The sequence below is a fragment of the Cupressus sempervirens genome, chromosome 1, assembly GCF_028749045.1.
Source record: "Cupressus sempervirens isolate cs-2001-9-10 chromosome 1, ASM2874904v1, whole genome shotgun sequence".
In the NCBI taxonomy this organism is placed as follows: domain Eukaryota; kingdom Viridiplantae; phylum Streptophyta; class Pinopsida; order Cupressales; family Cupressaceae; genus Cupressus; species Cupressus sempervirens.
Window position 1 is genome coordinate 288,515,665 of NC_143118.1, and position 144,179 is coordinate 288,659,843.

At 34.1% G+C, this 144,179-nt stretch overlaps 1 protein-coding gene across 4 annotated transcripts; it reads right to left on the bottom strand.

The window, feature by feature from the left end:
- Positions 1-24,390: 24,390 nt before the first annotated feature.
- On the bottom strand, positions 24,391-88,880 carry LOC149577229 (SH3 domain-containing protein 2-like). 4 transcript variants are annotated; one of them, XM_089822794.1, is made up of 12 exons: positions 88,665-88,880; positions 88,379-88,428; positions 68,223-68,311; positions 67,643-67,765; positions 67,476-67,545; positions 67,228-67,379; positions 44,406-44,507; positions 44,018-44,218; positions 43,853-43,915; positions 43,571-43,732; positions 43,390-43,464; positions 24,391-24,943 (listed from the first exon to the last, which is right to left on the bottom strand). In XM_089822794.1, exons 4-12 carry the CDS (start codon positions 67,718-67,720, stop codon positions 24,827-24,829), a joined length of 1,020 nt encoding a protein of 339 aa, XP_089678920.1. In that variant the 5' UTR covers positions 67,721-67,765; positions 68,223-68,311; positions 88,379-88,428; positions 88,665-88,880; the 3' UTR covers positions 24,391-24,826. The 4 variants fall into 4 exon arrangements, with proteins under 4 accessions (XP_089678920.1, XP_089678912.1, XP_089678893.1 ...); XM_089822786.1 differs by lacking the exon at positions 68,223-68,311 and having other exon boundaries at positions 88,681-88,880; XM_089822767.1 differs by lacking the exon at positions 68,223-68,311.
- Positions 88,881-144,179: the final 55,299 nt, after the last annotated feature.

Genomic DNA, 144,179 nt, shown 5'->3' on the forward strand with positions numbered 1-144,179 from the left:
TTCAATGACTCTCGCTCCCCATTCAGATGACAATATCGGACACCTAGGGTTATATTTTCAAACTTTTTTCAATTGGATGAGCCCTAAAACATGACTTTTTGTAAAACCCATGAAAAAGACCCTCAAAAAGAGATGTTGTCGGGTCTGCAGGGACAGGGAATATCTGGGAAAATGATGATAGTTATATCGGATATCCGATTTGACATCGGATATCTGATTTCATATCGCATATCCAATCTCATATTGGATATCTGATATTCCCCCAAAAGAAATTAGAGGGAAAAATGGATGTGGGTTATGATATAATTTCAGTTTGTGAGTTATGAATTATTTGAGTTATATTACTATGTATATATATATATATATATATATATATACAAAATAATGTAATGTAAAGATATAACATATAATCTATTAATATATAATAATATATTATGTTATTATTATTATAATCTATGAATATAATATATATTATTAGATTATATTATTATTATTTTTACTATATTTGTATTAAATATAATAACGTAATATTATATGTATATGTTATTAATATATATTATTATTATTATCTATAATATATTATTATTATTATCTATAATATATTACTAATATTATGACCTATGTTATTAATATATAATAATATATTATGTTATTATAAATATAATATATATGTCCCTAGGGGTCCTAGGACCCCTAGGACATATTAGAATCATTCTTCTGTGTCGAAGGGCGTTATAGGGTGACCTATGACCCCCTTTGACCCATTACATGATGACATATGTCCCTAGGGGTCCTAGGACCCCTAGGGACATATTATAATCGTTCATATGGGTCGAAGGGGGTCATAGGTTCATCTATGACCCCCTTCGACCCATTCTAACACATTAGAATCGTTCATATGGATCGAAGGGGGTCATAGGGTGACCTATGACCCCCTTCGACCTATTACATGATGATATATGTCCCTAGGGGTAAATCATTCATATGGGTTGACCCTATGACCCTCTTCAACCCATTACATGACGACATATGTCTCTAGGGGTCCTAGCACCCCTAGGGACATATTATAATCATTCATATGGCTCCTTCGACCCATTACATGATGACATATGTTCCTAGGGGTCCTGGGACACCTAAGGACATATTAGAATCATTCTTATGGGTTGAAGGGGGTCGTAAGATGACCTATGACCCCCTTTGACCCATTACATGATGACATATGTCCCTCGGGGTCCTAGGACCCCCAAGGACATATTAGAATCATTCTTATGGGTCGAAGGGGGTCATAGGGTGACCTATGACTGCCTTTGACCCATTCCATCATGGCATATGTCACTAGGGGTCCTAGGACCCCCAGGGACATACAAGAATCATTCTTATGTGTCGAAGGGGGTCATAGGGTGACCTATGACCCCCTTCGACACAATCCATGATGACATATTTTCCTAGGGGTCCTAGGACCCCTAGGGACATATTAGAATCATTCTTATGGGTCGAAGGAGGTCATAAGATTATCTATGAACCCCTTTGACCCATTACATGACATCATATGTCCCTTAGGGACATATTAGAATCATTCTTATGGGTCGAAGGGGGTCATAGGTCACCCTATGACCCCCTTCGACACATTCCATGACGACATAAGTCCCTAAGGGTCTTAGGACCCCTAAGGACATATTAGAATCATTCTTATGGGTCGAAGGGGGTCATAGGGTGACCTATGACCCCCTTTGACCCATTACATGATGACATATGTCCCTAGGGGTCCTAGGACACCTAGGGACATATTAGAATCATTCATATGGGTCGAAGGGGGTCATAGGGTGACCTATGACGCCCTTCAACCCATTACATGATGGCATATGTCCCTAGGAGTCTTAGGACCCCTAGGGACATATTATAATCATTCTTATGGGTTGAAGGGGGTCATAAGGTGACCTGTGACCCCCTTCAACACATTCCATGATGACATATGTCCTAGGGACATATTAGAATCATTCTTATGTGTCGAAGGGGGTCATAGGGTGGCCTATGACCCCTTTCGACCCATTACATGATGGCATATATCCCCAGGGGTCCTAGGACCCCTAAGGACATATTAGAATCATTCTTATGGGTCGAAGGCCCTTCAAACCATTCCATGATGACATATGTCCCTAGGCCCCTAGGGACATACTAGAATAGTTCTTATGTGTCGAAGGGGGTCATAGGGTGACCTATGACCCCCTTTGACACATTCCATGATGACATATGTCCTTAGGGGTCCTAAGACCCTTAGGAACATATTAGAATCATTCTTATGGGTCGAAGGAGATCATAGGATGACCTATGACCCCATTCAACCCATTACATTACGATATATGTCCCTATGGGTCCTAAGACCCCTAAAAACATATTAGAATCGTTCTTATGGTTTGAAGGGGGTCATAGGGTGACCTATGACCCCCTTCGACATATTCCATGATGGCATATGTCCCTAGGGATCCTAGGACCCCTAGGGATATATTAGAATCATTCTTATGTGTTGAAGGGGGGTCATAGGTCACTTCGACCCATTACATTACTACATATGTCCCTAAGGGTCCTAGGACCCCTAGGGACATATTAGAATCGTTCATATGGGTCGAAGGGGGTCATCGGGTGACCTATGACCCCCTTCGACCCATTACATGACGACATATGTCCCTAGGGGTCCTAGGACCCCTAGGGGCATTAGAATCATTCTTATGTGTCGAAAGGGGTCATAGGGTGACCTATGACCCCCTTCGACCATTCCATGACGACATATGTCCCTAGGGTCCTAGGATCGCTAGGGACATATTAGAATTGTTCTTATGTGTCGAAAGGGGTCATAGGATGACCTATGACCCCCTTCAACACATTCCATGATGACATATGTCCCTAGCGATCGTAGGACCCCTAGGGACATATTAGAATCGTTCTTATGGGTCGAAGGGGATTACCCCCTTCGATACATTCCATGACGACATATGTCCCTAGGGGTCCTAGGACCCCTAGGGACATATTAGAATCATTCATATGGGTCAAAGGGGATTACCCTCTTTGACACATTCCATGACGACATATGTCCCTAGGGGTCCTAGGACCCCTAGGGACATATTAGAATTGTTCTTATGGGTCGAAGGGGGTGATAGGTCCCTTCGACACATTGCATGACAACATATGTCCCTAGGGGTCCTAGGACCCCTAAGGACATATTAAAATCGTTCTTATGTGTTGAAGGGGGTCATAGGGTGACCTATGACCCCCTTCAACACATTCCATGATGACATATGTCCCTAGGGGTCCTAGGACCCCTAGGGACATATTAGAATTGTTCATATGGGTTGAAGCGGGTAACCCCCTTTGACACATTCCATGACGACACATGTCCCTAGGGGTCCTAGGACCCTTAGGGACATATTAGAATCATTCTTGTGTGTCGAAGGGCGTCATAGGGTGACCTATGACCCCCTTCAACACATTCCATGACAACATATGTCCCTAGGGGTCCTAGGACCCCTAGGGACATATTAGAATCATTCTTGTGTGTCGAAGGGCATCATAGGATGACCTATGACCCCCTTCAACACATTCCATGATGAAATATGTCCCTAGGGGTCCTAGGACCCCTAAGGACATATTATAATCGTCCATATGGGTCGAAGGGGGTTATAGGTTGACTTATGACCCCCTTCGACCCATTCTATGACGACATATGTCCCTAGGGTTCCTAGGACCCTTAAGGACATAGTAGAATCGTTCATATGGGTCGAAGGGGGTCATAGGGTCACCTGTGACCCCCTTCGACACATTCCATGATGACATGTGTCTCTAGGGGTCCTAAGAACCCTAGGGACATATTAGAATCGTTCATATGGGTCGAATGGGGTCATAGGTCATCCTATGACCCCCTTCGACCCATTACATGACGATATATGTCCCTAGGGGTCTTATATTAGAATCGTTCATATGGGTCGAAGGGGGCCATAGGGTGACCTGTGACCTCCTTTGACAGATTCCATGATGACATATGTCCCTAGGGGTCCTAAGACCCCTAGGGACATATTAGAATCATTCATATGGGTCGAAGGGGGTCATAGGGTGACCTATGACCCCCTTCGACACATTCCATGATGACATGTGTCCCTAGGGGTCCTAGGACCCCTAAGGACATATTAGATTCGTTCATATGGGTCGAAGGGACAATATTATACTTAATAATTATATAATATTGTATATTTTAATATAATAATAATATATTATTAGATTATATAACAGTAATAATCATATATGTTACTAGATTATAGATTTAATAAAAATAATAATCTTATATATTATTATATATAATAATTTAGTCATATAATATTATTATATATATTTAATAATAATAATCATACATATTACTATAATGTAATAATAATAATAATAATGTCCACACTTTCCCAAAATAAATTTTCCTCTAAAACTATCTAAAGTTTCCCTCTTAAATTTGTCTCCCTCCAAATTTAAAATTGAAAATAATCCCCCTTTTGAAATTTCCCTCCAAATAGGAGTGTAAAATTTTTGGGGCTGATCAGATATTCGATTAGGTCTAGTATTTACCAAGCCTATTTGGTCAACCCAAAAAAGTGTTTGAGAAGGGTTTTAGTGACACTCAGACTTCCGGTAGCCATCTGACAATGTTATTTTGACCGAAATTGAATGAAATGAAAAAAGTTTTTTAATATCACTCTTGAAATTTCATCGATATAATTGTTGTCAAATTCTAAGTTCGATAAGTATTTATTAGTTAATTTTCAAGATTATTGTAAAGTGTTGATTGACATACTGAGTGAAAAATAGTTATAACTTTCAAACAGTATAACATTTTTTAAATCTAAAAGTTGCGTCACATTCTATGCTTCGCCTAGTATAAGAAAAAAAATTAAAAATTAAATTTGGTAAAATTTTCTATTAGTTAAGGTGGTCAGACACGGGAGTTTTTTTTTTCGAAAAAGTTTTGGTAGAAAATTCATATTTAATTATTTATTTGGAATAAAAATACCCAAAAATATGCGTCACATTCGGGCATGAGTCTACTTTTTATATCTATAATTATATTAAAAAATATATTATCATTTGATTTTGATTAAGGTGGTCAGACATACACCTACTTTTTATTTTTGCCCTAAAATTTTCGTAGTACTGCATTAAAATTCAAATTTTTGACCAATCAATTATTATTTTCTGCAAATAAGGCCTAGTAGTTTAGAAACTACATTCAATTTCCTATAGATTATTTTCTTACAAATTTTTTGATATAAAGTCCATAACCACTTTAAAATTATGTGTCAAGTTGACATAACCCTGATTTGTTGATTTTTCACTGCCACTTAAGGCCATAGTTTGGTACACCATGACCTGCACATACCCATATTTTGGGAGTGATTTGAATGGATAAGGCCATTTTGAATTATTTTGGAAATGACTTTGATAATATTGGAAGGCTATTGAATTGAATTTGGAATGTTTAGGGTTGATTTGGAATAATTTTGAAACACTTTGCATTGCTTTGAAATTATTTGAAATGATCAAATAAGGCTTGAAAAGGTTTTGAAATGGGTTTGAATGATAATCAAGTTAGCCAAAATGATTGAATTTGTGAGATGAGAAATGAGGAATGTTAATGCACGTTAATGATGAAAATACAGGCATGAACCATTTTTGAGCATCCACAATACCAAAAATCAAAATCAAGATCATCATTAGGTCATCCTTAAGACAATTTCAAAGTGATGTAATGTGTATAGCAATTCGTTTATATCCATACATAAAACTTGAAGCAAAAAAAAAATTCACTACATGCTAATACTATGTTGTCTTGAAGTCCTTGAACTCAAAAATAAAGCATTTAATCGATTTGATAGAATTGTATAACAATGTACCAATATTTATCCATGTTCTTCATAGGTTACTATGAAATTGATACATAGATCTTCATAGCTTGCTCAAATAAAAACATTAAATGCTACAAAGATGAAATAAGATATATTATACCTTCATCATGCTCCTAGGTTCACACCTGAAACTCAACTTTGGGTGTTTATACCAAATAATTTCTTAAACACAATCAACCACTCTATTACATTCATACTCGGCCAATTATACCTTCAATCATTCCATATGATTAAGATGTGATAAGAGATCTTCTAGAATGAACATAGTTTGAACCATCAATGAAAATGTATGTGTCATTCAATGGAAGTGTATAATTTTTTGTAGATCATAAACTTCCCCAACAAATGAGATCTCTTCAATATAGCTATTTGGTAACAACATCAAGATCTTCTCGATGATAGATCCATTGATGATATTGCCTCCTTAATTCTTGACATATTTACTGCATATTCAACCTTCTAAAGTAGCTTATGATATCTCCTCCTTATTTCATTGTTAGATTCACATAATGATACTTAGTTATTAGTTTCTTAAATAACTTAACTATATCATTGCCTCCATAAATCTCTTACTATTTTTTTGAAACTTCATAAGTAGTTTTAATGAAATAACCTTATCTAACTCAATTTTTATAAAGCGTCAAAAATTCATCCCATATTTTTTGATTCTCCTCATAGGTTGTAATTTCATCTTAAGTATTGTTGGTAAATGAATTTGTCCCTATAAAATCATTGTTTAACTTGACCCTGTTCACCCTAAGAACAATGTCAATTATGACAACAATTGGAGAGATTGCAACTGATCACTATTAATTTTCAATCTTCCTCTACATTTGATAAGGGCAGCTCCCTCATATGATTGGAGTATTTGGTATTTTTTGTACTTTTCACCTGAAAGCATGAAAGGAGAGAAAACAAATCTAAATAAGGTATGAATATGAACCCCAATAGTAGACATATGAGTGCTAACTGAGATTCACAAAAGATAACAATTTACAAAGGGGGCTTTGAGAATATAGATGTAATGATGGTGAAAGCAGTATAACAAATCATGATGTACAAAGTGATAATCTATATGAGAAATCCAAATCAAGATACCATGAAATGAATGTATTTCCTTGCACCAAGTTAAATGATCTGCATAAATGCATAAAAGAATCACCAATTTAACCTACAATAAATTAGCAATCATAACTCAAAAGAACAAAATACATTCTTCATTATCTTTGTGAGAATACACAAACTCAGTAACCCTTGCACATAAAATGAGACTGAAAATTAGAGAAAGTTTCTCTAAAAATTCCTCTGAGTTTCCCCTTTGCCAAAAAGTTTTATCCCACTTTACATTACAAATTGTCTTGTATTTATAGACATCTTATTGATAACTACCTTCTCTAAATTAGTAACTAAATTATTTATACAGAATTTTAACAAAGTTATTAAGTTTGTATATTTTGAGAAAATTATTCAACTACTCACTTTGACTTAAAGTGAGAAAAGCCACTATTTACAAGAGAATAACTCGAAACTTAAATGGAAAGACAAACAATTGATTAATCTCGATAAAGTAGCTATTGAATCTTCTTTACAATCAAAGAGTCATTCCTTACCCGACAATAGACTCAAGAACATAGTCTTCATCTGATTAGGCTACCTATTCTTTCATGGTCATAATCATCCTTTGATAATAGAAAGGTTTGCAAGATGGTCTGATTGAATCTCACACGCTCTTCTTTGCTAGCATACTCGTGCCAAATTGGACAATATAAAATGCGATATCGATACACAATCCACATCTTGAATAATCATCTGTCATCCACAAGCAATTTGAATTTTGGAGAGTCTTTACCTATTTCCAATGGTATGTTTTCCAACTCTATTCTTTGTTCCAATACATCTTCTCATCAACAGATAAACAATGTCCATATTAGGAATTTCCCACATCTTGAATATTGAAACTATTTGAAAGCATTATAAGTTCGTCTATGGAATAAACTCATTGGATTTCATTTATCTAAAGATGTCTTTCTGATGCATTCTGTCAAACAAGTTGCCTCCTCCCTTGTCTGTAGAAGCCCATATCATGATTTGAGACTACCATCTTGTCTGGATATACTTCTGCACTTTGCATGCATGTCTCTAGGCCTTTGCAAATCAAAACATTTCATTCTCCAATCTGTGATGGGTATCGATACACTATTACAAAGATTCATCATGGCGCACGGCAGGAAGGATGTTACAAAAGTAGATTAATTTGGCTTACAACCTGCCAATTGTTGGAATATTAAATGCAGATGGTCGTTTCTCCCTAGAGCCATAACAGCCAGAAAATTTATTACGAGCAGGTGAGATTTTGAAATCGAAAAATGAGAAAAGGAAGTTCATTTCGTGCCTGTAGTTGCACGTGTTTCTTCTCTGGTCATTCTGTAAGTTCATATTGCATTGTTTGATTCGACCTGTTGAAGCAATGATTGCTCCAGGCATTGTTGTAAGCAGCCATTAGAGCTGCAAGTTTAAAGTTTATGAAGTTTGAAGTTTTTAGGGTTATATTAGGGTTTTCTGGTTGAAGCCGAATGCTCTCAGATTTGTAATAGTTTGAATCAGAGTTAAATAGTAAGCAAGCAAGCATACATGATTCCATTGCTTCTTGAGCATTGTATTTGTGAAGTTTATTTGAAAGTTTGAAGCTTTGGGTCTCTGGTTTTAATGGCAGAAATGTTCATGTTATAAGCTTGCACTCGGTATTGTCTTTGGTAGAAGTCTTTCTCTGCAGTGGCTACCGAGTACACTCGGTGCCCTCTTCTACCGAGCTCCATTCTCCTGTGACTACCGAGTACACTCGGTGCCTTCTTCTACCGAGTTCACTCGGTAATCTCTTCTACCGAGTTCACTCGGTAATTGCTTTGTTTACCGAGCTCACTCGGTATCCTTTGGTTACCGAGTTGTGTTTCCTTCATTCACCGAGCTAACTCGGTAAACTCTCCTACCAGTTAGTTTCTTTGGTTACCGAACATTTTTTTTTGGCACTCGGTAATAGTTGTTCCCGAGCAGTTTTTAGGGTTAGGTTGTGAGTTTTGTTTGTTTTAATATTTCTCACACGAATTGCATTTATATAAAACTCTTCAAATTTTTCTAAAGACCTTTCAGCATTTCCATTATGCTTCTGCATCACCAGATCAAATCATTGCATTTCATCGAATAGTTGAGCTGAATTATCTTTGATTCGACATTTTACATACATGTCAATTCCTGCAATCATGACAAGTCATGAGACCATTAATATTCAAGGAAACCTTTTGAACAGTCCATGGATGATAGCGATGATTCCACATTTCGCTTGCATGCCGATGCTTGCTGCTGAAGCTCATCCAACTAAAATCTCTCACAAAATAAAATCATCTTCTTTAGATTTTTGTAGATTTCGATACTCTGTTAGTGTTTCCCATCACCACACAACTAGGAAAGTGGCAACGAAGGTCGTGGAATATATATAGAGAGACCACATTTCTTTCATAAATTCTTTTTAAAATGATTCACATGCCATGAAACATTTTAGAAATGGTTCATTGCCTTTTCAACATTTGCATTTTGTACTTATCATTGCATTCCATGTGATGACATCTCCGTTGAGAAATTTTGTCAAGCAGTTCATGATCTTCATCATTATATAATATTCAACGGATTGTATGGATGGCCTTTCCAATGTGCACGCGATTTCCTCAGCTTATTTTCCATTTCTACCCCATCGTAAGTAAAATGTTGGTAAGGCTAGTTTGTGATATCATCTCTTCATTGGCGACTGATGAGTCGTCCAAAAGATCTAAAAAACCCCATCGAATCAGTACATTTTCTGCATATCACAATGATAGTTTCTATATGGTTGAGACAACTGTTCTGGTAGATTTCTCTCTCTTTGAACAATGCCCGTGTAATCCTTCTTTGCGGCTTTGTGAATGCCACAATAGTAAGAAATTTTCTCAAACCGATCACCAATTTCGAAGCCCTTTCTCAATTCAGGGTCCTCCATTAATGGTAAAAAGTATTTCATTGTAACCTTGATTTTGATAAATCATAATTACATAGCAAGCAATGAGTTTGTATAACAGCTTCTTGAAATGTGTTTAAGACTAGAAGGTTACAGATGCTTGGACTTACGGCATTCAAAACCGATCATTACTTATGTCTGCCCAGTTTTGGAGCACCAACAAATAGAACTAGTCTTGAGATTGACTTTTATGAGCAAGACTGTTTTTAATTTTATTTTTTCAAATATTTCAATCAATAGGTTTATCTGTGGGAGCTTTAGGCATATGTGCTGAAGCAAAGTTTTTGGATTTTACAAAATTTTGCTGGAAAATTGTCAGCTCCATTCCTAAAAAATTATTTCTGGTTAAATTTTTTTCAGTTATTTTAGATTTTTTTAATATTTCCAACCCTTCGTATTCTATTGCCAACTCACAATTCTAAATTTAAGCAAAATCAAAAAGAAAGCTTGAAGAAATAGGCTTAAATCAGAATATGAATGACAACATTGTTTGGATGTAAATACATATGGCGATTGGAAGACGAAATGATTCATTTCAATCATTCCTAAATGTCATTGCTAAATTCGAATGGACAACATAAAGGTGAAACACCGTTTTTGCATGAAACATTCTCAAATGAGCCTAATGAGACGGGTCTATTCATTTTGCATGAAGAATTTGCATTTAAATGTTTGATTTTTTTCTACAATGCTCTGAAATTTCAAAAGATTGGTGAGCTGAGATCAATAGTAGATTCAAGATCTTTGATTTTCTAAGAAACTTTCTCCATATGATTTTCGTTTGCAGCCTATATTCAATAGTTAGTTCTCTAATTAGATCAATTATCTCAAATGTAGTTGTCTGAAATGCAGGTTGCACGAATGGATCATATCCAACAGTCCCTAAGATGACCTATGATCAAATATTTTGAGTATTGATAATCTAAGCCATTAGTAATTCCTAGATTGCTACAATTATTGAAGGTAGTCTATTTTTAATGGCATAGAAATTTAAATCTTCACAAATGATTCTTTTGGTCTTAATGTTATCTAGCTTAGATTTGGAATACAATTGTATGTGGCCTATTTTTATTATATTTTAGTTATAGACATTTTGCAAGAGGATGGGAGGCAACATTTAGAAAGCCATTTTTAAATTTGTTTATGTTAAAAAAACATTCTATATACTTTATCCTTCTTTGTTTTACATGCATTAAAATATTGTGCTTGCTTTGAGCTTCTTTGTTTTGCATGCATGTTGACAACATTTGTAGCTATAGTATCTTATGAAAATCCTTAGGTAATGTTATTTTTTACACAATTCATGTCGAATTAAAAGCTTTCATTTAGACTCAAATAAGAAGAATGCCCAAAAAAAATGTTTTTAAATCGATGACATTTTCTATACATTTTTTGTATACAAATTTTACAAATATTGCATGTCGTTGTAGCCATGAGAGATTGGAAATTTGAATGTGCCAAATAAATTGGACATACAAACAAATTTGACGTGATTATAGTAGCTTGCATAAAATTTGGAAAGAATTAGTTTATTAATACATTTTTTCATTAGAATTAAATGAATAGTCTTGATTTGCTAAACATAACAAATTAGTTGGGTTTGGGGTTAAAAAGGAAAACCTAAAATCAGAGTGAGATATAATTATATTTTAGAATAGATGTTGCTATAAAAAATGAAAGAATTTTTAGATTTAACGTATCAAATTAGAAAAATCTTATAGATAATATTGATTTTTAAAATATTAGTTTTACATTTTTTTTCATATTTACAACTATCATTAAGAAACTTTTTTTTTTATTTCTATTTTTTTGTCTTTACATTCTATTATATGATTATTTGACATAAATTAAATCCTTTCATATTTATAAATATTAAGATTTTCTTCCTTGAAAAAACTATAAAATTTATATAATAACAAGATAATTTGAAAATAAAGATCATACTAATAATACAACAAAAATGCAATTAGAAACATCTTATTTTGCTTATCAAAAATAGATATGTTTCTATATTTTCTTAATATTTTTCTATTTAGATGTCATCTTGTGTCTTTAATTATATTATTTGAAATAGATTAAATCCTTTGATATTTATAAATATTAAAATTTCTTCTTTGAAAAAATAATAAAATTTATATAATAATAAGAAGATAATTTGAAAATAAAGATGCATACTAATAATAGTAATTTAATTAGAAACATCTTATTGTTCTTATTAAAAATTGATATCTTTCTATTTGTCCATTTTTTTGTATTTAGATGTTTCTATATTCAATTTGGACATTTCATTTAGAAATATGTTTATTGTCCATTAGAAAAGAGAATATATTTAAAAAGTAGAAAGAGAATATCAAAAGATCTTACTTTATTTTCCAATGAAATTATTAGAATAGTATATTTTCATATATATTAATATAAATATTGTAACATAATATTTCTCTAATATCTATAAATTATTTGTAATCCAATTTTTTTTAACTGTTTGTAAAATGCAACTATATGAATAGTTTTTTTATATTTTTATAATAATTATTAAAAATATTTTTTTTTTTTAAAAACCATAGAAGAGTTCTTATTTACTATTATTAATAATCTTTTATGAGTTAAATTTGAAAAGTGAATCAAATATACACACTAAATTTATATTACAATTTGAAACTGAGTAGTGTTAGGTGAATGGAAAGTAATACAAATTCAATAATAAGGTTTGATCAAGTTAGAGTTAATATTAAAAATATAAATATATAAATATAACTATAATCAAGAAGAACTAAGTTAAAATGTATGACATTTAGGTAAATAATATACTATTTTCAATACTAATTAGAAAATAGTCAAAATTTGAAACTAAATAATAATGTTAAAGAATTGTTTCAATTTATCTTATAAGAAACATATTTATTAAAAATCCAACAATATGAAATAAAGAATAAGATTCATGTGATGGATAAAGAAGTGTTTAATTAATTTTAAAGAATAATAATTGAGATATATAAGTAGCTTTCTAACATTTTAACCACAAATAACACTAAATTTTTGTCATACTTTAAAATAGATCTAAATAATAATAGATGAAATGTGAAACAAAAAAATGGGGTAATTATTGTTTTATTTGACATTAAATTTTGGAAATGAGATATTTGGATATAAAAGTGAACTAAATGTTATAAATACTAACACATAGCATCAAATTTTTTAAAATGTGGACATTAACTACACTAGGGTTGATGTATGATCATTTGTGTAATTTTATCAATAATATCTAATTTTATTACAATACTTATATGTAAGTATAAGATGGAGATAAAAATTCATACAATTTTATTATGATTATGAAATAAATTTGTTGTTTTCTATTAAGACTCGGTGTGTCTACTTATTTCATCAAAACCTATTTATTAATTATGTCCAATGTCTTCCCAACAATCCTATATCATTTCTATTGACTTAATCGTTGCATGTACATAAATGAGCAACTGCTAGTCTATTATTAATGTTCTTATTCTAATGCTCATCTTTTTAGCATTAATAATCTTTTTTTAAGTTTTTCTTACTTCTTAAGTTCTAATAATCTTTTTAGATTAGGGGAGAGGGATTACTAGGTGTGAGAGCTAACTTTGTCAACATGTAACTACTACATGGGGTATTGTAAGACCACCTTTTTTAAAGAAATGTAAAATGGAGATTAGACTACCTACAACTAAGGTTTGAAGGTGTGACTCATCACAAAACATGTTAAAATAGTGCACCTAATAAAATGTGTCCAAAAAATGACATTTTAAACATTTGAACAAAGCTTAATCTAAAAATATCTGACAATTGAATTTAACAATATCATATGGTGTTAATAGAATATTGTATAACTATATGAAATGTAACATATATGCAACTTAAATGGACCAAATAGTTATTACTAATCATTAATATCTCTTATATATAACTTTTATATTAAACAAAAAAGGACAAATACTTCAACACAAAAAAATTATTTGTTGTGATAATGATAACACATTATTATATAAAATACAACCTATATCCAACACAAAGGGACAAATAGTTTAATACTAAAAAATTTTGACAATTTCACACATTTCATTAGAAAATACAAGACATTTATTAGTATTCACCTTTAATATTTGTGACAAGACATATTATTAATATAATTTACTCTAGACATATACATCATTGCTACCCCAATAGTTGTACACATAAGAATAGTATTTATACACTAAAATATCAATGCTTATTAAAGTGAGCATCTTATTTTATTAAGTGAGCATATTATTTTTTAAGTGGCACGCATATATTAGATAGCTTTGATATTTTGTTTGAGACAAAAAGTTATTTGTTTCAATTATTAATGAATTTCGTTATTTTATTTTTCTATAATATTATAATTTTTCACGTGTGCAAGTATTGGTCTATTTTTTATCAATTTAAATTTTTATTTATTTACAAATAGATCAAGTGATTACAATATATAGTAAAAATGTGATGGAAGATTGGATAATATATTTACAAGAGGGTGATTGACTATTGGACCCCACTTAACTATTGGTTCATCTCCCCTATGCATGCTTGCAGTTGTCAATGCTAGGTCTTTAACCATTTCTAACTTTTTAAGTTAGAATTTTTTATATTTTGGGCATTTTATGCATTTTGAAACCTTTTGAATTAGGAATGGTGACATTGAGAGCAATAGGGCACAACTTAGGTAATTTGAGTTCATTCTTTATGTGGGTGGGCTCATTTCGAAGGTAAGGAGAAGGAGAAAAAATCAAATTATTAAAATCATTTCTATAATTAACTTTAATTATTAATTTTTATTAAGACTTGAGCCATTTTGAATTGATTGAAAATTCAACCCAAAAAGTTTTTAAAATCGACCACACAAAGGATAGGGTGACAAGTATTAAGTCCATTCTAAGGTATAACATACTCTTATCTCCATGTTCTTCCAAATAGTTTAACACATTGAAATCATGTATCCTCTCATAATCTCTTTCCATGAACTTTAGTTAGTTGATTCAAATAGAGGAATGTTAATTTTTGTGTCATCAAATCTACCTCAAATGGTTAAGATTTGTCCAAGGAACTAAAGATCTAATACCAATTATTAAACAAACTAAAATTTTGAGGGGTGAATTAGTTATATTCATAATTTACTTGACCTATTAATTCGGTAAACACTTAAAGCAATCAAAAACTCATAACACATGAAAAGCACAAAACATCAACGCCATGAACACCAAAATTTATATGAAAACCCAAAATAGGAAAAATAACATAGAAACTAGTTCTCATTAAATGAAAACCAATTAAGGTGATTTTTAGAAGGGCTCACTATCAATTGGGCGAACTAACTAGAGAATAAGAAAGATAACAACCAGTACAACTAGGTTCACTCCCCATACAAATAGACTTATAGTCATAATATAAGAAAAGAAAGTTGAATCGACCATTGAAGATACTATCACCGACACTCTGCAACATAGAAATGATATGATAGTGTACTATCAATTACACCAATTTGCATGTATGTCAATACACGAATATTCCATTGTTAGATTCACATTCACTTCACATATTGCTCTCTTGCGTGGGTACTCCACGAAAGAGAATCGTCGCTTTATCATACAATCTTATGCCAACAAAAAGATCAATCTAATATAATTTGAAATACATCACACCAAAGCAATCCTATGGTGATAAGAACTAAAATTTGGACCACCTCTCTCAATACAAAATGCCTCACATATCAACACGCTACACAATGTCCAAGATCTTCAAAACCAATGGATAGGATCTATTGGTTACAATTCAAATACTAGGAATGAAGTAGAATGGCCACAAACCAAATAGGACCGAACCAAAACAAATGAATCACAATATGTAGCTCATTAAATGGGACCAACACTAACATAGATAAAGATAAATATTTAACCCATGTCATCTAGTGCACACTTCTACCGCAACACCAAAAAAGCCAAACTAGATTTAAACCATATTTCTGCGTCAAATATGTTATCAATAAGAACCATTAAGGAAAACAACAATGATAGCATCAACCTCCCACTCTAAGATGGGTTATATGTGACCTATCATTTAGTGTTTATCTCTTTAGCCAATTAGATCCTCTATGTTTTGGTCCATATGCTCTTGGCATGGTACCTTATTGCATTTTGATGTTTTTGTGATGATGTGCAACTTACATCAAAGAAGCAAAGGAAGAGATAGTGTGATAGAGTTGTGTAGATTGTTTGCATTATCAAAGGAACTTCTCTTTATCTATTATGGAGTGTTTGCTATACCTTGGAAATTGTGCCTTATTTGTTTAATTATTTTTATTATCTTGCTACTTTGGCATTGAGCCTCTCTCTCTCTCTCTCTCTCTCTCTCTCTCTCTCTCTCTCTGTGTCTGTGTCTGTGTCTGTGTCTGTGAGATTCATCTATTTGGGAAAGTGCCCACCATAGTTTGTTCTCAGCTTGTGTTTTTCACATATAAAATTTGGGCTTTCATGTGTTGTAAGTTTTACTCATTAGTTGCTTATTATTATTTTATATGGTAACTATTTTTGGTAGGTCTTTAATTTTGGTTTATGTTGATTCACTCACCTCTCTTAGAATCAAGAGTGTATTTAATAATTGGTATCAAAGCCTAGGTTCTCTTAAAGAAGCTTTACCACTTGAGGCACAACCAAAATGGCGCTGAACTTAAGCTTTTAGTTTCCAATATTTAATGCCACAAATTTCTCTTATTGGAAGGAAAGTTGTGAGTATAAATAGAAACATTATACAATGTTATTTGGGAGGCTATTCAAACTATTTTCTATCCTATTTTAAGAAGGTCTTTGACTACTAAAGAAGAAAGACAAGAAATCTAATTGAAATTAAGAGCAATATTTTTTGTAGTCTATGTAATACTGTATGTGCAATGGTGAAAGGTTTAAAAGGTGTTAACGAAGTTTTGGATAGACTAGTCCTAGTATATGAAGGATATTTGAAGATAAAACAAGAAATATTGGTGAATCTCAAATAGAACTATTAGGTCTTAAGAAAGGTAGAAGATGGAAGTGTTGAAGTATACATTTACAATGTTACTAATGACAATCTCTAGAACATGGAGATGTCATACTCAAAAGATCTGACTAACTGTATCAAAGGAGTTCATACCAATGGTGTATTCAATAAGGGAGAGATATGATCTATGGAATTATTCAATTGATCAACTTAGTGGTTCACTTTTTGAATTTGTGATTGTAGAAGTCGATATAGAAAATAGGGAGACCACATTTAGAGATGTTGAACATGTTGAACATTAGTCATACATGATGTTAGAGGAAGTTGAAGCATATGTTTCAAGAATGTTTAAACAAGGTACCAGTGGATACAAAGGTAAGTTTTCTCTCAAGTTCTTCAATTGTGGAAGGATAGGAAATTTTTCTAATGATTGTAAGTATAAGGAATATCATAGTGAGTCAAATGAAAGATGATTTTTTAAAAATTAATTTAATTTCAAAGGCAAGGGGGAAAAGAGCTTATGTTCCATGAAGGAGTACTTTTTTGGAGATGAAGAGACTAATGAAGCAATTGAGGAGTCTATTTTTGTTAATTCTCAATACAAACAAGATATCGCATTGCATGCTATAGTTGTCAGAGGAGCATGGATTATAGATTTTGGATGTTCAAATAATATGATAGGTAAAAAAGAATATTTGTCAAGTTTTTAGAATATGATGGCAAAGCTATCAAATTTGCAATAGAAAGAAGTGCATAAATTAAAGGCATTCAAACCATCTTAACTAATGATAAGAACAGAATTGGTGATGTTTACTATGTTGAAAGTTTAAAATATAATTTGTTTTTTAGATGTAGAAGAGAGTTTATGAAGTTATGTTCAAAAGTGATGATTTGTATAATCACAAATAAATAGACCATAAAAGGGGTTGTAGACAACTTAAGGACAACCAAGAACATCTATTATATAGAAGAACATTGTGAGAATATGTGTTTTCTAACTCGATGTAATGGAAGATGGGGAGATAAAGCTGAAATGAAAATTAATCAAGGCAAAATGGGTTCTATTTTGCTAAAGAATGACGAGGAAAGAAATATTGAATCAAATGATTTGGTCGAAGGTGAATGGATTATGGTAAAACACAAGCCTAAAGAACATAAAAATGACATAATAGATCAAACCATATGGAAATAGTAGGCTAGAAGCAAGAAGAGGACAAAAGGGACATGATAAACCAAAAGTAGATAGATACAAAAGTCTAGAAGCAAGAACAAGACAAGGACATAATATACCAAAATCAATAAGAAGACGGAAGGGACATGATAGATTTTACATAAGAATTTTCCCCCCTGAAGGTTGGATGCGAGGTATCTTCTCAAAATGAAAAATGGGTATGAAGACATTTCTAGAGATAAAATTGTGTAGGTTATGGTCTTAAAATATGACATTTTGGTTTTGTAAATAGTATAATATGTGTTTGGTCATATCAAGTTGTATCAAATGTGGGTTGGTGATGTGATGGGTCTATTGGTTCACCAATTAAGATACATTTGTGTGACTTGGATAATAGTACATTGAATTATAAAGTTTTCCTTTATAAAATAAATATATGGGGTAGATTTTCTTCTAAGGATACAAACTAGTTTGACTAGTTTGAGGAAAATAAGATTTGTTGCTATATAGAGAAGATAACTTGTCTAAAATTATCTCAGCAAATGTTGGTGAACGGCAAGTTGCTTCTCATGTCATTTCAAAAGAAGTTTATATATTAAACGAAAAGATTTCTTCTATGTTTCATGGAGATATGTTCAATCTTATTATTATAATTCTTTTTTGTTCCTTTAGGAAATGCTTGGGGTTATTTCCCCTCTTTTGTCTTACTTAGTGCATTTGGGTGATGCGTCTATTTAAGAGGATCTTTCTAACTTCTTTTATTCTTGTTGGATTTTGGTGTTTAATTATCAAAGTTGTGTAATGGTGAATATGTTGTTGGCCTTTATTGTTGATAGAAATTTGGGAGAAAGTTTAGGAAAATGTTTATTTGTTCATAATTGCTTTGGGTGTTTTAGTAAGAGGGAAATCATAACGATTGGCATTTTTGTCAAAACAATTGGTGAAAATTTGGTTTTCGTCATCAATGAAAAAGTAGGAGATTGTTGGAAATATATGTTTACTCATCTATTGTCATTGATATAAAACATTGTATTTTAGAGGTGTTTGTGCTTGCTCAAACATTGTGGTTTGGAAGTATGCTACTTATTGAAGTTTTCCTACTAAACTTGTAGTATAATGGAAGATGGATATGCATCTTGTCATCATGTGGAGATGATGTTTAATAGTTATCTAGAGTCATTGTTGATGTCCAAGCACTTGTACTAATTAATGTTTGTACTAGTTGGTTGTCTATTAGTTTTTGGTTGGTAATATAGGTTTGGATAATGTGCACAACATTATCTAGTGTGTGCATGTTTCTGTTATGATGATGGTTGTACATGTTCTTATTATTGAAAAGCATTTTTTTGGTACATCTATATATTCTATTGGTTGCAGATGTATAGAGTTTTGGATGGTGTTTGATTGGCTACTGAGTTTTAATGTTCTTTTGGGCATCCTTGCTACCTAGATATTCCTGTTATTCATTAGATGTTTTTGGTATAATGGTTATATCCCATTCTAGATAGGTTTTATCTAATTTTATCCATTAGTTGGTTCAAAAGTTTTGAAGATCAAGTCTTGGACTTGGTTGTCGTATTTTATCGATTCTAGAAGTTACCTATCTTTCAATTATTGTGCTATGAAATGTATTTATCTTATGTTTGATCTATCTTTAGGTCATGAGCTAACGTGGTATAATGACTTCATATGACATATTTTTGGGTTTGGTGGTAGTGTGTTAAATTATAATTGTAATATCTTTTATAATTTAGATGACATGCCCTAAGGCTAAATCAACATATGTATTTACCTTATCGGATGTATATGTAATCAAATAAATAATTGTGTATCTAATGTTGTATATGTGTGTTGAAAGTTGAAGGTGGTGTAATGCAAGAATGGTTTTATGAGTGAATACTTGGTGATGATGTGCAAGAACAAGATAAGTAAGCAAAGGATAATTGTGATATCAAGGAAAGGTACAAAGTTACAAAAGATCGGATTGAAGCATACTAGTAGGAGATCTGACTGGACCAAATGTTAACACTTATTATTGTGCTACTTGTTGGAATTGTTTCATGCATAGAAAGATACAAATGTATCAATTCACACGTTGTTAGTAAGGCATCACTTTGTAGATAATCTTTTGCATCAGGGTAAATGTATCAGTAGCGAGCCCCTTTTAAAAATTACCTTACCTAGTGTCACCTAAACTAGTGTGCATTTCATGAGAATCAATTTCTTTGTGGTTATTCCCATTTGGGGTTTTTGTGTTATATCTAGTTTTATGGTGTTTATTATTCTTGTTACTTAAAGTTTATAGGAGTCCTAATTATTTGAACTATTTGTGTTTTTACTGAATCAATGAAGTTTTAGAGAATGAAATCCTGATTAACCTTCCTTCTTAGTTATTCAACGTGTTTAACAATTGGTATTAGAGCTTGGTCTCTTGTAGATAAATCTTAACTACTTGAGGGAGATCTAGGATATTTGAAAAGATGGAAGGAGAGTACTATTCAAATGATGAATGGTAGATCATGGTGAGGGACATTGAGTGCATTGAATCAAATAATGAGGAGCTAAAAGAAAACTTTAAGGAAGAAAATGCGCATATCTTAAAGTCAAGAGATCATATCTAGAAATGTACACCACAATTCCATTTTTTGATGATTCCTCAGTTATAGCATCATGGGACTCTTGACCTCAAGGATCGTGCCATAATTTTAGTAGACATTTCTTGTCTTCAATTTTCCGTTGTGACAGTTAACCCATCATCTTCTGAATTCTATCATTGGCATTAATAATGTATTAAGATCCATTATTTTAGGCATGGAACAATTATCTGGCTTAATAGACTCATTTTTCTATTTCTCAAAATTATGTTGAACTAAACTAGAATCATCATCTACTTGATTAAACACTAGATAGGCCCTAGATATCAGTCATCTTGAGTGGTAATCTAGAGTACATTCTCTTCTTTATTTCATAATCATCCAAAGCATTAGTCCAATAGTCTTCAAGTTGGATCATGTGTTTGCATTTTATGTCAACCACCATTTTCATTCTACCATAGGGGCCAAAATTTGGCGTTGTTAAATGAAATGAAAGATGGTAAAATTGTAATTTGTTTGTTGTTGATAGTGGTATGTGCACTTCATTAGAAATGCACATAATGATTGGCAACACAAGTCCACCCACCTATTCTTCTTTTGGATTTTATCAAAAGTTGTCAATTGCTTAGTCACCTTCAATAATACCATATTATCAATGAGGTATCTCAAAAGCCCAAAGGGATGGGAAGGGAACCCTTGTAGTCGAATACAAGTGAATGTTGGGAACTAGATGAACAATGAGTTATGTTATATCAATTTTATTGCGTCTTGTGACAATATCATGCAAATGTCGCTTTGAAGAGATCTAACAATATGCATGGTCAAAGAATCATTAGCTCTCAAGAAATTAGTAATATCATATACATGCAATTGAAGGTGGCACTCATACACTTTAAATTGTCCTAGACCACGCCCTATGGGTCCCCTACATCTCAAACCTTCATATCTGAATGGTCTTGCTAATATGTATACAATATAAGAGCTCTTATAAAAAGGATTGGAATGTTCCAAATTCCTCAATTACTAATCTAGGTTGTCACTTTTTAATTAACCAATCCAACACTTTTCACTCCATCTATCACTTTTTTAGTGAAACAGAACATCGATGGCTTGAAGATGAATGAGTGTGGGGCATCCCATGATCCAACTCAACAACAAGGTCATTATGTTCTTATTTGAATGATGAGGCTTGGACTTTTGCATTTGCTTAGCATTGATGCCCTCTACACATCCATCTGCTATGGAATCAAATCCTTTACACCTTTTCTTTGTTTTGTATGTCATACAATGATGTGTTGGAAATCTAAACACCTCGACCAAAAATAAATTGAGGTGAGACACCTTGACATTAAGAGCTAGAATTGATCTTTACTTAAAATTATAGTACATTGCACATTCAACAATCAAATCTAAGCACCATAATAACTCTTTCGGTCAGCAACTTTGCTAAATGTAGAGGATGTCCTTCATAACCAAACACCCATCTTTTGAATTCATCCAAATTGACAGATCACAAGTTGGTGCCGCTGACTTCTTTCTATTTTGACGCAACTTGTGACTGCGAGAAATTCTTGGAGCTGACTCTTGATATAAGCCCATCTTGACATGCTTGCCACCTTTGATTTTGCCATCTAATTTCCTACGAAACAAAAGTATCTACGTAAGAATTGTCAAGAAATTTTAAATTTATCATAAAGTAATAGCATATTTCACATTCAAACTTAGAAAGATCTTGAACCTCAAAAGAAGAGAACTAAATGACTATCAAACTCTCTCCAAATTGCTTCTCTTCTCAAACTTGTATGCTCTTTCCTTGTATTCTTCAACCTGGGACGTGAGAAATTAAATTCTACAGTCCCTTACATAGAGAGTTTACCCTCTCTACTTCTAAGTTGGCACTAGGGTATTTTGGCAACTTATTTAATACTTTCCAAAATAATCTTTTGATGTCCTTTTGGAAGAAGAAACCAACTTGTCTTCCTCATGGCCCCCACATGTTGCTAAAAAATTATGCCCACTTTAATTTCCATGTGTCACGCCCCCTTTTATTTAAATATCGTTTTCTACATATAAATTCATTTCTTTGACATTCAAATGTTAGGCACATATTAGACAATTTTGTTTTGGGAGGAAAGTTCTTGGACAATGTGAAGTAGTGCCCATGGGTGCACTTTAGACATGGAGGATTTTTTTACCTGAGAGAATTCCTTGCACAAGGTGAATTTGCATCCATGAGTGCATCTAGACATGGGAGAAGGATTTTTCCATATTTAGTCATTTTCTGGTCTCTCCATGCTTTTTCCATCTTGGGTGCATATTAAGGGATGGCAAGGAATTTTCTCACTTCGTCAAATTTTGAGGGGGGATTTGGAACTTGGAAGAAATTCCTTATATAGGTTAGATTTGTGCCCATAAGCAAGTCTAGACCTTTGAGGAGGATTTTTTGAAGTTTGGAGGAATCCTTTGTCATGGTAGATTCTCGCTCCTAGGGGCATGTAGCAAGCACTGAAGGATTTTGCATTATTAGCATGGCTTAGTCAAATTTCCTCGTTTTAGCCTTTGACTTCAACTAACCTAACTCTAGATATTCTATGTTTTTTCACAATCAATCCACACATGTTGCCATAAAAAGACTCACTAAATATAGGAGTTACCAAAAAGGTAAGTTTGTCTAGACTTGAAATTAGGCCAAACAAGGACATGATGAAACTTACTAAAAAAAGTAAGTTCTTCTGAACTTCAAAATTAGGCCAAACAAAGATGTGATGAAACTTACTAAAAATAGTAAGTTCCTCCAAACTCAAAATTAGGCCAAATCAAGACATAGTGAAACTTAGTAAAGATAAAAATTAATAAAAATAGCAAGTTCTTCAAAGCGCTTAAAACTTCATTCTTTTGAAAGGTTTATTTCCTTTTCCACAATTAGGCAAATCCCATTATCCCCTCAATCACAAAGCTTCTTTTCTCAGATCCAAAGGCAAATGACACTTGATTCCAATCTTATCACAAATCAATGCCCATCCAAACACTTGGAATTTTGGGAAACTACTCCAAACTACTAGCGACTCGAAAGCAAACAGCCAAGTGGGCAAAAATGTAAGGGGTCCCCATTTGCAATGGGGTGAAAAGGTCACAACAGGTTGCACCAGACAAAAGGGCAGGCAGATAACATATAATAATCAACGTTAATGGAAAACAGAATTCAATTAAATGCAATAAAATATGAAAGAAAATAATTAGTTTTGTAACATTATCTTAAGTTCTTAGCATGGGTGGAAACCACAAATATAGTCTTGTCATTTTTTTTATGGTGTTTTAAATATATGGATCTCCGAGTGACTTGCTCCATGAATTGAATCAATTAAATTCTGTTAACATGTATTTCACTAATGTTACAAATTTTACAGCAGAAACCTGGGATTATAACCATTCCGAGGATTGAGGTTGTCTTGATCACTGGAAGATTGGTGTGAGCCCCTACCCTTAATACTTAAATGCTTATAAAGCATGATGAATGCCATTTCTCTTAGAAATAAAGTGAGATTGTCTCCTTTTTCATTCTAGCATAGGGAGTGTAACTTTGAGATAACATAAAGTAGCATTTATAAAAGAAGATCACGAGGCCAAAATTGTGTTCTCAATTTTATACCAATAATACAATTTTCGATTCAAACAAACTACGAAACTCGAGAGATAAGTCACTGTAAATACTAACTTTGAGCTAACATTGAACTAATGTGAGGTCTGGCTAAACGTAAGTGCCAATTTTAAGTAACCCACAGATTGATTTATATCCCCCAGAACTACAAGCAGTAGATGCCTTCAACATATACTGTTTTCATGAAAAATTCATGACTAGTAATGATCTGCTGATTAATAAGGAAACCTCACCACGACATTTTAAAGGTATGCTCTTAATGCTCTTGAAAATAATGAATTTAATCAATGGCCTAAAACACTGGGGTAACAACCAATACTCAATCAGAAGAAATCAGAATACTTCAACAATTTTGCTGGCTAGAACATGCTTTCGTTTCTCAACATAATTTGATGGAAATCAGAATACTTCGGCCATTTTGCTGGCTAGAACACGCTCTCGTTTCTCAACATAATTTGATGGAAACCATCCTGCTTTGCCCTTGCATTCCCCTTCAGCCCAGCCTGTAGGAGAGACCTGACCAACATTGAAACAATACAAAACAAAAATATCAGTACACAGCAACATAGAGTTTCTATGGCCAGTAAAAATGCTTTTAGAGAAAACCTTGTCATTAAAATTGATCGTCATTTTAACTGTCTGATCCCCTCCCCTTACAACTTCTGACATCAATTAAATTATTCCAAAGATGTAATCTTTACCACAAAGGATGTGTATAATACTTGGGAACCAGTATCCATCTAAAGTGCCACTTGCCAAATTTATATAGAAAATGAATCAGTGCCCGGCTACAACTCCTTTTGTTTCAGAACTACTGTGATAATTCCTTTACATCTCAGTTCTCATAAACAACTTCTATGGCACCTCTATAGAAGGCTTAGGTAAAGCTGGGGTAAGTAGTATCATAAAAGATGATCAAGGAACTTCAAGTAGTATAATAAAAGATGATAAAGGAATTCATACTAGGTCTTTCTCCATTAACTTGCACCATAGAGTAAATTATCCGAATTCTTGACATCACTAACCTATAAGCAAAAAGAGATTCTCAACTAATTATTGGAGTATTCAAAAGGGCCTTGATCAAAATTGAAAAATTGATATTCTGACGATTTAATAGAATTTCTGTCAATATTCTTACATTGAGGCTTAAGTGGCAGATGAGATTGCTAACCATGGGCAAACTCTTATTTAGTAAACTTGATTATTCAAAGGTACAGATGGAACAACCATAATCAGAGCAGAGGATCACAGAAGGGAAACAGAAGCAAGAGAAGAAAACAAATCAGCAAGGCTTGAGCAAAGGGGTGATCAAATTTAGTGTAAATGTGATAAGACACAAACACCATCACTGTGTACCCCTTGAGGGCATCTCCTATTGTCAGAAGACCTAGAACTCAAGGATTTTGTTGCTAAGCCTGAGGTCATGTCTGATGAACTGCCACGACTACCAAAAAAAGACCTAATAGCTTATGTCCAAACTTTATATTGTTGTTCTAGTGTTTCTTTTTGCTTAGTTTCTTGCTATTAGAGGAGAAACAAGTTAAGGATAAAAGACCCGTCTTGTTTTGTTATATATTGTGTCTTTTCCTGCCAATCTGTAGGTACACAATACCCATTTGTCTAAACCTAAGTTGTCAATTCGGGCTTGGGTTCAAAGAAATGGTTTGCCAGTGTGACAAAATTTTGAAATGGGGTTTGGTTTCATTTGGGTTTGTTAGAACAAAATAATGTAAATATTATATATACACATGTATGCATCCTAGAAGCATGAATTAAGATTAGAATGTCACATAGCATCATAATAAGTAAAACAACAAAAACACTAAAAATAACCATAGCATCATAATATCATATCTATTATCAACATCAAAAGATTTAAATAATATTGAGTTCAAATTATATTGTTTTGGCTTTCAACAACTGAAACTTTATACTAGGTTACAATCATCTAATGGATTTTCTAATCTTCTTCTTCTTCTTTATCAAAGACATTAGTTGATTCACAAACAATGCCAATCCCAATGGGTTCAGCTGCACTAATAACATTGTCGCTTTCCAAGTCCTCAAACACTTATTACTTTTTCATTGTACAGACCGTCAGAGATTTGTTTGTAATTAACATCCTACTTGAAAAATGTTACAAGTAACTTGCAACTCCCTTCAACTATTGAAGATAATGTTTGATGTTTAAAATGAGATTTATCACAATAGAGAACTTCCAATTAATCGGTCAGGTGTCATTATCAACAACTGGATATAAAAATTTCATTGGAAGAAATATTGAGGGCAAGTTTAATTTGATGTAATAAATCTGAACTTTGCAGATTTTGTTTTGTAATGGTAAAGATCCTATTCAAATTCCGCAATACTTGTTTTCTGCACTAAATTATAGAATGTTTCTCACTGGAACTGTACTTGGTTTGCACTTACTCTGCCTGGGTCTAACCTGGTTCGACCTAGAGGAACCGGCCTGCCAAGGTTCGAACCCAAGTGGAACCCACAGGAGAAATGGGACAAGGACCAAGGATTGATTCAGGAGGACTGTGAAACTTAAGTCTAAACTCTTGTTAGATTGATTGTATTGAAACAACAACTGTCTCCAGATCACTTGTCTCAGTGAAGGTGGTTTTAACTTTGTTTGGTATTCTTTTTTCATCTAAGGGACCCAATTTTAGAATTGTGTATTTGGCGAATAAGCTATATACCTTTATATACAGAATCCATAAAAAAACTTCCATGGGTAACCCCTTGTGTCAGGTAGTCCAGCATTGATGCTCAAAAAGATTATGCAACTCTGCTCCAAGGGGACCAAAGCTGATATGAATTTTGTTTGAGGCAACTAGTGTGACATACAAACTAATGTAACATTTTACTTGGAGAAATTGTTGCCAATGATATCTTGTGATATGAATATCAGGATTTAACTGTGTGATTTTGAGTCAAACTCGATGACCCATGTTTCATGAGTAGTGATTCAACATGAATCCATCTCTCATGAGAATAAATGGAACACTTAGCACTCATTGGATCTAGGTGATGCTCACAGGGGTGAAGCACCGGGACTTCCCGGGAGGTCACCCATCCCAGTACTACTCCAGCCTGAGCGCGCTTAACTACAGAGTTTCCTCCATAGTTAAACCCAAAGCTTGCAACCCCATTTGCAAAACCTTCACCAAGTGTTGTGCCTTATGAACCATTCATTAGAAAGCCCCTTAAGCTCATCAATTGATAAGTAGGAGATAATTTCCACAGCTAGTCAAATTGTGATATGAATATCAAGATTTAACTGTGTGATTTTGAGTCAAACTCGATGACCCATGTTTCATGAGTAGTGATTCAACATGAATCCATCTCTCATGAGAATAAATGGAACACTTAGCACTCATTGGATCTAGGTGATGCTCACAGGGGTGAAGCACCGGGACTTCCCGGGAGGTCACCCATCCCAGTACTACTCCAGCCTGAGCGCGCTTAACTACAGAGTTTCCTCCATAGTTAAACCCAAAGCTTGCAACCCCATTTGCAAAACCTTCACCAAGTGTTGTGCCTTATGAACCATTCATTAGAAAGCCCCTTAAGCTCATCAATTGATAAGTAGGAGATAATTTCCACAGCTAGTCAAATTGTGATATGAATATCAGGATTTAACTGTGTGATTTTGAGTCAAACTCGATGACCCATGTTTCATGAGTAGTGATTCAACATGAATCCATCTCTCATGAGAATAAATGGAACACTTAGCACTCATTGGATCTAGGTGATGCTCACAGGGGTGAAGCACCGGGACTTCCCGGGAGGTCACCCATCCCAGTACTACTCCAGCCTGAGCGCGCTTAACTACAGAGTTTCCTCCATAGTTAAACCCAAAGCTTGCAACCCCATTTGCAAAACCTTCACCAAGTGTTGTGCCTTATGAACCATTCATTAGAAAGCCCCTTAAGCTCATCAATTGATAAGTAGGAGATAATTTCCACAGCTAGTCAAATTGTGATATGAATATCAGGATTTAACTGTGTGATTTTGAGTCAAACTCGATGACCCATGTTTCATGAGTAGTGATTCAACATGAATCCATCTCTCATGAGAATAAATGGAACACTTAGCACTCATTGGATCTAGGTGATGCTCACAGGGGTGAAGCACCGGGACTTCCCGGGAGGTCACCCATCCCAGTACTACTCCAGCCTGAGCGCGCTTAACTACAGAGTTTCCTCCATAGTTAAACATGGGTCATCGAGTTTGACTCAAAATCACACAGTTAAATCCTGATATTCATATCACAATTTGACTAGCTGTGGAAATTATCTCCTACTTATCAAATGATATCTTGTTTATTATGAACATTTATATAGAGTATTTGCCTGGCATGAAATGCTCATTTATACCAAGGTTGCACGGAGATGTGTGTAGTTGGAAACTCCAGAGATTGGTATCATTACCAATACAGTTATTTTTCGAAAAACGAAGACAGTGGTACATAGAGACGCCATTTTTTCAATATAATCTGAAATTATAGTGGGCTGTAACTATAATTCAATAATACTTTGGAAATTGTAACAACAAAGTTCCCCTACCAACACTAAAATCCCCACTCAATTTCCACCATTACAGTTGCTCTTAGTTGCTCTTAAATTCTTAACCCTTGAAATGGCATCCAAAACCATTAGATCTTTCACCACTAAACCCTGCAAAAGTCTTAGAGACCATAACTGTGCTCCCGTCTCTAGGACATGTCCCAGAAGGTCAGGACGCTTCCCCATGAAGCTATGGTTAATACTTTTCCTGTAAATGTTTGATTAACTTTTCTTCCCTATACCATGAAATCAATTTAACTCCTGTAGTGGCTGTAGAAATTTCCTAATAAAAATAATGTTGATAACAAGGGGGAAAAGGTATATCAGCATTGTATGGTAATGCATTCTCAAAACAACAATCAACCTATATAAAATGATTTGCAATATCGGTTGTGCAATACTAAAGGGATGAAAGTCCAAATTTTTGGGCTGGTATATCTCTTAGAGACTATGTAGACCTTGGAAATAGACCTCGTAAGGAAGGTAGAGCACATAATAATGACTTGAAGAGAAATATCAGTAAACTAACCCTTCCATTTTATGATGCGTCTGCTAAGAATACAGCCAGAGCATGTACTCAAAAATTAGATACTTACTTCCAACTTAACCCCATGCTGGAAAAATGGGCCATCAGATATGCTGATATTCACCTGGATGATATTGCTCATGAATGGTAGCACCACAGGATGATTATGATGAGGCGTGATCAAACAAACTCTTATGCAGAGTTCTGGGACACTCATTGTCAGATTTGATAAGGACCTTGAAATTCATATTAGGGAGTTGGCTCAGTTGAAACAGTGGGTTTCAATGGACATTTATGGATGGATTGGCAAAACCTCTAAGAGGATGGATAAAGGCAGCCATGACAAAGGCTAGAAACACGGATTCTACAACTGCTAAGAGTAAAAATAAGTCCAAAGGACTCTCATCTCATAAGGACAAAAAAAAATCCCTTCTCACAAGGAGTGGGACATAATGAAATTGTTTCAGGTGCAAGCAACCTGGGAAATATCAAGGAGGTATCTGACAGTGAGGAAGAAGACAAGTCAGATGACATTTGGGGCAGCAAGCATAGTGATTCAGTTGATGAGCAATTGATAGATGAGGAACAGTCACCTGAGGAGGTTAGAAGAAGTAATATTGTCACTATGTCTGGTTCGCCTAGATTCAACTCTTTCAGAGCGCATAAAGTCTCGCCGAGTCAGCCAGTGACAGTGTTGATTGACAGTGAAGCTACTCACAATTTCATCGACTCCGCTAAGGTTACAAGGGAAGGCCATCTGACTTAGGTTTTTGAGGCTTTCAATGTTATCCAAGCATATAAATACCATAGCATGCTTACAAAGGGTTCCACAGTTGAGCATCGCACTAGGCAACTACACAGTTGATGATGATTTCTATGTGATTGACTTAGGAGATGTGTATGCTATTATTGGAATGCAGTGGTTGGATTCCCTAGAAAAGCATTCTCAAAGTTCTCAAACAATGGACTTGAATTTGATGGCAAAAAGGTAGTTTTGAGGGGAATGTCCAACGATGCTCCTAGGATTGTTTTAGGCTTTTAGCAAAGAGAATCAAGAGCATTCTCAGAGATGGTGGTGTAGCTACAAGCCAGTGTTTGAAATCCTAAGCATTATCGCACTTCAGATAGATTTGAACAGCCATAGCTTGGTATCAAGTAAGATTACTCCAGGAAGACCACCGATAGAGGATTTGAGCACACTATAGGAAGGTGGTAAGCCTATAAATACAACTACTTACAAAAATCTTAAGAAGTCCAATGAAGAAATTGAGAAGGCTACGAATGGGTCATTTGAAATAGGGCACACTACACCTAGCTCAAGTCCCTTTTCTTGTCCCTTTGTCTTGGTTAAGAAGGAAGCGACCATGAGAATGTGCTATGATTATTGTGCTTTGAATAAGAAAAAAATTTAAGAACAGCTAACCCATTCCCAAGACTGATGAGATATTAGATGAGTTACATGATGCAATCTACTTTTCAAAGATAGATCTCAAACACAGGTAACATCTAGTGATAAGGGAATACAATATCCACAAGACTACTTTCTACTCACTGTTGACAACTACTTTGTAGTCACACTGGATTCCTGGACAATATGAGTTTCTAGTTACGCCCTTTGGGTTAACCAATGCTCCCACTACTTTCCAATTCCCCAAGAAGCATATCTTCAATAAGCAATTGTGAAACTTTTTACCAGTGTTCTTTGATATATACTCATAATAATCAAAGATTGGAGCACCTCAAAAAATTGGTTGAGGTACTAGGTATCATGGAGACATGATCATTATATGCCAAGGCCTCCAAATGTGAATTTGGAATGACAGAAATTTTCTGTTTCTGTTACATCCTCAGTGCTTACAGAGTTTGGGTGCATTGAAGGAATTTTGACAATCATTAATTGGCCACCTCCAACAAGGCTTTCTTGACCTATGCAATTATTATATGGACCTCTAAACAAATCTTACCAAGGAACCTCTATCAAATCTTACCAAGAAAGGAGCTTTCAAATGGAGGAACAAGACTCCACAGGCAATTAATGATCTCAAGGAGGTAATGAGTGCTTATCCGATTGTGGACAGCAAATTCCACCTGGCCTATTGTGCTGGAATGGGATATTTCTTCAGGTGAGGGAATCACAGTAATTTTAATGCAGAACAAATATCACATTGCATATGAGAGCCAAAAGCTCAGGAATAAAGAGAGGCTTTATTCCATCTATGATCAAACAATATTTACCATCATGCGTTGGAAATGATCAAACAGTATTTAGCGGGTGGGAGATTTGTGGTCTAGACTGCTCATGATAGCTTTAAGTACACTTCAGAGAAGAAAAATCTTGACGAAAGGCAACAAAAGTGATTCAACAAGATACAGGCCTGTGATTTTGACAAAGTATGTTAAGGACAAACAGAACATTGTTGTAAATAATCTCCCCTAGAAGTCCACAACTTGTTATTTAACATAGATTTCAGCAAAGAGTTCTCCAAGACCATGTTTGCATGTGAAGTGATGGATAGGAAGATTCAAGATGACAAGCATAAAGTGGTACGTGATGTCATATACTACAAGGACAAGATATATTTGGTTCCTGGGACTAACTTAAGGAGAAATTTTTGAGAGCCATCCATGATACACCTTTGCCAGGACATCCTGGATACTTCAAAACTGGCAAGCAAGTTAGTGAGGGATTCTCTTCAAGGCTTCAAAGATGATTATGTCATGTCAGGGAATGGATGACTTGAGTCAAACAACTCTTTTCCTACTGATCTGCTACACAGCTACACCCACTGCCTATTCTGAAGCAAAGCCAAGTATATCGATGGATTTTATCACTAATCTACGGAGGGTACAGGGAAGTGATTGCATCCTCCGGGTAGTAAATCAACTGACCATCTTTTTTCATTTCTCCTTCATCCCATCAAAGTCTATGACACCACAAGTTACAAAGTTGTTTTACAAAAAGGTATGCTCTAAGGGTTGCCTGTAAACATTGTCAATAACAAGATATCAGATTTCTCAGTGCGTTCTGGCAACTGGGCACACAACTGTTGTCAATTGTTCTTCCCTAGCAGCTCGGATTTATTTTTTTTACTTTAGGTTCAAGATTACCCAGGAATGCATCCCCATGCATAAAATTCTCCTCCCTGTCTCGAAGACATGGGAATACCTCATGAACGTACCCAAGCTGTCCCTGTTTTTGCCAAAAAACAGAGGACACATCTTTGGAACCAGGGGATACCATACCCATATTTCAAGGACGACAGAAGACATCATGGACATCATTTGACCATCCCGGAGATGTTCGGACGTCCTTGGCATCAGGCCAGTTGTTTTCCAAAAAAAATAAACACATTCAATTTTTTTTTAATTTATGTTTTTTGGGGCCCTACCTCTCAACTTTCTCTGAAGGGAAATAGATGTCCCATTTTTTCCTCATTTCAGCATTTATTTGTGAAGGAAAATGAGGAGCACCAGTAGAATTTGAAGGGAGAATTTCTATTTTGAGCAGGGATAGGAGCCAGCTACGAAAAAGATCCAATTGAGGGCAGTGGAGCTGTAAATCCTTCAAAGAGGTAAGTTTCATCCTTTAATTTGATTCAATTTCTTTTAAAGCTTGAAGCACGAAATGTCTGATTTTTATTTTATTTTCTTGCATTTTTTCAGTTTAAAACTGCATTTAAACTCAAAAAACATGAAAAGCAGTAAGACTGAAGTGGAAGTAGTTGGAGGAAACGAAAGTACAAATGTTGAGGATGGTAGTGAACAGCAACCAAACCCATTGAAGTGCCCTTCTAAAACCTTGGAAAAATATGCAAAGGGTTTAGTAGAACACAATTCTTCTACTTGGAGTGATGATTCAGTAAGAGATAAAAACTTTTAATCGTCAATCAATTGAAACCTTGATAAGTATCAAACGGAACTGAAAAGAATGGTAAGAGAACAAATCACACAACAAGACTAATGCACAAGAAATAAGTGGAGAATCCAGGATGGAAAAAACCAGTGAAAAATTCTGCTAGGATTAACTTTCATAATCTAGCCTCACAAAGAAACTTGATTACAATGCTTTACAGGCACCAACACTATGTAGTCACCAAACCCTATTTTAAGAGCACCAACTCTTCCAGATCTGAGCATGAACTCAATATTCAACGATACCAACTGAAGAACACACAAATTACAATTCTAAGCAGTACACACTGCACTTCATCAATGTCATAAATGTTTTCATAAAACAGCTTTCTAACATATACTGCTCTCCCTTTTTACTGTGATGTCTGCATAAATGTAATTAATTTATTCAAAGATATATCACTATTAAAACACTTCTAAAACCTTTCAATATCAGTATCCAAAGAATTTACAGCCCTTACACACGCCGCGGTTTTTATGCTCAGCTTCTTCACAGTATTTACAATCTATTTCAATATTGTTTAAAAACTATGTTTCCAGCACAACTCTCCACATTCGGCCAAAGAACATTTACAATCATTCTCAGAAAACTCAGTTATATGTTCATGACAGAAACAATTATGCGCTTTACATTTTCTGTTTCATTACTTCAACTCAGAACAATGCTTTTATCATGTATGAACTCAAATCAACAATTCACACTTCCTCTATTTTGTATGCCACACATACAACAAATATATACACATTATTGGGTGAGCTAGGCAATGGTTACAACGAGGTTGTAACTTCTTTCAACTGACCTTATATTTGTTGCCAGTGTAAAGTTTCTTACTAGATTTCAATATAAAGCTGACTGATGCAAGATTTTGTTTTGCAAGTTTAAACACTGATGCCAATTAATTTGATTTGCTTCAGAATCTGTCTATATTACTACAGAAATAATAGAGATGTTCTTGTACTTGAGATGCTTTCATTCCTTGATATGCTTCCATTGATAGATTTCAATGTCTAGCAATATCGGGCAGATCAAGTATATGTATAACAAGGAGGGGTGTGAGAGTGAATGGGCATGTCTCCGAATGGAGACATGACCATTCACTGTCACACCTATTTGGTGTTTGATTATCATACCCGTTCAAGTTAGTTTAAACATAACACAAATCTAAACATATGTCAATGATCATAATGAACTTGTTTCATATGCAGCCTGATAATGATCTAAATCACAAGGAATCGGAATGATCTCGATCATGACTGAGATGCCATCTCAGATGAAAGTATATATAGGTGTGCATCGGTTACAAATGCAGCGATCATATGCATAATGATATTAATGGGATTTTATATACATATATATATATATATCTGTGACCACAGTCATTGTCTGACCGAAGCTACATGCTTTAACACTCCCTCTTAGCTATGGAAGACAAAGTGCATTTATATAATTCTCCTTATTTGAGAAGTGATATCACCTAGATTGTCATACACTTCACAAAATCAAACCTCATGATATTCTTTCCAATTATGGTATGTGCACAGATATCAAGTCTCATGATATCTACCATAGGAGATCATGGTATATCCATAGATATTATGTCACATAATACCCACCATGATAAAATGAACATAATGATCTTCTACAAATATCACGTCACATGATATCTATCAATATATCTTTTTAAATATCATGACTTGTCCATGAATATCAAGTCACATGATAGTAATCTAATCATTATAAAGTCGTCAACTTATAATGCTAGAGTCAACATTTCATTATAACAGATCGTCGCCTTTTAATAATGTACATAGGGTAGGCACATAAGTCATAGAGTAACACATATGACAAAAGAGTTTACACTTTAAACAACTTTATTAAAAATAATACAAATTTACAAAGTTGAGACTCAATCTCATAAACTCACATTTCAACCATACCAAGTTTCTTTTTGAAATGATCAACCTTCACCTCAGGAAGAGGCTTGGTGAGAATGTCAACTGTTTGATCGCCTGTATTAATATATTCCAACTAAATAGCTCTTCTTTCCACCATGTCTCTTACGTAGTGGTAAGGGATTTCTATATGCTGGGGTCTATCATGAAATACCAGATTCACGAACAACTTGATACAACTTTGGTTATCAAAGTGAATAGTGGTAGGTTTCAGAGGTTCACAAAATAAATTAGGAAGCAATTTTCAAAACCACACTACTTCTCTTGCTCCCATTGCTACTTCAATCTACTCTACCTCGGTAGAACTCTGTGCGACTAAAGCTTGCTTCCTACAAATTCATGAGATCATAGCTGATCCTAAACTGAAATAACATCTTGATGTGCTTTTCTAGTCTTTTACACTTCCGGCCCAATCAAAATCAGTATATCCATGTAACTCCAAGTCGGTATTCTCATATTTAAGTTCACAGCCAATAGGGCCTTGAAGGTACCTTAATATATGCTTGAAAGCAACAAGATGTATTTCTCGAGGTTCACACATGGACTGACTTAATGCATTCACAGCATAGCAAATATCTAGTCGAGTATTCACAAGATACATCAGAGACCCAATTATCTATCTGTATAAAATGGGATCAATAAGTCTGGATTCAACACTTGCTTCCTTTAGCTTATGTAAATTGGTTTCCATAGGTGTAGACATAGGTCGACAATTACACATTTCAAATCTTTTCAAAATATCGACAGTATACTTCTTTTGATGTAAGAAGATATTCCCAAACTTCTAACGAACTTCCAATGCAAGGAAGTAATGAAGAATCCCTAAGTCCTTCTTGTCAAATCCATGAGTCAATTCTTCCTTACATTGATTAATGAGATGGTCTTCTCCTGTAATCAGAAGGTCATCAACATAAAGTATTAGAATAAACATACCACCTTTAGTTACTTTAAAGTAAAGATTTGGATCAGCATCATTCTTGGTGAATCCAAGACTTAGAAGATATTTATCAATTCTTTCATTCTAGGATCAGGGAACCTGTTTGAGTCCATATAGAGCCCTTTTCAATTTACATACATAAGAGGCAACATCATGAGTCACAAATCCTTTTGGTTTTCCAAGTATACTTCTTCCTCAATCGTTCCATTTAGAAAAGTAGTTTTTACATCCATTTGATGAATTTTCCACCCTTTTGCTGTTGCAATAGCTATTATGGTTCTAATTGAGGTATACCTAGCAACTGATGCAGAAGTTTCTTCAAAGTCAATTCCTTCCTCTTGAGAGAATCCTCTAGCCACAAAACGAGTTTTATGTTTTTCAATGCTACCATCTACAGCATACTTAACTTTGAAGAACCATTTAGATGAAACAACAAATTTTCCTTTAGGTCTAGGAACTATATCCCAAACACCATTTTTTAGTATAGACTGATATTCTTCCACCATTGTATCTTTCCAAACTTGATGTTTAAAAGCTTCAGAACCATTAGTAGGTTCAGAGTTTGGAATCTCACACATGAATGTGTTGTATGTTAATTTTTTAGGTCTTTTTCTTTATCTGAATGTCCCTGAAGGTGCTAGAAATACATCTCCTTCCTCTATAATTTTTTTTGCCCAAAGTGGCATTTTAGAATTATCATCAAGACTCTTCTTGAGTCTCGGGAAGCATCTCATTTTCGTTTGAAGTCTCTTCAGGGTACTCCCTCTGAATCTCAAAAGCAAGAGCCTCTTCTTGTTACATCCCAATTTTTGGCTAAATTTTAAATGTTCCTTTATAAAGTTCGTTACAATTTCAAGTTCGTCAAGGATGATGAAACACAAGGGGAATGGTATGTTACATCCCAATTTTTGACCTAATTTAAAATGTTCATATAGCCGTTGAGGTTCACATGAAGTCAATTGGCAGTTTAATTGGTTATACTACTATGAAATGGTAAGATGGTTAGTCGTTAAAATTTCATGAGAAGATAACATGCTAGTTGATTATTTATCATGAATTCATGGAATTGAAAAGGCAGTTAGCCATTATGATTATTTATGATTAAATAACTTGATTGGTAATATGATTTAACTGCGAAGAATTTCCTTGTAGGAAGCACGTCAAAGGGGTGGAAGCATTGTCAAAAAAGAATTAGGCACAGGAGCATCACTATCACCGAGCAAATGGGTTGAGGACCTAGCGACTTGAACATCAGGATACAATCAATGAAACCGCATGAGCTATTAAATAAATAATTTAAAACATAAAATAATTTAATATACTACGTACCTCAAAAGATTTTAAATGATCTTTCACAATATTATTTTAATATATACCTATGTACGTACACAGATATAAATATAAAGTGGCGCCATAATATTATTTTCTTTGTAATATAATGATGCCACCTCACAAATATATCTACGTGTACGTAGATAAATATAAACCACTATAGTTTTTGATTTATAACCTTCCAACTCTTTTTCCATCTTTTATTCTTTTCCTTGTTTGTAACCAATTAAACACTTGGCATATTAAATTGATAAATATTCTTGTTACGGAAGCCAAGAAGTCATGTCATTTTCCTTTTTATTGAAGTCGTGAGAAGAAGGGGGACATCCTTTTCAAAACAACCAACTACCTTGTTCATGCTACGTTTTTCAGTAATCATTGCCGCCTTCTTCATAACACCCGATTACATTCTTGTTGTGCCGATAACTCTACTAATATCAGTCTATATCTTTTCAAAAAATCCTTCCCACGATTTCATGCCCATTCAAACATTCTACTAGAAATCGTGAGTATTCTTTTGTTGGAGTTGTGTTAGATATTTTGCAAGTAACGATTTGACGAAGTAGCTAAGCATTCAGCAAGAGATTATCTTCAATTTGTCCAAGTTATGTGATTCACCCGAAACCAATATTTCCAATTTGATTTCCTTGTACAAAAGGTGCAATAACATCGAATTTCATAGCTGCAAGCTTCAGTATTTATCATGATGATATCTTGTTTGATATTATAGATTTGAACCTCTTGTTAATTTAGCTTTGTTCATGGCAAGTGAAAGCCAAGTAACCATAGTATGGATCCATAAATCATTATGCCAATGGAGATTAGAATTAAACAATAATTTCTGCAATCTTTAAGAATATAATCTCTCAAATCACATGTTGTAAAAGCTAGAAGTATATAATCAATCATGTTCCAAGCATAGCTATATACTTCTTATCATTGCCTACTGATTTCCGATTTCCATCACAGCTAAACTGTAGTTATAATCATCGGATAGAACCTCTTGAGAAAGAATTATTGAAGATGGAATAAAATCATGATTTATATATACAATTTGGAAATAAGAACCAATGATATTTTTGCTACTTTTAAAGAACATATTCTTTCAAGTCACAGTTTGTGATAAGTTGGAAATATATAATATTCTTTTACCAGTTAAGAATCAAGGATAGAGCCAAATTGCTCTGAGATTCCAAACACCTAGGACTCACCAGTTGTGTAGCCATGGAAGAGTGAAGAGGTGAGAGAAAGGAATCTGATATAACATGAAACAAAATCAAATGTGACATAACAATGTTTATTATTTTTAAAAATGAATCATTTAATAGCTCATGCATGATCATATTTATTGTATTCGCCTGCTATCGAGTCAAGTGGTGTAATTAGATAACAGAATGCTCAGTGGATGACAACGTGTTCCATGTCTATTCTGGGTAGAGAGAGCCTTTCTCGTTAGAGATTGTGTGGGGATAAGTCATGGTCTAAGGTTGGTTGGTTAAGCCCCTTACAATGTTTCCCCCTCTCCACAAAATGTCATGCGTGCATCAGATAAAGATACGCTATGCATTCAAACATTTATCGATAACAAGTAATTTTTACTTTTATGATATTATGATGGATTAATTTAAATCATTGAATTCAATTATCTCCTTTGATGTAAGCAATCTTTCTCATTAATGTAATAGGTAATCATTAGATTGGTTGACCTTCCCACTAAATATGGAATATATCTATAGGATTGATATTTCAGTTTTTCATTTATATGAATAATGATTATGAGCATATCTTCTAATCTTATGTTATCACCACAGTTACCAACAGGAAGAAAAGAAATGATATAGTGGTATCTAATGCCCTAAGTGATACAATGGTATCTAACGCCCTGAATGATACAGCAGTATCTGATGTCCTAATTGATACAGTGGTTTGTGATGCCCTAAATGATCCATTGGTAATCAATGCCCTAATTGATATAAGTGGTATTTAATAGTATCTTCATTTGATTTTGATAAAATGGTATTTTGGATATAGTGGTATTTGTGGACTAACCTGCATGTTTGTAGAAGCATTCCTAAATTGATTTCGGTCTCGAATTCCATAGTACGTAGAATTTAATTTCCATAGTAAAATCATTGATGGCGTTTTCAATTCTTAGTTATGAATTTTGTTTAACTAATTTTAACCATTAATCTCATTCATATGAACATAGCTGATTTCACTATCTTCCTATGAAAATGAAGTAATAACTGTATTTCCTTGATATGTTAAGTTGTTAATTAAGACCCGAAATAAGTATATATTACACTTCTAGGGAACAAGATAAGTCATTTGTATCTAGTTCATCTGAAATTATTGGCTATTTGGAAAGCAATGTCTTCTTCAAAGATGACATCTCTACTAAGTTCTCTTTGTTTCTGTCCAGGTATGTAGATTCTGTAACCCTTTACTATTTCACTAAAACCAATAAGAATTCCTTTCCTTCCAGTAGGTTCCAATTTTGTCATTTTCTCCTTAGGTACATGAACATGCACAAGACATCCAAATATCTTTAAATGGCTAATGTCAAGTTTCATATCTGAAAAAAACTTCTTCAGGAGTTTTGTTGTCTAGATGTGAGTGAGGACATCTATTTTGAATATAGAGTGTTGTATTAGATGCTTCAACCCAAAATAACATGCTCAAGTTTTGATCATATATCATAGCCCTAGCAGCTTCTAGAATGGTTATATTTTTCCTTTCAATAACTCTATTTTGTTGAGAGTTGTAGGGAACAGTGAACTCCCTCTTAATCCTAGCAAGTTTGCAGAATTCTTTAAATATTTCAAAAGTGTATTCTTTCCCATTATCTGTTCTTAGAATTTTAATTTTCTTTTTTAAGGAGTTTTCAGTGATAGTTTTGAATTCTTTAAATTTAGAAAGAATTTCTTCAAAATCTTTGCACTTAGGGAAGTATATCCATGTCTTCCTTGAAAAATCATCAACAAATATCACATAGTACAAGAACCCTTCTATGAATGGTGTAGACATGGCTCAACATAGTTCAAAGTGCACTAGTTCTAACACATCTTTAATTTTGCTCAAACTATGAGGAAATGACCTTTTTGTATTTTTCCCCAAGGCACAACCTTTGTAGGATTCATTATGAATTTGACTTAATTTGGGCATTCCAGTTACCAACTTCACCATAGATGTTTGAGCATGAAAGTTGATATGGCCTAATCTTTTATGCCACATTTCATTTGAATCTAGAGTCTCATGAACAAGTGCAAGATTTTTCTTAGTACAAAGCTCATATAATAGTCATTGTCTTACTCCTATTGTTTGAGCCTTCTTTATAGTTGAATTCTTTGCCTATTCTAGTACTTTGCCTTCCATGAATGTAACTCTATAACCATCATCTTCAAGTGCTGATATAAATATTAAATTGCTTTTAATACCTAGTACATATAGAACTCCAGAAAGCTTAATAGAATTTCCTGATTTTAATTTGATAGTGCAAGTCCCAATTCCTTTTACGAAAAGTGCAGAATCATCCCCAATTGTAACTTCATCTATTTCTATTTGCATGCTCTCTAGGTTATCTTGATATCCAATGATGTGTCTTGAAGATCCGCTGTCAATTATTCGAGTGTTGGACTTGGCTGATATTTGACTAGACAAGGCTGAATTGAAGGCATATTTCTCAAATTCTTGACCTTCGATCTGTTTTGGCAAATGATGTTTGAAGTTTAGATTGATCAAGACAATTTAGTGCATAATGTCCCTATTGATCACATCTGAAACATTGAATTTTAGACAAGTCTTTCTTCTATTTTGACTATGCTTTTCCATGAAAGTTTCTTTTCCTTTTGGTGTTCTTCTTCTTACCCTTTTTATGAGAGTTGGTGTTAAGAACATAAATGTCTTCATCCAAGGTTTTATGTTTTATGTTTTCCTTTAGTCATTAATCTCGATTCTTCTTTAAGACAATCAGATCTTAATCAATCTAGTTTTGGAATTTTAGATCTTGCACTTATACATTGTACAAATGACTCCCAAGAATTTGGCAGTCCTCCTAATGCTATTAGTGATAACTCTTGATTGCCAATCTCATAACTGACTGAAGATAATTGATCTCTCAATTCTATGATTCTCATGAAGGCATTTACTATTTCTCCTTTATTCATGCTAATGTTATTCATTTGTCTTTTAAGAGCAAGTTTTCTACCAGTGTTATTTACTATGAATGCATTTTCAAGAGCTTTAAACATGTGGTATGTTGTTGCATGTTTTGCCACAATAAGCACCATGTGCTCTTGAACAACATCCACTATTATTTTCATGGCCTTCTCATTATTCTCGATCCATAGAGTTTTCTCCAAATCATCTTTAGGTTCTTCCTTTTCTTCTTTCACAAAGGATTCGAATTTGTTCTCTTTTAATAGCATCATTATACGAAGTTTCAAGGATTCGAAGTTGTCAGCACTTGTAAGGTGGTGTTCGAATCTTAACATGTTTGTCATCTTGATGAATAATGAGAGACTGCAACTTAATGTGAAATCTGATCTCTTAAACTTAATGAGATCTCTCCTTAACAAGGCTCTAATACCATGTAAATTTTCATACCAGATTTCAATATAAAGTTGACTGATGCACAATTTTGTTTTGCAGGTTTAAACACTGATGCCAATGAATATGATTTGCTTCTGAATCTGTATATATTACTACAGAAATAATAGAGATTTTCTTGTACTTGAGATGCTTACGTTCCTTGATATGCTTGAATTAATAGATTTCAATACCTAACAATATCGGGCAGATCGAGTATATGCATAACGATGGGTGTGAAAGTAAATGGGCATGACCATTCACTGTCACACCTATTCAGTGTTTGATTATCATACCCATTCAGGTTAGTTTAGACATAACACTAGTCTAAACATATGTCAATGATCATAATGAACTTGTTTCATACGCAGCCCGATAATGACACTTTTACAGATCGATAATGATCTAAATCACAAGGAATCAGAATAGTCTCGATCATGACTGAGATGCAATCTCAGATGAAAGTATATATATATCTATATATATATATATATATATATATATATATATATATATATATATATATATATATATATATATATATATATATATATATATGAGCATCGGTTACAAATCCAGCGATCATATGAATAATGATATTAATAGGATTTGATATATATATATATATATCTGTGATCGCAGTCATTGTCCGACAGAAGCTACATGCTTTAACAGCCAGATTATAGAATGATTGAATTAATCTCCAGGTATCGCTATGTATCACATAAGCAATGACAAATATAAAGTCTAGATCAAGATGAATTATTTAGTCTACATGGTGTTTATTTTAACGATAATACATATACTCTCTCCCATTTACTCTCTCTTCTCTTTATACAGATGACATTTCTTTATTTTCTAAGGTTTTAATGTGAGTTAATGCCATTTATAACTTTCTAGATACTTGCTTTGTTATTTCAGCATCTTCCCATTATCTTGACACTGGGTTTTTTCAGACACATCATTTCAAAGTCCGTTCAATCAGGCATCTTCACAGAAATTAAACGATATGCAACACTTAAGATATAAAACATATCAATTGACTCCTCTGCTGCCATATAAATATGTGTCAAACATAGACTCAATGTACAAAAAACATTTGCTAAAAGATCAACAGTAACATTTAAGGGATAAGGAAAACCTGACGAACAACAACATAATCACCAACAGCCAAGCTAAGCTCCACTTCAGTCTCAGCTTGAAACGCATGTATAACCTGTGAAAAAATATTCATGAAACAGATTTTAGAAAATTAGTTAATGGACAACAAGCACACAAATCCTATAGGAAAATGTCAACTCTTAAAAGCCTGCATAGATTACCTCTCCTAAAAAAAAGATAGCATTCTCAACAGATCTATCAAAGGATGAATTTTGAGAACTGTGAGTACTGCTAAGGTTGGCTTCTTCATATGATGGAGGTGGAGGGAGATTATCAGCAACAGCAGAGGGTGCAGGTTCAATGCGGTGCCGTTCAGAGGCCATCTGAAGAAATAACCACATGGTCAAAAGGAGATAGGGTTCAACTACAGCTCTTAATTGATACAAACAAAAGATGAAACAAATTACAATTATTGCATATGTTTCAGATATCTAGAATTGTACCTCTCTAAGAACCTCATCAAGAATTTGAGCTACTCTAAGGTTGTATGTACGTTCAGCTTCAACCTAGAAAAGCCATCCAATTATCAGAATTAAGCTGAGAAATGCAATTAATCAATATTTTTCCTGATAATGTAAACGGTTTCAGCATAAGGAGCAGAGCACGACCATGGCAATCAAGCGCTGAAGAGTCAACCGTTGTTGTTGTGCTTCAACAGCTGCCATTGCAACTGCAGCTTCCTTTCCCAAAATTGCCATATTTGACTTCAGTTCTTGCATCTTGAATTCGGCTGCTTGGAATTTCATTGCATTATCTTGATTGCCTGTGGCTTCTCTGGCTTTCAGTTGACGCCTTGCAACTTCACCAGCCTGCTTATATAGTATATGTTCTCCTCAGTGTTCATCAAGAGAAAAATTATTCCAAACTAAAAAATAAAATAAAAAACCGTCAATCTGGCACATTAATTTAAGCTTCAAAGTAGTTATTCAAAAAGGCTACAATAATATTGTTTGTGCATGCAAAATGAAAAGCTTGCTATCCATCACCAAAACTCACCTGTGCTTCAGCTTCTTGCCGCATCCGCTCGTATCGTTGAGCTAGATGACGGGCATCTTCCAAGGGAGCTCCCATGACCATTGACCTTAAAGGCTCTGCAATCTGCTCAGTTACCCATATGACAGCATATGAGTATCATATAAGAAATGATTCCTAAGCTCTTAACATCATAGATCAATCAAACTAATTTTTAAGCTCTGTGGCTTACTAACCAAAAAATTGTAATTTCAAATTTTATTTACCACATACAATTTATAAAGATGTAAAAAAAAACAAGATGGCATTCCCCAAAAATCAAAGGCCATAGCCTAACACTCATTTAGGCAACTTTTCCTATGTGACCAAATCAACACATTCAAAGTAGCTGTCAGCCTTTATATGCCATCTCTATGGAATCATCAAATATCATGCTCGTCAAACAATTCACAAAATGTAAGCATTCCTTCCAAGAAAGATAAAGGGTGATATTTGAAGATAGAGAAGTCCCAAGACTTCTCCATGGAAGTAAATGGAAGATAGGCTCTGATGATAAAACTAAAGTTTAGAATGGCAGACGGATGGATGTAGGCCTGCAGTGTGCTACCTGGTCTTCGGGTTTGGCCGGGTTTGGCTGTGGTTCTTTTGATTTTTCTGCTGCTCAATAGAGGATTTTTGGTTTCCCTGTGAAACATTTTATTCTCTGCATTTAAGCCTAGTGGATGAATTGGGGCTTCTCTGTTTTTTGTTTTGCATGATGTTGGCTGGAGGGTCTTCTTGGTCACAGATTCTTCCTTTTATAAATACGGTGGTAGGAGGTATCTTCTCTGCAAACATGCATGCAAATTCAAGTAACTCACAATCCGCTGCTGAAAAGGATTTCACTCTTTCTAATGACTCTCAGGCTGAAGGAATGTATGCCCAAATGGCCACAGATATTCCTTTGCTGACTTCAAGTAGTCTAGAGGCTAGTGGAGGTGTTGCGGTAAAAGAATCTCTAGGTTTCACTAGTCTGTTGATAAGTCCAGGGGGGGACCCTTGGGAGGTTGGAAAAAGCAAGGGTACGCCGCTCGCTTTGGGTCTACAGAAAAATATTCTGAAGAATAGCCTTCCATAAAAACCTCCTAAGGTTGGCAGGAAGAAGGATTAAATGAATTGATGAGGCTTCGGTTGAGTCTAGGTCAATAAAAGCCATTGATTCCCATTCCCCTGCAACTCAAAAATGATAGATATTTCATGGAATGTAAGGTACGAATAGCATCCCTAGACAAAAGGCAACTGGTGATTTGATCTTAATTCATTCTCCTAATATTACCTTTATCTAGGAGACCAAGATGTCAGTAGAAGGAATGTTGAGTCTAGCTCCGAAGATTTGGGTCAGAGGCCAGTGTCAGTGTGTTGGGGGCAAGGTAGTTCAGGTGGCGTGGCTTGTCTCTAGGACCCACACAAAGTTGTTCTCTTGTGGTGGGTGTCTAACAGATCTTCTATGTCTTTGGTTGCCTCGAGTATAGAATTAGGTGAAGTTAATCTTCTCACAAATGTATATGCTCCGACTGATTTCTCTGGAAAGTTTGAGCTGTGGTTGCATATCGGGATGGTTAGATCCCTTGCCCCATATTTTTATGATGTTTCAAGCTCAGATAAAAAGAGGGGCAGTGTTGGCAGGTTTAATCACTCATGTAGGCTCTTAAAGGAAATAGTATAAACCTTTACTTTGGTTGATATTAAGCCCAACATAAAGTCACATGTTCGCATTATAACTTTGGGGTTACCTTATTTGATCATGTAGTTTAGGATTTGAGGCTTCCTCATCCAAAAGAGGATGAAATAATTAGTATTTAATTTTGTATTGGTGAGTATCACAAAACATTGAAACAAGCATCAAAAGTAATCTCGTTACTTCTCTCAGGTCTTCTAAAGGTTATCAACTATCATCTGCTAGGATGATTTCTACAGAGATTATTCATTTCTATTCTTCTCTTTATATAGGGGATAACCTTGTGGTTAGAGAGGAAGTGGTGGACCTTGAAATTGGTGTGTCACTTCATTGGTTAATAATAAGATGAATGATGCTTAAAGCCAGCCCATCACTTTAAAGGAATTGGAGGGGATTGTTTTCCAAGTGAAGAAAGAGAAGGCACCCCTAGACTGCATGTTTTTCCAATGAGTTTTTTCAAGAGCTTTTTGAGATTGCCAAGCTGAATCTACTAGAAGTGATCCAAGTCTCATAGGAATGTTTCGAGCCATTAATACTAATTTCCTTGATCTTATTCCTGAAAGAGGTGTTAGACTCTTAAAATCTCTTTAGACCCACGTCACTATGTAATGTTGTGTACGAAATCATTACTAAGTTGATTGCTGAAAGACTTAAGCCATGGCTTAGTTCTTTAATCTCAAAGAAACAAGGAATTTTGTTGTTGGTAGACAAATTTTGGATGGTCTGGTGGGGGCTATGGAGGCTTTTCATTCCATGGCAATCTCCAAAGAGAAATCTCTGATCATCAAGCTTGACATGGCCAAAGCTAACGCCTGTGTCAACTAGTCATTCTTATTTGAAGATTTGAAAGCCTTTGGATTTGGTAGTAGCAAATGGACTGAGTCACAAGTGAGCTATGAGTTTTGTTACAACTCCCTCTTTCTCTGTTCTTATTAGTAGCGAACCTCTTGAGCTCTTTATTGCTTCAGGAGGTCTTAGACAAGGACTCAAGGAGGTACATTCTCACAATATCCTTTTGATCATGATGGCTGAAGGTCAGGAAGACTTTTAAAGTACAAGGTGAGGCAAGCCATGATATAGGGGTGGAGCAGGAGAGACAGGGTTCCTCCTCATTCTAACCTTTAGTTTGTGCACAACACTGCTTTGTTGGGTCTAGCAAAAGTGACTGAAGATACTAATCTAACAACCTTGGATACTTATTTCACAACCTCTACGCAAAGGATTAATGAAGACAAGTCCTCTATCTTCTTCTTTAATACTCTTTTGCCTATCCAGACCAGGATTGCTAGGATTCTCAAATTCCAAATTGGTGCTCTCCCCTTTTTATTCCTTGGTATTCCCATTTCTATAGGCTCTTTGCCCAACAGGTTTTGGTAGGAAATTTGGATAAGTTCTACAAAAAAAGTTTGAAATTGGACCTTGCAGATTTTTTGCAAGCAACTCCTAGTTTCAATCATGAGTTTAATGCCCTATCCGACAATCTTTTGTGGACTGGCAATCTTCTTTCAAAAAAGAAAGAATTTGGTTCAGTGGGATTCAATCTATAAGCCAAAGCAAGATAGGCTCTTTGTGTCTGACAAACAAATTTTAATGGCCAAGCTTTGGCACCTAAAGTTTACAAGAAATGGTGTTCTCATCAGGAACGGATACACTTAGTTCCTCACTGTAAAGTATCTGAGCAGAGTGGAAAGTAAGGATGTTCCTTATTATGGCCTTGAGGGTAAATAATCTTTAATCTGAAACACTCTCAACAGAGGTAATAAATTAATTATAGGTTTTTTCGATTTGCTTGAAAGGATCAAAAGCTTTATTTTGGCTTGATTCTTAGGATGGGTTCCCTCCACTCTTGTTTCCATATCTGCATCTATGCTCTTTGAGTTACAGTTTTCTTCAGGCGGGTTGGAGTAGAGTTGAAGATTACAGGTCCTCTTTGTATAATTTATCAATGGAAAGAACCTCATGAGTGTCCTCCTAGAGGCTCTGAATAGGATCATCAAGAGCTAACAAAGATTTTGGCAGGCAAAGTTTGTTTCTACTTGGTGGAAAAAGAAATGTGTGTTTAAGGCCTTGACCTGAACGGTAAATCCTCATTTGCTTTGGGGTATCCAGTGCTAGACAGGAAAATTCATGGAGATCTAATGTTCCATGGTGGAAACAGGTTTGGAGTAAGTTTTCCTAGCCCTTGTGCAGTTTTAATAAGTGGTTAATTGTATAGAGGTGCCTAACTTGGGATTATTTGAGAAAGAGAGATTTTCAGGATCCTTCAATGTGTGTCCTATGCAATAGCAATGACAAATGCTCCTCACATATTCTTATCTTGTGCCCCTTCTGAAAGGAAATCTGGCACTGCTAGTGGGGAATTTGGAGTAAGCTTTGTGTCCATGTCTCCTCCTCGGTGTAGTTTTTGGATATGTCTCCCCAGCTTCGACTCCTTTTCTCCACAGCACTTGGAACATTGGCCCTTTTCCATTCTTTGGCAAATCTTGTTGGAGAGGAATAAAAGGATTTTCCAAGGCAAGAAATTGTTCAGTCATCAACTTAGAATTTGTATTGTTTGCGGTTTGTAGGCAACCATAATACCAAAATGTGATTTGTTTAGTCGTATGGCTCCAAGTGATTTGCCCATCATTCAAAGATTGGGCTTGGAGAGTTGTGGGAAGAGATGTACCCCTTCTAGAACAGTTAACCAAGTTAGGAACAAGATTTGTTGGGATGGTCGTTAGACTCCCCTCCTCATTATGCTCTAAAGATAAATAAAAATGACTCTTCCAATGGGAATCATGGGCAGGCTGGAATTCAGGGAGTTGATAGAGATCATTCTGGAGTTGTTCACTACATATTCTCTCCATATAAAGTGCACCATACTAAAAACTCTATAGAAGCTCCGCTAGCAAGGTTATGCTCCAAACGAGATATAGCCCTAAAAATATGCAAAGAAACGAGATGATAAAAGAATTAGCTAAGAGTAAATAAAAGCTATCTCCATGAAACCGTCTATAATAAACACACAAGGATCAGCATCAATATCAAACAACCTGTCAGCAAAGAATTCACGCTGTACTAAAAGATGCAAGGAAGCTTGAGAAGATAGTTTACCATGATGATAAGAAGCTTTGTGGGATGTCAACTCAAATGACGGAAGAGCATGATATCATACAATCTTTTGCAGAAAAACACCTGTATTTTTTCATGATGTGTTTCTAGAAGAGTTACCAAGACTACCCCCAACGAGCGTGTTTGACTTCTTCATTGATCTGGTACCTAGAATTTAACCAATTTCTAAGGCCATTTATAGGATCTCCATTGTTGAGCTGATGGAACTCATGGCATGGTTACAAGAATTGCTCATTGTTGTGAGGTTTCCACACCATCACCTCATCGCAAATTGAGACACCCTCTTTTCGCTTGGGAGTAGGGTGGTTGTCCTAGGTTGTTACATCCCAAATTTTGACCTAATTTAAATTTATTATAGCCATTTAATTAAATGAATTTTCTTCATAGTCATGTGAAAGAGGTAGTTAAATATAGCAGTTGTACTCTATGAAAAAGTTTGTCTAAATGTTTATTGATGATGGTCGTTATCCATTATTTGTCATATGATGATGTTAGCAGTAGCTTGGTTTTGAAATTATGGTTAATAATTAAATTCCTTGCTAAAATCTACATTAAAATGTTATTTTGGATTTATTATGGAACTTGTTATTATCGTGGAATATGTTGCACGGGCAATTGTAGGAGAAGACAAAAGGGAGAAGCATTGCTTAACAGAATCAACAGAATGGGGTACTTAGTCCAATTATCGGGTCGGCACATATGACCTTTAACTCTCTTGGTAAGGACCTAGCGACTTGAACATCAAGATACAATCGATGGACATGCATGAGCTATTAAATAAACATTTAAAATATTAGTTATTTTTAATTAAAAATAATGCGTACCTCAAATGGCTTTTGATAGACTTTTCCACCAAATCATTATGATGTATATTTATGTACATGCACATAAATATAGAAATAAAGGTGACACCATAATATTATTTTTATACAAGATTCTATCTAATACGTACATTTAAATACATGTACAAGAAGATAAAATAATCTTCCAAATAAAGCATGTATTTAAATATACATAATAATAGATACAACCTTAGATAAAATATATAATATGATGTCATCTCATAAATACATCTACATGCAAGTAGATAAATATATTGTAAATTATCCTTGATTTATAACTTTCAAATCTTTTTCCATATTTATTCAATTTCTTGCTAGAAACAGAAATAAACACTTGGCATATTATATTGGTGTTCAAGAAGCCAACTCATTTCTTTATGACTTACGACTTCTTGGAAGCCATGACGTTTATTGAATACCCCTTTAAATATTTGGAAGCCGTGAGAAACCAAATATATGTTTTTTTTACGAATTGTATCCTTCTTCACGATTTTATTTTTCTGAACTTTTGGCCACGTTTTTCCCTCTCTTTATACCTCTACTGGAAGTCAAGATTGTTATTCACTCCGAGATTGCGCTCAGGATATCTCACAAGTAGGGACTGGTTGATAGCATCCAGCAAAAGCTCCTCCTTCTCAAGAGATAATCTAGAGATGTGGTCGACATACCATTTCCGATTGAAACATTGTATTCTTTTCTATATTACTATGCGTGTATTTACAGCAGTAAGGATTCTTTCCATAGGATGTCGTCCATCATCATTGTTATTTGTTATTGAATAGTTCCTTAGAGAGTCTGAACTTTTCAAACCAAGTCAAGAACATTGATCATGATATATTTTACATGTCTATTTTACTGATTTTACATCTTTATTTTACTGCTGTACAGCAGAATCGAATGATTTTTGTTGCAAGCCTTAAGTTTATTTTCCTCAAGTGATATAAGCTGTGATGTATTGAAATATGAAACATTATTACACCAACTGTAGAATCAGCAGAATGAGTTGGTTAAACTCTGAGAATTAAACACCTAAGACTCACCCAGCTGAATGGCCATGGAAGAGGTGAAGAGGTGAGAAAGAAATCTGCAAGTAACATAGAAGCAAAATCAGATGTGACATTAAAAACACATAAATATTTAATAACTCATGCATGTTCATGTTTATTGTTTTCTTCTGTTGTCAAGTTGAGAGGTGGTGATCGGGTAGTTGAACCCATCCAAAAACCTTGGCCCAGGTCGATAAAGGCATGTTTGCCAACTTAAAATCACATGATGTCGGTAGTGTCAGTTATTCAAACAAGTCCGTCTATAATTGAGCGGGGCATTCTAAACACTGGAAATGCTCGGATGGTTGGACTAGTAGTACCCTAGGCCCGATTCCGAAGTAGGGAGGGCTCGGATGGTTGGACTAGTAGTACCCTGGGCCCGATTCTGAGGTAGGGAGGGCCTTTCTTTCAAAAGATTGTGTGGGGATGATTATGGTCCGCAGTTGGGAGGTTAATCCTAAGTCAATACTTCTCCTGTTACCGATAGTCGAGACTTGCACAACTAATTAAAGACTCACTAGTTACTTCTTGTATGTTCCTCCTTCTATTTCATGTTATGCATTTACTTTACTTGTATGCAAGGAAAGATAGTTAATAGTTATTTCAATTGATCGTTATTACAGTTATTTCAATTAATCGTTATTTCATTTATTTCAATTGTTTTATTATCTCGGTTAATCGTTAGTAGTTAAATGTCACTTCTTCGCTTAATTGTTAGTAGTTACATTTGCAGCGATCCCAAAAACCAACAATTTTGCAAGGGGAAACAAAAGATGGAGAATTTAAAGATGCTAGTAGATAAAGAGAACTATGGCAAGATCAATTTCAAGACTTCAATCTGTTGTCAGTAAAAATTATAAAACAACCGACGGGTAGATTAGCATGTAGTCGGTAATTGTTATGTAGCCGACAGACCCCTTCAGGAAGTATATGTGCATCATCCGAGATGGTTGTAATCATCATTGGAAGCACTATGTAATCCCTTTGGCATATATGCGAATAATAAAAGGAGTATTGTTGTGTTACATATTCTTGTCTATTGTCTATATGCATTAAACTATTTACCCCATACAGTAAACATTTGGCGCTGTTGCCGAGGCCGAACCCAAGTCACCTACGTGACAGGCGAGAATACTTGTCAGTAAAATTAGAAAACAGCCAACGGGTAGATTAGCATGTAGTCGATAATTGTTATGTAGCCGACGGAACCCTTCGAAAAGGTTCTTCGAGAAGTATATGCACATCATCCGAGATGGTTGTAATCATCATTGGAAGCACTATGTAATCCCTTCGGCATATATGCGAATAATAAAAGGAGTACTGTTGTGTTACATATTCTTGTCTATTGTCTATATGCATCAAACTATTTACCCCATACAGTAAACACAATCAAGATTGATGCTCGAGGTTGACGATGAAAATTCAAAGAAAAACATGAAGAGCAAAGATAGTGAACAAAGTTTGCATGTCAACTATTACGATAATAGATAATCATCTATTATTAGAATGGTTACCTAGAGACCAATCTCCCACCTAAAGACGAGTCTCAAAGACATAGACGTGTCTCAGAGACTTGTTGCATCTTTGGAGACGCGTCTCGGAGACTTTTTGCATCTCCAAAGACCTCAAAAAAGGTTCAGGACTTCATGACGAAGTCTCTTACAATCTCCCAGTCTCCTAATTCAAAAAGTAAAGTCTCCTAATAATAAATAAATATAAAACATATTATTAAATTATTTTATGTATTTTAGCCCTCATTTTAATTTTTTTAATGCAAAAATTAAGACCAATAACAATTTAAATGATTTTGAGAGCATGATATCTGAAGACCTTGAGATGGATGATCACAACCATGTGGAGTAGATAATAGTACCATCAACATACTAGTACTAGATAGATTTCTGGCTTGTTCATTGTACTAAGTTTGCTCATTTTGTTTGCATATTGGCAATTTAGCATTTAATTATACTTTTTTTTTAATTTAAAATTTGAATATGTAATGATAATCTCAATGATTATCAATCTGATATGATGATGATCATATGCAATATTTGGGAAACAAATATCGCTATGAGATACAGTAATGTGATTATGTGAGTTTTGAAATATTTGACTCTATATTAATGTGACATTACTATTATTATTTACTTTAGTCTTTTGGTTTTACAGTATTACTATTTTGTATTTAGTATTAAACTCTTAAAACTATTTTAAAAAAATTGCCCTCTCCAAGTACCCTCGTCTCCTATTTTCCAAAAATTGTTGTACTGGTACCAGTACCAACACTGGAGACCTCCAAGTCTTCCCGTCTCCCAATGACCTTGATTATTAGTTAATAGTAATCTAATTTGTAATCTATTGTAAATACTAGAATGTTTCTAATATTTAGTTAGCTTTAGTTAGCTGTAGCTTTTTTAGCTTTCTTTCACCTAGAATAGAATGTTTCTATTCTTTACGAATGTTTCCTAAGGAAACATCGTTCCATTCTTTTGTATATAATGAAGCTCTCAATCTTTGTTAATAACAAGCAAATATTTACCATAATATGGTATCAGAGCATGGTTTTAAAAAATCAAAAATAATAATTTCTTAATTGAAATTCAAAGATCATTAATTTCGAAATAATTTTTTTCCTCGCAGACCTGCTTCACAACTCCGTTTACTTTTTAGTTAAGTTTTTTTGGAAGAACAAAATCTACAAACCGCAAGCTAGGGTTTGAGGAGAAATTCCTTTGTGCAAATCGTGTTTGGTCTTGTCATGCGGCTGTCTGAATACCACCATCTCTGGTTGCGTTTTCTCTTGCAGACTAGTGACATTTTTAGACCATCTATATAACCATTGGTCTTACAAACAAATCGCGCCTGCACACATCTATCTCTGCTCACAGCGTGATCGCAGAGCTCACGTCCAAGTAGTGTTGCTTGTCCCGTTTTTTAGCTGTCGTTTGATCCATTAGGCACACTTCAGACACCATCTTTGGTGTCCTTTTTGCTCTCCAAAGCCGGAAACAACTAGAGATCATCTACTTTCTACCAAAAATCAACATTATTTTTGCTTCCAAACTCCATTTTTCTACAACTTCGACCTTTCATGGCTGCCGCCTAGGGTTTTCTTTGAAACCCTAGTTCTTGAGCTCAGAAAAAAAAATTGATACCAGATTCTTGGTGGGTTTCTCGAGAGCTCAACTGGGTCTACATGGCACAGCCTCCTGGTTTCAAGGTCGTTGGTAAAGACCATCAAGTTCTCAGATTGGTAAAAGCTCTCTATGGCTTGAAGTAAGCCCCTCGAGCATGGTACATAAAAATTGATAAGTACCTCAGTGATCAAGGCTTCAAGAGGAGTAACTCAAACTCCAATTTGTACATCAAGACTACTGATAGTGACATCATCCTTCTGGTTATTTATGTGGATGATTTGATCATCACTAGCAGTTCAGCGTCTTTGATTCAGGGAATCAAACAGAATTTATGCTAGTCTTTTGATATGACTAAACCTGGGCTCATGCATTATCGCCTAGGTGATGAGGCTTGGCAACAATCTTCTAGTATATTCATCTCTCAGTCCAAATATGTTAGGGCTCTATTAGACAAATTTTGTAAGCAAGATTGCAAGCCTGCATCTACACCTATGGAGAAAGGTCTCAAGTTATCTACAAACTTTGATTCTCCTTCCGTTGATGATACTACATATAGGCAACAAGTAGGCAGCCTCATCTACCTCTCTGCTGCTAGGCTTGACTTCAGCTTCACAGTCAGCTACATCTCACGCTTTATGACAACTTCTAAGGTTGATCATTGGGTGGCTGCAAAGCATGTGCTTTGCTATGTGAAGGACCTCGGATTATGGACTTCTACACTCTCGAAGTTCTACTCCTAGACTCGGTGGGTTCACAGATTCAGATTGGGCAGGCTTTGTTGATGACAAAAAGTCAACTTCTAGATGTGTTTAGTTTGGGATCTGGTGTCGTCACATGGACCAGTAAGAAGCAGCAGGCAATTTCTCTCTCCTCTACAGAGGCCGAACATAGAGTGAATGTTGAGGCAAGATGTGAAGTTGTTTGGCTTCATCAAATGCTTGGGGATATGCAGATGTCACTAGCAAGACTGAGTACTATGTTTGTTGATAACAAAGGCGTTATCAAGTTAGCCCGATATCCAGTGTTCCATGAAGGAACCAAGCATGTGGATGTTCATTGTCACTACATACGACAGCTGGTTGAAGACGGGACAATAGATTTGCAGAATGTTCCTGCCACAGATCAAACTACAGACATTCTCACTATGCCTCTTGGTTCTGATAAGTTTGTTAAATTCAGAGGATAGCTTGGTGTTGTAGATAGATTAACCATTAAAGTAGGGTATTACGATAATAGATAATCATCTATTATTCGTTAATGGTAATCTATTTTGTAATCTATTGTAAATATTAGAATATTTGTAATATTTAGTTAGCTTTAGTTAGTTGTAGCTTTTTTAGCTTTCTTCCACCTAGAATAGAATATTTCTATTCTTTACGATTGTCTCCTAGGGAAACATTGTTTCATTCTTTTGTATATAATGACCTCTTGGTCTTTGTTAATAACAAGCAAATATTTACCAATTACCTTGTAATATCTACAAGTTGAGAAAAATTGAGAAGATGAAGCGATTTGGCAATATGCCATCACAATTGAAGGCTTTATAATGTTGTGCATCAAGAGATATTTTCTCATCACCAAAGAATTGATCAAATCTATGAGATAAGGATGTTGAGGTAGCGCTCAAGCATCTATGACCAATCAATAGGCTCCAATTGCACATGTCCAAGCTCATTCAATCAAACTATACCAAATGTACATCTGGAGTCCACCTGATGTCTCCACCTTCTATTTTCTCATTGGCTCTCAAAAGCACTGTAATTTTCTCATTGGCCCACAAGGTGGTGTTTTGATGTAATTAAATAAGCATTTAATGCTTGTAGCTATCAATTGGATTAGGGCATTGTTGGCATAATCTTGGCCCTTGATTTCAAATCAACCTTGTCCCTTCATTATAATTGAACAAATATAAAAGGCCAAAGCCTTCCCATTTGTAACTCCTTAGATTAGAGTATAGTAGAATAAGACTTGTTGAAATTGTTGCCATAATGCTATCAGAGTAATTGTTGATTCATTGTTGGACTTCATGGTTGATTACTTGTGTTGCTTTGGAGTAATCCATGCTTTCTAGATGTTAAATTTTTTAACCAGAAAATAAGAATGCAATAATCAGAAATACAAAAACAATGACACAATTATTATCCTGGGAAAAACATACCTCACCAAGGGAAACAACCCAACCCACAGAAAATAAGCCTGTTATTCTTCTGAAAATCTATTACAGCATCTCTGTCATTCTTTGATGATTTCAATATTCTATGATCAGTCAGTGATCAGAAATTAAAATAACCAACGGAGAATGATACCCAACACACACAGATATCTTCTCAAATATAAATTCAATATGTAAAGAGATGTGATAAAATTATTAATAAAACTCAGTCCTTACTGATCACTGTTTATATGAAGAATGAGAACTGCCAAGGCCTTCCCATTTGTAACTCCTTAGATTAGAGTATAGTACAATAAGACTTGTTGAAATTGTTGCCATAATGCTATCAAAGTAATTTTGATTCATTGTTGGTCTTCATGGTTGATTACTTGTGTTGCTTTGGAGTAATCCATGCTTTCTAGATGTTAAATTTTTTAACCAAAAAATAAGAATGCAATAATCAGAAATACAAAAACAATGACACAATTATTATCCTGGGAAAAACATACCTCACAAAGGGAAACAACCCAATCCACAGAAAAATAAATATTTTACTCTTCTGAAAATCAATTACAGCATCTCTATCATTCTTTGATGATTTCAATATTCTATGATCAGTCAGTGATCAGAAGTTAAAATAACCAACTGACAATGATACCCAACACGCACAGGTATCTTCTCAAATATAAATTCAATATGTAAAGAGATGTGATAAAATTATAAATAAAACTCAGTCCTTACCGATCACTGTCCATATGAAGAATGAGAACTGCAGAGATAAATAACTTTTGTATGATCATAAACTCTGATCGCTGAAACTACAAAAATGATGCAGCCCAGACAGACACACACAGAACTTTCACAAAGGTGAAGTTTTGCAACCAAAATGCATGCACTGACCATTCACAATACATTGATTTTGGCATTATACACCATATAATGTAACACCATGCAACTTCAACATAATGTGCTCTGAGACTGACGATACAAGAGAGAACCAGAAATTTGGTATTTCATCTTGGAATACTAAGTAATTGATTCTACATGTAGTAGTGGAACAAAACTCATATCAACACTCACCAAAATATTAATTAGATCAAGTGTGTCTCCTAAGGGAGCACCAATGATTTTTATAAGAAAGAAGGATGGAACCCTTTGCCATTGTATTGACTGCAGGATGCTAAATAAGGCCACAATTAACAATAGGCACCTATTGCCCAAAATTGATGACTTGTTCAATCAAATGAGAGGGGCAGCAGTCTTATCCAAGATAGATCTACAACCTAGCTATCATCAACTAAGACTGAAGGAGGAAGATATCTATACGAGAACGTTCAGGACTGGCTACGAGCATTATGAATTTATAGTGCAACCTTTTGAATTCACACATGCTCTAGCTATCTTTATGAACCTCATCAACAGTGTATTAAAAAACTCCTTGGTCGAGTAGGTATTACTGTTTCGTGATGACCTATTAATTTATTCAAGGAATGAAAAGGACTGTCATCAACATTTGCAAGTTGTTCTTAAACATCTAAGGGAACACAAATTATATGGAAAGTTATCCAAGTGTACCTTCTTTCCAAAGGAGATGCAATATCTAAGCCATAATTTCTGCTAAAGGTATTGTCTTGGATCCAAGTAAGATAAAAGCTATATCAAGATGACTTGTTCCAGTAATCTGACCAATAGGGCTCCTATTTTAGCTGGAGAATTTGTGTCAAAGATCTTCTGATAACATCAAATACCAAAGAAAAATATTTCAGGCAAAGATGCAAGGACTCTAGATTTTGGCAAACCCTCTGTTGGTTCCCACAACCACAAATGGAAATCCAAGAGCCTACCACTTCTCCGATAGGACTTCTCAATCAATTCTGACCAACGAGTGGGAATACTTCTCGATTCCTCTACAATTCAGGCTCCGCTACACCCAAGCGGGTAAACCTTCACCTCCGACACTGACTATCTAGTTCAAGGCTTTTCTATAGTGAATTTAAACTTTGGAGTTCTCCAGCTGGCAAAGTCCTTGAACTCAATGAAACTAAAACTGGATGTTGGATAATGTTTGAATGTTTTGTATAATTGAATAATAATTAATTTGATGTTTGTAGGAAGGAAATTACAGATTTTCTGACTTCAATAATAAAAAGACCAGTGCCTTTGCTCATCCGGGCAATAGAGTCAATTTCAGTGAATTTTCACGTACAACTTTATAATGTTTTACACACTTTAGTGCCAACAATTAAATAATCAAGATGCGACAGATCAAATATTATGCAATCTTAAATTAGTCCAGATTGAATTTTAACTCCTCTAACAGGGAGACAAACCGGACACAGATATGAAAACAATTTAATATTTCACACTATCTGTGATGATTGAATATAAATGCTAAATGACCTTGTCCACTATTCTGACATTTAAATTGTATACAGAATTCCAAAAAATAATTACAAAGGACAATTCATCTACAGTTTAAATCTCCACGCCTTTAATAATAAACAAAGAACATCTTATTTTATTATTAAAATAAAATAATAGAATTTACATTAGAAAAGTCATATTAAGCTCCTTAACCCTCCATACAAAATAATATAAAATGCTTCTTCTTTTGAATATGAATCTGAACATTTTTTAATGTTTCTTTTACAAATAGCATACCCCTTGTTTATATTTTAGATATAAGGGAGACGTGACTTTTCAAATGGAAAGTCATTTTATTTGGAAACACTTAATCGCACCTCTTCAGTACATAATAATTTTCAATTGCAAATTAATACTTTTCTTTATCACTTTATTTAGCTTCTTTTCTAAGGTTACTCTTATCGATATAATTTTCCTTTTCATCAATTCATGAAAGCTGTCGACGGTCGTGAATAGAGTCTTACAAACATGGAAGCGCTCGATGCCTGAAATTCCTATGTGCAGAACTGCAATTGTCCATTCTATCATTGCGTTCCTGTATTCGTCTTCATTGTGAACTCCACAGCCTTTCTGTCGAACCACCTCTATTTTAGATTCACTCCTCCGCATTTTGATTTTTCCCATGTAGAGGAAGGGCAATATATTGTTAGATTTTCTACTAACTTCGAACCACAACACTTACTGGGTTGTTTCCTTTTTATCACTTTAGCCAATCATTTGACTCAGCATCAATTGGGAATTGGTCTACATGAATTATGTCTTGAGACACAATCAGTAGTCCTTTCGCATTCTTTCATAGTCTTTATGTCATTTTAGTTCCATCGATAGATGCTGTTATTGTGTGTTCCCAAGGCTTGGGCTTTCTAAAACCGAACATTAATATCACCATCATTCATATCTTCCTCATGTGCTGAGTCGACAACTGCAACTAAATCAATCCTGCATCTCTTTCTAATCATTGATAAGATGCTCCATGTCTATCGCTGGTATTAACTGTATACTGGCTCTTGCTTTGGAAAATAGTCAAAAACCTGTTGTACATGCTGGCTACAATTCTTTGTAAGTAACTAATACACTCATATCTTATTCCTTCAATGATTAGGAGAAGCATCCCATAGGTAGCAACTTAAATTGGACACTTCAGAGGCCAGGTCCATCAAAGAAACATGTGCTGCTATTGCACTATAACTGTCAGCTGTGCAAGTTAAGAGGACATTAATGCTACTACTTAATTTTTCAGATTTAAGAGTATCTAGTTGTGGAGAACTGAACTATTCTTGACAACGAGAAAAGTTCTCACTTTGCATAGCAACATCATTTGCAAAAGGTCTGTTTGCCAAACTGATCAAAGGTCCCTGAACAACTTTCCATATCTGCAACAATATCCCGTGGATTTACTGGATCAGGGATTTCTATGTCCTGAGAATTCATATGTTATCAGTAACAACATCAATTCCAGAGTTGTGTTCACCCATCTTATTGAACTCATTGAAGCTTCGTTCCATGTTATCCTTGGCTTTTGACATCTATGATTATATTTCTATCTCCAATAGCATTTCATAAATGGAGGCCAAAAAATTAGGCTCCATCACCCTCTTTGCAACATTAGGAACTCAATTGAAAATCAGTTCAGTATATCACCCAGAAACCATGGGGCAGATAGAATGGATAAACCAAGTTTTAGAAGATCTACTTACAACATACTGCATGGACTAATAGTACAAATGGGAGGATTAACTGGAATTTGCCTATAATAATTCATATCAGTCAGCCACCAAGATGGCACCCTTTGAAGCAATCTACAATAGAAAGAACACAATAATTATTGGACCAGAGATGCTTTTAGATATGGAAGAGCAAGTGTTATTAATTAAAAAATGGTTAGCTGAAGCTAACAACAAAAATAAGAGCTATGCTGATTTAAAATGCACCCCTGAACAATTTGAAATTAGGAAGAAGACTTTTCTAAGGGTTAAACCCCACAAAAGTTCTTTAAAATTCAGGAAAACGTTCAAATAAGTACCTCGCTATGTTGGACCCTTTGAGATCTTGGAAGTTATCAACCCGATTGCCTATAGAATTGCTCTCTAACTTGTTCTTGCTTGGTTGACCAATATGTAGAAGATAGTGCTACTTGTGAGGATTATTATGAGATCCTTTAGAGATTTCCTCACTTGTTTTGAATATTGAGCACATGTATTGAACCTTGTGGAATCATATTAGTACATTGGTAAGAATAATCATGAAGGACAACGAATCGAAAGGGGTGGGGAGAATATGTTACATCCCTTCCTCATGACCATTTAATTTTATAATTGTAATAATACCTTCAAATAGTAGGGCCCTGACCCCCCTTCAATTCGGCCCTACTATTCTAAGGGGGGGTTACACCGCGCCCTAGCCTAAAATTTTATGGCCGATAATTTTATGGGGCCCTACAAGGGTAAGGGCCCCCAAACAGATTATTGTAGTGATGACAACAATCATATGATTTCCACTTGTTTTAGTTAAGTATTTTCTAGTAAGAATAATTTATGTCTATCTTGTTTTGTTAATGGAAATGATATTAGAAGGATGATTTATATTCCATACATGGGATATTTGGAAATAAATTGTAATCAAAACTGATTGGAATAATTGATGTATATTTATATTAATTCAATTAATAAGTAGTTATTGCAATGGCGTGGATATCTAATCTTTCCATGTTAGTGGATATTGAAGGAGAACCCATCCCATGAGTGAGGGAAGAGTATAATCAACGTAGGGGCATACATAAGATGAAAGTCAAGGATGTCATTAGAGCTAGAACCTCAACTTGTCCCCAGTTTCCTAGGTTGGGAGAATAGTATTTTAGACATCTAGTTGGTTACCATCTACCTTGGCATAATAGAACTATAAACTAGCAAATATTTTAATGTGGTGGGACTTCTCATTGATCTTTATCAACAACCTTAGCAATCATTATCTATTTTGTCCTATGTTTTAAATATGATTTGCATTTATCATTTATATACGATGGCTCGCTATTGGTATACCATATATATATATATATATATATATATATATATATAGTTTTAAAGCATTCATGATATACAATGTGTGGCAGATTTGTATTTTCATTTTATAGAGGTACACAAGTTTATTTTTTCTTGCTTGGTGGACAAGTTGGCGAAGACTAACTCCCTCTTGCCATTGTAGGCAAGGAGTTACTCCTTACCTGTACACATTTATGAAGTCTAGTGTTGGTTGGTAATTGATTATTCTCTGGTATGGTTTGTCAATCTTGTTTTGGGGCAGGGAAACTGGGGAATGCTGAATTTGGATTGTTTTTGTTTTCTATTAAAAAGGGTTTGTACATTGGAAAGACTCTGGTTGTCTCCTTTTCCAGTCGTGAGTCTTTTTGCAAACACGTTCTCCAATTTCTCTCTGTCAATTTCTATAAGTTGGTCTTCTTTTTGCTCAAATATTTTGTAGTGAAGTTTGCAATGAGGTTTTTCTTTATTTGAAGTTTGTGTGGTCAATCAAGAACAAAGGCATACTATTATGTGTTGGAAGCTGCATTTTAGGTGCTTTCAAGTAATATACTATTTCTTCCAATTTTTCTTAGGATGTCATATTGTGAGCTTTTCACATCATTGTCCAATTTCAAATGGGGACCCTCTCTTTTGCTTAGCAATAATAGTAGTGCTCTTAGGTGGTCTTAGTAGCAAGTTTCAAATCTCCAAGTCTTAGAAATGAGTTTGGGCCTAACCAATTAAGGATATGAACTTGAAATCAAGCGATTTGTGATGAAATGAGTTAGAATCTTTTGAAAATCTTTGTTCTAATATCAAACTTGTTTTGGAAAGTCAAGAAAAGTTGTGGGAGATAACATTGATGCAAGTGTGTTGAATTTTGAAATTTGGCTTAAGTTTGGAATTTTTCAGAAACTATCAAAATCTGAAATCTTTATCATAACTCCTTTGAACTTGACACCACTCTCAAACACCCTACACTATTAATATAGAATATAACTTCAAATACACGAAAAGAAAACTTAAATGTTATATTTTATAAATCATTTCGCCCTTCAGATTGAAGTATCAAGGAGGACAAGTAAGGAGTTTCAACATGCAAAATGAGGTGAGGATGTGAGAAACAATAAATAATGTCACCCTCCTTCATAACAAAGACCAAACAGTGTGATGATTGATGTGAAAACTTGGGCAGAATTCTTCAAAATTTGGGATTTCCAATCCCAAGAACTCCCCCTAGAAAAGGTAGCCATGGGTGAATGTTGAATGTTGAATTGGTGAGGAAGGGCAAAATTGAAGGAGAGAAGATGAAATCAACCAAATACTCAGAGAAAAATGATAATTCCACTGTATAAGCTTGAAATGAAGGGATAATGGCAAGTTGGTCAAAATTGTAAGAGGAAGCAATGTATGAGCACCCTAATTGCATACTAGAGACATGGCTGATGTTTTGGAATGTTGGGATTATCATTCCCAACTTCACCAAATCTCAGTCGTAAGGGGTCTTGGGCAGAATTTATAGAAACTTGGGGTTTCTAATCTCAACATTCCAAACCCCCTGCCATGTTTGCAATATGCAATGTGATAAGATTGAGTTGGGAAATAAAAGTTGGAATCCTAAATGAAGATTTTGAGATGCAAAATGATATTTGGCCCTCGAGCAGTTGATCAAAATTTGCAAACAAAGATAATGGATAAAACTATAACCAAGGGCGGAATTTTCCTAAACTTGCACAAGGACTCTGCCATAAGGCCTCAAGGGTGGAATTTTTACCAGCATGGGATTTCAAATCCCAACATCCCCCAAATCTCGACCTTAACATGATGGGTGCTTCAAGGAAAAATTGATTGAAGTTGGTTAAAAAATCAAAATGATGAAGTGAAAATGGATTTCATTCAAAAGATGTAAGTGTTGGCATAACTAATGCAGATTGTATTGAGTGTTGTAGTACTAGTTTTGTGTCCAAGAGATCAGTTATTGTTTTTTCATTGATGTCAACTTAGTTTGTGTTGGTTGACAGTTACTAGATGAACATATAAAATGCAGAAACAGGTTTATCTAGTGTTGTGATAGTGTTGGAGATTGAATTGGAGTATGTGACTCAAATGGGAGACTCAGAGTTGTCTCTAGATATTGTGTGATGGATCACATATGCTAGAAACAAGTTTGGAGAGAGTTACGATAGATTGAAGGATGCCAGTGCAACCAAGAGAACAATCACTGACAGATGATGAATGATTTGATTGGTTTATCAAATTTCTGTGGATCTAGGTGTTGCCGCTTAGTCTACATTGTCTAGACTAAGCTATGTGATTATTATTGAAATCGCGTGAAGATTGGTATATCGGAAGACATGGTTTCAATAGATTGAAGATTGTCCTATGGAGAACTAACAGAATATTTAGAACAGTTGATGGTAGATCCTAACCAAGTATAATTTGGTCGTTACCGGTGAATCTTTTCATAATACAAGTGTCATGGTGACATGGAAGAATGATGTGTAATGGTCTAGTTGTTCTTGGCCAAATCGATGTGTGATTGGATTTGGAAGCTGAATTAGAAAATGATGAATTAGGGTTTTGTAATACATTTTCGACGGGCCACAGGTGAAATTCAAATGTAATACATTTTGTTTAAGGCAATTGCAAAATGTATTTATGTTCAACCTAAAGTATCTACGAAGTTGTCGATTATGAATGTGTGGTGCAGTTGAGTAGTGTGTTCGTTGTCTACAAGAAGAAGTAGAATTTGTACAAGAAAAGGAGAAGTGCTACTCTAACTATTTCATTTGTTGGATCCTAACATGTTCTCCTACCTAAATCCCTCAACTAGGTAACTCTTAACAAGGTGAGCAGGATCCTAATGAGCCTAAAGTTAAATCCCTTAGTCAGGTGGCTCATTAATTTGAGTTTTAAATCCTTTCACAAAGTTACTCCTAGCAGTGGAAAGATTCTAACAGTGCTAGAGGCAAAATCCCTTAATCTAGTGAGACTCCTATAATCGAGCATTATTGTAAGCTCATAACAAAGCTAGGCCTTTAACCAAGCATATTTCGGAAGAGTACAAATATTTGTGGGTACTAATTCTCATTTGGATCTTCCCTCTAACCAAGGGTTTCCATGTGAAAAATCTTGGTGTTCTTGTGTTGCATTTGTGGATTGTTTCTTTTGTTTCCAAGATGGGGGACAAAGGGCCTCAATTTCGGGATGGCGATGGGACGGTGGGAGGAGGGCAACAAGGGGGTGGGGGGTGTTGTATACTATACATATGGAACTTGAAATACTAGTTATGAAATGATGTTTCAGTATAACATACCGAATTAAAATACTTGAACATAGCAAAACTACATCACGAACCAAAACCGTTGAACATTAAACATAGTAGTATAGTACATATCCAATAATAACATTCAAAAATCAAAACTCAAATATAAATTCAACTACCCTTCCCAACGACAGCATGATTGTAAAATGACAAAGGTGGGGATACTTGTGTAGGCCAAGTACCTAGTACAGGGTAGTCTCGAGGATAGGCACTTCAAGGTTTTGGAGGGGGGGAGGGTGCAAGTCTCTAGGTTTCACTTCTTCACAAGTTATAAGTTAATGCATGTGGATGAATAGTTAATGAAAAGACATCAATTGTAGTTGTGAAGTGTGTGTGGTGTGTGGAAAGATGTGAGCCATGTATTGGTGATCATGTGAAGAAGTATGAGAGGAATCTAATGTACTTCATTGGAACTGATCAGGCATGTTGTAGATACTACTAGCTAGTCCATAAAGTTGAGGATTGCTGTCCAGTTGTAAGTGTAGGGAAGTAAGACTTCCTTTGAGCAGTGAGTTATAGACGATGTGCCTGAATGCAAAAATACCGGTATTATGTGTTGATAAGTTAATTGTGGATTTGTGTTTACATGCTTAACATTATGATAAACTATTTAATGGTTTAATTCTGCAAGTTAGTTAATGCTACTGAGGAGGTTAGGTCACAATTGGTTCACCTCCCACCCCCTTTTCAGCTGTGTGGTGCTGCTACTTCTAACAATATTAACTTGGATACTTTGATTGCAAAGGTTTCTTAAGTCAACATAGATGATGATAAGAATCTTAAACATGATGCACCTAGTGGGAGTGGCACTCCATCTATTTGTGGTTAAAATTATGTTAAGCCAAATGAATAGATTGATCTAGATCCTTTCAATGAAGATGAAAGACAATTATACAATTTTTTTATTGCATTTATTTCAGATTTTGTAATTGTAATGATTTTCATTTGAAATTTCCTAGAAATGCATGATATATGCCATTATCTTTAAATTTTTAGTACGCAGTTGGTTTATCTTTATCACTAACAATGATCAATGATGAAGTATCATACTATCAAATGTATTTACAATTCTATAAAAAAAAATTGCATATATATACAACTATGTACAAGAAAAAAAAACGTTTTGGCATACCAAAACCCTACACAACATTTAGTACCAAAACTGACAATAGCTTGTTTGTTCAAATTTGAAGTTCACTGTCATTTTAAAGCAGTCTCTTTCCCATTTACAATCTTTCTTGTCTATTGTCTGATTCACTTTGTGACTTAAAACTCCATTTTTCTACTTTACACTTTTTCTTGTGTTTTCAAATTGACATGGTCACTTTGTGAAAAAATGTACACTTATACACCTTTTTTGTGCATTCTAACTTTCAGACTTGACAATATCTTTTAGGCACACTCCCCGTCACTTATTAGCCTTTTGTAACTTGAAACTATCAAAAACTTGCCCTTTCACTCTCAAAATGTACCCTTTCCTTTTCTTATAGAGTATGTTGCCTTCTCTTCCTCATTTGAATCCGAAGACTCACATTGCTCGATGCATTGAACAGGTTCCAACATAGACTCCTACAAGAAAACTAAACTACAAAACAAAAACCACCTTCTTGCCCAAGGCGCCAAGTATTTGATGACTCAAAATAAAAGGAAAATCAATAAAACAAATGACTTAATGCAAAGAGTTTCCTTTGGTTACAACAAATCATTGTCAAGAACACAACTCTAAGCCCTAAGGTCTATCAATTTTAAGCATCTCAAATCAAAGGTATAAAGTGGTACACTGATTACAGCCAAGCCCATGAGAAATGTTTACAAGTACAATTGGCATCAAATATCCCTGATTTTTAATTTTTGTGGGATTTTGACCTGTGTGGTGTTTAGTCATCCCAGAGTGACTTAATGAGTGAAAATAAACCTAATGATATTTTACCTCATTTATGTTGGAAATAATGACTACGCAAGAGGAGCGACATAGCAAAGAAGCACCTTCATTAAACAAATTTCTTCATTTGATACAAAGCAACAAAAATTCAAGAAACTGAAATTGGAAAGGTATGAGAATATCGGGAAACCTGGGTACCAAGTGCCCTGTGTAAATTATCCCGTTCTTTTTCCACACGAGCACGGGCTGCCCCATAGTTCAATGCAGCTTTTGCTAGAGTGTCACCACTAGTACAAGGGTTTTCAACTCCATACTTTCGACAATCTTCAGACAGTTTAGTTCCTGTGAAAGAAGACCATCAAAGCCCTTCCAGAGCCTATACTTCCAGCCAGTTAAAATTTCAAAAAGAAAAATACAATATTTTGCAGAGATGGTTACCTATTTCAAGCTGCTTGGAACCAACTACTATGAGTCCTTCTACAGCTCGAACAATGTCTCGCTGAAAATGCTGCAGTTATAATCCAAGTTAAAGAAGTCAAAATACTACAAAGGAATGAATGACTAATCCCTGAACTGTGGAGTCTGCCACAAAATTATACACAAACCTTGCCTGCCCTTGTAGAAATGTAGAGTCTTTCTAGCTTTTGATGTTGCACAAGCTCTGCCTCATCTGTAATTATCATATCAGAACCTCCATATCCACTACCACCAAATTGTTTAAAAACAGCCTGCGATAAATTGATGGCAGAAAACCAAATAAATTAAGTTTGAAATTACATCAGAAAAATAGTATCGTATTTGAGCAATGCGTTTTAATGGGACGTTTGAAAGGCTACAAGTACATGCACAGTAGAATGTGTCAAAGGAGAAGAAATGAACATCGGCAAAGGAAGGAACATATTAAAGGCAAATATGGGGCTGTGTGGAATGAAGGTTCTTCTTTTTAGTCTCTCTTAGCTTATCGTATTTTCTGTTTCAGAGCCTGCTCTTTATTTTACTTTACAATGGGATATCTTGGCTACAGCTAGTGAATTATAATTTATAAAAAATATTATTATATAATATACTATATATTTTCACAGTTAGTCTGTTAGACATAAGAACAAGAATCTGGTAGCCCCTGGGTAGATTTTTTAACATTTTGGATTTCCTTCAAGAACCCTTATCAAAGAAATGATAACATACCTGTTTTTGGTATTGTTTGTTGTTATATGCATCATCAATGCTTCCAGGATTATTCCATGCACCACATATCCATTCTAGGATTTCATGAACTGTGTACTCGTAAATAACCCAAAAATTCATTGTAAATATAAAGTCATTCTACAAAATACAGAGAAATACTAGTAAATAGGACAGCTGTATCAAGGTATTCTTGTCAAACATAACTGCATCACCCTGTACTATTGTGTATCAAGAATAAGTACTGTGTTCTGGTTTTTATGATTGACCACAGAACACCCACATGCTATAAAGAGATGGTGAAAAGGCTTGATATTACTTGAGAAAGTGGAAAGGCAACATATAGATACTTTTAATCAAAATACGTGTGCTGCATATAATTCAAAAATAAAAATTATCTTAGTGGATCCCAGCCAACAAGGCAGAAGTCCCAAATGAAGTTTTGACAGAAATAGATATTGTTCATATATGATTTCAAAGCTGCAACCAATGTTACCCAGGCACGCATGTCCAGCATAATTTGAACCGTCCCAGAAACAGGTCCATCTTGGAAACTTAGAAACTTTCAGAAACCTGTCTCCTGGCTGATCATAAAATGAATGTTATTAAAAACATGTTCAACTCTTATGTGAACTCTCGATTTAAATTATTTAACACAAACAATATATGTTAAGTTTCTATAAGGTATATAAGCATGTTTTATCCATGTTTTCATGTGAATATTTAAAATTTCCCTATATCGGTGACACATTGCACCAGTCTTTCCAAGCAGCAACACTCTTCCATCAGTTCTTAGCAACGATCTAGGACTATTGATCGTCCGCAGTTATACCCTTCTGTGACCTATTTAATTTTGCCAAGGAAGGACCCCTAATTCTTGCCTTGGCTTTCCTGCTCTTGCTTATTTTATTGTTTCTTCTCGGACACCGTTTGGTGCTGCTGCTCTTTTCGGTTCTGTTGTTTCTATGCTCAGTCCCATAGACCCGTTGTGGTTTTTTTGTTGCACATTAAATCTTATCTTATATTGTTATAATTTTCCTTATTTTTTATAAAGTTGGCCTCGCCCCTACTCCGGGAAAAAACTCCATCCAAAATACAATCAAGAGAATCTAATCAATCATCTTTGCATCCCCTAAAAAATAACCTAACGGAATAATATCACTTCATGCATCACAAGACAACCATTCTCAATGTGAATGTTCTTTGCCCATGGTGCAACTGCTGATAACAATTATTCAATTGTATATAGTCATTGATGTTACACAAATGTTATACTCTTACCGAACACTGTCAATGGAACCGAGTTCAGAAGACTCCAGTATTCGCCGAGCAAAAGTTCAAAAGAAGCCAAGTCAAGAATTCTTGTGTAAACCGAGTCATGTCAGTTACCAAAGGAGTTCAGTGTAAACGGAGTCAAGTCAGTTACCAAGGAACTCAATGGTAACCGAATGACCCATTTTTTTAGTTTAAGCTGACTTTCAGCAGATTAGTTTTATTCATTAGTTGGTTTTATGCAAGCCGACTCAGTGAATGTTATTTGTTTGTTTGTAGGGGCATTCAAGCCGACTTGACATTGGATTTCATATATATAAAAGGTCAAGATGTGGATAGAATAGTGTGTGAGTGTTGAAGAAGATAAGATGCGAATAGAGAAGGATGTTTGATTAAGAGCAAACTATCCAAGGAGCTGCAAATAATATTATGATCAAGGAGGATCCAGAGGATAAGCCAGAATAGTGATCTGAATTTGCAATCCAGTTGCTTCATAAATCAGGTCAATCATTGTTACTTTCTAACAATTGTAGCAATGAAGAAATCTCTTAACAGAGTTGACTTAACAGTCATTTCGTAAATCCTGTAACCAGGTGGCATTTCTAGATTGAAGTGTCTTAAGACCTCTAACAAGGCCACTCCTAAGGGGGTGATTGAAATCCTTTAACATGGTCACACCTAACAGTGTGTTTTGTAACCTTTAACACACTAAGTTACCCGATTCTCTCCAATAACCCTCAAAGTCTAGTTCAATTATATAGAAAGTCTGGTCCTTGTCAAATTCTCTCCAAATTCTCTTGCAAAGCTACGAATTTGCTACAAATTTTGTCAGAAGAACCCACGCAAAATTTGCAGCGAATTTTGAAGAATTTGTTGTCTACACCTAGGCTGAATTTGGTCTCGAAACATTTTTCTCAACCCTATTATGACCACTACAAAGACCAAAACATATGTTTATATGTCATTTATGCATTTGTGTATGAAAATGAAAGCTTGCTTATAAAGTAAATCCAAATTGACAATAGGTTTCATCTAAATTGATGATTATAGAGGAATGTCTTTAAAAAAGTATGATAGGTTTGAACCCAAGACTTCAGATTTGTAGCTCACCTTTTGATATAGCCTGGTTAGAAATGCTCTAACCAATAAAAAATAAAAATTCAGATAACTACACTTATCTTTTGACAATTCTTTTCATTCTCAAATAGTTCCCATGATATGAAAATATGCTCCATGCATGTGACCTAGCACGTGCATCAAGTAGTATATAGTGCTAAATGATGTTGTTAATGTCCTATTGGACTGAAAAATAGATTTGGTGGTGTATTTTGCTATGTTCCTTTACTATTAGCAGAATCAAGTATGGATTTATTTTTTGTTCAATATATATACACATACATATTTTTAAAAAACATATATTTTTGTAAGAATGAACCCAAAATGAATCCTAACCCAAGCCCAAAAAAATTTAGACAAATCTTGAACCCACATCCGTACCGGAATCCGAACCAGCAACTTCGTTAACAAGGTTGCCTCCTAACAGGGCTCACTTCACAAGAATGAAAAATTGTAACTAGTTGCATTGGTGGTTTTCCCAAATTGGGTTTCCACGTTAAATCTTGGTGTCTCATGTGTTCATGTTATTTGCTTATTGCTTTATCTTTCTACAACTAAGTCACTAAAGGTTAATGCACATTAATATATCAAATTGCTTTGTTAACCGAGTTACAGTGAATATCTAGTTCTAATCGAGTTGTGAGTTTCAACGGCGTTTGTATTGACATAAACGGGATTTGGAACTGTTTGTGGTAACTAATTCACCCCTCCCCTCTCAGTTACTCTTATATTTCCAACAATTGGTATCAGAGTTGTTGGTGCTTGCAAAAAAAGTTTCAAGGACCTAAGCTAAAGATCAAGATGTCTTAGAGAAGAGAGATTCCTAAGTTGAACAAAGATAACTTCAAAACATGGCAAGATCTCATGAAGCTGCATTTGGCAACTATTGGAGATACATGCCTAAAATTCCTAGACAAAAAGTATGTATCACCTTCTGATCCTTTGACTGTGGAGCAAATGGTAGAAAAGAAGAATCACAACACAATGATGATTGACATTGCTTTTGCTCCCAATTAAGCTGAATTTGATGAAGTCAAAGATTGTCCTACTGCTCATGAAATGTGGAACAAACTGCAAAAGATCTATGAAGGAGATGGCAATGTCAGGAGAGCCAAAGCAGAAATTTTAAGAGGTTAATTTGATCAGATGAAGATGAGAGAAGATGAAAACATTGCAAAATACAATGAAAGAATCAAAGCAAGTGTGTGTGCAATCAGAGCCTCCGGAGGAATAATTGAAGATACAACAGTAGTCAGCAAGTTATAAAGAACTCTTCTTCCTATTTATGCAATTAGAGTTTCAGCTATTCAAGAGATGAGATGTGATCCCAAAAATGATATAACTTTGGATGTACTAACGGGAAGGTTAACAGCGTTTGAGTTGGATAACTTTGATAACTATCTTCCTGGATCTCGCAACATAGAATCAGCATTCCATCAAAACTAACCCTTGGTAGAAGGGGAGGAAACTCAAAAGGCAAATAGTCTAACAGTGAAGAAGATGAAGAATTTGATCATGATCTTGAAACCATTGAAGCCCTACTTGCAAGGAGGTTACCAAAAGGCAAAGGTAAATATAAAGGCAATATTCCATTGATTTGATTTTCTTGTGAAGAAGTTGGTCACCATTGCTGCAAGGTGTGCAAACAAGGAAAGTAAAGATGACAGAAAATTCAGCAAGTTCAAAGGTAAGAAAGATTTCAAAAGCTACAGAGACTACAAAGTCAAAGGTAAGAAATCTTGTTATTTTGCTAAAGATTCTAACAGCGATAATGAAGATGAAATGGTCTATAGTGCTATTAAAGATGATTTAGATGATGTGGATAATGAAAAGATGGCACTTATTTCTCATATAAGCAAGAATGACACATGGATAATAGAGAGTAGTTGTTCACATCACATGACTGGTGATAAAACAAAGTTTAAACACTTGGAGCACTATGATGGTGGAAGTGTTAAATTTGGACACAATGAACTATGTTATGTAAAGGGAAAAGGCTGCATTGCATTGACTAATGGAATCAGATGTGATAATGCCTTCTGGGTTGAAGGACTAAGAATCAATCTTCTAAGTGTGGCACAGCAAAACACATTGGATTCAAAGTAGAGTTCATGAATGGGAAGGCCAAGCTTCTGGATGGTAAAGAAAACCTAGTTGGAATTGGCAATCAAACAAAAGGTAATTTATTCTATCTTTATCTCTCTGATAGTTCACACTTCTTGGCACATGTACAGGAAAGTTGGTTATGGCATAAAAGGACATGTTATGTATACTTTGATAATCTCATTACTATAAGCAAAAAAATAAGAGTAAGAGGTATTCCAAATCTGAAGAAACTTGAAATGGCCATATGCAAACAATGTCAGGTTGGACAGATGAGTAAAACTAGCTTCAAAAGTAAGAATTACAATATTGAAGAAGTCTTGGAACTAGTTCATACAGATCTTTGTAGACCAATAAGTACAGAGTGCTACTCTGGAGACAAATTCTTCATTTTATTTGCTGATGATTATTCTAGGATGATGACAATAATGTACTCTAGGGATAAATCTGAAGCTTTTCAAAAATTTATGTGGTATCTAGCTAGAGTTGAGAAAGAAACAAGTAAGAAGTTAAAATGCTTAAGATCAGACAGAAGAGGAGAATTCATCTCTAATGAATTCAATGAATTCTGCAATGAGAGAGGAATCAAAAAACAGGTATCTGCACCTGGTACACCTCAGCAAAATGGCATAGGAGAAAGAAGAAATAGATCCATCATGGATTGTGCAAGAACATTGATGATAGAGAAAAATGTTGCAGCCAAATACTAGAAGGAAGCAATCAGCATAGCAATTCATACCTTGAACCGAATTCAACTAAAGAAAGGTACAGATCAAACACCTTATGAATTATGGTATGGCTATAAACCTAATGTCTGTTATTTCAAAGTATTTGGAAGCAAATGTTATATCTTGAAAGAGTCAAGGAAAGGAAAGTTTGATGTGAAAAGTGATGAAGGCATTTTCCTAAGATAATCCAACAAGAGAAAAGCGTACAAATGTTTAAATCTTGCTACTCAGAAGGTTATAGAAAGTGCACATGTAAAAATTGATGAGTTTGCAAAAAAGAATGAAGAACAAAGCAGCAAAGAACCTGAAGATTATAGAAATTTTGTCTACTTTGAACTTGATACATTACCCAACATTCAGCAAATTACCCCACCCAAATCACCCAAGACTAGAATGCCAACCAGGTTGTAGCCAGTGCAACCCAACTTGGAAACAGTTCGAATCGAGTCTCAAACAAAGGAACCCGAGGCACAGACTGTGGGAACCGAGTGTCAGATAGCAGAAACAGAGCAAAATTTGGAACTTCATAGAACCTTTGAGCATGGTGAACCAAGTGAATCTAGTCCAGAATCTAGAAGTAAGATAACCTATACTTGCCAAATATGTCAAAAGGCATCATGCACCTGAGCAAATAATTGGAGATCAGACAAAAGGCACAATGACAAGGAACAAACTAAAAGGTACATGCCTACTAACTAAATTTGAACCTAGAACTGTTAATGATGCATTGAAAAATGAAAGTTGGATAGAGGCAATGAATGAAAAGATTAAGCAAATTGAAAGAAACAATACTTGGACTCTTGTTCCAAGACCCAAGGATAAAAATGTAATTGGTACAAAGTGGGTATTTAGAAATAAATTGAATGAAAATGGCGAAGTATCAAGGAATAAGGTCATGATGATTTATGCAAGTCATTATCTAAAGAAACAAGAAAAGAGTGTCAATGTTTGGAGAAATAAAATTCTTTGTTGGTTTACAAGTTCATCAAATGAAGGATGGCATTTACATTACTCAGTCAAAATATATCAAAGAGCTATTGAAGACCTTTGGAATGGAAGATTCCAAACTAGTTGGAACACTTATGTTTGTTGGACACAGTTTATTTTAGGATGATAATTCAAAAGAGGTAAATCAGACTACCTATAGATCTATGATTGGAAAACTTTAGTATGTTGTTCACACAAGACTTGATATTGCATTAGTATTTCGTATAGTTGCAAGGTTCTCTACAAATCCCAGAGAAAACCATATGATGGCAATCAAAAGAATTATGACATATCTAAAAGGTACACAAGACTATGGTCTATGGTACAAGAAAGGAGGGATTTTCGAGTTGAAATCCTTTACTGATGTTGATTGGGCTGGAAGCATTGATAATAGGAAGAGCACCAGTGGAAGAGCATTCTTTCTTGGAAAGAGGTTAGTATCTTAGTCAAGTAAGAAGCAGAATTGCTTCTATCAGTCTCCAGCAAAGGCAAAATATGTTACTACAATAGTTAATTGCACCAACATAATGTGGTTCAAACAACTGTTATCAAGAATGAAGGAAGAAATCAAGGATCCAATGGTTATCTATTGCGATAACACAAGTGCAATCAATATATCTAAAAATTCAGTGATGCACACCAAGACAAAACACATTGCAATCAAGTATCATTTTCTAAGAGAATTAGTTCAAGATAAAGAAGTTAGATTGGAAGATGTTAACACAAAGGAGCAGGTTGCTGACATATTTACCAGACCATTACCTAAGGATGCATTTTTGTATCCAAGAGGAAAGCTAGGGGTCATTCCCCTATTTGATGCCTACTAGAGTACAGATTATTGATGCATCAACCGAGCTTCATTGAAGAACTATCAAATTGATGCAAAGAAATCAAAGCTCATTGCATATGAATCAGTACATCAAGTACATTGTAAAAGCACTGTGTCAAGTCTTTGTCATTTGATGTCAAGGAGGGAGAGGTCATATATTCATTGAAAGAGATTGGTGTAATCAAAGAAGAATCAGAGGCAATAATCTGCAAGAGGGAGAACTTGATCTAATGGAGTCTGAAGATAAGATGGCAAAGGAAGTTCTCATGGATGGGTAGAGAATCAGAATGAAACTAAGGATATTATAAAATCTTATAAATCATTTGATTGCTCTAAGTTTTCTTTGCATAATGACATGTTGTGTTGACATCAATGCCAAAGAGGGAGATTGTTGATAACAATTATTCAATTGTATATTGTCATTGATATTACACAAATGTAATACTCTTACCGTGCATTGCCAGTTGGAACTGAGTTTAGAAGACTCCAGTACTCGCTGAGCAAAAGCTCAAAAGAAGCCAAGTTCAAGAATTCCTGCATAAACTGAGTCATGTCGGTTACCAAAGGAGTTCAATGTAAACCGAGTCAGGTCAATTACCAAGGAACTTGGTGGTAACCGAGTGACCCAATTTTTCATTTTAAGTCGACCTTCAACAGATTAGTTTTATTCATTAGTTGGTTTATGCAAGCCAACTCAATGAATGTTATTTGTTTGTCTGTAAGGGTATTGAAGCCGACTTGACACTGGATTTCATATATATGAAAGGTCGAGATGTGGATTGAATAGTGTGCAAGTAATGAAGAAGATAAGGTGCGAATAGAGAAGGATATCTGATTTTGAGTAGAGCATCCAAGGAGCTGCAAATAGTATTCTGATCAAGGAGGATCCAGAGGATAAGCCAGAACAATGATCTAAATCTGCAATCCAATTGCTTCATAAATTAGTTCAATCATTGTTACTCTCTAACAATTGTAGCAATGAAGAAATCTCTTAACAAAGTTGACTGAACAGCCATTTTGTAAATCCTCTTACCAGGAGGCATTTCTAGATTGAAGTGTCTTAAGACCTCTAACAAGGCCACTCCTAACAGGGTGATTTAAATCTTTTAACAAGGTCACACTTAACAATGTGTTTTGTAACCTTTAACAGGGTTGGCTCCTAACAAGGCTCACTTCAAAAGAGTGAAAAGTTGCAACTAGTTGCATTGGTGCTTTGCCCAAATTGGGTTTCCACGTTAAATTTTGGTGTCTCATGTGTTCATGATATTTTCTTATTGCTTTATCTTAATGCACAATAATATATCAAATAGCTTTGTTAACCGAGTTACAGTGAATATTTAGTTCTAACCAAGCTATGAGTTTCAAGGAAGTTTGTATTGACATCCAAGGGATTTGGAACTGTTTTAGTGGTCACTGATTCACCCCGCCCCTTTCAGTTACACCTCTTATATTTCTAACAGCAACTACATACATTTAGAATTTCAACATACACCTATAGTGCCATAAATTGCATACCCTAACAAATTCGTGTATGTTTTGTGCTAACTTCACGATAAAACAGAGAAATATCACCAATATTTTACCAAGTTCTCTATGATATTTTGAAACTTCTCTATGACATAACTTGACATTACGTCTCAAGAGCCAATAAATATCGCAAAAAGTAGACATATCGCATATGCATACATATATATAACAAGACAACCATTTTCAATGTGATTGTTCTTTGCCCAAGGTGTAACTACATACATTTAGAACTCCAATATACACTTACAGTGTCATAAATTGCATACCCTTACAAATTTGTGTATCTTGTGCCAACTTTGCAATAAAACAAATAAATATCACCAATATTTTACCAAGTTCTCTATGATATTTTGAAACTTCTCTGCAATATAACTTGCAGAGACTTCACAGGAGCCAATAAATATCACCAAAAGTAGACTTCTCTCGCATACACACACACACACATCACATCCACCAATACGTAGTAGTTAGACATATGAACTACTTAAGGCTTATTGTGGGGAATGAGCACGAGCTACATCATACAAAGGCACAAGATTAGGCCTAAGGTGGAAGGGGCGTAAGACATTCACCAATATGTAATAGTTAGACATATGAAGTAGGTAAGGCTTATTATGGAATGAGCATGGGCTACATCATACAAAGGCAATATTGTGAGGGATAATCTATATGGAAGTTATTCCTAAAATCCAAATATACATTGATTATTGTTGTCCTCTCTCCTAAGGTAGAACTGTATATTCCTCTGAATATAAAAATAAATTTAAAAAGCTTAAGGCAGAATATATTACACTAACAATATAGTTAGTTTATATGCATATATGTACTTGTCCCTTATTAGATGATTACAGGACCTTACAATTTTTATTTCAATGGAATTTGTGATTTTAGGGTTCAAATTAGTTGTGCAAGTCATACAAGTGATATTGCTATCAGGATTTAACGGTGTGACTTTGAGTCAAACTCACTGACCCATGTTTTATGAGTAGTGATTCAACATGAATCCATCTCTAATGAGAATTAATGGAACACTTAGCACTCATTAGATCTAGGTTATGCTCACAGGGGTGAAGCATCAGGACTTCCTAGGAGGTCACCCATCCCAGTACTACTCCAACCTAAGCGTGCTTAACTACGGAGTTTCCTCCATGATTAAACCCAAAGCTTGCAACCGCATTTGCAATATCACAATTTGACTTGCTATGGAAATTATCTCCTACTTATCAAGTCATACTTACTGAACTAGTAAGTGATCTCTAAATAGGACTTTGCAACTCAATTGTTTTATGAAACTCGAAGTCATGTTTGTTCATATATTTGCAACGTTGTTGTGACTCTGAAAATTCTAGAGAAATAATATGAAAAGTTCTTTGTTGTGTTTTTTACTGGTATAATTTTATCAAGTTTTTCCAAGAAAAAATTGTGTTATATATTTTTGCTCTTCTCTATAATTTTCTGCACTTGTTAATTTCATAACACTCTTTAACACATTTAGGATGGAGCTCTAATGTAGAGTCATTGGCAAGATTGTATATTCAATTAAAATACATTCAATACCTGCCATATAGATGATTTTATTCACTCAACTTTACTAAAATCCAAACAATTTAGATAATTTTTGCTAAGTTAACGATTTGGATGTGAATTCCGAAGCGGATATGGGAAGTAGATGCGAGATGCGGGAAAAAAAAAAAATTGGATGACAATGCAGGAGGAAACATTTATATATATATATATATAAAGAAATGCAAGAAATATACAAGAACAAATCATTTGATAGTATGACCATGATACTCCGCCCTTTATCAAAATGCAAGAAATAGCAAGAAAAGTTTATTCCACATGACTACAGGAGAGACTGGAGCCACATGAGGATGCTATAAAATAAAATTTGTGATGCTCATGTGGTAGGCTTGATTGAATTGGTAAATTGCAAATTGTTTGGAGCGGTAGTCTTCAAGGGTTTGTGAGGGCGAAAACTCTCATGAGAACCAATTTTTATGCATCATTAAATTGTAACCAACATGCATGAAAGTGTTAGATTTCTGGTTTGATAGTTTGAACTTCATAGCAAAATTTGGGAAGTAGTTAAGAAGCTTGAAGATACAGTTTCTGTCATAGTCATTCCCAGACGTCCAGCTTTTGGAAGCCCAGACATGTCAGATTGAAGCTTAATATTATTTCTTAATTGATGATGATCTACGGACACTGCTGTTCACTACAGAGACATGCAGACTGAAGGATATTTAAGGGTTTGAGTACATACTTACAGCTTGTACATTGTGAGGACGTTGAGGGTCTGCATTTTAAGTGCTGCAACACATTGCTGCATTATATGTTACTAGGTCTGTATTTCCATAGACTTATAAAAAGTTGTCTAAACTTGTTTAGACTTTACATGGCTGAGTAATACCGATTTGGGGAGCAACAAGGGGTAGATCTACTGTTTGAAGAGTTTGTGGCCTTATTCTCCATAGAACAAACTGTACATGCTAAGAATATTGATTGAAACTGAGTAGATGATTCATGACAACCAGAAGCCCTATGGATGCTTCCAGGCAGCCATCCGCAGGCTCCTGTATGCGTTTGGACGGATGCGTCCAGAAGGGCTTCCAAACGCATCCAACACCCGTCCGCATCCGCCTCCAGCTTCCAGGAGACCAAATCAGTAACTTAGAATTTTTTTTATACCATGACATTTTGTTCTGTATGCACTTGATTTCTTTCTCCCTAAAAATTTTATTCAGACAAATAGAATTACATTCTACCTTGGTGGTTTCATACATCAAAATACATGAGTTGCACCGATCAAGCAAAGCTACAAAGAAGGGTAAACACCAATTTTCAATCCTCCACCCAAGAAACAACCTGGTGTTGGTTAACAAAGCTTTTCCTTTGAGATTAGCTGTTGAAACCTAAAACCACAATTTTGTGGAAAAATCGAAAAACCCTTGTGTGTAGACTATTGCCCTAACGACTCTAGGTGCGATCCAAAGCAATTATTTTGTGGACAAAATCATCAAAACCCTCCAATGAATTAAATTAGAAAAAAATTGGCAAACCTGAGACTAGCAACATCAATAATGATTTTTTTCAAAAAAAAAAGAAAACCAGGAACAATTTTTGAGGATAAAATCAAGAAAACCAAACGCAATTTTTAGTAGCAAAATCAATCAAAACTCAAGACAAAATCTAGAAGACAGATACAAAGCAATTTTTGAAGCACAAGACCCACAATATTTTTTTAAGCACAAAAATTATGAAACCCTCCAGGAATTTCCTGAGGAAAAAATTATAAAACAACACCCACCCAAAATTTTAGTAAATTCAATGTTTATCAATATTTTTTATGGGACAAAATTATAAACCCGTTAAATAGTTTATGTAAAGGGAAAAAAATTATAAAACCCCTTATAGAAACCTTTACGCATGAAAACACCAGACTTCGTATGTTAAAACAGCACATGCGAGCAACATGCTGCATGCAACTCATAAAATGCCAATGCAAGAATATGCAATTACATACAAACCACAAAATTTGTAGATTTTTGCAATGCTCAAACCAAGAAATCGCGAGACCAAAACCCTAGACCAAGCTCGCAATTTTTATTAAATAATCTTCAAATCCACCAATGAATTTGCAAAGTTATTTATTCGTTAAAAATGATTTACAAATTCTAAAATAAATTCTAGGACAAAAATGGCTTATGCTTTTTTTAAAGAAGCCCGTCAACTCACTCTAATACCATGTTACAATGTTTAATTATTCACAAACAAGCCATTGCAAATGGAGATGTAGTCTCCTTATATAGAGAATAACTAGTCATGAAATAGAAACTTTCTACAAAGCTAACAAGAAAGTTTCTATATTATAAAAAAACCAACTATTAAACTAAATATGCCTAAGTGATCGTTAATATTATATTAAATACTTTATTGTTGAGATATTAGAGTGGATACTCACAAACCCAAACACCATCCGTGCAATTGACAACAATAGCCATAGGGTGCTTAACACCTTCAACAAGCTAAAGAGTCTGGAAGATATAAGTAAAACATTTGATTTCCCAGGATTTTCTTGCAAAACTCAATATCTGAATATGACCCCTTCCTGAAATAACATTTATAAAGGTAGAAAGACTTCATGATGAGATAATACCCATGCTAATGGATGCCTTCTTCAATTTCAAGCACCCAGTTTCCCTCCACTCACAACTCTTTTTCAGAGACTATTCACATTTTGAATGAAGTCTTACAAAGAATATTTTGATGACTAAGTGCATCTTAGAATACTTTACTCATCCTCGAGGCAATTTCCTTCTCTAATTCATGCTTGAATCAAAATTCAAACAGTTTTTTGTTTATTACAAGTTGGATATTGTATTAAATGTACGGTTTAGGTGAGCAAGGAACTATGTTACACTTTGACCTGTCAGATTAAAATGGTAATGGGTGTATTCACGGGTGTGTCTTTATAATCAAATTTTATCTTCACATAATATATTAAAGAACATCACACTACCATACAGATATTTTTCCGAATTTTCTATCTATTTTTGAGAGTTTGTATCATAGATTTAAATTATCGCCGACTTATCGGCCAGAAGTTTACTTATCACAAGAAGTTCGGCACAGTGATAATCTGTGTCAAGATATCATCACCAGGGTTATATCACAGAAAACTTGACAAAATATCGCCAAAAAATGACAAACATATCGGTGATAACTTGATTATTTTTATGGAATCCGCCAAACTTATTACACGCACCAGTAAAAAGACTGAGACTGCCCAGCAAAAGGCTACATTTGTTTTCTTCTTTGGCAGAGCAAATTTGGAGAGGATAGAAATTTTTAGAACTTTAGAGGAGAAAAGCCATCATTTGCAGCCTTCTAGATCAATTTGTTGTGGATTTGGCGCAGATTCGAAGAGATTTTTTAAGCAAATTTGGAGCACAAGTTTTCAAAATCCTCTCTTTCATTTAACATCATTTTGTATAGTATTAAATTCATCCAAGTTTATAAAAACTCTATCATACCATTTTCAATCTGCTCTAACTTCTTTATAAGCTTTTAGAAGGAAATGGATAAGATCTAACACCATTGTTTAAGCGATTTTTGCAAATTTTTCGTAGTTTTCTCAAAAATTTCATATCTTTCTTAAAACTTTCATAACCTGACACTTATTTTGTTTTTTCTTTCAAGTTTCAGCTATGTTTAAACTTACCTAAAGTTTTAAACTAACTAGTTTGTTTCCAAATTTCTTTATTAAATTTCTAAATTTGTGTCCTCATTTTGTATGTGACATGTGCAGGTTGATTCTTCATCAAAATGGCAAACAGGGATGCCTCTACAACTAGGTCAGCTGCAAGTTTTGTCAATGCCCCAATAGGTGCATGTCCATCAAAACATGTAGGAACGCGGCACAAGGCATGGGCATATGCTCTTTAAGGACCCAACTATAATACTATGATATGCATAAAATGTGAAAAAGTAATTAGTGGAGGTATATCTCGATTGAAATACCCCCTAGAGGGATAATAAGGCATGACACAAGGGTTTGTCAATTCAACATGCTGAAATAAAGAGAGATGAATGTCTTGCTCGCTGCCCAAGAAGAGAAAAACTTGCAAAGGGATAGGACAAAATCGGCCATGAGGGCAGCCATTTCTAAATCACAAGGTATCTCAAGACTCACATGATCTCCTTTTTAAGAATCATTTACTATTTTACAATCACCATCATTAGTTTAGAATCCAGATTTTGCTAAAACAATGATCATTTCATAATGAAATAATGTGGGTTGTGACTAAGTATCCCAGCCAACATTTATGAAGAAGAAGAAGCACTTGAGGGCAGAGTGGGCTCTCATCATGGCCCACAGATCCACAAATCTACCATACCCTCGACTTCCACTTGCATTGGTTTTAGTAGACCACTACCACACACATCTTCTATAGATAGTTCTTTTGTGCACAAAAACACTCCTAGAGCATAGGCATCACTGGAAGGTATTGAGTCGAACAACAATGTACATAGGCAAGTTGCCATTCAATGAGTTGATTTTTGGTTTTTTAACAACATCTTGATTAGTGTTGCAGCTAGTACCTATTGGCTGAATTTTGTGACAAGAATTACTGTGGTGGGAAAGAGCTACAAGGCACCTACTACAAACTTGAATAGGAAATTAGTTCACTTTTTTTAATTTTTTAATATTTTACAGTTTTACAATTTATGTATTTTTGTTTAATGAAATTTTTTTTAATCAAAATTGTGTAGTTAATGTTAATTTTATTTTGTGCTTGTAGGTTGCTCAAAGATGTTTCTAGGGCAAAATGTAATAGAAGACCAAAAATTACAATGGAAACAATTTAGCTGCACTATACTTTCAAATGGATGGGTGGATGGTAAAACTGTACCATCATCAATTTTGTAGTTTCTTGCAAGGATCAAGCGGCCTTTTTGAAATCCTTGAATGCCTCAGATAAGATAAAGACAACTGTGACTTTGGCTCTAATGTTAAAGCAAGTTGTGATGAAGGTGGGGGTTGCTAATGTGGTGCAAATAATATTGACAATGCAAAGACATATGTGGTAATGGGTAGGATACTCCAAAATAAGTATAGCACATTTTTTTGGTCTCCTTATGCAACGCATGTCCTCGACCTTCTTTTGGAGGACATAAGAAAATTAAATTGGGTGAGACCAATTGTAGAGGATGCAAGAAAGGTGACAAAATATATCCATAATCACACTTGGGTTCTTCACTTGATGATAGAACACACCTATGGGAAGAAGTTGGTTAGACTTATTGTCACAAGGTTTGCAATGATTTTCTTAACATTGCAAAGCGTTATTAGTTATTTGACTTCTATGAAGCAATTGTTTGGGAGTCAACCATGGTTGTGAAGGTAACTTGGAAACTTCAATAGTTGAATATATAATTTTTTTGTATTTAATAATTAAGTCTTTCATTAGTAATTTGTCACTCTAGTCTTTGATTAATGATAATCTTTTACTACTTTTCAATTGTAGGTGAGAGAATCCTTGGATAAAGTTCTACACTTGATAGATGGGGATCAAACCCTAATGGGGTATCTTTATGTGGTGATGTATAGGGCCAAAAATGTTGTTAAGAATCACAAGGGGACAGCCTAAAATCTGACCTCATAAAGGAAAGTATTGATAAGAGGTGGAACAATCAGCCCCACCAACCCATTCACGCAGTGGGGTACTTCCTAAACCCTTGTTTTTGCTTCTCTCCATCCTATGGTGATCCAATATTGCAAAAACTTGTTTTTCACATCTTATGTCAACCATGTAGCTCATCTAGTTGTGAGCTTAATTAGAGCTTATTTGACGGCATTCACACGAAGAAGAAGAACAAGTTAGCACAGAAACACCTCAATGACCTTGTCTATGTGCATTAAAACCTTAAGTTGCAAATAATAAAGGTAAAATCAGCACCACTTGGTCCACTTGATTTGGATGACACAGATCCCTACTGTAATTGGACATCACAAGAGCAGCCTCGATTGTTAACAAACAATGACATCTATGATTTGGAGGGGTAGGCTACGGAGGAGGGTGGATTCAAAGCAAGATTGGATGACATTGATGAGGAGGATGAGGGCACTGAGAATGAAGAGGATACAGATGATGAGTACGCATTGCCGTTGTCAACACCATGTACATCTAGGATGGAGGTCCAGTCACCACCACAGCAGACTTCTACAAATAGACTCCCTCCCACTCCAGTAGTTTTTACTAGAGCTGCTAGGGAAGGGAAGAGGAAGATGTAGCCTATTTTGAAATTGTAATTGGATAATTGTATTTGCTTATAAGTCTACAAAGACAATTTGCTATTTTTAGTTTGCTTTAGAGTTCAGACTATCAGACTGTGGCTATGGGCCATTAGCATTCAATATGAGGATGCAAATTTGTATCCTATTTGCATTTATATATACCTAGGTCAGCTTGTTTGGTTTGTTTACTCATTTAGTGACTTGTTAGATGCATTTCCTTATTGAATTTTGCAAAAAAAACCTACATTTCCAATTAAATTTAAACAATTTTTTAAGTTCCTGATATTTTCTGGCAAAGTTCTTGACTTATCTGATATCTCTGATATTTGTTGATATATTTTTTGCCCTCGGCAATAAGTTGTTGATAATGATATTTAGAACTATGGTTTGTACTATTGAAATAATATTTTAAAAAAGGGAGACCAACTATTGTGGTTTTGCACAACAAAATCTTTCTCAAGAGCATCTTTACTCAAACAAACAGATGTACTTCAACCATGGCAGTTTTTTCCTTACCCTCAGTCTACACGGCATCTTATCAACCATGTATTTATAAATCTTAGCAAACTCCTTAAAGCTTACCATGAGGGGTAGTTCTATTTATTTTTCAAGTAGAACCTGTGACATGATTTTGTGTGTTGATTTATGAATGAGTACAAAATATGGATATACAGAGAAGGGTGGGTCTTTCGATACAACAAGCAGTGAGAATCAACAGAAGTAATTTCGCTTTTCTTTCTTCCTTTGAGTTCCAGTCGACAATTGATCAAGGGAGACACAATTTTTCCAAGTATGGGGAACTTAACAGTCAAGCCTTGACTTTCAAAATGTATCAAAATGAAATTTCAACAAACATAATGCCCACACCCTAAAAAGTATAATCTGTCCTACAATTTTTCAGAAGTCACATATAAGGTTTACAAATGATGAAGCATATTCAAGAAGCACTATAGTTCATTCCAGAAGAGACTGCACCTCAATTACATTGAGAGACTGACACAAATGCTCTCATGTTTGAAGAGTCAAACAAAATTTATGTTAGCTACTAAATTTTAAGCACTGAAACACATACTTTTCCATATAAAATATGTTATATTCATAGAATCATGTATTGTTTGTTCAACAAACTACTGCATGTTGAATTTCTTCCAGTTGCAGAGAGGCTCCGGCTGCCTTTGAAAATAATGTAAACAGTCTCACGTGTAGCACATATTTTAACCTGAGTTACCAGTTCGAATCCGGATCCGGATGCAGATGCAGGTACAAGAACCAGGTATGTGGATACGTGAAAAAATATTTGGGAGTTTTGGATGTTTTTGGGTACATGTATAAATATATACTTTAATATTAATATATATAAATATTATATTACAAATTTCTATATCTACAGAAAATGCAAGAAATATACAAAATTAAATCATTCAATAATATGATAATTCATCATTGATAAATGCCAAATGTCAAAGAATACATTACAGATTTCTATATCTACAAAAAATGCAAGAAATATACAAAATTAAATCATTTGATAATATGATAGTCATCATTGATCAATGTCAAATGTCAAAGATAAATATTAAATGCCAGTTGATAATTCACAAATACTCAAATAAGTGATACCAATACCAATTGAATTGACATTTTTGAAACAAATTATATAAAGATTTAATCCATGAGTTAGTGATACCATGTTGAAAAATTGGAGTCATATATTATACATCCCAAACCACACACCAAAATGTCTAAATAATATTAGACTTATTTATAATCCTCTAATATATTATATATGTATAATGTATTTATAAAATATTACACTTCCGTATTACTGGAAGATTACTAACACTGATCAATTATCACATAAAATACCTTAAGAGTGTTTTCCTTCATAACACAATGACTTAATATTGTGATAACAATATGACCCGAATCTTCAAAAACAATATGAGGAGGAAACTCTAGTTTAATTCATTTAGTTTGGAGAGAGAATGGCGCCACAGAACATTTTTTCCCTGAGTTGAGCAATATCAATTTTACTAATATGATCCTCCAGAATGGTGCTCACTCTCTCACATTATTATCCTCGTTTTTCCTTTTCTGTGTGCACAGATGCTCTGCCCTCCCTGCAAGCATCCACACACATCCCACCTCAGCATCCGCACCCGGAGGCAGCACAGGTGTACAAATCCAATAACTATGACTTTAACTAATACTCCAACCTCAATATAGTTAGGAAATTATACAATATTTGTTCAACTATCCAGGATTGGTATGGTCATTCCACAACCAAAAAACACAATAATAATTAATGGTACTAGCCTTTTTAGCAGAAATGGCATAGATAATTCTTAAGAGGGAATGTCATGGTAAAATGCCAACAAGAAATTATTTAGATCAGAAGGATCTAAAGCTTATGGACTATATCAATCCCTCGCTGAGTCAGACCAAAGGACAATCAGAGTGCCTATTCATGGCATCCTTGTGCACATCAATAGTGCCTTTCTTTCTCTGCATATTGCAATGTATCTATATATCTCTGAGACTCCAACTACACCCATTTCAGAAAGGAGAACCATTAAGCCCACAATTCTCTTATTGATCCTTATATTTTCTGTGTCTCAACTTGTATAAAGGCACAATGATTGATTGAATAGTATCTCTGATTAAGAATCTCTGGTTACATTCAGTATAGAGGTAACCAAGGAAGGTCAACGTCAAACAGTGCTACAGACTTGCCAACTTTTCAATACATGCATAAACATTGCAAATATAGGCAGTAGAGCCAAGAGACCAAGTACTATACAGTACAACCCACTGGCTCTTAACATAATAAAGCAATCAATAGATGGGGCAAATCAGCATAAAGATCGAATTTCAAATCACTTTATTCAGAATGTTTTATGTTCAAGCAGGAGATTGCACATTTGAAAGGGATGAGACTTGAGTTTAAGTCCGAATCATCAGAACTTCACAGCAGATCCTGAGTTAAAGCCCTGAAGATACAATTTAAGTCTTGAAAATGAGTAAATAGAGTGGTTTAACTGCAGATGTAGCCACCCAAACAAAGGGTGTAGCATACAATACAAGGCTGTGTACAACTCTGGGTAGCTTTCCCCGAATGATACCTCTAATAGAGAAACTGTGAGCCAAAAGTGCAAGGAAGATTCACAAATTGGAAAAAGGAAGGAAGAAAAGAATACTTGAATCATTTTTAACTCATGCAACTTTGCTAACTAAACCATTCAGAGTCATGAGAGACCTACTCTAACACTTACAGCAACTTCGATCAGACCATGATTTAGACCAATATCAAATAAACATAATCTCATTTAGATCAATCTTTTATTTAACATAATAACAAATATATATATATATATATATATATATATATTGAACGTATCAATTACAAATTCGACAAATCGTGTTTGAGGGGTTGTGATGTAATGGTAATGGTGAACCCTAACAAGAGGGTGACCAGGACTCATGTCTATGCACCCGGCAAGGTCTTGCATAACTCCAGGAAACATGTGGTAAGGCCGTGAAAAAGACATTATGGAAAAAACTGGGCATGGCATACATTAAGTAATCTTAAAAAATGAGAATTAGATGCAATATAATGGTTAAAGTAGAGAGTGAAAGACATTTACAGATCTTAAAGACTGCGGTCCAAGCATACCGCGCGCGGCACAAAGGATCCCCATTAACTCGCCCAAGAATTACCAAACTTTTTTAAAAATTGAACTAAAAGCTCCAACTACTATAAAACTAAAGAAACCCCTGAAATTTTGCACGGCCATACCTGCTGCTGCTTGGCGACCTGTTCCCGAAGCTTTCTCAACGTGTCCATCCCTGCAATAACAACAAATTCATTTTCATCATTACATTTAATCTCACCTGCAAATGAAAAAACGCCGAAAAAATAAAGGCAGGACTCATGTTAAACAAAAAAAAAAAAAGAGCCCCCACAAACAGGCCTCAAATATTAATGAACAAAATTCAAATAAAACTGATCAGCTGCGGTCTTTCTACATTGTACTGTAATAAACCACGGTGGATGTTTCTAATTTACCAGCGAAGTTCCTTACAAGGGAAACAAATTACTATACAATGCTTGATATGTTGTATCCGCTTAAATTTTATACAGCTCGGATCGCTGCAATAAGATAGCCTAGGCAAATAAGCTTGTGTCTGTCTGAATTTGTAATTAAATGCTTAGGCGTTAACCAGGCCGGACCAAATCTTACAGCAACGGATGATAATAAATGATTAAAAGCGTTGGGCGATATACACACATGATATATACATTTAATGTTTTGCTCCGCGCTTATATACACACAATAGCAAAAACAAATGGGAGGGATGTGAAGAAAAGAGTCAAGACGATATTCTATCTTCTCTTGTTTTAAAAAATTGTTTTGCACGCTACTTTTACATTGAAGTCACGTTCGTTGCTTTTACCTTTCCACCACTCCATCCATATTTCACCCGAGGAATTTCCATGTGTAGAATGAAATAACTCAACTAGAGTTGAGTGATCGAAGGTTTTTCTTTTCATGTTTAGAAAAATAAAGAACTATGTCCATGTTTAGAATTAAAAAACTAGGTTTTTCTTTTCATGTTTAGAAAAATAAAGAACTATGTCCATGTTTAGAATTAAAAAACTATGTATTGTAAGTGGGTTTAAAAAAATTGTTGTGTATATGTTATTGCAATTTATTATTTGTAGATAAGAAAAATATTATAGTGGAGAAATAAGTTTTTTAATATTTGAAGATAATTATTTTTTATTATTAATATAGAGATATATTTTATAATGATTATAAAGGGTGTAATATAATATTATGTTTTTCTTTTCATGTTTAGAAAAATAAAGAACTATGTCCATGTTTAGAATTAAAAAACTATGTATTGTAAGTGGGTTTAAAAAAATTGTTGTGTATATGTTATTGCAATTTATTATTTGTAGATAAGAAAAATATTATAGTGGAGAAATAAGTTTTTTAATATTTGAAGATAATTATTTTTTATTATTAATATAGAGATATATTTTATAATGATTATAAAGGGTGTAATATAATATTATCTTTTAATCAAAAAATTTATTTTACATATTAAAATACTATCATCCAATTTATTCTAAAGATACCTTCTCCATTTATGAGTAGAGAAATTTTAGGTGTTAATATACAATTATATATTTAGTTTATATATTAATAAAAGAAGCCAAAGGCTTTGAATGTTTTACAAAGAAATCTCTGATCTAGTTTGTCGTTGGCTTTTTGGATGTCTAACTTCATTGACATACAACATTCATTATTAATGTGTACATAATGAATTAATTCTTGAATTATGATTATACCATCAATAATTGATCTATTGGGAACAAATCTTGTATGTTCTTCTGAGACGAGCTTTGGTAAAGAAAAATTAAGTCTGTTAGATAATGCTTTAAAAAGAATTTTATAGATGGTGTTGCATAAAGCTATAGGCCCAAAATATCATGGCTCCTTATGGTTAGTTTTCTTCAAGATTAATGCTAAAAAGGTATTGTTGATTTTAGTTAATAAGGATCTATAGTTTCTATTTGCTTTGATGGCCTCCTAGACCGTGTCCTAGCATATCCTAACATTTTTTGAAAAATGACAACTTGAAAACTGTTAGGGTCCGGTGATTTCTCTGGGTTGAGGTGGAAAAGAGATTCTTTTATCTCTTCTTTAGTGAATTTATTATTTATACTTCTTCTTCTTTTCCTACAGATATTATTTTAGGAATTGTGCCTAACATTTTGTTCTCGGTTGTTAAATTTGAGGATAATATTTAATTTATATTTGAGGATAATATTTAGAATTATCCTTCATTCTAAATATTTGATTTATATTTCTTTTGTTGAAGAGTGTTTTTTTTTGGTGAAACTTTATATTTATATTAATAATAACTAGTTTTAAAATGACTCCTACAGAAAAGAACCAGAAAATAAAAACTCTAGCCATTTCTTGATACAAAAAGGATGCAGAAGAAGAAAGATTGCATTTAGAGAGAGTATCTATAAACACTAATGATTCTTAACATTGTGAATCCCAAGTCTAGAACATTGTGATTGCAAAAGAGCCCAAAACTCATATGAAGACAATTATTAATCCAATCATTATTTGGTGTCACAGAAACACCAAGAGCCAAGCCAAAAATTAATATAAAAGTTTCCATCATTGATCTTCATCCAAAATTCCAATTGAGACCATAATATTAGTAAAAATGGATCCAATGCAAGTGTAAGCCAAGACCCTAAATTGCATACAATATCATAAAAGAACAAGTGAGATCCATAAAAGTAAAATATTTGAAATTGTAGAGAAGCCATGATTTACTATCAAATAATATTTGAGAAGGGCTCAACAGGATTCTACGCATATTCTTTTGTCATAATATTAACCATGATGGAGAAATCAAGGAGAATAAGTGGGCAAAGTAAAGAGTTAATAAAAACCCCATCAGTATCCAAATTAGCCAGACAATCAACTAATAGGTTGCCTTCCCTATAAGTATGCATAATGTAATATTCAGAGATTGAATCAAGAAGAGACTAGACTTGATGCAATATATACTATATGGACCAATTATACATATGACATTTAATACACACATTAAGAATCTCCTTTAACATGTAATTTAGATATAAATATTGATTTTACAAATTCCAAACCAAAAAGCAAGGCCAAGGCCTCAACTTTGTTATTAGTATCCAGAGGGAGAGGAGATGATTTTGCTGCAATCACATGACCTTTAAAGTCTTTAATGACTATGCCATAGCTAGAGTTACCTGGATTTTCCCTAGAGGCCCCATCAAAATTGAGTTTTTAATAGCCCTCACTTGAGAGGATCCACTTGGTTTGTGCTCGGATAAGAGGAACCTTAGATGAACACAATGGAGCAGAAAGAAACGAAAAAAGTAAACCCTTCTATTGTTGAATAATGTAGCCATACCAAGGAGAGAAAACATGTTTACCCTTATATTTACTTATTATAGCATTAACAAGCTCAACAATTAATCTCTCTAATCCTTCCAGAAATTGAGGGATTAGAGATGATGTTTGTCTAAAAATTCTCTTGTGTCTCTCCCACCAAATGAATCATACTACAGATGCAAGGATGCACTTCCAAAGACACAAAAATATTGATTTAGTATGTAAGATTGGCCATGCCTGATATATATCTCATAAAGAGTTAGGTAATGGCATATGGAAATTAATCTTATTAAGAATAAAATACCAACAATCTTGGGCAAAAGGGAAGTTTAAGAGGAGGTGATATGTTGTTTCCACAACTTGATGACAAAGAACACAATTAAAGGGATCAGAAATGTTTCAATCTATGAATTCGATCACTAGTTAAACTTTGGTGCTTTAATGCAAGCCATGTAGAGCATCCTACTTTTGGCAGGATTGAACTATTCCAACAAAATTTAAAATCACAAATGTGGTCTGATTAAACTAACTATGCTGGAGAATTAAGTATGCTTGTTTAACATAGTATTTGCCATCTTTAGCCGGAACCCAAAAGAGGCAATTTGGTTTATTAGACATAAAATCATTTCTTTCAGATAATACTTATTTGAAAGAAGTAGCCTAATTATGGGATATAGAAATAATTGAGCGGACTTTCCAAAAGACTAGCCCTGTGAATCTATGTATAGCTGAGACATAATTAGAGAAAGATGTTTCTGAAGTTTGAATCACTACATTTGAGAAATCCTTTAAGGAATCAATAGTGGCAAGGTGGGGTGGGGACCCATTCCATGAATCAAATCTAAAGTTCAAATTATCCCCATTGTTCACTTCCCAAGATATGAATGAAGTAAAGACTTCTTGAGAAGTCATCATGAAATCCCAAATGAAAAACCCCTTTGGCAGGTCTAGGATAGTAAAAACCACAGAAGGTTCCAAGTTATCTAAATATTTCTCTTGTAAAAGGTGACACAATTTGGCAGAGGATTTGTCATACATTTTTAAAACTAGCTTAGCACCAAAATCCTTATTCCTATTAGTAGTGTTGGGAAGTTTGACACCTCCTAATCTCAAAGGAGTTGACATGGCATGAATAGAAATTAGAGGTATTTTCTTCTATCCATTCATATTTTTTGACCAAATAAAGTTATGTATTAAAGTTTCAATTTGAGAGATGATACCTTTGGGGTTTGTAAAATGGAGAAATAATAATTTGGAATGGTAGAGAGAACAATTTTGGTAAGCAAAATTCTACCCAAGAGTGATAACCAACGAACCCTCCAAGCACTATTATATTTTTGATATGATCAACCATATATTTCCAATAAGAGGGTTTTTTAAATCCCATAAAAAAGGGAATACCAAGATAAGTAGAAGGCAAATGATCAAGGGGAAAACCAAGTAGATGGATTATTCTTTGAGTAACCAATTGGGATGTATTAAAAACATAAATTTTAGATTTAGTTGCATTGATACATTATCTTGAAACTTGCGTGTAAAGATCAATGGTATTCTTCATACTTTGTGTTTCTTGGTATGTAGATGATCCAAAGAGTAAAGTATTGTCAACAAAAAAGAATGAGTTATGGACAAGGATGTACCTATAATGTGGATACCTTTCCATAGTCCCTTTTGATTAAAAGAGTTAATAAGTTTTATGAAGGCTTTCGCCATAATAATAAACAAGAATGGAGAAAGAGGGTCACCTTGACAAACTCCTTGGGAAGAGGAAAAAAACATGTTGGTGCTCCATTAATGATAATAGAAAAATGTGAACCATAAATTCAAGATTTAATCCATTTACACCACCTAGAGGAGCAACCAAACTGATGAATGATTAGGAGAAGAAAAAACCAATTCAGTTTATTGTATGCCTTCAGCATATCTAGTTTGACAACAAAGGCTGCCACATTGTGTTCTTTGATGGTATGGAGGGTCTCATGGGCTCTTATGGCTCGCTTAGTTGTTTCTCAACTAGGAACAATACCCACTTAATTTTTTGATATAATTTTTTGAATAATAGGCTTAATTTGCAAATAAATAGCCTTTGTGATAATCTTATAGATGGTATTACACAAAGAAATAGGCTAAAAGAGCAATATTTGTGGTCTTAAAGTTCTTCAAAATGGAAACATTTTTCCTAGATTCTTCAAGTACCTCAAGCAACTAAAAAAAATGACATCCCAACATTTATGGAAAAATAATGCGGTGAACCCATTAGGGCCTAGTGCCTTGTCAAGAGGCATAAAAAACTACAAGATGCATCTCAAAAAGAGTAAATGGGCCCATTAGAACCAAATTGTATTGTTGTGTAATCAATAAGGGAATGGAATACAATATCTCATCCACAAGGTGGAAGGTGGGGGATCCTGATGTGGAGGGGAAAGCAGATTAGAGAAGAACCTTACACTCTCATTTTAAATACCCTTAGCATCAGAAATCAAAATTCATAGATGGTCATGAGTTATAAAAATTGTATTATTACCCTTCTTTTGTTTGGCAAATGAGTGAGAAAACTTAGTATTCTAATCTCCTTGTTGAAGCCACAATTCTCTAGACTTTTGTCTCCAGTACTTTTCTTCTTGATTACATAATTCAAACCACACCTCTTGTAATCTCTTCTATCTTGAATGCATATTAGCATTTAAACCATGGAGTAAAATATGTTGATTAATCTTGGCTAGTTTTCTTTCTACTACGTTTTTCTCCTCAAAATTATTTTTAAAAATATGTTTATTCTAGATCTTGGTAAGCCCTTTGACATACCACATTTTCTTGTGAAACTGAAATATTTTGCTTCCTGGCTCTAGTGGAGTACCCTCCCACCATTGTTTTAAAAGGCCATCAAAATGGGGATGACAATACTAGACACTTTCAAACTTAAAAGATGGTTTAAAAAGACTAGTAAGAGGAGAATTTGATGGAAGAATGGACAATTGAATAGGAAAATGACTAGATTTAGAATATGGTAATATATCTAATTGGACTGTATAATTCACTAATTTCCAACATTGTGAACACAAAAATCTATCCACTCTAACTGTAATATGGTGGAACCCAACTCTTCTATTAGTCCAAGTGAAAGATCCAACTTGTGGGGGAACATCAAATAGAGCATTATTGTTAAAAAAAAGTCATTAAAGTCCTAGGTAGCTCTAGAAGGGGGAATAATACCTCCATTCTTATCCCTGGGATTAAGAATAACATTAGAGTCATCGACGATAATAAATTTGGCACCTATTGATTGCTAGATAAAATCTATAAAAGTCATGGACTTTGTTTATCTAACGTAGGGGCAGGGCCATAAACATTAATCAATTGGAATAAAAGCTTATAATTTTGGATGGAAAATATTTTCCAATTAGTTCCTTGATGAAGATGTTCAGCCTTGATAGTCTTAGGATTCCATAATATAACAAGGCCTCTAGAAGCACCTAAGCTAGGAACATGTGAGGAATTCCATGTTAAACAACATCTAACATATTTATCAAAGTTATTTTTTGATTGCTTAATCTCTTGAAGCAAGACTACATCACATTGGATAGAATCAAGATATTGCTTGATCTTATTACATTTGTCAGGGACATTAATTCCCATGACATTCCATGAGAGGATCTTTCTAATTGAGAAGGAGCACTCTTGGTACTCCTTCTCGATCCTTTAGAGGTAGGAAAATTACCATCCAAAATTGATTGAATCCCTGCATCAACTTCTTCTTTAGTTTTTGTAGCATTTGATGGCCTACCCCTAGGCTTTTATCTCCTTTTGATAGTCATATCTCTCTTGACTTTTTCTTCCAAAATATTTCTTCGTTCACTAATACGTCTTCTAGTTTCGTCAATAGTTTTTTTTTAATATACATGTCGTTGTCCATTCCTATCCTGATTATTTCTTCATTAAGATTTTTCAGTTATTCTTCATTTTCTAATTTTTCTTTGAATATTTTATTAAAGCGGTCTTTGTTTCATTTATTGATTTTTTTCTTTTAATGTTTTTGTTTTGTTGTGAACCATAACATCTTTGATTCTTCAAATTTCTCTTCATATCACCACTAATTTATATTTTTCAAGAAGTCTTCATTTGAGAACCACATTTTTTCACATTTGAACGAGGTTCTTGTTGGTTTATGAGGTTCCCTTGTCTCAAGCCTAATCAGGTAACGATCTGATCCTGCACTTGGTAAAATGACCAAACTGAAAGGGTGGTTAAATGCAAATAAAATACTTTTGAATATAAATCTATCCAATCTTTCTACCATGTTACAAAAACCATCTTGTCTATTATTCCATGTGAACATCCCATTAGAGGTTGGGATATCTAGAAGGTTGTCCCTTACAGAGAATTCTCTAAAGTCTAGCATAATATATGAGATTGCTTTAGATCCATCTATATTTTGTTTTGAATTTAGAATGACATTAAAATCCCCCCAATAAAGACATTCTCTATAGGATTTTCCTCCACTCATTCCACGCTTATTTTTAATTTGTTGTTGGAATTGGTCTATACACATTTATTAGTAAGAATCAAACTTCAATTCTAAAGCTACAAACTTCCTTCTCATCTAATTTCTATTGAATACATATGGTGTGAAGTCATCCCTCCTTAGATCTTAGACCCCATAGAATACCAATCCATTCAAAGGCCCCTACTAATTAAACTAATTAAGCTATCCAAATTCCCAATTTTCTTCATGGTTTTTCTCCTTCTTCTTTGCTAAGTTTTGTTTTTTGTATTAGTAAAATATCTTATTCAAATAATGGTAAGTTACACTTGATTAAGAACCTTTTGTTAGGGGTGTTTAGGCCCCTAATATTCCATGAGGTTAGCTTCATGGTTCCATGGGAAGGAACTTCCCCTTCCCTACATAAAGAAGATCATTAATCTTTTTATGGTTGGCAATCATACATGTATTTGCTCTAAGTTCAACTAAGGAATTACTTCCCCATTTTCACATTTTTTACCACATAATAGTTTTTCTAGGACATCCAAATTTTCTGCAATACCAAGGATGTTTGGATTGTCACTAGCATTTTGTACACTTGCTTCAATAGATTCATCTCCCTCTTTTTCTAACATTTATTTTTCTAGTTATTTTTTTACTTTTCTACTTAAATATTTGTCACCCTCATCATCATATAAAACTTTCATTTGTCTTATTTGACTATTTGCATCATTTATCTTTTTAGTGTCTTACTGGTAGCCTTCAATTTCTTGAACCTTAAATTGTTCACAATTTTAATTTATTTTTCACAATTATCTCTTGCTAGATTGTTTATGCCCCAATTATCAAGGATTCCCTCTTGATTTGTAGATTCATTTTTTCTTAATATTATTTCTACTTTGAGAGGAATATATCTCTTTTTGCCTTCTCCATGGTCTGTAGTCCCTTGGGAAATCAATGAGGAATATATAACCCCTTGCTTTCCATTATTCCTAACTTTCTCTACCTTTATAATTGATTGTTTATATTCTTTAAATATTGTTGAGATACATATTTCTATATTCTCTTATGATATTGATATACTAGTTAACTTGATGCCATATGAACTAAGCTCTTGTCATATTACTAAGGATTGTTTCCTCTTTTTTGTCCTTTTGTTAATTGATTTTTACTCCTTTTCAGTCTCATTGTTTAGGTTATTCTTGGTAATTCTATATTCTTTTATCCCAATATTTCCTTTCCTACTATTGATATTTCATCTTTTGATTTCTTGATATTTTTGATGTCCAAGCATGTTTCTTCCTCATATTTTGATGTGTTTCTCAATTGATATTTTTGTGATAATGGTTAGGCCTTTTCCTTCCATTATTTTAGGTTGGCCTCATAACTATTATCCATTATCGATTCTAGTTGTTTAGAAGGGTTCTTTGTGAGTCCTTTTACATAAAATTTGAATGATATTATCTATCCTTGTATTTTTGTTTGTGCCAATAAGGTCTTCTCCATTCTTTTTCTTTCAACTTTCCCATATCTTATCTCCTTTCGTGATACTTCCAAGTTTAACCTCAAGTTGTTGCCCAAAGGTTGTTCCTTCAGGTCACTGTGAGAATTGTGAGCCTCTTCCCATAATATGAGCTGATCACAAATATCATTATGAATCAAGATTCATCCTTTACCAACCTGTTTTGTTCTATGATGTTTTCTCTTATATCTTCTAAAAATAGGTTTTGATATTTACAAATTTTACATTGTTCTAACCTATTAATCTTATCTTCTATTATTGCATCACATATTTCAACATCCTGGTTGCTTATATTTATAGTGTTCTCTGTTGGTTATTCTTGGTCTTGTTTACTTATTTTTGAGAATTGTTGATGTAGGTTTATTTATGATTTAAGAATTGTTTTTGTCTCCACTATCTCTCCTTTCTCAACATCCTACTCAAAATTTTGAATCATGCTAGCTAGACACTTTCATGTTCACTCTTACTCCCCTAAGATCTTATATCCTTTTTCCTCTGTGTTATTATATGTTGACCTTATTATTATTATTTTAGTGTCATTTGTAAACAAATTCTTCAAATTTGTTGTTATATGAACCATCATGTAAAAATTATAATCATTATGTTTAGAGTCTGGATCAAACATAATTATTTCTTGAATTTGGTCTTGGTATAAAATAGGTTATAAATTGTAGGTTGATCTATTTGTGATAATTTTAATAGGTTCTAAATCTTGGGTATCAGTCTGCATGCTAACTAGGATTTTGATTTCATTGGAATTTATGAAGCTAGTTTCTAGACCTAAAAATTCATGTATGGAATTGCCTATCCTTTTAAAATTTTGAATATGGTTAAGCTCTACTAGGAGATTTTTTAATACTATCCATGTTGGTTTATTCTTATTACTAACAACTTTTTCATTGAAATTTGGTACCCATTTACATAAATTTACACTATATCCATAAAGGAAACATTCAAATCTGAGTATGAAATTGTTTGTAATCTATTCATTGTTGCAATGTTCATATGCTAAAAAATCAGAAAGGGATAATATACTTACCTTTGACCATACTTATTGTACTTAACCACTCTACCAAGGTTGATTCTTTTGGTTTTGGGTTGTTCCATAGTGCAAACAAACCAAGGGCTTCATATTCAAACTATCAACACATTAAAAAATATTTGCTAATGATCAAAATATTTTCTTCGTTTTTTTGTTTATTGTCTTGATGGACCCGATGTATGATTCCTTTATGCTTTATGTTGTAGTTCAACTTTCTGCAATCCTAGTTATCTTTTTTTGTCTAATGTAAACTTCTTGAGGCATCGACCTGGGGAATCTCAAGCTTTCTAAAGCCTTTGAGCTATTTTCCTTATGATGATTACTTTCCAAAAAACAAGATTTGCATGGAGGAATGATATCCCCTTCTTTTTCTTATCCTTGTTAATAGGATTTATTCTAGTGATCTTCATGTCACTTTCATTCATTGCAAACCCTATGTTGTCAAGAGATTTTGGGATCAGATTCTTATGTTGAATTGATGCTTTGTTGAAGGTTGATATTCCTAGGGATTTGTGTTTTCTTGATATCCTCTTGATATTCCTACCAATAGCTTCACCTTTTATTTTGACTACGTATTTCAAATTCAAGCCCTTTTTGGTGCATTTCTCAATTATGATCTAACCCTTCTTGGTGTCACAAGGATCTTGCCGATGAGATGTATGAGTGTTAACTTTGAAAGATCCATTTTTCCCCAAGAATCCTTGTGACACTTGTTTGGATTTTTTACCTTGGGGTTCTATGAGACTTCCTAATGCCTCGAAGTGGCTTAAGTAGAACAAGGACATGGAGATATTGCTACAACCTAAGACTGCTATGTATTTATCATACTTCACGTGGGTGAAGAAATTTAGTTGATTTTCATACTTCACATCTTTTTTGTGATCATAGTTTTTGATGTTCACACTAAAAGAATAAAAGTTTGGCATTGCATATTTTTCTTAGTGTAACAATGTATGCTAATAATTAAAACTCATCTTCAGTATTAAATTTGACAATCATATATATGTGAATTTTTTTAAATAGCTTAATTGATATATCTTGACATTTATTTAGTTAAATGTGTTTAATACATCTATAATTCTTATAATGCCTTCCTTGAACATTTAACAATGAGCACTTGAATTATTTTTAAAATACTTGACATTAGCTATTATTGATATAATTTTGTTAAGGATAACAATGTATTTATATAATGTTAGGTTACATTATTATAAAAATATATAAATAGATCAATAAACTTGTCAAAAGATCTTATTATACTTTACCAACATGTCAAAAGGATATGGCCCTCCCATGGGGGTTGAACTTTTCCATTTAGTGGGGTTGTACAAAGTTTGATATTGAGGGGGACTCCAAAATAATTATTGATGCAGTCAAAGGTCATTCCAAGGTGGGCGGAGAGTACTATCCTCAACAATATCCTTAGCCTCCTTCACAAATTTGTGAAGGTAAAAATTAATCGTACCTACAAAGAGAGAAATTTGGTGGTTGATTCTTTGGTTGTTTTTGGTCTACTGTTGGTCAAACTCGATTGTGGGAGAGTGATAAATCTTCTTCCCAAGCCTACCCAAAACCTCATAAGATAGGAGGAGGGTGATGTCAATAATGGTCAATATGATACTTAACCTCACTAGTTTGGGTTACCATAAACCTGACATTATGGGACTTTGCCCCTCTAGTGCAATTTTTTTAAAATGTGAAACCTTGAATGAACTACCCCTCTATGTTGGATCTTGAGTTATCTCTTGGTTTTACAAGGTGGGTGACCTAGAATTATATTGATAGGATTATCTCATGTTCCACTTGTAAAACTTTTACCTTCTACATGTGGCTCCTATGGCACACTACATTGGATTGGAAAGGGCCCACCATCCACATCTATTTCATGAGCAACCTTTTGACTTTAATTTTAAACCTTTTTACTTGCTACCTACCTTGGGGCTAGACCCTCAACTACTCCATGAGGATGAGATGGAACCTTAACAAAAAGGTTGGCATTAGTCACTTGGTTTTGAAAAGATTTATTTTACGAGGACTATGTGGAGGTACCCTCAAATGTGTGGCTTTATTTAAACTCACTACTATTACTAAAATATAGTGTCCTTCATAAATGTGGTTATTAATTGGGATCACTTTGGATTTAGGGTTCATCATTTTTATGACATCTCCTTGCCTATGTCTTATGTGCCTCTTAGGTTAATGATCCAAAAGCTTCATTCTGGCCAATATTTGTTTTTGGTAGATGGTTTGTTACTTGTAGAAGGGTTTCTATCAAAGTTTATTTATCTCTCTCTAGTAACTTGAAGATGAGGTAATCAGCATAGGATCAAGCCTGATAAAATTTAAGGTGAATTCAAGATTAACCTTATGGTCATGTGCTTTTTCAAAGATGGTGGGATTCTTCACTTCATGTAGCATATGACCTGCTATGAAGAAACAATCTCCTATCGCTTTATGTGTTCTTGGAATGACAAGTGGGTCACCATGAAAGGTCTAACATTTGAGGTTAATGAAGTGGTGATTGCTAAGGCTAATGGTATGGTCATTTCTCGGTGAAAATGGAAAAAGACCATCAAGACTCTAGATGTTGTGGTCTAGAACAATTATTCTATAACTTTGATGAGAAGCCTGTAAAAAAGAAAGGGGGTTACAATGCTAAGGATCTCCCAAATTTCTTGCTAAAGATGTGTAAGGTTATCATCAAATAATTCACCTTGGAATGAAGGTATGGAGCTTTTTACTATTATCATCTTCCTTTCTTGAATAATCTCAAATCACTAGGACTTAATCTCCATCCCTTCTTTCTGATCCACTCCTTGGAAAGCATTGTGTATGATTATGCTAGATCCAAAGCCCAAGGGAAAATATTGGTTTTCTTCCATCAAAGCCTAATGTTTCATCTATATGAATTCTACCATGCCTTGTGCCCCCTTGGCTACCAACATGCTTTGTATTACCCACCAACAACCTAACACTTCTCCCTTGGCCTCTGACCCTACCTAGGATAAAAAAAAAACTTAACCCTTTGGACATAACTAATGTGAGTCTTATTTCATTTAGAGATTCTCCCACCCTTGAAACCCTGGGAGCCAAAAAATGCAGAGAGATCATGGAAATCCTTGATGCTTTTCTTGGTAAAAAACCACGAAAAAATACCGCTAACATTAACGAGGATGCAATTCCAAACCTGTCATTCTAGTTGCAGGCCAAAGAGAGGGACAAAAAAGCCATTAAAGACCTAATGAAGAGGAATATTTGGTAACATCAAATGAAATAAATCTACTAAGAGTGATTCAAAAGATTCTTCCTACAAGGAGAGTATGAACCATGTGAGGGACCCTTCCCCAACCCCTATTGGCAATCCCCTCGACCCTTCTAGAAAAATTTCAAGCCCACCCCTCCTATGTCTTTATTGCTAAACTTAAGCAATGTAGTTGTGGATAGTCTTGATAAGGGGAAAATGGGTGGTGGTCTAGTTGGTACCCTCAAGTACCACATTGGTAGCCTTAACATATCTATGAAGTAGTTAAAGGGGAAGATGGCCACCTAGAGAAACCATTTAAACAATGTGAGCCAATTTTTCTTGAATATTATGCATGTTTGCACTACTATCCTATGTGTGTTGTAGGGTAAAGTCTCTAGTGGTGGCATCTCACATGAGGAGGATGCTAAGGAGTTGTTCAAGTTCCTTAATGAGGATGGGGAGATGTTTTATTGTCCAAGAAGATGGGTCATGGGAATTAATGTTGTTGTCCATGTGGTTTTGTAATAAGTTTGTTAGCCCTCTAGGTCATTTTCCTTTTGGTTTTGGTTTTGATAATACTTGTTTAAGTTTGGACTCTTTCCCTACATGGAATGTTATTTTGTTAATTTATTTATCAATTAGACTTTTGTAATTTTATGTTAGTTATTTTAATGAGTGTTTTTTATAACATGTTGTTTATCACCTTTGAAAAACTTATTTTTGATAGAGGCAGGTTTGTGATGGTGAATCTTAACTTTTACAATGTGTTGTTAATGTTCTTCTAGTGTGCTAGATTATACCGCGAACCAACACCCTCTTGTTGTTTCTTTTTTCAAAAACATGTCAAAATAGTCTTGTTATAATCTAGTGATAAAAAAAGTTGATATTACAAAAACTATAAGAAAATATAATTGAATAAGAGAAAGTGTAACAATAAAATTAAATATCGAATACAACATTGAACTAATAAAAAAAAAAATCAAGCAATTGTTTAATGAAACAACTATAAAGATGGGTAGGACTTGCTAACTATTGAAATATCAAGCCTAAACTATTACATTTCATTGAATGATACTTGATGTAGGGGCATTTGAGGTTCTTGAGGATTCATAAATTTTTATGGAAAGCTAGAGGTGATTAGTCATCTCTAAGGTTTTTCTCGATTAGAGGCTTGAACAAATAGGCTTGGTGGATAAGCTTGGTGCTCGATCAAAGAAGAAACATGGATGCTTGACCATCATTAGGCGTAGTGTTGGCTGAGGTGCTTGGTCATTGAAAGGGACTCAATTGGTGAAGGAGCTTGACATCTTCTATTGCTTGACACTTGTTGTGCTTGATAGATGTGTTTGTTGCGCGACATGCATTGGGATCTCAATAGTTTTTGTGGTTTGGTTGATGCTTAGCTTGGTTTCCCTGACACTCGGTTTGGTCTTGGTTCTTGTAGGTGCCAAGTTGTTAGTGAGCCAAACTTGGGTATTTAATTTGTGTTGTAGCCAACTTTTGGTATTTAACTTGTGTTGTAGATGACTTGTGGCTCAACATATATTTAATGTAAGGGATTTAATTTAATTTGTAATTAATTGGGATGACTTGTGACTTAGTTGGGTATAAGTAAGGGATCTTGTGGAGTCTTTATTGATTCATTCAGAGGGAGTGGATCTTGAGTTTAGTGTGGAGTAGCTAAATGGTGAATTTTCCTAAGTCTATGGATAGAGCACCAAATGTGAGGTAGTTTACAATAGGATTGTGGTAGAGTTATGAGTTTGTGAGAAGGGCTAGTAGCTGAGGCTTGAGAACCAGAGGATTGCTTGGTAGACCTAAGGGTACAAGTGTAGATTCTTCTTGGTGTTTTTATCCACTTGTGGATCTGGACTAGCTAGGGTTTGGATTGGATCTTGAGGGATCTCACAAAACTATTACTTAAATCTTTGTATTTGGTTGTAACTGGGAAGGCCTTACAGCTTGACAAATTGCATGCAAATAGTTATATTTATGAATAAAGTGTTGTGATTTGGTATTAGATCTTGCATTGTTGTTGTGTTTCTACTATGTGGTTATTTGTTGGGGGCTAGGACATCTCCTTTGGGGATTCTCCTACCTTGCATTGCATCAATATCATAATTAAAATGAGTTTCATTATAAATTGTTGAACAATATTTAACAATTTGTGCACTATGTGTAGATATATTATGGAAAATAATTATAAATCCACAAATGAGGTGATTTGAACAATTTAGAAATGCATTATTATAGTTGCAGTTAAAACAATAATCATGAATATGTACATGTATAAGTATAAATCTAATATGCATGGTTTTACTAACATGATTTGAGAGTTAGACTTACAAGGTTGTGTCAAGTTAAAAGTAAATAAACCGTCAACTATGCTGGACAAATATCCAATGATTTGTTTGAATTTTGAGTGATTTGAGGAAGAGGTGTCAATAAATGATTAGTTGAATGAGGTGTTGATTAGACAAAATAAAGAATTTTTAAAGATAATAAAGTTATGTTTCTAAGTCAATCCTTTAGAAAATTAATTTGTTTATGGAAGATAGAAAGGAATAGATCTATTGGAATATTAATTTATTAAAGATAGAGAAATAAATTATTCCTATAAAATATTAAGTTGTTCAAAGGGAAAAATTGATCCTTTATGAGCTCGATAAAGTAGTAAGGAATGCAAAGCTTTAGGTTGCCTCCTACTTGTTGATTGTGACTCTTGATGAAATAGTGGGGCTTCTTGCCTATAGATATTACAACCAAGGTTCAAAAAAACTTAATAGGGATTTGATCCCCATTTCCTTCATATTGTACAAGATCTTTTAGAAAATTCTTGGTTCCCTGTAGCAATTTCATTACAAACTTTCTATTGTTTCTAACTTTCAAGAAAATACAGATGTCTTTCTTGGGAGAGATTAATCTAGAATGATGGAGAAAATTTCTCAAACCCAAAGATGACTTTGTTCTTATGGAAGTTAAACTAATTTTAGAAGAAGACATTATGGAAGATTATCATTATGGAGTTAATAATAATATGTTGGAATTCTTTATAACAACCGAGAAGGAGGTGAATCAGTTATCCAAGGTCTAGATGTACAAATAAATTTTTTCACAATGTAGTGAACCCATATCCATAAAACCTTATTATGCATGCATCCATTAGATCATACAATGCTTAAACTTTGTAGGTTACTATCCTAGGTCAAAACAACTTTGTAGTAATGTAAATATGAAACATAACATATTCAATAACACATTTGACACATGGATTTTACGTGGAAACCCAATTTGGGAAAAACCACCAATAAAATGCTACTAATTTGCACTCTTCTGAAGTGATGCCTTGTGAAAGGGAAACCCTGTTAAAGGTTACAATACACACTATTGAATGTGACCTGGTTAGAGGATTTCAATCACCCTGTTAGGCGTGCACCTTGTTAGAGGAATTTAGATCATTCACTTGGAATGTCACTAGGTTAAAGGATTTACAAATGACTGTTATGTCAACCTTAATCCAAAGGACTTACCCTAAACTGATACAATGATTAGAAAGTAACAATAAGGCTTGATCTGATAACAAATTACAACTCACTTGCAGATTATAGATCTCTGTTGCAGTCCTCCATTCGGCTTGGCTTTCATAAATTTCAGCTCTGATAGCTTATTCACACTTCAAGCATTCATACTCTTAAGCCGTCTTGCTTTTCTTTCCAATAGCAGTCTCTTCTATTCAACCACTGAATGAAGCAATACCCTAGAATCCTTGTCTTCCTTAGGTTCTCACACATAACAACCTTTGCTTTTGACCAACTATCTCTATAAATAGAGATTTAAGATCTTTTGTCATTTCACCTCAATTGTCCATTTTAGGGTTAGGTAGGATATAATGAATCTGCCCACTTTTCCATTTGGTTCTTCTAGAAACTTCTCCCTCAATTATCTTTGAATTCACCTCAAAATGGTTTACCTTGAATTCTATGCCACCAACTCATCATAGTTATCTTCCACATGTTGCATACAATTAAAGAAAAAAAAATAGTTGGGCTCATATTCATCAAATCTATGATTTAAAATGAATACTAGCACTCGACATCAATATGTTGTCACTCGGCTTTCATATTGTTCTTCCACTCGACTTCAACTAGATAACTTGACAAACACTCAAGTTTACCAGTGCTCGACATCAACTAAACTTTACTTAGCTTACACTAAGTTCACTCGACATACACTAAATCTTCACTTTACTCAGCTCCAACTGATTTTTTGCTCAACTTACACTAACTTTGCTCGGCACCTACTGTCCACTTAGTCAAGCTTGGTAGACAAAATTCTTCTTACTTGTTCTTCTAGACTTAGTCTATCCAACCTTTGCAACCTTAAGTAGATAATCAATATACTATATCATCACTATCTTAACTGATCTTTGTACTCCTTTTTCATACTATAACTCAACCTTTCATCTAGGTGCTCTTGTTATCTTATTTGATCAAATCCTCTCCATCAATCAAACAAATGATAGTACTCAAATAAACTAGGTTGTTATCTTACTAGCAAGTAGCAGGTTTGACAGCAGTGAAAAAAATTGATTGAAAGACATTTTCATACTTGTATTAATCTTTTCTCAACACAATATCCATGTGGTATTCATGTCAATTTAACTGATTATGAGCGAGTTCAAATTTAAATCTATGCAATAGTCCCAAGTTAAATTTTGTGATACGATTTTAAGGTATTTGAGTTTGGTAGTGAGAAATATGGATGAGAGCCTAATGGTTTTCCACCAATTGATTATTACCCTTAAAGTAACCTTAGAGATGTTTTAAAAAATGATTTTGTGGTGGCCAAAAAATTAATTATTTTTGTGCATGATGAGAAGTCCTTTGAAGAAATGAAGCCAATAATAGCCAATAATATAGATTTCCTCTAAAAGTAGTTAGGAATGAAATTTTTTTGGAGTGAAAACTAGGGTATAATATAGTGGCAATTTTTTGTATTTTGGCAAATTTGATGTTTTGCTAGTGTTATCTTTGGTAATTTCTGAGCCCTTCCGTGGTTTCTTGGTCACCAAGCTTTGTTGGGTTTACCTAGTTGCCTAGCATTGTAATCACCAAGGCAAATGTTATGTTTGAGTTTTTCCCTGGTGGTATTCGCTTTTCACACAACTGACCAGGTAACGCTTATCGTGGAATGTTCACTGGGTTTCAAGTTTTTGTTTCATGCAATATGGGAGAATTCGCCATCCCAATTTCATTTTACCATGGAGGAGTCAACTCGTTTCATGTTATGGGAAGTGGAGGAGTTGGCTTGTTTCGCCAACACACTTTCATTTTACCGTGGAGGAGTCAACTCGTTTGGCATGGTAAATTGGTAATTGTAGTGATTTGTAATATGTATAAATCCAAATTTGCCCAAGCAATGAGACATTCACTAAATATAGTTGGCATTCCATCAAAATTTTGGCAGCGCAAGACACATTGCGGGCATGAATCAAACTCCAGAGATAGCTTCCACAAGTGGTGGTACATTGGTATGTGAAGCTATGCTATAAAATACTCTCCTTGAGCTTATCTAGTTTAATTTAATCAGAAGCTTATCTATAGTTTCCTTTCTTATCTCAGTTTCATTAGAACTTTTTCAAAAAGTGGACGCAATGCTGAAAGTTGCTGGCGGACATTAATGGTTTTTAAAGCTTGCATGCATGGATATCGACCACCTTTATTTCCTTTGCCGTGGAATGTCAATTCACCAACTATCAAAAATCAAATTTGAAATTTAACTTTTTTCTTAAGTTTCAATTTCTAGTCTAAAAGTAATACTACTTATTCTCAGGGAAGTAAAGTTTAAATGAATTGTTAGTGGATTGAGATGTCAGGGGAGGGTGAGTCTGTAACCAATATTGCTCAGTCTCAAGGAAGTGACAAGGGTAAGACCCCCAAGGGTAGTGAAGGGATTAATCTTACATCAAAATGTCAAAAACTTAGAGATACTACCATAAAGGATTTCTTTGGAATTGACAATGTTTCTGGTCCACCAACTTGTGCAACTACAAGTGCAGAAGGAAATCACAATACCTCACCACCACTAGAAGACCAAGTTGTTATTCAATTAAATCAAAATGCATCAAACGAGGATAAAAATGTTTGAACAATAGAAGATGTTGTAACAGAAGATAATATTGATGTTGGTAGGAAGAAAAGAAAAAAGGAATGTAAAAATGGGGCAGGAGTGGAAAATGAAAAGGACTTTCTAGGTTGATTGGGTAGCAAAGTACTGGTTTATTGAACCAGTCACAAACAAGGATGAACAACCAACAAAATGAAAGTGTACAATTTGTACCAAGAAAACTAAAAGAGAGAAAAAGTTGTAGCTAAAGCTCGACACTATAGAAAAACATATTGGTAAGGTTTATGAAAAACAAATCATAGATGGAAAGGAAGTAGTAGCAGTGAGATGGAAATCAAAGGAAGAATGCCTTCATGTTAAGATTGCCATAGAATATGAAGAGCATTTCAAGAAAATATCGGTAATTGGTAGTGGCAGTAGTGGCAATCCAATCAAGGATGGGCTTCAACATGTAGCCAATGATGCAAACTTGGCAAAGACCGTTCAGATGACTGTTATTTTTCATATTCTATCTAAAGGGCATCCTATGAGAGACTTTTCAGAATACAGTAATTTATTATCTTTTTTGAGAATTCCTCACTATCCTATGTCACATTGGTCAATATACGTTGGATGGGAAATGGAAAGCTATCTTGTTGAGGTGGAAAAGCAAAATGTATAGGAGAGAGTAAAAGAATCTAGGTTCATTTCATTATCCTTAGATGAAGTCATTGCGGTAGATAACACTACTTGGGTCTGTATGCATGTATATACTATAAAAGATCATGTCCGTCAAGCTAATCTACTTTGTGTTCATAAAATGAGGACCAATTCAACTACAAAAAATTTATATTTAGAAGTTAAGAAAGCTTTGAATGAAATTGCTAGTATGGATGACTTGACCATTGCAAAGAAGTTAGAGTGTGTCGGAGCTAATGGAGTTGCAGTAATGCAAGGGCAAAGGACTGGTCTTTGTGCAAGATTACAAACTAGTATTCCACCTTACGTGCTTGGCATACACTGCATGGCCCACCAAATGAATTTAGCATATAAGATTGTAAGTACTTTTCCTACAGTGTCAAAAGTTGAAGATCTAATCTGTGAGCTCCACTCGTACTTTTGCAAAAAATTACATAAAATGACATGCATGGCTATGGATTCTTTTTATTTAGATCTCTCAGGTCATAGCCCAATTTTTTCAAGGTGGGAGATAATTACAGATTTGAATCATGCTAAGAATTTTTTACGATTCAATCGGAAAAATGATCTATGTGTGTTTGTGAAAGGATTTGAAATACCAATGCACCAATCTAAAACAACCAAGGGAGGTAGAGTGCTACTAGTTAGAAATGATGATTTTGACAAGATTGTTAAATCTGTTAGTGAAAATGTGAAGTCTATTTCCTACCAACTTTCAAGCGAGATTCATGAAAGATTCCCTCGAGAAGAAATTCTTGAAGCCATGAGTTGTGTGTTTCTTCAATCTTGGAAACACTTTGGACATAATCCAACTGTTGCAAAGTTGTTTCATAATAAATTTGATGAATTGATAACATAGTTTTCAAAGCATACAGATTGCAATGGACAACTAATAGAAGGAATCTTGAATTCAAATAATCTTAAAAAACAATGTAAACTTTTTGCATTGTGTATGAAACAACAGATGGAAAAATTTGAGAATCCATTCAATCCTGGTGCAATAACAAGGCTCTAGAAAAGGATAACTCAGAGTGAAGTATTATGTACTTCAATATCAGAATATTTCAAACTTGTTGATTTATGTCAAACAATGATATTAGGGTCGGTGGAAGATGAGAGAGTTTTCAGTGCATTGGGGTTTTTGAAATCAAATGTCAGAAACAAATTAGACAAAAATTTGGAAACTTGTTTGAGGTTGTTTGTAACTCAATACAATGTTAGAGACTTTCCTTATGATAGGTCATTGGCCATTTGGAATTCCACACATGAAAGACGAGGCCTTTGCAACACTTTAAAAGATGGTGGTTCTACTTCTACTGCTGACTCCTACATAAATGATGAATTTAGGTCTCAAATTCAGAATGAAGATGAAGATTTTACGAATTTTGAATACCCAATTTAGAATGAAGAGGAACCTATTAGTACTAGTCAAACTTTAGTTTCAAGATCTAGAGTCCGTATGGGATATAGAAGCATCACATTTGAGATTGATTTAATGAAGTGAATTGTGATTTAGCAATGTAGCATTCAGTTCTAAGGAACTTATAGGTATACTCTACTTTAGTTCTTCCATATTCAGTCATATTGCAATTACAATTTACAAAAATTGAGTTCAAGATTTTTGTTAGTTGTTACTCTATTCATATTGTTGACACAATGTTATTTTTGTATCTTTCTCTTGATTTAGTTGTTTGATAATTAAAAAAGAGATCATAGAGACGTGTGCAAAGGCCATAATATCAACATAGAATATGACACTTTTCATTAACATTAACATCATAGAGAACTACTGACTACAAAACATAATGCAAAATTGAAATACATAGAGTTGGAATAATATCTGCTCTTAAAGCAAATTATACTTAATCTAAAAAATAACAATAGATTGGACCATTTCTAGGCCTTGGGAACTCATATTTATATCACTTGAGTTGCAACAAGCTTCAGGCTTAGAAAGGTTACATCATGATTCATTACAAAAGACAAAAGATAACAAAGATTAAGATAATCATTACAATTTGTTGAAACCTTTTGTAACATCTTTTAATAGAAAAAAGGGAAACAATTACAAAATGTGACAAGTGACAAGTGATCATTAAGCCTATCTTCTAGTTCTAACTACAACATTACCCACAAAGGATGTACCACAAAGTTAAGGTAATCTATTATGATGAACAACTTCTCTTTGATATTCTTTTGTAACACTTGTCCTCCAATTGATTCCCTGGGGCCACCATCTTTTCTGCTAATCATCTTCTACTGAAGGGATTGCTTTGATATCTGCTATAACCTCCCAGATGGCAATATCTGTATCCACAATAGGACACATTATATTTCTAACTACCTCTAATTCACTGATTTTTTTAGTCCATTTTGCATTTGTGATGGCTTTACCCTCTCTAGTAATTTTGGTCATATCTGCTTCAATTTTGTATGTCATATCAATCATATCATATACAACTTAAGCACTTGATTCACCTCTTGAAAATGCTATAAATCTTGGATGGTCTAATATTAGATCAAAAGATTTAGACCACTCTTGCCAAGATTTGACATACCCTTCATTGTTCAAAATTGTTGGAATGAATTCTGGGGTACCCAATGCTATGCTTTTCAATTTTCCCCTTACTACTTCAATCTTACCATTGAAGAATGAATTCAATTCTTTAACTTGATGTATCATTTTCCTTATAGGAACAATGATCTCCTTAGCTAGTTCATTTTTCTGTGTGAGTAAAGGAACTAACCTATCGAAGAATTGAATGTATGGCTCCCATTGGGTAAACAATGGAGATAATAGTGATAAAGCTTCAGAGCATTGGTATTCATTACTTTGTAGAGTATTGTACATACTATGTACATTTATAGAGGCTCTCTTTAAAGCAGTGATTCTATGAATCAAAAACTATTTCATTATCCTGATCTCTGCATCCTTGCTAATCTCAAACTCATCCACATCCATATGTGTTATTGGAAGTGGTTTTTCTACTATTTGGTCAGTTTGAATATTCTAGTCTTGTACCTCCCTTACTCTTAGTGACCTTTCTTCTCTTTTCAAATCTTCATTCTCCTTTTTTGATTCCTCCAAAGTGTGTTGTAGAACATATGTTCTCCTCATTTCCTCTTCATACTTCTTCCTGGCATCAAGGTACTTTTCATATGTCTACACCAGTTGTTCTTGAAGAATATCAATCTTGTTCTTGCCTACCATAGTAGCAGTGTTTTGGAGGTTGTAAATTTGATCTAAAGAAGTTGAATGTGCATTCTAGAAAATTGCATTACCTAACGGTGTCTCTTTAATTTCCATCAGGGTAGGCTTCTCTGATTCTAGAACTAGACTCCAAATAGCCATTGTCTTAGTATCTATATTAAATCTCGCCCTCTGCAACTCACCAAATGGATTAATCTCCTCATAAGAGATTGATTTTTCTTGTCTCCTCATTTGATCAAGCAGGAATGATGAACTAATATCCCATCCTGGGAAAACTATCATACGACTCCTTTGTACCAATTCCCCAGCCTCCTGTACAGTGAGGCTTTCATTGTTAGGATCATAGGCTTGGAGCTTCTGTACCATTTTAGTCACTTTTTCACCTGTGTCTCCAGGTTTTACATGCAAAGAAATTTCATTCTGTTTGAGTTTATACAACAAACTTTTGAATTCTTCACTCTTGATAAAATCATCATCCTTCATGAATTCTTGAGCCTGTATAATTTTGTCATCTAGCATGATGGACTACAGTTCTAAACTATTGGGTCTCCTTGTGAGGCCTCGCCCCTGACCCATCGTAGCATAGTGATACATTACTCTTATTTTGTTATCCACGACTCGAGATGTCAAGACATTATCTGATGCTTAGAACATATTTTATTATTTCATGTTGTGTGATGTTATTTCCAGATATATTTGATGATTGTCATTTAATGCTCATGTATATGTATGTTGATGAAATCAGTAAAATGTGGGATTAACAAATTGAGTTGGAATCTTTATGATTAAGGATATAAGTAGGATGCAAGAAAACCCTGATTTATGTATGTTTCAAATTATGTAAATTTCGGATACGTATATATGTACATGTAATTTTTGGGACTACTGATGTGTGCAATGAGTGTGCAGATATATAGCCGAGAAACCCTACGGAGGAACAAAACTGATCTCCATGTGCTAAAATTTGGAAACCCTATTGTTCATAATTATGCTCTTTCAGTGTCGCTTGACACTCGTAAAATGTTTACGTGCTTAATTTGCTAGTTAGAGTTGTTAGATGGACCTATTTTATTCCTAGATTTTATTTTGTCTCTTAACCTCTTTCCTAAGGCTTTTAACATGTTTTTATTCTAACCTTAGGGTATGGGTATGGGTTAGGGGTCTTTTCCAACCCCTAAGCCCCTAGCTTTGACTTTTGAGGGCACTCAAAAAGTCCCTTTTTGCCTTTGTGCGAAAATTGCAAGTGGTTGTCATGAGTTGTCTTACCCCACCTCCTCTTAGGGTTTAACCATGGTGTAGGTTGAGTTAGGAGTTTCTAGTGTGGCTAGTAGGTGGAAATAGTTATTGCTCCTTTTGGGTGGTTGAGTTGGAGGCTTATTTTAGAGGCCTTCCTTGGTCTAGTGGTTTGGTTACCCAATCTCTACATTTAGAGAAGATTTCTTGAAGCTTGAAGGAAGGAGGGATACTCTACTCGAATTTGTTCATTGCCATTACCTCTTTGAGAAGGTAGGAAACTCCCATCTCCCTTATTCAGTTTTTATGTTTTGTTGCATGTTCTTGTTACCTTGTTGTTGTTTTACTGTTGTATGGTTGTGGGTATGTTGGGAAGATTTGTAAACCTTGTTATTTTGGTTGTTTTCCTTTCTTGTTATGTTTGCAATTTTGAGTTTCTTTGCATGAGTGTTTTGGTATTACTCACCCTAGGAGAGGGCAGAAGTGACCAATTTTGGGAGAGGTCTGTTTAGTTGGACTCCAACCTGTGTAGAGTCTCTTCTCAGGATGAGAAGAGGGATAAAGGGTAGGGTGTTATGGGCCCCTACCCGTCAGCACAAACCTGGTATGAGTATGGCAAGTTAAAATGGAAGAACGAAAGTTCTTGGTTATTGGCCCCGATTGGGCATCTGAATTGGTGTTGTGCTTGACTTCTCCAGTTGGAAGAATCCACCTCTCCCTAGTCTTGGTTCACTGTGAATCTTATTGTGTAAACCATGTATGATTATGCATGCTTGATGTTCTTTTTGTTCTGCTTGGTTGTCGCCTGATTAGTTATTGGTTTCTTCCATGGTTCTTGAAATGAGATTTAGAAGACATTACAAACTCCTTGATTTGATCATGAAGAAAATTTGATAAAATTATTGAAAATTGGGATTGAGATCCTATTGTAAATTGTATTTTTAAACCTTGTTATATATGGCAACGAAGCCGAGTTTTCTTCCTGATTCTTTCCTGGCTGAGCCTTGAATCAGGTTGATAATAAAATAAGTAATTGAGTAAATTTACTTCTCTTAAAAATTTTCGTATCCTATGTTGTCATATGAATGTGTATCTAAGATAAGATGCAACAATGATGTTCAATTATACATGATTCAATTTGTGATGTATGGTGATGCCTCTATTCATATGGACGGTAGAGAGAGATGTTGCTAATCCATGTAAATGTATGGTGCCTTTATCAAGTTTGAAATGATTTAGTTCATGGTTGATTGTGTTGAAAATAAATTTGCAAGAACCTGTAGGAAGAATTATGTCAAGAGATCCAAGCTAAAATTGAAACATGATAGAGAAATAACTTTGTGTATTTTGATGCTCCTTTCAAAAGGAATGGAGCATTATCATTTTGATCTCTTATTTTCTCAATTGCCTTAAGACTAGTTTAGTCATTATGTTGATCCATCAGTTTTATTAGATTGTTAAATGAATGTAGATGGTTATTTCATGAAATGTGGTTCCATTGAAATGCATGGCCTTTTGAGGTTCATGGAAATAATGAATTAGAAATTCATAAGAGAATATATACACCTATTGTTGTAATATAGTTGCAAAGAAATATACATTGAGTTTCAAGAGAGAGAGATAGAGAGTAGACAAATTATCAAATAATCCACCTACAGGATGCTGGAGTTTGTATGAGAGAATGTGATAATCCTTGTTTTGCAACAGAGAATATTCTAGAATCTTTTAGTGTTTAAAATTTTAAAAGAAAAAAGAAGCATACATATAAATGATATTAATAAAATGCATAAATTATTAAACCTTAATAACTTAAATATCCTAAATTTCTATCATCTACCTAATAAACTTTTTGCATTTATGTTTCCTTTTCAAATCCTCAAGTTGGGACGCAGCTTTTTGATTGGAGTTGATAGGACTTATGCTTGCATTGGTTCACAAGTCAACTTGCCATCATTTAAGATGACGTCACCCCCTGTCCCTCCTTCCTCATTCGCTGGCCATGGCTTGGGGTAAAGTGTTTTGAAAGTTAAAAAAAAAGACATTTAATGTAATTCATGTTGGGCGGCCACTCTGCGCTAAAGTATTACTCACACAAGGTCAGTACTTGGCAGCGCGCTTTACAAGCGCTTAGGGAAGTGCATGGGCTTGAGGGGAGTTGATGGGACAGGTGGTAGGGTGTAGGGTTAGGGTAGAGTTAGGTTTTAAGGGGTGTGGTTAGTAAATAGGTTAGGGGGTTAGTAATTAATGTTAATTTAATTACTTATTTATGTTATTTGATTTAGTTCAGGTTAGCATGTAGTTATAATTTGGTGTAAATTATTAAATTGTTGTTAGTTAGTTTATTTAATTGTTGTGTAAGTTGTTATTAGTTTAAGTTATTAATATTAGTATATTAAAGATGTTAGTATTTAGTTAATTTAGTTATTTTATAAATGTTAATTAGATTTTTAGATTAATTTAAGTCTATTAAAATGGTTTTTTTTAGTTGATAAAATTCTGAATGTAATTAGTTAATTAGTTTAAATCTTTAAGTTATTTTAGCATGTTAGTTTAGTTAGTTTCTTTTTATATATATTGTTTTTAAATTTTAAATTGTTAGTTTTAAAATGATATTCTAATTTGTTAAAGTGTACTTAGTTTAATTTAGTAAAGTTTTAAGTTAGTATTACGTTGAAATTTTTATAATCATTTAATTATTAAGTTAGTTGATAACTATGTTGTTTAATTGTGAATTGGTTTTAGGTTATCTGTTTTAATATAGTTAGTATAAATTTTAAACATTTAAGGTTTTAGCAAACTCATTTTGAAACTATCATCTGTTTCATTACGTTAGCATATGTTAAAACCAATAGAAAATTTTGGATTGTTTCCTTTATCTTTTAGTCAAAAGTTAAGGGTAACTTACACTGTTAATATCTTTTGATATGTTTAATTCTTAAATGGCATAACTTAAGATTGATATCCATCTAGTAACAAAAGTTTCAAAGTCTTAACAATGTAATCACCCTCATGTTTATAACCTTAAGACGTAAAGTAAAGGACCTGTACTAAAACTATTATCAATCATTTCAAAACTAGGGCATGTTTAATTATTAATTCAAAAAAAAAATTGTGTGTGTGTTTTTTCCTTCAAGTTTTTGGGCATGACACTCCTCTCCTCTTGAGTAGCTTGATCAATTCAGAACTTTTGTCTGTCATCATCAAAATACCTAGTTCCTTTTGGAAGCACTTGTAAGGCTTTCTCTCTAGCCTTTTCTGGAACCTCAATCAATTTTTGTTTCTTCTTGCCCCTTTTATCCCAGTCTGAAGGGCCAGGCTGATCTTCTTCATCACTGATTTCCAATACAACATCTGCCTCTAGAGAAGAAGGGTTTACCCTATCTCTAGCATTTTGAGGAACTTGAGCCATAATGTTATCAAACTCCTCAATAGACTCATCAATTTATTTAAAATAGGGTAAATCAGAATAGAAGCCCTGGAAATTATGATCTACTTTCTTCATTTCTTCCTCTACTGAGAGGATTTGTCTCCACTTCTGCATCCTATCAGTACAGACATCTTCATCCAATTGATCCCTAATGACATCATCTTCCCAAAATTTCCTTCCAATGATGACATTATAACCCCTCGTTTGTCTAAGAGCACTTCTAACAATGTTATATGGGTCATAAACCCTAGTGGGGGTAGTGGGGGAAATTTAACTCTCTTAGGAAGGCATCAACTTCCTCAATGGCATCTTTAACAATTTCAAAATCCCCTACTTTGAAATTTCTACACAGAAAAGATCCCTTTTTGATGGTTAGCCCTAGATATTCTCTATTCATGGATAACAACTACCAAAAAAATTCCACTACACCCACCCTCTTCGGTACATATCTTGGCAAGAAATGATGGGGTTGGGAACAACCAAAAATTCTAATCACTGTACAGTTTGCTAACAAAGAGGCACTGCCCCAATCATGATCAATTGGTCCCTCATCATCAAAACACACAATTGGTCTAACAATCTTCCTGATTAACCTAGGTAATCTTTCCAATTTTGAACCTAACATCCTATGAAGAGTTGCAACAAAATCATTGTAAAAAGAGAGGGAATTAGAAAAAGAGTAGAACCTTTGCCATAATCTTGTCCATCTTTGAATAGGCAATGCCTCTCCGAAATTGTCCAAAGCTTCAATGAAACTGGAATCCACATGGCCCACATTGTAGAAGAGGATGAGATGCATAAGCAACGAGTAATGTAGAAATTTGAAATTGCCAAGATCACCTTGCTGAGCTATCACCATCTGCTGATGAATACTATGAGCAATGAATGTTTCAAAATCATACCCCACATTAGTATGTGGGTCTTGAATGTCTAGAGCTATCACATACAATGCTAGGGAGGCATCCATGAAAGGACCGAGTGGTTGGATTATATGCATTTACCAGTGCCTTGATAAGGTCAACATCCACATATTCCTTTGGCATTATCAACTTCCCTAGGTTCTCCGTCCATGGATTTGAGATTGGAACCTTCTGCACCCTATTCTTGTAAAAGTACTAGAACAATTCAGTTCCATTGGTGTCCAGTACTTGAGCATCTCTACAGAAACTGTAAGCGTCTCTAAACATGTGGACATTAACACTTTGAGCATTGGAAGATTTAGGGAGAATCTTTAACCATTCTTCTACAAATTTTGTAGACAATGAAACCTTGCTACCCTCTCTAGTGTCCTTCTTTACTGATGATTATGCTTCTGCCATTTTGATCTTACTGCAAATTCTTGAATCTTTTTGCTCTATTAGCTCTAGATATCTTAGAATTTTAGTTTTGTGCAACTTGGTGATGGGCCACAGCATTAAATTGTTAAATTTTAATGGCTTTAAAAGCTTGCATGTGCATGGATATCTATTATCAACCACTACTAGTAGCAAGTACTACCTTTATTTCATTTGCCTTAGAATTTCAACTCATCAGTTGTCGGGAATTAGATAATAGATTTGAAAACCTATTCTTTTGTACTTTCAAAGTTTCAAGCTTTAAAAATACATTGTCATTGTACAATCTTATGAGTTGCGAAACCCTTCTTTCTACACTTTGTTGCAATCAGTTTAACTTAACCTTGAAATCTTTTAAAAAAACTACGAAACCCTTCTTTTTCTTTTCTTGGGCTATCACAAGTGTTAAATCAAATATTTGCTTTATCCTTCCAACCCTGTGATAAGCCTTATATCCTTTTCCAATGAGATTCCCCTTCTATCGCAACTTCAAAACTTAAACGTTTCACATCGCATTGTCATAGTTGTCAAAACCCATTTCCTTCTAATCGATGCAAAGTGGCAAAGATGACTTTATCTTAACTTTTTTTGGCTTTGCAGGATGACATATCTTTTCCCTTTAACTGCTGGGAACATGTGAAAATTGCCTGACTTAACATTTTACGGTCTTGCAACCAACAGACTAACTGCCTGGAAAAAATCTCCAATGATGCGATCTCCCTTTTCACAACTATCAGTAGTCTTTTCACTTTAACCACTACAAAGATGTGAAAATTGCCTGACTTAACATTTTGCAGTCTCACAACCAACAGACCAACTGCTTGCATAAAACCTATGATGATGTGATCTCCCTTTTCGCGACTGCCAGAAGTCTTTTCCCTTTAACCGCTGCGAACATGCGAGAACTGCCTGAATTAACATTTTGTGGTCTCACAACCAAAAAACTAACTGCCTAGATAAAACCTCCGATGATGCGATCTCCCTTTTCATGACTTCGTAACATAAAATTTCACTGAATCACCATCATTTAACTACTACTATCGATGCCACGAAATCTCCTTTTCACAAATTCACAAAGTTAACTCATCATTTATCTTTCCAATCGACGATGATGCAATCTTTGCCCTCCTCGCAATTTCATAGTAGACAAACAATTAACTCACTTTGACAGTGACATTGTGATAGACCTGTTAAAGCCTTTCTCACAGTTTCGTAACTGCTAACTTCAAGCTAATGAAACCCTTTGCGAACTACTGATGCCATCGAATTTGCATATGTTTTTTTTAACCTTGAATATAATGAAATGATTTGCCCAATTAATTAAAATTTTACTAATTATTATTTTTTGTTTGCCAATGTATAAATTTTTTGTGGTTTTAAAATAACACAATTCGCCCAGATTTTACACATTGTCTAAGAGACTATGAATGTTTTGCCAATGGAGATTATTATTATTTTTTTGTAAACTATTTTTTTCGCCGCAAAAAATAATTTTTTTAAAGGTGTTTTACACCTTTTGCCAAGTTTTTACACCTTTTCTAAAGGAGGGGTTTCTTAAAGTATACCCTGGTGAAAACTAATGGAAGGAACATTTAATAATAGAGGGATATGAGCCTTTCAAGGCTAATACTAGAAATATCGAAGTACAACTAGAGGAAGTACAATGGGTGAAGAGTAAAAGGGAAGACCTAGGAAGCCAACCCTAGTGATAGTGAAAGATCTCAATAGGACTCCTAAGGTTTTGAGGCCACCATTTTATCTAAAGAGGCTTGTGAATCCATATAGAGATTATTATTTTGTTGACTAAAGTCTACTTAGACAAAAGAAAAATAATGGAGGTAGGACCTCAAGTGGCTTTCATGGTGGTTAATGATAAGTTTGAATAATTTTGCATGGTTTTTGAAGATTTTTCACGCTTTATATAGGAGAGTAATAGCTCAAGTGTTTTTAATATAAGAAATCTATACAAATTTGGGTTAAGTAATTCTCAAGTAGTAATTCAAAGAAATCTATTTTTTTTCATAATTTTAGTATAGCTATGTAATGATATAAATATCTATAGTTAGATAGAGTTTGGGGTCGTTCCTAGCAACTAGAGCATTTTTCCCCCTCATTTTGGAAAATATGTGGTAGGTTGGTTCAATTATAATTTATAATAATATGAAGTTATTTGGTCATTATAGTCTAGTGTAGATAGGGGGTGTTGAGTCTTAGAGGTAGTGCAATTAGCTTGGAGCTATGCTTTCCCTTTTGATTTTGTAAACCATAATTTTTTTAATCAAATAATATATCCTTATGACTTCATCCTTTTAATTATTAAAAAGAGAGAGTCTAGTATATAATATCTAATAGAGTACTCCATTATATATTTCTAAAATATATAGAAAGTATGAAATGGCCTTTTATGTTGTGTTAAATTTATAAAAAGATTTAGTAATAACAACATCCACTAGCACTAAAGATTTAATAAAAATAAGAAATCCTTTACACCTCTTGTTTCAATTGAATTTCCTTTTAATAGAATGCCAAAGAGACCAGTTAAAAGAGCATAAACCCTAGACATCACCAAATTGTTGAGCCCCTTTATCAAAAATAATAATAATCGTACTTAGGGAAAACAACTCCAAGTGTCATGGTATTGCACCTATCTATTCCACCAAATAGAGAATTAGAAAAGTTGAATCCATGTTAAAAGAGAATCTACTTAAAAGTTTCTATTCCTTCTAAATTGAATAAAAAGGAAATGCAACTTTTATCTGAAACTAAGATGCACTTGAAGAGTTTTATCTTTCCATCAAATAACTTGTTATTTCCCTTGAGTAGTAAACATATTTGGTGATGAATCAAATTTTTCGAAGGCTTGTCTCTAGAAACAACTCTAACTATCCACTTGGTAGTTGAATAAATCTATTATTTTAAAGAATGAAAAATACCTAACTTGCCTTTATTTTTTCATTAAATGTAGTGCAAACAAGAAGCATATTTATAACTTGTTTTACTTTCCCAATTTAATTACAAGAATTGGCATACAATTTTGTTTAAATCAACATAACTCTTCTTGGAAGGCATCCAATAAGAAGATTAATAAACATTAAAGACAAGGAAGATATGATTGATAACTTACATTTTTCTAGAAAAAGATATAAATTTATTCCCCTAAATTAAAATTTTGTTTTTGAGTTTAGAAAAGAACCACTTCCAAATATTTGAAAGAATCACTCCTAACCCAAAAGGAATTCACAAGTAATGAGTTATTTGTCAATGTTTAATTTAGGACCACTCCTCTGGAATCCAATGTAGGACTGGATTAGACTTAATAAAAAGTATTTGGTCTTATGAAAGACAAACTTTGATTCTAAAATTGAGCATTATAAGTCCAAAATTTCTAGGAGATTATCAGTTTCCTCTTCAAAATTTTAAAGGTGAATCATAGTATCATCAGAAAAACGAGATTTAAACAAAAAATTAATGTTGTTAATGAAAATTTCCTTAATCAATTTCATCTGATTATACCTTTGGAACAAATAAGGGAGATAATAAATAGTTAGAATGTTCAAGAAAGGATCTCATGTACATCTTTTCTTGACCGATCCTTATGAGAAGAATAAACCTGATAAGGTATTATGAATAATTAGATGTGAATTTTCATCTTTGAAAAACATCCCAATATATGAGTAGATCTTCCATCCAAAGCCCAATAATTGAAGCATATTAAGAATAAAACTCTACTGCATTCTATCATATGCTTTTATCAAAGTTAAACTTGACAAGAAGAGTGTTTGTCTAAATTTTTGGGCCCATTCATTAGTATCTCAGGCAAGAATAGAATTATCAAGTATAAATCTTCCACAAATAAAATTTGTTTGTTCATATCTAAAAATCTCTTTTACAACTGGTTTTTGTAGCCCAAGGAATTCGCTCCCCTCTCTCTTGTCCCATATTGTTTTGAAGGATTTAAAGGTTACTTTTCAAGTGTAATTCTTTTAGTATTCTAAGGTTTTTATCTCTATATTTGAATTAAAAAATAAAGAAAAGTGTGTGTTCCTAGGTCTTTCTCCCAATATTTAGGATATAAAATTAAGCAAAGTGGGTAAATCAAAATTGTTGTATATATAGAGTATTGCATTTTATTATTTGTATATAAATAAAAAATTATATGGTGCATTTAATTTGTATTACCTACAAGAAAAATATGCTTTTTAACATGTAGAGATTGATAATAATTGATGTAGGAGCATCCTGGGTGTAAAGGTAATCTTGTATCACCCAAAAAAATTCTATTTCCAGTTTTCCAGTTTTTGTATTTTTAATAAGGGCTATTAATATATAGAGTTTCTATTCGAGGGAGCTTGCTAATTTTAGTAAGTTTCTATTATGTGCTCAGATTGTTCTAATCGCATATATAGAGGTTCATCTTTGACATATCAACACACTAGATGAATTTTTTTGCCATATCATATGTATTGATGTAGTTATTGCAGATTTTCAATATGAATTTTGGCTATCCTAATTTCAAGCCTAGGAATGAAGGCCTAAATGGCTATGAAATGCGAAATCTTGGCTAATGGATGCTTGCATAATTAATCGTTGTAGTTTGCTAGCTAAGGATTATGGAATGAGGCTATAATAGCCCATCGGGTCAACATTTGATAGTTATGGTCTGTAGAAGTGGACCCATCCAAAAATGTAATTTGTACTTTGTCTTGAGTCGATCATATGTAATAAAGTGTAATGGAATGATATAATCTGAGATTTGTCAACCTCAAGGGTTAGGGATTAGTGTCCAAAACCTTATTGGGCAGTTAAAAGTGCCTATATAAGGAAGGCCCATAGGTTGTCTAGAGTAGTTCTTGGTGATAATCATAACTCTATCTTGTAGAGTGTTGTAAGGAAGGTGCCCATATGGGTTTGCATATTGTAATTCTATGATTCCACATTTGTGGCAATAATAAGAAGCCCATATTTTATTCTCTCAATTTGTGTTGTTCTATGTTTCTATTGTTTGTTGTGATATTAAAGGGAGCACCCTTCATAAATAATTATTTTATTATTATTCATGTCAATATGTGGATGAAAATAAGGGGTATATATTTCCATTGTCTAGGATGGATGACATTATCAATTGTTTGAGTGGAGAAAAGTATTTCACCAAGAATTACTTGAAGAGTGATCATCATTGGATAAGAATCATAGAAGGGGATGGATGGAAGACTAATTTTAAGATAAATGAAGGTTTGTATTAGTGTTTGGTTATTCCTCTTGGTCTAACTAATTCACCTAGTACTCTCATGAGGTTAATTAATGAAGTTCTAAAGAATATCTTGGGTAAGCTTTGATTATTTACATTGATGATATTCTAACATAGGGTAACTACATAATTAATAAAACCATGCAAAAACATGTAGAGAAAACTCAACTCAAAACCTTTTAACATTCCTCTACTTAGAGATGCACAAAGAAGCTATACATAAATCAATGAAACCATAGAGAACACAAGGCAAGATGCAACATATTTATAGGTGTAATTATTTCACTTCACATATAAGAAACCATAACATGCCCAAGTGTGAGGCCTTCTAGGTTGTGGCCTTGTTACAAAATAAAAATTTACAATCTCATAGCCTCATCTCACATCCTCTAAGATTCATACTATAATCATGCTTTCCTACATCAAACCAAACTTCTTTTATAGCTAGCTAAGCCAAAAGTTGGCTAGTCAAGAATTTAATTACAATATAGGTCTAGAATTGGAAGAGAAACCAAAATCTATGCAAAGGACAATATGAAATCATGTGCACTTAAAGGTAGGTCCATACATGTGTTAGGAGTTTGCTCCTAACTGCACAAGATGCCATGTAGTCAAGGGAAATTGCATTAATCAAAACAACATGCTTCACTGAATAAAAGTAGAAGGAAATAGGGATTGCAAAGAATGACACCAAAATTGAGAAATGAGGAACATTAGAACTTGTACACTTAGAACAAGGATTTAGGATAGGTCCTCAACATGATGAAAACTACACACAATAGGAAAACAAAAGCAACAATGGCTACTTCATGAACAATAGACTGGTACTGAAAACAAGAAATATTTTTAGTTGATGAAAGAGTGCTCAATGACCCAAGATGGTCTGACATCATATTCTGATATTTAGTAAGACTAAATAAGATCATTTGATGCATATAAGACAAGTGTTACAAGGCTTAATTAAGAGAAATTATTGATTAACTTGAATAAATATTATTTTTATGTAAGAGGAGATAGTGTATCTAGATTCTTATATTTATGTTAATTATTTTAAGATGGATCCTAAAAAGGTAAATGTTATTTTGGATTAGCCTACACTTGAAAATGTTGGTGAAGTTAGATATTTCCATGGATTGACTACTTTCTATATGAAGTTCATCAAAATAATCAGTTCAGTTTGTAGTGTGATGACAAAGACAATGAGAGGTGATAAAAAAATTTAAATGGAGACATAGAGTAGATAAAGATTTGAGACTTTGAAACAAAAGGTCACATGTATTTGTTAGCTTTTCCTAATTTTACAAAAGTTTTCCAAGTTAACTGTGATGTTAGTGGGAATGCAATTTTGAGTCAAGAAGGTAAACTTGTTGCTTTTTATAGTGAGAAGTTGAATGATGCTAAGACAAAATACTCATTTTATGACCAAGAGTTCTATGCCATTATTCAAGCTTTGAAGAACTCAAGAAATTACTTAATGCTTAAGGAATGAGTTTTATACTAATCTAAAGCATTGCAATACTTGGATAGTCAAAATAAGTTGAATTAGAAACATATAAAGTGGGATGAGTACTTCCAAAATTTCATATTTGTGTAAAAACATAGGATTAAATAGTAAAAGAGAGCCGTAGATGCATTGATCAAGATAAAAAATTTACTTACTAAGATGAAGGTTGAGGCACTTGATTATCTTTGATTGAGGGGTTTGTATGAAACTAATCTTGATTTTGCATAACCTTAAAAATTTTGCAAGACACCTATAGAAAATAATTAGAGTAAGTGGGTTGAATACTTCATTAAGGAAGACATGTTGTTCAAAGGAATTTAGTTGTGTATACCTAGAGGATCAACGAGGGATAATATAATAAAGGAAAAGCATAGTGGAGGACTAGCAAAACACTTTAGAATTGATAAGACAATGAGTTTGAGCTTTGAAAGATATTCTTGGCCATAGATATATAAGGATGTTCACAAATTTGTGAGAAGTTGCTAAATTTATCAAGTTGCAAAAGGAACAAGTCAAAATGTGGGATTACTAAATCCATTGCCTATTCCTTGTAAACCTTGGGAAGACACCAATATGGATTTTTTTTTCTTTGATTACCTAAAACCCAGAGGGGTATTGATTTTATATTTGTTGTTGTTGATAGAATTTCTAAAATGGATCATTTCATACCATGTCAAAAGACACCAGATGCAACACATAATAGATTTATTCCTCAGAGTGATTGTGAAGTTGCATGGATTGCCTAAGACTATTATTGTTTAGGGATACTAAGTTTACTAGATATTTTTGGAAAATACTTTGGAAGAGGTTGAATAATGAGTTGAAATTTAGTTCCACATTTTATCCACAAACTAATGGACAAATTAAATTTGTGACTAGAAGCTTGGGTAACTTGTTGAGATGTTTAGTTGGAGATAAAATTGGGAATTGGAAGTTGAATTTGGCACAAACAGTGTTTGCATACAATAATTCTATGAATAGAAGTTCAAAGAAGCTACCTTTTGAGATTGTTATAAGCATGCATCCTAAAGGAGTTATTAAATTGAGAAATATGGATTATGAAGAATCAAGAAGTGTTAAAGCAAAGGGATAAATTGATTTCATGATAAGTTTTCATGATGAAGTAAAATACAACTAGGAGCATAGTAGTCAAAAGTATAAGGCAAAAATAGACAAAGGAAAAACACATAAGGATTTTGCAGTTGGTGATGAAGTGATGGTTCATCTAAAGAATAAATATATTTGCTATTGGAACTTATAGAAATTTTAAAATGAGGAATTTTGGGCCCTATAGAATATTAAAGAGGTTTCAAAATGGTAATGCTTTTGAGGTTGAGTACCTGATGACATGGATATTTTACCTATATTCAATATTTTTGATATTTATGAATACTATGAGTCTAATGATGAATCAATTAATAAAACTAATTATCCTAATAAGTAGATAGATGGAATTGAGAGGATATTGGACACCAAAGTTAGTTAAAGTTCCAGAGAAAAGGATAACATGAAGTATTCAATTCAATGGCAGAATAAACCAATTGAAGATCGTACATGGATTTCTCAGTCGAAGTTGAATCGTTGTGATTTTTCTCAAAGTGTGGAGGTTTCCTAATGTGTACATTAGTCTTCTATTTACCACAATGTATGACACAAGAGCATCTTGGGTTCATTGGTTATCTTGCATCAACTAAAAATGCTTGCTTTTTTTTCTCTTTCCAGTTTGCTAATCATGTGAATAATCTTGTTGTTATTGGTTTGTAATTTCATCTACAAGTATAGTGATAGGGAGAATCCCCTAATGAAACACTCTTGAATATTTAATAGACCTTCTCTTCGATATTCTAGGATTCTTCACTCAATCCTCCTCTTTGAAAGACTCACTCAACTTCCCTCCACACCTAGGATATCACTAACAAGGTTCAACTCTTAGTCTTCACACCAAGAATCACCAGGATAAGTCTTTTCAACAAACTCTTATGACCATGGATCTTACTTTCAAATGTTATTTTTCCTTTTTATTCACTCCTTAAATAATCTTGGACTCTATCTTGATAGATTTGGGTGTCTCTTTGTTACCAATATCATGATTTGATGCAGGGGGAAGGTATATTCAAGAAAAAAACACTCAAACTTAAACATACAACAAGCCCTAGTTAGAGTTACACATGAAATAAATATAAAACGCACATGAAATAATGGTAACAAGATCCATATAAGGCTAGGCAATTGACAGCTACATTGATGTAATAATTAAAAGAAGTCTGTCAACATGCTCGAATGTGAGGCCTTCTGGGTCTTGACCATATACAATGAATTTATGAAGTTACAATCCAAATTCATATCCTATAATTCTTCTCAATATATCATATCATCCTCTTCTACCTCTGTTACCTCTAACCAAGATTCTTATATAGCCATCTAAGCCACAAGTCAGCTAGTCAAGCATTTAATTACATTATAGGTCCAACCTAAGAAGAGTAAAGCAAAACTGTCTCTAAATGAAACATAGGGCATTGAACATTTGAAGGGGGATCCATATGTGTCTTAGGAGTCATCTCCCAACTTCACAACATGCCGCATTAACATAAGAAATCACACAAAAAGAAACAACATGCCTCACTAGAAGGAAACACACCAAAATAAAGACCACAAAGAACAATTCACAACTCGAGAAATACAAATGATCAAAGCTTGCACTCTTAGGAGGAGGATCAAGGATAGGTCCTCATAATCATGTTAACTTCACATAGCATGACACCAATAACAAAAATTTCTAATTCATGAATAATAGACTGGTACATAAAATAATAAATATTTTTGGTTGATGCAAGATTTCCCAAAAGACCGAAGATTCTCTTGCATCAGACACTTAGGGTTAAAAAAGAGCCAGTGTCCACATCAGGCACTACTCATATTCTAACCTAAATCATAATGATCCAACTCATCTTGTGTAATCCACAAACTATATTCAACTATTTTGGCTTTCCATTGAACTGGGTATTCCATAAAATCCCTTCCTTTGGTACTCTTACTTACTCCGCTATTCAAAATCTTTTTTATGCCTTCTTTCTTCTTTCTAGGATAATCCAAGTTACTATCATTTTCATCTTATATTTCATAGTACTCAAAGATATTCCTAATGTTAAACATAGGTGATATATCCATATCCTCTAGTAATTCCACTTCATAGGTATTTTCATTGTCAAACTTTTTCAAAATCTTGCAAGGTCCAAACTTCTTCATTTTCAGCTTACAGTAGGTACCAACTAGAAATATGTTTTTCTTCAAATGAATCATAACCTCATCACCAAATTTGAAATATTTGTGTCTCTTCCTTTTATCATTTCTCTATTTATACTTTTGATTACTGTCTTCCAAATTTCTTTTAACTTCCTCATGTAAAGTCTTCATGAAAATTGTAAAGTCCTCAGCTTCAACACTCCTTCTTGTCTAAGTAGGAAATTTTCTCAACTCTGTGGTTCCTTTAGGATGAAATCTAGTAACAATCTCAAAAGGTGTCCTCTTAGTCCTTCCATTCATAGAATTATTGTGTGTAAACTTTGCATGTGCTAAGATTAAATCCCAATTAGAAAGCTTATCTCCAACTAAACATCTTAGTAAGTTACCAAAAATTCTATTCACTACTTCAATTTTTCCATATGTCTGAGGGTGAAATGTAGAAGTAAAATTCAACTCTATATTCAATCTTTTTCCAAAGTTTTCTCCAAAAATAACCAGTAAACTCAGTGTCTCTATCTGAACAATAGTCTTAGGCAAACTATGAAATCTTACTACTTCCTTGAAAAATAACTCAACTACATGCAATGCATTAGACATCTTTTTAGAAGGTATGAAATGTGCCATCTTGGAAATTTTTTCAATCACTACAAAAATAGAATCATTACCTCTTTGTGTTCTAGGGAATCGAAGAAAAAAATCCATGCTCACATCTTCCCAAGGTCTATAAGGTACAGGTAAAAGTGAATACAATCCTTCATTCTGACTAGTTCATTTTGCTACTTGACAAATTCTACAACCTCCAACCATTCATTGTACATCCTTGTAAATATGTGGCCAAAATTATCTCTCAAAAAGAAATTTAACAGTCTTATCAATCCCAAAATGTCCAACAAGTCCACCACTGTATTTCTTTTTTATTATGTTCTCTCTCATAGATCCTCTAGGCATGCATAGCTAAATTCCTTCGAACAATGTATCCTCTTGAATGAAATAATCAATCCACTTATCACTCACTATTTTTTCCTTACAAAATTTACAAGGTTCTACAAAATCTACATCAGTCTCATACAAACACTCAAGTCATTAAAACCAAGTACCTCAACTCTCATCTCTACCAATAAATTTATTCTTTGGCTTAATACATCAACAAATTTGTTTAACTGTCCACTTTTATGCTTCAATGAAAAGGAAAAATTCTGTAAGAACTCAACCCAATTCATATGTCTTTGATTCAAATTATTCAAAATTTCCAAATACTGCAAAACTTTATGGTTAGTGTACAATACAAAATTTTTAGGCATCAGATAATGTCTCCACTTCTTCAAATCTTGAACAATAGCATAGAATTCCTGATCATAAGCTAAATATTTTCTTTTAGCATCATTCAACTTCTCACTAAAGAAAGCTACAAGCCTTCCTTCTTGATTGAAAACAACTCCAGTTGCACTCCCACTAGCATCACATTCAACTTGAAAAACTTTACTAAAATTAGGCAAAGTATGGGCAATTCTACAATCTTTTGTGCTCCAAGTGTCCATTTGAAATCCCTTTTATATCCTCTCATAGTCTCAGTCATAACATTACAAATAAACTAAAATTCCTAATAAACTTCCTATAAAAACTTGCCAATCCATGAAATGATCTTACCTCTCTGATATTCTTAGGTGTAGGCCAATCAAGAATTACTCTCATCTTTTCAGGGTCCATCTTCAAACCATTAGTTGAAATTACAAAATCAAGATACCCAATCTCCTTTTTCATAAATGAATAGTTCTTCAAGTTAATCAACAAATTTTTGTCTTTCAATCTCTGCAAGACTTGTTTTATATGTTCAAAGTGCTCTTTCTTATTTTTACTAAATATCAAGATGTCATCAAGGTATACAATCACAGACTTATCCAAGAAACTTTTCAAAACTTCATTCATCAACCTCATGAAAGTACTAGGTGCATTAGTCAAACCAAAGGGCATAACCAACCATTCATACAAACCTTCATTAGTTTATTCATCTCCTTCTTTGATTTTAATATGGTGATATCCACTTTTCAAATCAATCTTTGTAAAATATTTTGTTGCACTCAAAATATCCATTATGTCATCCATCCTAGGAAAAGTAAATCTGTATTTCACTATTATCTTATATATAGCTCTAGAATCAGTGTACACTCTCCATTCTCCATTTTTCTTAGGTGCCAATATCATAGGTACAACACATGGGCTCAAACTTTATTTTATCAATCCTTTCTCTAGTAAATCCTGCACTTGTCTATTCTCAATCTTCTCATTAGGTGTTAACGTATGTTGTGCTTTATTAGGTAAACTAGCTCTAGGTATCAAATCCATACAATTACTTATACTTCTCATAGGAGGCAAATCATCAGGTACATTATCATAAATGATGTCATGAAATTCTATCTGAAAAGGTTCAATCTTAGGTGCATGTTATAATTCATCTTGTTTCTTAGTTTCCCTTAGAATTAAAGCATAGCAAACATTTTGTTCTTTCATCTCTCTTGCAAACTTATTAACCTCAACCAAACATACTCTAACTGTAGTACAATACACTCAATCAAACATACTCTAACTATAGTACAATGATTTTCACTCAACTTTTTGACCAATAGTAATAATATTTATTTTGTTTCACTCACCCAAATAGTATATTGATTCAATCTACCATCATGCAAAGCTTGTATATCATACTTCCGAGGTATTCCCAAAAGAATATGACAACAACCCATAGGAATAATATCATATAATAATTCATCATGATAATTCCCAATTTAAAATTTGACAAGGCATACAAGTAATTTATGCTCCTTCTGGATCCAAGCAACATGGTATAACTTAAGGTGTCTCAACCTCTACAACTGCAATTTTTTAACCAACTCTTCATATGCCAAGTTATCAGAACTTCTAATATCAATGATTACATTGCAATATTTTCCAATAATCTTACATTTGGTTTTGAATAAATTTTTTCTCAAAATAGGTTCTTCATCAGTTTCTTCATTTCATAAGATAATTCTCACCATCAAGTTTTCACCCTTCTCAAGTTCATTAAATGTTTCATCAACTTCTTCACAAGACACAATATTTCTTCTATTAGCTTCATCTTTCTTTCCAGACTTAGTACATTTGAAATTTGTGTGACCTTCTTCTCCACATTTGTAAAAAGTACCCTTAAACCAAGATCTTTCTTCCCTTTTTCCATTATTGTTATTCTTGGAGTAACTAGTATAGCTCCCTCTAGATTAATTACCTCTTTTACCAGTAGGTTCATCCTTCCATCCTTTATCTTTCAATGTATTATTAGATCTACTACTTTCTCCATAAGTTTTGCCTTTGCTTCTTTGAAATCTACAACCCCCTCCTCTTTATCTTTGGTCATGTTTTTTTGTCAATCTTTCTTTAGCCTTTAAAGGAAATTGATATGCTTCCTCCACACTATCCATCTTAACATACTTGACCTCATCTTGAATTGATATTCTCAGGCCATTTAGGTATCTAGCCACCTTTTCCACTTCATCATCTACATGTCCAGATCTGATATCTAGTTTATAGAATTTCTCAATATATTCCTTCACACTCTGTCTTTTTGCCTTAAATTTTGCATCTTCCTTAGTAAAATAACTTGGTATTTTGCACGGAAAAACTTCTTCTTCATATTTCCAATCATTTTCATCCATGTCTTGATATTTTCCTTCCATATCTTCTGTCTATCAACTTGCAAATGATCCCTCCAAAGAGATGCATGACCTTTCAACTTTATAATTTCTATCTTAACCTTCTTATTATCAGGAGTACCTTCATTCTCAAAATATTTTTCCATTTTAGAGATCCAATCCAATACCACACTAGTCTCAATTTTTCCATCATAGCAAGCAACTTCAACAATAACTCTAGCATTTGATATGGAAAAAACTCTTAGAAGCATTTCTTCATCTTGTTCAACCTTAGGTTCAGGATTAGGGTTAAGTATTGCCTCTTCCTCATCATTAACATCTTCAAGATGTACTCCTCTTCTTTGGGTTGTCTCCACAACTTCAAGTCTAGTTGTAATCTGCCTCAACTTATCCATTATAACATTATCAATATTTCCTCTACCACAAACCATCTTAACAATAGTTCCCACAAGACTATAATCTTCTACAAGTTGTAGGTCAAATCTCATATCCACCACCCTACAACCAATCCAATAAGGTTTCCCATGATCCAATCCACAAGAAATAACTCACATTGATACCACTTGACACAGGGGTGGGGTATCTTTAAGCAAAAAACACTCAAACTTAAGCATACAACAAGCCCTGCTTAGAGTTACAAACTGAAGCAATATAAAAGGAATATACAAAAATGGTAACATGGTCCATATAAGGCTAGGAAATTGACAACCACATTGATGTAATAATCAAAAGGAGTTTGTCAACATGCTTGACTATGAGGGCTTCTTGGTCTTGACAATATACAATGAATTTATGAAGTTAGAATCCAAATTTGCATCCTATCCTGCTTCTCAATGTATCATATCATCCTCTTATACCTATATTGTCTCTAATTAGGCTTCTTATATATCCAACTAAATCACAAGTTGGCTAGTCAAGAATTTAATTACATTATAGGTTCAACCTAGGAAGAGTAAACCAAAACCATTGCTAAATGAAACATAAGGCATTGTGCACTTGAAGGAAGATCCACACATGTTCTAGGAGTTGGCTGCTAACTTTGCAAAATGTCATGTTAACATAATAAACCATGCCAAAAAGAGATAACATGCCTCACTAGAAGTAAACATGCCAAAATAGAGACCACAAAGAATGGTTCACGACTCAAGAAATACAAATGATCAAAGCTTGTGCTCTTAGGAGGAGGATCAAGAATAGGTTCTCATCATCATGTTAGCCATACATAACATGACACCAATAGAAGAAATAATTACTTCACAACAAAAAACTTATATATAAAGTAAGAAATATTTTTGGTTGATGAAAGATTTCCCAAAAAACCCAAGATGCTCTTGCATCAAGATTTTCTCATAATTTTACTTTGTAACCTTTTAGGCCTAATTATGTCTTATAATTGGGATTTTTGCTAATAACTCAAAATTCCCAAAAAAACCTAGGAATGAATTTGTGATTTAGATAACATTTTTAGAGACCTTCAATATTTTTAGAGATTGGATCCCCCAAGTTGTATGTACATCCCTATGCTGAAAACAAACCTATTCTTAAGGGTTTCAAACTTATTAGTTCTACAATCATTGTTTGGTGTTCAAATCCAAGTAATTGGATTCAAAAAATCAAACCATATTTATCTCAGATCTTTTAGACTCTATTATTCACAACCATGCACTCTAATAATCTTTTCCAATCCACTATTACATATTTTCACTAGTTGTTACCTTGCTTGCTCCTAGTCAGACACTTCTAGTCTCGCCTAGGGAAAGCTTTGAAAAATAGTAAATGATCTCATATCACCTCAAAATTAAATATTTAAAATATACATTGAGTTCCCTAACATGTCCAAAAATCTCATGATGGTCCCCAAGTGGGATTTTATAGGAGAGGCATTTTCCACTTCTGACTCTGTCATGACCAGTAAACTTGCAACAAAGAAAGATTTTTATTTAACGACTCAAAACTATTGAACTAAGCTTACTAGTACACAAAAATAAATAACATGAATTAAAATAACTATATACAAACACAATAAGTACCATTCAGTCCATAAAAATATAGATGTTCAAGTTGTAAGTCTAACTATAATTGAATTACAGAGAAACACACTTAGTTCACTATTGCAACTTAGTTTCCACACCATCCAACCCATGCATAAGGCCTTGGATTGACTTAAATACATCTCCTTAAAATATTCCAAGAATTGGTTTGAGCCAATAACTGAATTTGGGTTCTAGGACAAGTTTTTCCCAAATGTTGCCATTTGCAAAGTTGCAATTTTGGCATTGACAACTTTTACAACTTTTGTGCATTTGACTTCAAACTTTCTCCAGTAAATCCCAACCCGTGTATAATGATTCACTAGAATAAGCTAAGTATTTTTACATCCACTCTTTCCCTTGGAATGAATTTTGGAGGTTTATTCCTATCTGAGTTCTTATTATCCAACCTTGGAAACATATTGACAACATTATGCATCTAGGAGCAATTCATGCTCCAACTTCTTTCCCATCTAAATAACTTCCCTAATACACACTCTAGACTCTCTTAGAATAATTATTCTCTCTTTGACTTGGCTAGAGTCAAATACAAGCAAAAATAGTTTAGGAATTAGCTCCATTCCTTAGGTGCTCCTATACCACATAGTTTCTTAGAGTGGACCTATTGTGGATCTTACACCTTTGATCATAGATCTTAATATTTCATCATTGGTGTGTTCTTATTCATTCTTTGTCATGACATGTTCTTCATAAGTACCTCATGTAGCATTTTGGGAATTTATTATACAAAGTTTTTGTGTGCATGTGATATTTCATGGCTTTACACTTGAATTATTGGATCTCGTGTGGACCTTCAATTAAGCTTGTATCTCTTCTTATTCTTATTTGTGTGGTCATTGATTTCCCTTCTAGGATAAGACCTATTTGTTGTAACATGTTTCATGGTTTTGGAAATTCTATTTATTCATCTAACTTGTGTGTTCTAATGGATATATTATGTAATGCAGATGATGTTTAGAGGGAGAAATTATAGAAGGAAAAATCTAGAGGTTAAACTCTTGAGCATTTAAGTTCACATTTTGGATTTATATTGTAATTAGAAGGTTGTAACCAAGAAGGCCTTATGCTTGGCATGTTGTAATAAAATTACATTAGATTTCCATGAAACCAATTGAATTATGGTGTTTCCTATCTATTTTGTGTTGTGCTTCTACATGCTTACTCTACTAGTTTTTTTTGGTCATTCCTCCTTGAGGTTCCCCTTTACCAACCTTGCATCATGAAGGTTTATTTTCATCTAAAGTTCTTGTGTCTAAATCCTATGTCTATTGGAAGTATTTTGGGAAAGTTAAGATACTAAGTTAGGGAGGCGGTGAATCAGATCTATAAATTTTTTCCTCTTTGAAACAAATATCAAAATATCACCACTAACCCTTATCTTAACAATATCATAAATCACATAAACAAGAATTACAATGATATTCCATATCTAATATAATGATCACAATGATAAGCTTGAAAGTAAATGATAATCACATAACACAAAAGATCTAGTTACTTGAAAACCCTCCAAGGTGAAGGTAAAATTGGGGTGGGGATGATACCTACAAATCTCCACTACTACAACAATAAAGGTACCTGTTAAGGCTACAATTGTCTAATCACTTCTGGTGATCTACCTTGTGAGAGGTCCGCCCTACTATGAACTTACAAGACTTATTCAGTCTACCTTGATTAAAAATTAAAACTTACAACAAAGTAGGCACCCAGTTAGGATATTTACATAGGCATGTTAGGAACACTCTGTTATGTTAGAAATAGTAGTCCACTAGTGTAACTGAGAAGGGGGTGGGGTGAATCAGTTATATAATAATCTAAAAAGTAAACCTCTTAAACAATTCTTAATCATTCAACCAAAGCAAATAGCAACAATAAAGAAATGCACATACACAATTACACCAGATATGTTGACTAGGGAAACCCTTGACTAGAGGTAAAACTCTAGTGGGAATGATGCCCACAAAATAATGTACTAATCTAAATATTCCTTATTAGAGGGTGGACCCTATGAGGAGTCTATTATAACACTTAGTACAAAGAGTCCCTATTAGGAGACTTTGAATCTCTGTTAGGAGATTCCAACCCTGTTAGGAGTTGTGGAAGGCAGCTGAACCCAATGTCCAAACAGCTTCAGGATTAGACCAACGAACCCATTGTCCAATTGATCTTGATACTGTTCCTTTCAGAATAATAGATGTGTGAGAGTCTTTTGCTTCTTCCTCTATCTAGTACATTAGACTACTTCACCTTTAGATCATGCAATTAGATCTAGAACTATATATCCATCAACAGTAACCCTTAAGGTCACTTACTCACATTAGCAGATTGCTCTGCTTCTCTACTTAGCAATTCAAAAGTTCTCTTTGCTTCTCCATCACAATCATGATATTAAAACTTGGAAAACAAATTTCCTTTATACCACACTCAATATTAATTCCTTGAGTTATCTCCATACTTTATTATAAGTTAATTAAATGAAATACAAATTTAATTAATGTTGTCAGCCCATAGTTATACACAAACTTTCACACGTGTGACTTCTATACCTACACAGTTGCTAACATCATTAGTAGTTAGTTTGCTACCTCTAGTTAACTGCATAACCCTTAATTCCAAATACAATGCTCTATATTGGTCATACAACAAAAAATGTTTTTCCACTGCTCTATTTTCCTACGGTTCTCTGTAAATTATCAATATCTTTTGTACGCTGTCAATTTAGGTTTTGTGCACTTGCCCACATGTTAAATACATGCAATAGTATATGCTGGTAACTGTGCATAGGTAGATACATAATGTGATGTCTATAATACATAAGTCTAAGTCAGCTTCTCTAATAGTCTTATATAATCTTATTGCTATTTTGTCATCAATGACAAACAATGTTCTCCAATGCTCCCTCATAGCATCAACATCAACATTCATGCTAACATGTTAAGAGATTTACCCTAATTCACTTGCTAAAATGTATTAGTACCCAGTCCTTTGGTTAGCACTTTGATGCTTGATTAAAAATCTTCTCTTTCAAATTCCCGATCCTCTCTCTAATATGGTAAACTTTGTTTTACACTTCACTACTCGGTCACTCTGCCTAGTTTTTGATTCTAACTTCCAAACATAGCCTCTTTCAAGTACTTACTTCTCTCTTTACTCTCCTACTAATTTAGGGTTTGGATCCTCCTTAAATAGGAAACTAGTGAAGCTTCTAGATCAAGACTAATGATCTATATTCAACACTTTTTCTGTTTATGCATTCCCTTTTTCTTATCGGTTGCATGTCTTAAATATGTTAGAAGATTGGTTGGAAGCATGAATGCTAATGATATTCTTATGGGGGAGTATTGTAGACATGTTAATATGATGATATGTTACATTCATGACTTAGTTTTTCATTGATGTCAACATAGCAATTTTCTATGGTATCTAATAGAAGAACAATGGAAAGATCAAGTTGGTATGAGTGACTAGTTGAGTATTCTAACTACCCAAGGTTATGGGAGATTCTTTTGAGTATCTGGTATATGTAGTTAATGTGGGAAGAAGAAAGGATAAGTCTGAAAGAAGTTATGTAAGTTTTGGTGATGCCTATTCTGAGATAGAGTTTATAGAGGCATGTTCTAGTAAACTTGTTATATCTCTTAGTAGATTTGATATTTTGAGGATCAAGATTGAGGACATGAAGAAGACATGTTGGTGATGATGTGGCTAAGTTAATTCATCATAATATTGTATGTACAAAAATTTATTCAAGTTGCAAGGCAAAAGATTGATGTCATCATTAAGTGTAATGTGTTCTTAATGTGGTCCTATAACAATTAATTGAGAAGGTCTAACAGCTGACTTAGGGAATTTTTTTGAGGACTTGGTATAAAGGAAGGTCATTTTCCTTTATCATGAGGTTTAAGATATGACATGAATTATATTGATGCAAGGAGATTGTAAGAAGAGAGAGTAGAGTGTGAAGTTTAGTAGAGCAATGTGGAAGTGAAGGAAACTTCATTGCCGAGGTTTTGCTGAGTGATCTGAGGTTTGATATTTGGATCCAAGGTTGGTGACCTAGTCTACAAGGTCTAACAATGATTGCTTTGGTTGACAGAACAAAGAAAAGAGGAAGATAACAATAAATTACTTGTTTGAGCAGTGAGCTCTTCTTGTAGTTGAAATTGGATGTTTAGGCAGTGGGCTCATGTTGCATACATTGTACTACAACTCCTAATAGGGATTCAAAGTCTCCTAATAGGGAATATATGTACTAAATGTTGTAATAAATTTCTAATACATCATCTTGTGGGCAACATTCCCATTAGGGTTTTCCCTAGTCAACGTATCTAGTGTAATTGTCTATGTGCATTTTATTATAGTTTCTATTTACTTTGGTTGAATGGTTAAGTTTGTCTAAAGAAGATAAATGTTTTAATTGTCAAATAACTAATTCAATCGGCTCCCCCCCCCCCCCCCCCCAACTCTCAGTTATCTTGGTGGACTATTGTTTTTGACAATTGGTATCAGAGCATCAGGTCCTTGAAGGAAAAGTTTAACAACTTTGGGAGATCCATAGAGAACATGTTCAAGAAAGATAGTTCAAAGTTTGATGGAACAAATTATGATAGCTAGAAAGAAAACATGAAGACACATTTCTTGTGTATGGGTCTAGGATATTAGATCTTGACAAAATTAGAGAAGACAATCATAGCTGAAAAGGATTTGGAAATTTACACCGAAGCAGAAAGAGATCTTTTCATGTGTGACATGAGAGCTAGAGAAGTACTATTAACTGCACTTCTTAAAATTTAGTACAATTAGGTAAAATCACTTGCTACTTCACATTGATTTGGAAAGCTTTGGAAAATAGTTTTGAAGGTGATGCACATTCTAAGAAGTTGAGGCTACAAAGTTGGATTTGTGCATTTCAAGATGCTAAAATGATGGAAGATGAATCTATAAGAACATATATAGGCAAGATATCAGAAATTACTATAGGTATCAAAGCTCAAGGAGGAACCAAAGAAGATGATGAGGTTATATGGAAGATATTGAATACTCTAACACCACCATTTAAGTCAGTAGTTCAGATGATACAATTAATTATATCTTGTATTAAAGATTTCACAAAGGAGTCATTGCTTGGAAGACTTGAAGTAGTTGAGAATGAGCTTAGACAATCTAGAGAATTGACCATAATAGAGATAGCTTTCAGTGCCTTGAATATTTGACCTATTCTATCAAGGAGAACAAGTGCTAGATGAGATGTTTCTAGTACCAGAAGATCCAAGGAAGATAGAAAGATTGAAGAAGGAGTACCCCTTCTAGTAAAAAGAGAAAAAGGAGGTAAGAAAATATTTAAATGTTGGACTTGTGATGAATATGGTCATTATGCATCTAAGTGTCCTAAAAGAGAGAAAAAGTATAAGGGAAATTACAAGCCTAGAAAAGATAGGGAGTGCTTGTATGCAAATGAAGATAATGATTCTGATGAACAAGCATTAGTGCTAGTGATGATGAAATTGGATTTGTGGCAATTAAAGAAGAAAGTCTAGAAAAGGTATCTTTGGTGTCACAGGTTGAGAAGAAATCTAATTGGATAATTGACAGTATTTGTGCACATCATATGACTGGTGACATGAACAAGTTTGTTGACTTTAAAAGTCAGGATGGAGGAATTTTCAGAGTTGGAAACAATGCAACATGCCAAGTTAAAGGTATTGGATCCATAACTCTTGATGGTAAAACTAAAATTGAGAATGTATACTTTGTTGATGGTTTAAAGCACAATATTTTGAGTGTTGGACAACTAGTAGACAAAGGTTATTAGTTGTAGTTCACAAAAAAGACATGCATGATCAAAGATAAAGATGGAAAGGTAATTAAAACCGGAACCAGATCTAGAGGTAATGTATTTTAGTTGAATCCTATTGAAATGATATGTTTGGTTGCAAAGGTAGATGATAGTTGGTTATGGCATAAGAGATTTTGTCATATAAACTTTGATAGTATTGTGAGGACTAGTAGAGTGTTTTCAATTAGAGATTTGCTAAAGATTGTAAAGCCTACTAACACAATTTGCAAGGAGTGTGTTCTGGCCAAGCATAATAGAACTTCTTTTCTCAACAAGATGTTTACTACTACAAAAAAGTTGGAGATTGTACACACAGATCTTAGAAGTCCTATAAAGACTAAAGGATTCTATGGTGAAAGGTATTTTATGATTCTAGTTGATGATTTTTCTAGAATGATGCGGGTTGCATTTCTTAAAGAGAAATTTGAGGCATTTGATAAGTTTAAGATAGTCAAGAATAGTGTTGAGGATGAATCTGGTATGAAGATTAAATGTTTAAGATTAGATAGAGGAGGAGAATTTACTTTGAATGAGTTAAACATGTTTTGTGAAGAAAATGGAATTAAAAGACAATTATCAGCTCTGAGAACCCTTGAACAGAATGGAGTTGTAGAGAGAAGGAACAAGTCATTACAAAAGTTGCAAGAGCTATGTTAGTATAGAATGATGTATCCAAAACACTTTGGAGAGAAGATGTGAATACATCAGTCTACACTATGAATAGAGTGCAAGTCAAGAAAGACACAAACAAGATCCCTTATGACCTATAGTTTGGTTACTCACCTACAGTTAAGTATTTCAGAGTTTTTGGGAGTAAGTGTTATATCAAAAGAGGTGATGATATTGGTAAGTTTGATGTTAGAAGTGATGAAGGTATGTTTCTTGGTTATTCATTGAAAAAAAGGCTAGTAGATGTTATAATCAGAGAACTAAGACTATCATAGGAAGTGCAAATGTAAGAATTGATGAGAAATTTAGGATACAAGCAAGAATAGTTGATTACAATTTAGATGATGATGTTATTACTGAGCCAAGGAATGATGAAGTATTTCTTGAGACTAACAATTATTTTCAAAATGAAGGAGAGCCTAGGTAGGAACAAAGCTTGGAACCTTCAAAAGAACCAAAAGTTGAAATAACAACTCCTACTTTAGGAAAGAATATGATAGAGTATCACCCATTCGAGTAGATCATTGAAAGCAAAAATAAAGGTGTGATGACAAGAAGTAGAGTAAATGAAGAACTATGCTTGATATCTCAAGTTGCGCCTAAGAATGCAGATGAAGCACGTAAAGATGATTATTGGAAACAAGCCATGAAAGAGGAATTTGATCAAATAGTAAAGAATGAGACATGGGAATTGGTCCCCAGACCAGCAAACAAGAATGTGATAGGAATTAAATGGGTATTCAGAAACAAGATGAATGAACAAGGCGAAGTTGTAAGAAATAAAGAAAGATTGCTATGTAAAGGTTACTCACAAAAAGAAGGAATAGATTATGAGGAGACTTATGCTCCAGTGGCTAGAAAAGAAGCAGTAAGATTATTCTTAGCCTATGAAACATAGAAGAAATTCAAAGTATATTAGATGGATGTCAAGTCAATTTTTTTGAAGGGAGAACTTGAAGAAGAGGTATACATTGAGTAGCCTAAAGGATGTCCTTTGATAGATGACAAGAACATAATATGTAGACCAAGGAAAGCATTGTACGGATTGAAGCAAGCACGTAGAACCTGGTATGCATGGCTGGACAAACATTTGACAAAACTTGGATATAGCAAAGGTATGGCAAACAATAATCTATATTGGAAAGAAATTGATGATGGTTTGTTAATTTTGGTAATATTTGTTGATGATATACAATTTGGAGGAAATGATGAAGAAAGTGCGAAGTTTGCTGAGGAGATGAAGAAAGAATTTGAAATGAGTATGATAGGAGAGATGAAATATTTCCTAGGATTGTAGATTGTATAGAATAAAGAAGGAATCTTTATTTCTCAAACTAAGTACTTAAAGGACATACTGAAAAGGTTTGGTTTGGAAAAATGCAAACTAGTTGGAACACCTATGGTAACTGGACACAAGTTATTTACAAAGGATGAGACACCTACTATTGAACAAAAGGAGTACAGATCTATGATTGGAGGATTGCAATATCTCTCTCACATAAGGCTAGATATAGGAAATATAATTGGAATTATTGCAATATTCCAAGTTGATCCTAAAGAAGCGCATTATGCAATAGTCAAAAGGATATTTAGATACCTAAAAGGAACATTTGAGTTTAGATTGTGGTATGATAGATCTAGTGATTTCACTCTAAGTGCTTATACTGATGCAGATTGGGCAGGTAGTATGGATGACAAAAAAAGCACCAATGGTGGAGCCTTCTTTCTTGGAGGAAGATTGGTTTCTTAGTTAAGCAAGAAGCAAGATTGTACATCACAAAGTACAATAGAAGTAGAGTATGTTGCAATAACAAATAATTGCAATCAAGTCATTTGGATGAAGCAGATGCTAAAGGATATAAGGATACAAATCAATGAACTTTTCATACATTGTGACAACATAAGCATGATAAATATGTCGAAGAATCCAATGTTGCATTCTAAGACCAAGCACATTTCTATTAAATATCATATGTTTAGAGAGAAAGTTGCAAAAAAGGAAATTAGATTGGAGTATGTGAGTACTAAAGAGTAGATTGCAGATATATTCACTAAGCTTCTTCCCAAAGAGACTTTTGAGTATTTATGAGGTATGCTTAGGGTTATGCCCCTTCCTACATTAGAATAGAAGATGCAAGAGTGCATCAGTTCAATGTAACAGAGCACCATTGTTCACTAATACATTTGAAACCATTTTTCGACCATTATTGGTCAAAATTTTGACCCAAATTTTGACCAAACTTCGACCAACGAAAATTTTCCAATCGAAATTTTGACCAACCTGCTGGTTGGTCAAAATTTTGACCAATACGTTGGTTGAAAAACTTCCATAGCCATGGTGCAAGTTCTGCCAGGAATTGGTCGAAATTTTGACCAGTGAAGGTAGAAAGTTTCGACCAATGAAGGTAGAAATTTCGACCAATGAAGGAAGAAATTTTTGACAAATAAAGGTAGAAATTTTGACCAATGAACATCAAAAATTTTGACCGATGAAGGTAGAAATTTTGACCAATAAAGGTAGAAATTTCAACCAATGAAGGTCAAAATTTTTGACTAATGAAGGTAGAAATTTTGACCAATAAAGGTAGAAATTTTGACCAATGAAGGTCAAAAATTTTGAACAATGAAGGTGGAAATTTCGACCAATGAAGGTAGAAATTTCTACCAATGCCTGAGTGTAAATTTTTTTTTAGGCATTCTATAAAAGAGTTCACATGCCTTGCGTATGATATGACATTTTGCATGCATCCTGCACTCTCTCATCCGACTGATCATGGATTACGAAGAGTGATCTAAAACCATGATGCTAAAAAACACACACAATAAAATCCAAAATGAACTTGCATTACAAATGGATTGTGGAAATTAGATATTGTTGATTTTGCATGCATGTCTACCAGGACAATCACAATCACAACTTGTGATTGTCCTGGTAGACATGCATGCAAAATCAACAATATTTGATTTCCACAATCCATTTGTAATGCAAGTTCATTTTGGATTTGATTGTGTGTGTTTTTTAGCATCATGGTTTCAGATCACTCTCTGTAATCCATCATCAGCCGGATGAGAAAGTGCAGGATGCATGCAAAATGTCATGTCATACGCAAGGCATGTGAACTATTTTATAGAATGCCTGAAAAATATTGACAATAACTAATCAAACTGTCATAAACACCGACAATAACTAATATGCTTCTTCATTGATATGCCCAATACAATAAGTGAACTTGGCAACTATGCACAACAAGTTATATGCTAAAAGGAAATCATTTAGGAGATACAGAATTTGAACAACCATATGTTAAGATTTTACAATTTGTATCACTTGCCTAAGTCTGACTGTTGAGAATAAGTTCGTCATCCTCCCTGCAGTATGCTCCGATGGCTTGCACATCCACAAAAGTTCCAACGTCTCAAATTTGTAGAATATGAATTGTTTGGTAGCAAATGGACATGATTGACAATAAATCATCATATAAAAAGACTCCAATGTTGTGACCCATATGAATAAAGTCATTGCGAAAAGTTCGTACATCCATGACTTCCCCATCTGTCAACCTTCAAACAATGCCAAAGTAGGTTAGTGCGAATTTTCCTAGACTACAATGGGAAACTTCAATCATTGTTATTGTGATTGAATTAGTCATCTGTCACAAGCATATAAATAACTTTTTAGTTCAATTATAACTTATTACTATTACATTAGATGCTATAATCACATTGAGAAGGGCAAGCCAAATGGCAAGGGACACCAACTACAACATCTATGTTTACTAGAAATGCTTGTCCATGCAACATCTATGTTCACTAGAAATGCTTGTCTATGCACTAGATACCTCTCCCATGGAAAGTATTTCAAGAGCCTCTTCATATTGTGACTTTTCAATTAAATGTCGACCTTTTGCATGAAGCATTAGTCCCATCATAACAACCCTATTCAAGGAAAAGCATCCTTTAATTCAATATGGTTCACAAGAAAAGACTTATACAAGTTTATACAATTAGGATGAAAAACATTAGTAAGGGACATTGATTGTGAGCACAACAAATATATTGTTGACGAAAATGGCAGTGAAACTGACATTTGTATTTGTGCCAAGT

Coding starts and splice junctions, on each gene's coding strand:
- LOC149577229 (XM_089822786.1), bottom strand. CDS start 88,426: ATGGACACGTTGAGAAAGCTTCGGGAACAGGTCGCCAAGCAGCAGCAG. Junction 67,380..67,475: donor TTCCAAGCAGCTTGAAATAG/GTAACCATCTCT, acceptor CTTCTTTCACAG/GAACTAAACTGTCTGAAGAT. Junction 43,465..43,570: donor CTATCTTTTTTTTAGGAGAG/GTAATCTATGCA, acceptor ATTTTTTCACAG/GTTATACATGCGTTTCAAGC.